Source organism: Salvelinus fontinalis, chromosome 12, assembly GCF_029448725.1.
Source record: "Salvelinus fontinalis isolate EN_2023a chromosome 12, ASM2944872v1, whole genome shotgun sequence".
In the NCBI taxonomy this organism is placed as follows: domain Eukaryota; kingdom Metazoa; phylum Chordata; class Actinopteri; order Salmoniformes; family Salmonidae; genus Salvelinus; species Salvelinus fontinalis.
In genome coordinates, this window is record NC_074676.1 from 40,186,893 (window position 1) to 40,325,432 (window position 138,540).

At 44.0% G+C, this 138,540-nt stretch overlaps 4 protein-coding genes and 1 pseudogene across 9 annotated transcripts; 2 read left to right on the plus strand and 3 right to left on the minus strand.

Moving 5' to 3' along the window:
* Positions 1-3,334: 3,334 nt before the first annotated feature.
* Positions 3,335-50,417, minus strand: tnni3k (TNNI3 interacting kinase). The gene is made up of 25 exons (XM_055940778.1): positions 49,892-50,417; positions 49,395-49,503; positions 48,795-48,880; positions 45,692-45,789; positions 45,010-45,120; positions 44,737-44,835; positions 39,894-40,032; positions 39,400-39,544; positions 38,434-38,538; positions 38,255-38,349; positions 37,649-37,798; positions 28,645-28,731; positions 27,979-28,035; positions 20,813-20,905; positions 20,656-20,713; positions 20,260-20,454; positions 11,137-11,241; positions 10,866-10,918; positions 9,752-9,804; positions 9,237-9,369; positions 9,004-9,113; positions 4,987-5,046; positions 4,666-4,832; positions 3,605-3,684; positions 3,335-3,421 (listed from the first exon to the last, which is right to left on the minus strand). Exons 1-25 carry the CDS (start codon positions 49,929-49,931, stop codon positions 3,342-3,344), a joined length of 2,508 nt encoding a protein of 835 aa, XP_055796753.1. The 5' UTR covers positions 49,932-50,417; the 3' UTR covers positions 3,335-3,341.
* A 397-nt stretch (positions 50,418-50,814) lies between these two features.
* On the minus strand, positions 50,815-56,658 carry LOC129867404 (fucose-1-phosphate guanylyltransferase-like; annotated as a pseudogene).
* Positions 56,659-57,248: 590 nt separating this feature from the next.
* Positions 57,249-64,261, plus strand: lrriq3 (leucine rich repeats and IQ motif containing 3). The gene is made up of 7 exons (XM_055939313.1): positions 57,249-57,752; positions 58,139-58,459; positions 58,565-58,695; positions 59,201-59,339; positions 59,918-60,053; positions 60,245-60,974; positions 64,090-64,261. The coding sequence occupies exons 1-7, from the start codon at positions 57,474-57,476 to the stop codon at positions 64,259-64,261; spliced, it is 1,908 nt and encodes a 635-aa protein (XP_055795288.1). The 5' UTR covers positions 57,249-57,473.
* Positions 64,262-64,424: 163 nt separating this feature from the next.
* acot11b (acyl-CoA thioesterase 11b) lies at positions 64,425-84,358 on the minus strand. Of its 4 annotated transcripts, none has more exons than XM_055940780.1 (17): positions 82,829-84,358; positions 82,568-82,631; positions 81,480-81,678; positions 81,180-81,249; positions 80,952-81,012; positions 80,512-80,613; positions 80,244-80,379; positions 71,431-71,584; positions 70,204-70,323; positions 69,783-69,921; positions 69,507-69,562; positions 69,174-69,240; positions 68,920-69,003; positions 68,406-68,539; positions 68,093-68,224; positions 67,713-67,839; positions 64,425-65,744 (listed from the first exon to the last, which is right to left on the minus strand). In XM_055940780.1, the coding sequence occupies exons 1-17, from the start codon at positions 82,924-82,926 to the stop codon at positions 65,586-65,588; spliced, it is 1,902 nt and encodes a 633-aa protein (XP_055796755.1). In that variant the 5' UTR covers positions 82,927-84,358; the 3' UTR covers positions 64,425-65,585. The 4 variants fall into 4 exon arrangements, with proteins under 4 accessions (XP_055796755.1, XP_055796754.1, XP_055796756.1 ...); XM_055940779.1 differs by having other exon boundaries at positions 82,568-82,634; XM_055940781.1 differs by lacking the exon at positions 70,204-70,323 and having other exon boundaries at positions 82,568-82,634.
* Positions 84,359-88,473: 4,115 nt separating this feature from the next.
* Positions 88,474-120,777, plus strand: LOC129867407 (single-stranded DNA-binding protein 3-like). 3 transcript variants are annotated; one of them, XM_055940783.1, is made up of 17 exons: positions 88,474-88,622; positions 89,561-89,633; positions 89,794-89,855; positions 90,114-90,198; positions 99,270-99,359; positions 101,561-101,635; positions 105,191-105,253; positions 105,400-105,531; positions 111,516-111,583; positions 111,673-111,721; positions 116,699-116,734; positions 116,896-116,950; positions 117,129-117,193; positions 117,738-117,816; positions 118,308-118,336; positions 118,578-118,679; positions 119,375-120,777. In XM_055940783.1, exons 1-17 carry the CDS (start codon positions 88,567-88,569, stop codon positions 119,402-119,404), a joined length of 1,149 nt encoding a protein of 382 aa, XP_055796758.1. In that variant the 5' UTR covers positions 88,474-88,566; the 3' UTR covers positions 119,405-120,777. The 3 variants fall into 3 exon arrangements, with proteins under 3 accessions (XP_055796758.1, XP_055796760.1, XP_055796759.1); XM_055940785.1 differs by lacking the exon at positions 101,561-101,635; XM_055940784.1 differs by lacking the exon at positions 101,561-101,635 and having other exon boundaries at positions 88,475-88,622; positions 119,372-120,777.
* Positions 120,778-138,540: the final 17,763 nt, after the last annotated feature.

Here is a 138,540-nt window from a genome sequence, read left to right on the forward strand (position 1 = left end):
TTACAGCTGAGAGAGGGGCTGCCACCGAGCTGAAGTTCTTGATGAACTTGCGGTAAAAGTTGGTGAAGCCCAGGAAACGCTGAACTTCCTTAACGGACTTGGGGGTGGGCCAATCCGCTACCGCCCCTACCTTCTTGGGGTCCATCTGGATCCGACCGGGTTCCACTACAAATCCCAGGAATTGTACTCGAGAGGAATGGAATTTACACTTTTCCGGCTTAACGTACAAATGGCTGTCTAGGAGGCGTTTGAGCACTTGTCTGACATGCTTAGTGTGTTCTTGAAGGGAGCTCGAAAAGATGAGGATGTCATCCAAGTAAACAAACACGAAGATGTTAAGCATATCTCTAAGCACATCATTTATTAGCGCTTGGAACACAGCCGGGGCGTTGGTCAGGCCGAAGGGCATCACCAAGTATTCGTAGTGACCAGTAGGCGTGTTGAAAGCGGTCTTCCACTCGTCACCGGGTTTGATCCGCACAAGATGGTATGCGTTCCGTAGGTCAAGCTTAGTGAAGACCACTGCTTCCTGGAGCAGCTCAAAGGCTGTTGCCATAAGGGGTAGCGGTTACGGACGGTTATGGCATTAAGTCCCCGGTAGTCGATGCAAGGACGTAATCCACCGTCTTTTTTTTTTGCCACAAAGAAAAACCCTGCTCCTGCCGGCGAGGTGGATGGACGCATGAGGCCTGCTGCCAGAGCGTCCTTGATGTAGGTATCCATAGCAGCTCGTTCTGGGAGGAGATAGGGAAAAGATCCGACCCCTGGGGGGGCAGGTGCCCAGAAACAGGTCGATGGGGCAATCGTAAGGTCTATGGGGTGGTAGTTTGGTGGCCCTCTGTTTCCTAAATACCGGTTTGAGGTCATGGTAACACTCGGGAACTCGGAACAGGTCGATGGATTCTAGAGACTCGGGAGGGGAACTCGGGGAACTTGGGAAGATACAAGTGGCTTGGCACGTAGGACCCCACTGCTTGATAGTGCCCACAGACCAGTCGATGTGAGGGTTATGGCTGTGAAGCCAGGGGTATCCAAGGACGAGAGGGAACTCGGAACACGAGGTCAGATGAAAGTTCATCACTTCCTGGTGTTGGGAAACTGAAAGTCGCAAGGGGGTAGTGACACGAGTGACAAGTCCAGATCCCAAAGGGCTTCCATCCAACGTAGTAACCCTTATGGGGTCACTTAGAGGTTCAGAGGGAACGCCATTCTCCTTCGCCCAGACACCATCCATGAAGTTACCTGCGGCTCCAGAGTCTACCAAGGCTTGAAGGGGAAGCTCGTGGTTGTCCCAGGAAAGGGTAACTGGAATGAGCAGGCGGGAGTTGGATGGATGGGAGGAGGTTATGTTTCCCGTTACAGTCCTCCCAGGCCTACACGGGAGAGTGCGTTTTCCCTGGAGCCCGGGACACGTGGAGAGGAAATGGCCCGGTTTGCCGCAATATAGACAGCATCGCTCCCTCATCCGGCGGTCTCTCTCAGCCTGGGAGATGCGTCCAACCTGCATGGGTTCCGGTGGAGTCAGCGAGGATAAAGGTGGAGACTGTGAGCTGGGACCGATAGGAGCTAGGGTGAGAGATCAACGGTTGAGCTCTCTCTCTCTCAGACGCTGGTATATGCGTGAAGCCAACTTGATCAGGGACTCGAGGTTGTCCGGTGGTTCCCGAGTGGCCAATTCATCTTGGATGGTGTCGGAAAGACCCTTCAAAAAGCACACTGTGAGCGCCTTGTCGTTCCAGCCACTCGCTGCTGCCACCGTGCGGAACTGGATGGCATAGTCCGTCACGCTGCGCCGACCTTGGCGGAGAGTTAGGAGCTGTTTGGCCAAGTCAGGACCGCTGGTGGGATCTTGAAACACTCGCTTGAATTCTTCAGCAAAGGTAGAGTAGCTGGCACAGCAGGGACTTTGGGCATCCCACACAGCAGTAGCCCAGGCTAGGGCTTTTTCCGACAGCAGGGTGATGATATATGCTATCTTGGACCGGTCGGTGGGAAACGACGAGGGTTGCAGCTCGAAGGAGAGAGAACATTGGGTGAAAAAACCCTTACAAACACTCGGATCACCTGAGAACCGTTGGGGAGGCGGCAGATGAGGTTCAGCCAGGAGGTTAACTGCCACGGGCACTTGAATCTGATGAACTGGAGCAGAAGCGGTTGCAGGGGAAAGTTGATCAGAAATCTGCTTTATGGAAGTCATCATCTCCGACAGAAGTTGAGAATGTCCAGCCAGTAAGGCCTCTTGCTGAACCAGAGCAGCTTCGTGACGTTGGACAGTCCCCTCGTGCTGGGACAGCATGGGAAAAAAGTCCTGGGTACTGGCTGCCTCTGGGTTCATTATAATGGCTCAGTGTTTCTGTCAGGACCCGGTGAGAGAAACAGTCACTAATAGTTGGCAGAACCCAGAAGATGAGGCAGACTCAGCAGTACTAGAGATAATGATTTAATAAAAGGACAAGATCTTCAGGCAAAGAATATAAATCCACCACGTCCAAAATAAAGCCAAGAGGCACAAAATGGATATCCTCCAAAATACAAAGAAACTCCACAAAGTGGTAAAAACAGCAGGGAAAAACAAACCTCAAAAGACTACTCAAAAATACACAAGAAATAAACCAGAGAACCTCTGGAAAATCCAATAAGAGAACTATATGTTTCACACAAAAAGGCTTGGGCTGGGGCTGGGTGCTAACATACAAACACTGAGCAAAGAACTGAGGAACACACAGGGTTTAAATACTAACAAGGGAACGACACACAGGTGCAAACAATAAAAGAGCAAGGAAAAAACAAAAGGTTCAAAAAAGGTGCAATGGGGACATCTAGTGACAAAAGCCAGAACAGTCCTGGCCAAAACCTGACAATTCTTGTATCATTTATTTCTTCATATGCCATTTATTATGAATCCTGTATATAATTTTGTTTGGTTAGGATTCATCTTGTTTATCACTGTCAAATCCTATAGAATGAAACTCAATGATATATCTATTTTATTGAAAATAAAAAGCACAAATTGCCTAAGCATTCTGACGCTTCAAGATGTTTTTAATGAATAGACTATACAGGTGGTATACTATGAAACATTCTCAAAAACCCCAAAATGCCTCTTATCCAACAAATATTTACCAGATATAAAAACCACACAAATCTATTCAAATAGTTCAACACCATGAACACAGAAAGTAGTAAATAGCTTTAGGAAATACACACAACGATATATATAGCTTATACTCAAGACTAGATCAACCAATATGTCTATGTGATACATTTAGAAACAAGGCTATGGCTTTATGAACTACAGTAATAGTGCATAGTAGAGCTGGAAGACTTCCCATCTATGTTAGTTAGTTGCTGTCTTCGAAGCTGCCGTTGCTGCTGCAGTTGGAGTGGAAGCGCATGGTGCTCATAGGGTCTGACACATACCCTGAAGGAGATAGGACACAGAGGTCAGGGGTTAGGGATGATCCACAGCCAGTTCCTTTCCCAACACACACCAACACCAGCTTTGGTGTACATTCTACCCAATTGGCTGTACTCCATTTCAAATGATGAAGTTCTATAATACCGGTATAGGATTGATGAGTATCTTCATTAATATGCTTTTTACCATTTCGGTCAATAGGTGGAAACTGCATATTCCTCCTCAGTTCATCCAGAGACGGACCTTGGGAATCACGTCGTCCCTCGCTGAAAATAAAACATACATGAGCTGTTATAAGGCTGAATATAGTGATTCTGTTTACATAATCAACCTCTACTACATAATACGAAAATCTGCATCACATGGTTACGGACACATTTTGTATAACGATCTCTTTAAAATAATGAAAGATTGATGAGGCAGGTGTAGACACATCTCTGATGTCCTCTGTTGAATCTAGCATGACCCCCTGTGTAACAGCACAGGACCTAATAACCACACTCTCTCACTTCTACATCTAATATAAACTAAATGGATGAAACATTTGATTAACTGCCAGTCTGCCAGGATATTTCCAATAGGCAGAGACTTCAGCAGTAGAGAACACAGACAAACCTAACTTCAGTTACTGTGTCCCTGGAGACCGTTGCCAGGTTCCCGATCTACTCCCTTTTCTCTTCAACCACACACACAAACACTCACACACAGGCTTACAGGGCTGGTCACCAGTTGAGTCTTTAGGCCTTAGTCAGAATGCATAGAAAGGTTTTATCTGATTGGCTTGCCTTTGTTTTCCCTGACCCATATCCGGGCAACTCCACCTCTAACTGTTGCAGTAAAGCGTTTCTAGTGTTGTACACATTATTGCTCAAACAGTGGGTCAAGGTGAGTGCTATCGCAGCAACAAAGTACAACTTTACAGGCCCAGACATGATGTCCATGGAATTCCTACTAGTACTGGCCTTTACACTTAACTTGGTTATGCTTAGCCATCCAGTATATAGGCCATAGAGACAGAAACAGAGACAGAGACAGAGACAAAGGTTAACATGCCCTAATAGAAAAGAGAGAAACATTTGAAACTCCTTCAGTCAAACTCTCGAATCCATTCTCTCTGTATTGCGTTCATCTGTATGTGGAGAAGACTATATGATATACTAGCCTGGTCCCAGATAGGTGTGTGCTGTGTAGCCAACACCTATGATCATTATCAACGCCAGTCAACGACCAGGCTAGTGAAGCCCTACCTCTGAGTCCAGACTGCGTAGGCACGGGCGTTGAGGGCGTACTCCAGTTCAAAGCGGGAACGGAGGGCGGCCACGTGACTCCGACCAGGACTGCCCCTCGCCAGGCAGTCAGAAGAGCCAGAGGGGGACAGGGACCCACTGCTGTTACTGGAGGCTGGGGACATCAACTGTGGATCACACACGTACATGTATGACATTATCATCAACAAGTGTCACATGGACAGACAAGAAAGCTAGGAATCTGTAAACTTTCTGAAAATGTAAGCAACATGTTAATTCCCACTCTGGTGTAGATTCACATACTATAGAAAAACACCATACCTCCACATTGCATAGGCATTCCTCTAGTGTGGCCAGCACCTCAGAGAACTCAGGTCTATCCTGATTCGGAGGAGATAAAATAGGATTATTTAACCTATAAACACTCTTCACAAAAAAAAGACACACACACACACACACACACACACAGAGCTGTGTTTTCTCAGTCTGTCTGTCTGTGTGGTTATGCGGATCTACCCACACATGAATCAAAGGTGAACTCTACTTGAAAAGCAGGCTTTCCATCTCCTACTTCACTGTAAGAAAACAAACACTGAGCCAGATCCTACTTCACTGTAAGACAACAAACACAGAGCCAGATCCTACTTCACTGTAAGACAACAAACACAGAGCCAGAGACTACTTCACTGTAAGACAACAAACACTGAGACAGATCCTACTTCACTGTAAGTCAACAAACACAGAGCCAGATCCTACTTCACTGTAAGACAACAAACACAGAGCCAGAAACTACTTCACTGTAAGACAACAAACACTGAGACAGATCCTACTTCACTTTAAGACAACAAACACAGAGCCAGAGACTACTTCACTGTAAGACAACAAACACTGAGCCAGATCCTACTTCACTGTAAGACAACAAACACTGAGCCAGATCCTACTTCACTGTAAGTCAACAAACACAGAGCCAGATCCTACTTCACTGTAAGTCAACAAACACTGAGCCAGATCCTACTTCACTGTAAGTCAACAAACACAGAGCCAGATCCTACTTCACTGTAAGACAACAAACACAGAGCCAGATCCTACTTCACTGTAAGACAACAAACACTGAGCCAGATCCTACTTTACTGTAAGAAAACAAGCACAGAGCCAGATCCTACTTCACTGTAAGACAACAAACACAGAGCCAGATCCTACTTTACTGTAAGAAAACAAACACAGAGCCAGATCCTACTTTACTGTAAGACAACAAACACAGAGCCAGATCCTACTTCACTGTAAGACAACAAACACAGAGCCAGATCCTACTTTACTGTAAGAAAACAAACACAGAGCCAGATCCTACTTCACTGTAAGACAACAAACACAGAGCCAGATCCTACTTTACTGTAAGAAAACAAACACAGAGCCAGATCCTACTTTACTGTAAGACAACAAACACAGAGCCAGATCCTACTTTACTGTAAGAAAACAAACACAGAGCCAGATCCTACTTCACTGTAAGTCAACAAACACTGAGACAGATCCTACTTCACTGTAAGTCAACAAACACTGAGACAGATCCTACTTCACTTTAAGACAACAAACACAGAGCCAGAGACTACTTCACTGTAAGACAACAAGCACAGAGCCAGAGACTACTTCACTGTAAGACAACAAGCACAGAGCCAGAGACTACTTCACTTTAAGACGAGGACCAGGATGTCTTGCTCCCAGACAGACTAAACAACTTTTTTGCTCGCTTTGAGGACAATACACTGTCACTGACAAGGCCCGCTACCAAAACCTGCGGGCTCTCCTTCACTGTAGCCAACGTGAGTAAAACATTTAAACGTGTTAACCCTCGCAAGGCTGCAGGCCCAGACGGCTTCCCCGGCCACGTCCTCAGAGCATGCGCAGACCAGCTGGCTGGTGTGTTTACAGACATATTCAATCAATCCTTATCCCAGTCTGCTGTTCCCACATGCTTCAAGAGGGCCACCATTGTTCCTGTTCCCAAGAACGCTAATGTAACTGAGCTAAATGACTACCGCCCTGTAGCACTCACTTCCGTCATCATGAAGTGCTTTGAGAGACTAGTCAAGGACCATATCACCTCCACCCTACCTGACACCCTAGACCCACTCCAATTTGCTTACTGCCCCAATAGGTCCACAGATGACGCAATCACCATCACACTGCACACTGCCCTAACCCATCTGGACAAGAGGAATACCTATGTAACAATGCTGTTCATCGATTACAGCTCAGCATTTAACACCATAGTACCCTCCAAACTCGTCATTAAGCTCGAGACCCTGGATCTCGACCCCGCCCTGTGCAACTGGGTCCTAGACTTCCTGACGGGCCGCACCCAGGTGGTAAGGGTAGGTAACAATATCTCCACCCCGTTGATCCGCAACACTGGGTCCCCACAAGGGTGCGTTCTCAGCCCTCTCCTGTACTCCCTGTTCACCCATGACTGCGTGGCAATGCACGCCTCCAACTCAATGATCAAGTTTGCAGACGACACTACAGTGGTAGGCTTGATTACCAACAACGACGAGACGGCCTACAGGGAGGAGGTTAGGGCCCTCGGAGTGTGGTGTTAGGAAAATAACCTCACACTCAATGTCAACAAAACAAAGGAGATGATCGTGGACTACGGGAAACAGCAGAGGGAGCAGCCCCCTATCTACATTGACGGGACAGTAGTGGAGAGGGTGGAAAGTTTTAAGTTCTTCGGCGTACACGTCACGGACTAACTGAAATGGTCCACCCACACAGACGGCGTGGCGAAGAAGGCGTAGCAGCCTCAGGAGGCTGAAGAAATTTGGCTTGTCACCAAAAACACTAAATTTTACAGATCGAGAGCATCCTGTCGGGCTGTATCACCACCTGGTACGACAACTGCTCCGCCCACAACCGTAAGGCTCTCCAGAGGGTAGTGAGGTCTGGACAACGCATCACCGGGTGCAAACTACCTGCCCTCCAGGACACCCACACCACCTGATGTCAAATGGAAGGCCAAAAAGATCATCAAGGACAACAACCACCCGAGCCACTGCCTGTTCACCCCGCTATCATCCAGAAGGCGAGGTCAGTACAGGTGCATCAAAGCGGGGACCGAGAGACTGAAAAACAGCTTCTATCTCAAGGCCATCAGACTGTTAAACAGCCATCACTAACATTGAGTGGCTGCTGCCAACATACTGACTCAACTCCAGCCACTTTAATAATGGAAACATTTATGTAATCAATTTATCACTAGCCACTTTGTATAATGCTTACATACCCCACATTACTCATCTCATATGTATATACTGTACACTATACCATCTACTGCATCTTGCCATCTTGATGTAATTAAATCTATTACTTGCCACTTTAAACAATGCCACTTTATATAATGCTTACATACCCTACATTACTCATCTCATATGTATATACTGTACTCTATACCATCTACTGCATCTTGCCTATGCCGTTCGGGCATCACTCATTCATATATTTTTATGTACATATATGTATTCACTCCTTTACACTTGTGTGTATAAGGTAGTTGTTGTGAAATTGTTAGGTTAGATTACTTGTTAGATATTACTGCATGGTCGGAACTGGAAGCACAAGCATTTCGCTACACTCCCATTAACATCTGCTAACCACGTGTATGTGACAAATAAATTTGATTTGATTTGACAAAAAACACAGAGCCAGAGACTACTTCCCTTTAAGACACCCCGGTAATGGCTGAAATGGGCTCAATGGAATACAGTAGATTGTCTTTCCATTAAATCTATAAGAACGATAAAGCTTTGTCTGGGATTTAATGCATCGTCTCAACACTAACATACCAAGAAAAAGACGAAAGATAACTTTATTTTGATGTGTGTTCATTTTTTGCGGAATTTGAAAAAGTAATAATTAATACAGTTGAAATGTATACAAATTAGTTCCGCTGAAATTAAATCAACTTTCGAAAATGAACACTCGGATTATAGTGATATTATGTCTGATCTCGCAAACAATGAAATGTCTGTTCAGATGGGTGTAATACAGAGTCAAGCTCTGATGATTTTTAATCCAAGGGTATCCTGCTATTGACACACTTGTTGAATTATGCAAAAGAAAGTGACATCAGCAGTAATTCATGAGGCAGTATATACAGCACAGCTGAGTGCAGGTAGGGTATGTAAGTATACTTAGCACTTAGTATAGTTAGCTCACATGAACTTAGCTCACATGAACTTAGCTCATATGAACTTAGCATATGTAGAATTTAGTTCATATGAATTTAGCTCACATAAATGTAGGGGTCTTTTACGCTCTATCTATCTACTGTAGGAGGACACTGACCTCTGGACAGACATTCCAGCCCCTCATTAGCATGGCAGAGATGGGTTTGGGTATGGAGTAGCCAATAGGAGGCCGGATGTGGTGGTAGGCCATGTCTGCAGCTGCTGCAGCTTGATGAGGACAGGGAGAATCCAACATATTAACATGCTTGAAACAAACCAATACTCACTCATTGATTCACATTCTCCCAAACCAGTATCAGATTGGTGTGTTTTTAATCATGCAGAGGTTACCGGGTTTCAGGTGGGCAAAGGGGATCTCTCCAGTGAGCAGCTCCCACAGACACAAGGCATAGCTGAACATGTCGGCCTTGACAGTATAGCGTGTACACTGGGTGAATATCTCTGGGGCCATCCAGCGCAGGTTCTGTACACCAACACAAGAGTCAAATTAGCAATGCAAAACACTCTGGCTACCATGGACAAATGGTTCCTCAGCAAAGGCTTCACTCCAGGGAGCATAACGCACGCACGCACTGACACTCACTCACACGCACGCACGCACACACACATACACACACACACACATTTAATTAACCTTGTGGGGACACACAAGTTATAACCATTCAAAATCCTATTTTCCATTATCCTAATCTTAATCCCAAAATCTAACCTTAACCCTAAACCTACTAGAAATAGCATTTGACCTTGTGGGGACAGATATTTGTTTGTTTACTACTTCTGGTCCCCACAAGTATAGTTAAACACACACACATTTATGGTATGGTGAACCAGGAAGTTGGACTAACCCCTGGCTGCTTGGTCATATTGTCCACAACCTCGGATAACAGAAATCTGGATTCTAAAGAGAGAAAAAAAGGCTTTCAAGATTCTAATGAGGTTAGTGAGGCAGCCATTTTTATTTCAATATCAAATCACGTCTGTGTAACAATTTAGTACCTTACTATAATAGTTTCCCATAAACATTTCTCAAGCAAGCATTTTGTTAGGACTGTCTTGGAGTGGTCTGAGTCGGGAGGGGGGGAAATATAATCTGAAAACTAGCTGTTATTGGGCATTTATGACAAATTCACTATAGGAAATGGCTACTTTACCAGCTGTAATCTGTCTTCATTATATTGTATGTTTATACTGTACCAGTCAAAAGTTTGGACACATCTACTCATTCCAGGGTTTTTCTTTATTTTTGCTATTTTCTACATTGTAGAATAACAGCAATGACATCAAAACTATGAAATAACACATTTGGAATCATGTAGTAACCAAAAAAGTGTTAAACAAATCAAAATAGATTTTATATTTGAGATTCTTCAAAGAGGCCAGCTTTGCACAGCTTATGACAAGGGCTATAATGTGTTATGATAGTTATGTTATGTTATGACACTCTTGTCGTGTGCCTTGTTAAAAGTTAATTAGAGGAATTTCTTTCCTTCTTAACTCGTTTGAGCCATCAGTTGTGTTGTGAGAAGGTAGGGGTGGTATACAGAAGATAGCCCTATTTGGTAAAAGCCCAAGTCTATATTATGGCAAGAACAGCTCAAATAAGCAAAGAGAAACGACAGTCCATCACAACTTTACGACATGAAGGTCAGTTGAAAAAAACATCAAATCAAATCCCCCCCCAAAATTGTCCCATGCGCCGAATACAACCTTACAGTGAAATGCTTACTTTCAAGAAAATACCTTTAAAAAGGGTGGCTTCTTTGAAGAATCTCAAATTATTTGTTATTATTTAACACTTTTTTGGTTACAACATGTACATGATTCCATATGTGTTACTTCATAGATTTGATGTCTTCACTATTATTCTACAATGTAGAAAATAGTCATAATAATAAAGACTAACCCTTGAATGAGTAGGTGTGTCCAAACTTTTGACTGGTGCTGTATTTTGTTGCTTACCTCCAAAATCAGCCACCACAGCATGCCCGTCCTCATAGAGCAGAATGTTGTGACTAAAAGTAGCAAATGTCATGATTGGAAGAATAACTCAAAACACTTAATTTCACATAGTCATTATAGCTTCAATTCAACATCTATACCCCTCATTATGCTTCATTTCTACATAGGGTGAGACCCAGTATCAATTCCCCACAAAACACACATGCACCCAGCACATCACCCCACCCCACCCCCACACACAAAACCCCACTGACCCCCACCCTCCACCGACCTGTTGAGGTCCCTGTGGATGATGGGCTGAGTGAGGTTGTGCAGGTACTCCATGCCCTTGGCCACGTCGATGGCGATGATGAGCTTGGACTGCAGGTCGATGATCCTGTCCGTTGACACATCATTACACATCATTAGAGGAACAACCCCAACACTAAGTAACACAGATCGATGCTTCCTAGCCCTGCCAATCAACTGATACCGCGGTACACAGCAGAAGATCAATAAGTCAGCTCATAGACTATTAGACTTTATCTAAATGCAGAGTAACACTTATTATAAACTGGGTGGATTGAGCCCTGAACGCCGATTGGTTGACAGCCGTGGTATATTAGACCGTATACCACAGGTATGACAAAACAGGTATCAGAGTAACACTTAGTATAGATCAATGATGATAAGTGGGAGAAACGAATGTAAAGACACTACCAAGAAATAAGACATGAAACAGTTCACAACAATTGTTTTACAGCCACAATCTGCACGTTTTCAAATGTCCATAAAAAATACTGGATGATGGATCGACAACAGCACTAAACATTATACTTACATACCAATTAAAAAGTTTAAGTAACGCTTTAATGAAGGTGTCCTTATGAATAAAGTCTTTATAACAGCTATATAACACATTATAACATTCCTAAATTGTCATAAGTATTTTGAAATAGTTTTGAGTAACGGCATGAGATGTTATAAAACCGGTTATAATGAATCCCTACTGCATCTCATGTCATTACTAATGAATATTTAAAACTACTTATGACTGCTTATGACAAGTTTTTATAATGTGTTATATAAACTCAGCAAAAAAAGAAACGTCCCTTTTTCAGGACCCTGTCTTTAAAAGACAATTCGTAAAAATCCAAATAACTTCACAGATCTTCATTGTAAAGGGTTTAAACACTGTTTCCCATGCTTGTTCAATGAACCATAAACAATTAATGAACATGCACTTGTGGAACGGTCATTAAGACACGAACAGCTTACAGACGGTAGGCAATTAAGGTCACAGTTATGAAAACTTAGGACACTCAAGATGCCTTTCTACTGGCTCTGAAAAACACCAAAAGAAAGATGCCCAGGGTCCCTGCTCATCTGCATGAATGTGCCTTAGGCATGCTGCAAGGAGGTGTCATGATGTGGCCCTTTCTGGGTATAGATCGTGGCTTCCCCCTCTCTCACTTTCTCCTACACCCAGGTTCTGTTATCTCAGGTCGTAAATTCCTGGCAAAAGGCTGAGAGAGGCTGAACTGAGGGCTTGTAGGCCTGTTGGAAGACAGGTCCTCAACAGACATCCCCGGCAACAACGTCGCCTATGGGCACAAACCCACGGTCGCTGGCCCAGACAAGACTGGCTAAAACTGCTCTTCTCTGATGAGTCGCGGTTTTGTCTCACCAGGGGTGATGGTCGAATTCGCGTTTATCGTCGAAGGAATGAGCGTTACACCGAGGCCTGTACTCTGGAGCAGGATCAATTTGGAGGTGGAGGGTCCGTCATGGTCTGGGGTGGTGTGTCACAGCATCATCGGACTGTTTGTTGTCATTGCAAGCAAACTCAATGCTGTGCGTTACAGGGAATACATCCTCCTCCCTCATGTGGTACCCTTCCTGCAGGCTCATCCTGACATGACCCTCCAGCATGACAATGCCACCAGCCATACTGCTCGTTCTGTGCGTGATTTCCTGCAAGACAGTAATGTCAGTGTTCTGCCATGGCAAGCGAAGAGCCCGGATCTCAATCCCATTGAGCATGTCTGGGACCTGTTGGATCGGAGGGTGAGGGTTAGGGCCATTACCCCCAGAAATGTCCGGGAACTTGCAGGTGCCTTGGTGGAAGAGTGGGGTAACATCTCACAGCAACAACTGGCAAATCTGGTGCAGTCCATGAGGAGGAGATGCACTGCAGTACTTAATGTAACCAGATACTGACTGTTACTTTTGATTTTGACCCCCCCCCCCTTTGTTCAGAGACACATTATTCAATTTCTGTTAGTCACATGTCTGTGGAACTTGTTCAGTTTATGTCTCAGTTGTTGAATCTTGTTATGTTCATACAAATATTAACACATGTTAAGTTTGCTGAAAATAAACGCAGTTGACAGTGAGAGGACGTTTATTTTTTTGCTGAGATTAGCTGTTGTAAAGGATTTATGGATGCATTCATAAGGAAACCTATAGTAAAGTGTTTTACGAAAGTTTAAATGTGAGAAAGATATACTGTTACGAATTCCCTGCCGGTGACTGTTATCAGCACCTCACAACCCTGAGCTGCACACTCCATCTCCCCACGACCTGAGCTCGAGAGTCTAGGGGGTATCATAAATCTGCCTCGCAAACTCTTTCTGACCTGTGTGACCTGTGCCCTGATAGGATGCTGGACATCTGCCCATCCTATTGACTATACAGGTCGCACAATACTGTCAGTGTCCCTCAAGCAGTGGCAGACAGTAACAACTCTGTCTCTGCCCATCAACAACTGAACAAACTCATACAGTATCTCTGTCTTGGCTTGTGGGATGGTGTGCGTGCCCAATGTGAGTTGTGCAACAATATATATTGTTCTTAATAGTTAGTTGTTAATTGTTGTTGCATTATGTATGCTGCCTCTGTATAGCTTGTAACCTGTAAACATATTTACTGATTATATGTAATTTATACAGTCCTTCATTACTGTTATTATGTTCTTGTCATATCGTATGTACAGTATATTCATTGTCTTTCTTTTCCTTATACAGAACCCATACACTCCCTCACACTCCCTCACACTCCATCTCCCCACAACCTGAGCTCGAGAGTCTAGGGGGTACCATAAATCTGCCTCTCAAACTCTCAAACTCGACCTATTCCAACCTTTCATCCCCATGTGCATCCCCATGTTCATCTTCCTCAGTGTGTTTAAATAAAGTTCCTGTGTGTTAACTGTTGGGCTGCTTTATTCCCCTCTAACCGTGTCAGTGAGTCACAGACCAGTAAGATGCGTAGTGCCGGGACAGAGAAAGGGGAAGTGAGAAAGAAGGGCGTAAAAATAAACTGATCTGCCCCTACGCCTCTCAATGTGTCTAAACAACAGATCCAGGAGAGATCGCACATTATGTGCAAGATATAAAAATGAGATGCACAAGATATATAGATGCACACAGATACAACACAGCTTGCACGAAAAGCAGTGGAAGAACTGCCAGTCTTCATTCAATTGGATGACCACCAAATTCATATCTCATTATGTAGAGCATAATTATACAACAACTGAACAGCTGAATTGAGGTTCCTAGAACTAGGGAGTAACAAGATCGCTCAGACTACAGAGAACAGTTTCTCTGGCCTGCAAAGCTTAGAGACTTTAACACTGTTCAATAATCTCATCATGCAAATTGCAGAATTTGCATTCATCCACCTCACTTCGCTGACAACCATAGATTCAGGGTACATTCACCATCCATCCAGCCAGTGGGAGAAACACGTGAGTGTGAGTGTGAATCTGACGCACATATTCGGTCGAGTCTTCCCTCAAGCACTGACTAACATGATTATAAGCTCCTGGTGTCCTCTCAACATCACCGTCGGCAGCAACAGCACCCCAAAACCAGGCTTCACCCTGCAGCTCTTCACTCCATTGAATGTGATCTTCCTCTGGTCTGATGAAACAAAAATAGAGCTGTTTGGCCATAATGACCATCGTCATGTTTGTAGGGAAAAGGGGGAGTCTTGCAAGCCGAAGAACACCATCCCAACTGTGAAGCACGGGAGTGGCAGCATCATGTGGTGGGGATGCTTTGCTGCAGGATGGACTGGTGCACTTCACAAAATAGATGGAAACATGAGGCAGGAAAATCATATGGTTATATTCAAGCAACAATTCAAGATATGAGTCAGGAAGTTAAAGTTTGGTCGCAAATTGGTCTTCCAAATGTACTATGACCCCAAGCATTCTTCCAAAGTTGTGGCAAAATGGCTTAAGGACAACAAAGTCAAGGTATTGGAGTGGCCATCATAAAGCCCTGACCTCAATACTATAGAAAATTTGTGGGCAGAACTGAAAAAGTGTGTGCGAGCAAGGAGGCCTACAAAACTTACTCAGTTACACCAGCTCTGTCAGGAGGAATGGGCCAACATTCACCCAACTTATTGTGGGAAGCTTGTGGAAGGCTACCCAAAACATTTGACCCAAGTTAAACAATTTGAAGGCAATGCTACCAAATACTAATTGAGTGTATGTAAACTTCCCACTGGGAATGTGATGAAAGAAATTAAAGCTGAAATAAATCATTCTCTCTACTATTATTCTGACACTTCACATTCTTAAAATAAAGTGGTGATCCTAACTGACCTAAGACATGGTATTTTTACTACGATTAAATGTCAGGAATTGTGAAAAACTGAGTTTAAATGTATTTGGCTAAGGTGTATGTAAACTTCTGACTTCAACTGTATATAAGGATCAGCATGGTCTGTAAAGGGTAGGCTCTCAGCCTAACAGTCCACGGTTTCATTATAGCGATAATTAATCAATATTAAATAAAGATGATTGTTTGAAGAAATGACCAAGTCTCTCTCAGTACTGAATGTCAATAACATTTTTGCCGACGGGGATGGGATCTGCAACTTCACCTGTTGACTGCTCCTGGAGATCTAGGTAAACTGTGCACAGGGAATACATTTACATTGACATTTTAGTCATTTAGCAGACGCTCTTATCCAGAGCGACTTACAGTAGAGTGCATACATTTTACATTACATTACATTTTACATACTGAGACAATGATATCCCTACCGGCCAAACCCTCCCTAACCCGGACGACGCTATGCCAATTGTGCATCGCCCCAAGGACCTCCCGGTTGCGGCCGGCTGCGACAGAGCCTGGGCACGAACCCAGCCCAGCCTGGGCGCGAACCCAGAGACTCTGGTGGCGCAGCTAGCACTGCGATGCAGTGCCCTAGACCACTGCGCCACCCAGGAGGCTACCACACTCATTATTGAGCAGCTGGACCCAGGGGCATGCCAGAGTGGTGGCACTGGACACCCCTGACATCTGATTGGCCACCCCAAAATGTAATTCGCTACTGGCAGTTTGATGCTGATTGATATCTCATTTCACCTCTAGTTGAAAGAAGCATTTATTTTGACGTTCGGCGGCGTATTTTTCAAATCAAGGACGAGGAAGAGAGAAGCGTGTGGCTGCCAAAGATGAAGCATGAGTACATTACACATTAACACAATCTACAGAGAATTACATACGTATACTGAAATATCCAGAACACATGAACATAGACAAGCAAAGTTACATCCTCAGAAAAACACAATTTAACAGGTGAATTTATTTTGAGATCTTTTGTAAAACAATTAGTTATCACATCATTCAAAGTTGTGAGGCAGCATGCATCCAGAAGAAGTCAGTCAGCTGGAATGTATGATTTGAACTAAAATATAAGTGTAACAATTTCAAAGATGGAAGTGCAGCTTCGTTTCATGTTAATTACAGATCAGATCTGTTGCGAGACACAGAAGAATAAGAAGAACATACAGAAGAAGAAGAGAGAATATTTCCACAGCTCCACAAGCTCTTCTCGCGATTGGCGAAAGCATCATATTTGAAGTAAGTTTTCAGGTTTAGCATTGGGTTTTACGAACGTTGAGTCGCTCTGTAAGTTAACGTTAGACCTTTGGCTCCATTAACAGACAGTTAATCAGATAAGAGAGATCGGTTCCCAATTTAGCCTAACATTATGTTTACATCTGTGCTAGTAATACACGCATATACAGTGCAGTGTCGTAAGTTACAGTATACAAATGTTTAGCTAATGTGGAGAAACTAGTAGGCTATAGTTGTCAGTGTTCGGCAAGTTAACGTTCAGCAACTTGAAATCCATTAACACAGTTAGATTTTTGTACCTGAACTCAAAACGAACAACTGTTATTATCAGTCTGTTAACGTTACTAAAATGATTACCACAATTTGCAGATAGCCTGATTGCTATCGTAAAGGTGTAAGAAATTATAGCTAGCTAAGTTACTTACTGCAGAGTAGGGATAGCCATGATCTAACTAGTAATTTAGCCTGGTAGTTGATTTTAAGGTACAGTTATGATAATGGGGATTTGTAATTAAGATTGAGATTGGACTAAAATCTGGGTAATTGGATGCTTAGATGTAACCATAGACTGTCTTATTTTTGCATAGGGTCAATTAAACATGACAAGAAAGGGAGAGATATCAGATGTATTTTTAAAGAAGCACAAACGGGCAGATCAGGTGCAAACAGACCCCAGACCTTGCATCACCACCGGACCCCAGATCAGCTCCCTACCTGAGGCTAGTCAAAGTCAGTGTGGTCAGACTTTACAAGGACCCAGTCTACCACCACCAGGTCAGAGCATCTACCAGGCAGTCAGTCACACACCCTGTTCAGAATTTAAGTTTAGCTTCAGCTTGTACTAGAAGATTTTGTCAGATTAAGCCTCACTTTAAAATGTTGGTTGTTGATTCATATGTGTTCGTGTTTTGATGGCTGTGGCATTTTTATTGTGATTCTTTGTGGTTCTTGTGTTATTTTAATGTAATAGATGTATCAAGGGATGACACAGATACCTCTGACTCTGAGCCAGACAGTGAGCCAGAGCTGCCAGGAGATTTCATCGAGACCCTCCCAACTGCATCAAGCACCAGATATGCTGTTCCAAAAGGACCCAATGGTAGGCCAGGCCTATATTTTAAACTACACATTCTAGTTAGCAGCTGTTAGTATCGAATCTTGTGGATCCCTTAATTCTACATTTCCATAGAGATATGACACATTATTTAACAAGTTTTTCAGACATTTCAAGATCCAGAGAAGAGGGTCCTGTACAGCGTGTTTGAAAACATTTCCCAGAACTCAGCATGGTACTAGGTAAAGGGCTTTCAACAGTTCCTGGTATAAAGGACAATTCATGGCTTGAATATTCTGTAAATCAAGATTCGACTTACTGTTTCACCTGTAGGCATTTTTCTCTGTCTTCCTTCACATCACAGTGCCCAATACACCTGAATCTGCCTTCACATCAAAGTCACGTTTTGTAACTGGAAAAAGACGCTGTTTAAAGATTTGGGGTTTTAGCTCCATTCGAAGGCAGAGCATCACATCAATGCTAAGTATGCTTGGAATCAGCATAAAGGGCTATTGACAGCAACTCATCAATGTTAGATGTCATAAATGAGGACCGGAAAAAGAAAGTGGAGGAAAACTGTACTTACATTAAAACAATTGCAGATGTGCTCATATTAACTGCCACTCAAAATATAGAGCAGAGCGGTCATCGAGAGTCTGTTGACTCTCACAACAAGAGTCATTTTCTTTACAATCTTAGAAGAAATAACAAAGCATGACCCTCTCAGAGAAAAGGATGAATGCATGTGGCAATTCTAAGTACACAAGCCACCAAATCCAGAAGGAAGTTCTTGAGGGCTGAGCTGGTACAAAGTGAAATAATAAAAAAAGTAAAAGAAAGTGAAGTTTTAGTGTTATTGCAGATGAAACCAAAGATTTAAAGAAAAAATAACAAATGTCTTTAGTTGTGAGGTACTATTACAACGAGGCCATCCACGAAAGCGTTTCACACTTTCAGTCAGCTGAAAGCTTAGATGCAGCAGGTCTCACAAAAAAGATAATTGATTGCCTTGAAAAACATGATCTGGACAACAGAAATAATCTGGTGGGGCAAGGCTATGACGGTGCATCAGTCATGAGCGGAAAGCATTCTGGTGTGTCTGCACGGATAAAAAACAGTGCAAGATTTGCATTTTATGTGCACTGTAATGCACATTGTTTGGATTTGGTTCTTGTCGATGCTGTAAAATCAGTGCCTGAGGCAGTTCACTTTTTTTCTCTCCTGCAGAAGCTTTATATCTTTGTATCTGGCTTGTACGTTCATCTCAAGTGGCCTCCAGAAAGGATCACTGATTCCTTACAATGAGACATTGACTACATTTGCAACAAAAAAAGTATTAAATTTAGAGAGTTTACAGGAAAGATCTCATGTGAAACAGCTCGTACATATGTTGTTGGACGTTGGTCTCGTAATGATGCCAGGATCATTTTACATGGTTATGGAAAAAGAGAGACCAGTCATATAATATGGGACTGAATGTTAGACTCGGTGGCGAGATAGTCATGCTAAATTAAGCACACAAACATAAACGTTGAGGTACATTAAAACAAACGATGAATGATTTGAGGGCGTACAGTGGACTTATTATCAGGTTTTGTTTGTAGTTATAACTTTTGGGTTGCTGAATCGGTGTAGTATAGTGAATGCTAACTAAATGTTGTGTTTTTTTCCGGGAGAATGGTGGTTTCGTTGTCTTCTTTGGAATATTTCACGGGACTATGGTCTTGGGGAGAGCAGTGAGTGAGAATGAGGCCTTAAACTACCCAATGAAATAAGACCTGGCCATTTATGTTTGCAAACTTGAGGTTTGCAAATACCCACACACAACACTCTTGTTATGACTATTTGTTGGTGTTTTTAAAATACTATGTTTGATTTCTTGTGAGTGTTCTATTTCCTTTTGGTTTGGTGAGTATTCCATTTGTCTTAGTGCCAAGGTATCTTAAAGGGGCACACACACACAATTTTCGGAAGTTTCTATTTTCAGAGTTTTAATTAAACACGTGAATTCTTTTGATAAAAAATGTACTGGAAACTTACTGGAAACCTGGGATAAGACATGTATGAAATGTTTGACTGTTTTTCAATAATTAGTCTAATATAGACAGAAACACTTATTTGAATGGTTTTTATGACCTCTGACCTCTGTCCTGCCTTTCCAGTGTGGTTTGATGATCCTCATTGGAAAGCCATTTGGATAATGAATTTGAAGGTAATTTGTAATAATGATTTGAAGGTAATTTGTAATATTGATCAGTATGATGAAGTTTACAGTTCTTAGCCATATTTGTGATTTGGACCAATGGGAAGGAGAGGGCGTTGTCTTTGACTAAGGGTATGCTGCCTTAAGTCTATTTTAGTATGACTGTATGGGTACAATTATTTTTCTTTATAGAGTTTATTCCTGGCCATTGACAGTGCTATAAACACAGTAACAGTGTAGTCAAATGACAGGTCTGAGATCAGCTTAGGGCCTCACCTCTTCTGCTCGTGCAGCAGGGAGAACAGGGAGCCCCCGGAGACATATTGGGTGGCGATGGCGAACTGGCTGGGGTCATCCAGACATGCCCCCACAAACTGGATGACACAGGGGTGGTTGAGACGACACAGGATGGACACCTCCCTGCAGAACATGTCCACGTCTGACTTGGAGCAGTACGTGTTGGCCCGATACCTATAGAGAGGAGAAATAAAAGTTAGTTCATATTTAATTAATTTGTGTCTTAGCATTTTATTTAATATTTTAGTAGTTTGTGTTTAAGTAGTTTGTATTTTAGCATTTTATGTTGTATTTTAGTTGTTAGTATTTTCATTCGTTTTGCAGGCCAAGAACAGTGCTAACTAACCAATGTAAGTGATGTTAATCCTTACCTACCTTTTGATGGCAACAACCTTGTTCTTACACGTGCCTCTGTAGACCTTTCCAAAGGAGCCTGTGGGTAGCAAATATATTCTACTATTCAATATAGTCTGTGTGTGCATAAAGCATGGTGTTAAGGAAAACAGTATAAGGTTGAATCTGTCCGTAATACCTGAACCAATGATCTCATTGAACTCCAGGTCAGAGAGCTGCAGTTGGAAGCTTGAGTGGAGGCTGGCCCGGAGGAGAAGAACATCTGCCTTTTCTAAAGAGAGATAGTAAAATGTTCAAGGTCATTTAAATCTAATTTTGAATCAAGTGATCAATGATCAAGAAATTTGGTAAAAAAAAAGATATCAGGTAGGCTAAACTAGAAAATATATAATTAACATCAGTCAGTCAACAGATTATTTTTAGCCTGGTGTTTACTATATTGATTACCAGATCATAATTAAAAGACACACTGAGTCTAGGGCTGTCCCCGACTAAACCTTTGTCGAACAAGAGTTGTCTGTTCATTTGACCAGTCGAATGGTCGAAATTGTTTAAAACTTGTATTTTTCCATACATTGACCCATTCTATGTGTTTTAGTCAAATCAACTATATTCACTGAGCTTGTCTGATACTTTTAGCACACAGATTAAATAATTAAGACACACAAATTACTAGAGGGAGTCCGGCCAGCAATTGATTTGATTGCGCCGGGCCTGGCTCAGACTTGCTGCGCTGTGGTAAAAAAAGACAGGAAGTGACTGCGTGACGAGCACCTGTTGTCTCTCTCTCCTCCCTGCTGCAGCGACCACCACAGAACATCAAAGTGTTTAACACGTTGTCTGTGTGGCTGAAGCTGCAAGATACAGTGCATTCGGAAAGTATTCAGACCCCTTCCCTTTTTTCACATCTTGTGACGTTACAGCATTATTCTAAAATTGAATAAATCTACACATAATACCCCATAACGACAAAGCGGAAATATATTTTTTTTGAAATTTTTGCAAATGTATATAAAAAATAATAAAACAGAATACCTTATTTACATGAATATTCAGACCCTTTGCTATGAGACTCGAAATTGAGCTCAGGTGCATCCTGTTTCCATTGATTATCCTTGAGATGTTTCTACAACTTGATTGGAGTCCACCTGTGGTCAATTCAATTGATTGGACTTGATTTGGAAAGGCACACACCACATTAGACAGTGCATGTCAGAGAAAAAAGAAAGCCATGAGGTCGAAGGAATTATCCGTAGAGCTCCGAGACAGGATTGTGTCGAGGCACAGATCTGGGGAAGGGTACCAAAACATTTTTGCAGCATTGAAGGTCCCCAGGAACACAGGGGTCTTGATCATTCTTAAATGGAAGAAGTTTGGAACCACCAAGACTCTTCCTAGCGCTGGCCTCCCGGCCAAACTGAGCAATCAGGGGAGAAGGGCCTTGGCGGTGACCAAGAACCCGATGGTCATGCTGACATAGCTCCAGAGTTCCTCTGTGGAGATGGGAGAACCTTCCAGAAGGACAACCATCTCTGCAGCCCTTCACCAATCATGCCTTTATGGCAGTGGCCAGACGGAAGCCACTCCTCAGTAAAAGGGACACGAAAGCCCGGTTGGAGTTTGCCAAAAGGCACCTAAAGACTCTCAGACCATAAGAAACAAAATTGGCCTGAATGCCAAGCGTCACGTCTGGAGTAAACCTGGCACCATCCCTACGGTGAAGCATAGTGGTGACAGCATCGTGCTGTGGGGATGTTTTTCAGCGGCAGGGACTGGGAGACTACTCATGATCGAGGGAAAGATGAACGTAGCAAAGTACAGAGAGATCCTTGATGAAAACCTGCTCCAGAGCACTCAGGACCTCAGACTGGGGCGAAGGTTTACCTTCCAACAGGACAACGACCCGAAGCACACAGCCAAGACAACACAGGAGTGGCTTCGGGACAAGTATCTGAATGTCTATGAGTGGCCCAGCCAGAGCCCTTACTTAAACCTGATCTAATATTTCTTGAGAGACCTGAAAATAGCTGTGCAGTGACGCTCCCCATCCAACCTCATAGAGTTTGAGAGGATCTGCAGAGAAAAATGGGAGAAACTCTCCAAATACAGGTCTGCCAAGTCTATAGCATCATACCCAAGAAGACTCGAGGCTGTAATCAATGCCAAAGGTGCTTCAACAAAGTACTGAGTAAAGGGTCTGAATACTTATGTAAATGTGATGTTTCAATTTTGTATTTTTAATTATTTGCACAAAATTCAAAATAAATGTTTTTGCTTTGTCATTATGGGGTATTGTGTGTTGATTTATGAAGGGTAAAAAATTATTTAATCCATATTAGAATAAGGCTGTGAAAATTTGGAAATTGTCAAGGGGAATACTTTACGAATGCACTGTAATTACACAATTTCTGACTGAAAAGTTCTGTTACCAAAATCCCTGATTTGTTTAGGAAAAACAGTCCCTATTCCCTGAACCTCTTAACGGGACACATGTATGCATTGCATGTACGTGACCAAAGACAAAGACCTATTCTCACGGGAATAGTATTATTAGAGAACATCGGTTATCTAATAAGTACTCCAGAATGTCCGTTATTCCAGAGTACGATTCGGACACGATTAATTTTCTCCCCTGTAATTGTAATATATATTTTCTATAAACTGACAGTTTTGACGGAAGCCTGGAGGTTTTTATTCTAGGCATGATGATACAGTATTTCATCATGTCCAGGTGATAGGGCTACACTGGTAACTTGAGCTTGGTTCCCAAGTTTCTAAACCATACCAAACCATCTTTGGTATAGTGTCGCCATAATATTTGAATTGAGAAAGTGTGATCATAATCATTAGGATATTTTAGCGATCTGCAGTACTTCCTAAATTCCCCCAGATGTGAGCTAAACAGTTACATCTTTTAAGGGTTTAGATGAGAAAGTGAATTTATAATTTCAAACGTTTAGGTTAGGTGTATGCTGCTTTGTGATCTATTAAAAGCAAGGGTTGTCACGTCCTGACCTTAGAGATCCTTTAAATGTCTTTATTTGGTTGGGTCAGGGTGTGATTTGGGGTGGGTATTCTATGTTCTTTCGTTCTATTATTTGCATTTCTATGTTTTGGCCGGGTAGGGTTCTCAATCAGGGACAGCTGTCTATCGTTGTCTCTGATTGAGAACCATACTTAGGTAGCCCTTTTTCCCACCTGTCTTGGTGGGAAATTAACTTTGTTTGTGGCACTTAGCCTTAAGCTTCACGGTTGTTTGGTATTGTTTATTGTTTTGTCTACCGTAGGAGCGGTAGAGATACTCTGAATGATCGGCTTTGAAAAGCCAACTGACATTTACTCCTGAGGTGCTGACTTGCTGCACCCTCAACAACTACTGTGATTATTATTATTTGATCATGCTGGTCATTTATGAACATTTGAACACCTTGGCCATGTTCTGTTATAATCTCCACCCGGCACAGCCAGAAGAGGACTGGCCACCCCTCATAGCCTGGTTCCTCTCTAGGTTTCTTCCTAGGTTTTGGCCTTTCTAGGGAGTTTATCCTAGCCACCGTGCTTCTACATCTGCATTGCTTGCTGTTTGGGGTTTTAGGCTGGGTTTCTGTACAGCACTTTGAGATATCAGCTGATGTAAGAAGGGCTATATAAATAAATTTGATTTGATTTGATCACCTAATAAAAGGGAATATGTACGCTCACCACGCTGCACCTTGGTCAAGTTCTTTCAACGGCCGTGACAAGGGTTGCATTAAATAGGCACAATATTTTGTATTTTGTTTTACTGATGCATTTGGCAATATTCAATTAATACGGACAAAATATATAAACAAAAACATTTACTGTGAAAGTTGATGTAGGCCATTAATATATAGCTCATTTGTGGCACTTAGTTAAATTTTATCCAATCAGTTATTGTAATCTTTTGCAATCCACGAGCAACACTTGTCAAACTCAGATTTTTCTCAAAACACAGGGATGTCGATTCACACGGGACTAGTATTGGGGCGGCAGGTAGCCTAGTGGTTAGAGCGTTGGACTAGTAACCGAAAGGTTGCAAGTTCAAATCCCCGAGCTGACAAGGTACAAATCTGTCGTTCTGCACCTGAACAAGGCAGTTAACCCACTGTTCCTAGGCCATCAATGAAAATAAGAATTTGTTCTTAACTGACTTGCCTAGTAAAATAAAAAACGTGTAAAAAAAATTATCAGAAGACCTTGGAGTTCACCAATAAACAGAAGGTTAATCTGGCTGGAATTGTTTCTCTCCTGCCATGTAAAAATGAATGACATGGCAGATTGGGACGGGACTAAAATTACAGATGTGGTGTTTTGCACTCGTGCACATAATTATGTTTACCCGACCTCCCCTAGTAAAACTAATTCCGTCGGAATAGGACACAATCGGGCCTGACCCTATAGCATATCATAATCACAACAATAAGTTGGTTATTACAAACTCTGAACACATGTGACAGCAAAATGGATGCAGAGTAAGTGACAAATAAACTCGAAACGGGGGAATGTTTACTGGTTGGAGGTAAAGGGGAAGTCGGATGTGTGGAATAAATGTGACTACCGATAGTTGTGGAAAATATTGGAGATCAAGAAAAACAAGGAATGGAGCAAGAGCTGCGTGCATATTATGTTATGCCAAACAGGTGCTGTATAGAATACAATATCATTTCCCTGAGCGTTTGGAACAACGTAAACACTCAATAAATTATAAGCGTGCCAGAGAGTCTGTTGTAATGTTTTCTTTGTTAAGCATTTATTACAGCAAAGACTAAAAGCAGTCGCATTCATTAGTGAATGCAATTTTCGAATTGGAACGTTTTATTTATTGTTTAAGTTAATTATTTAAGGTTTGCTTTATTTTATATGAAAACTAAAATTCTTGATTGCATTTCAAATCAAATGTGTAATTACAGCGCATGCTGTGTGATGACATGAACAAATGAATGATTGATTGATACAGTAGCCTATTTAAGAATTGAAATATAGGCCTAAATAAGTTAGGATAATTAGACTAAACAGGATGTGGTTTTAGGCCTACAGCTCGATGGTGGTTATACAAGGCTGCTACACTAAGCCTACTAATGATAATGACATTACTTATTATTATAATAATGATTATAATAATAATAACATTAAGGAGGAGATCACCAAAAAGGAGCGTTATTATCGTTATAAATATAATTTTTCTGACAATTTGGAACAGCTTAAACAACACTAAATAATTATAATTTATATCGGACAGGCTGTTCAAATGGAAAAAAAAGTGTAACGCCTTTATTACAGTAAAGCAAAGATTAAAAACAGATGAATTTGTGGAATTGTTTAGTTCACATGTAGTTGCTTGAGGCTTGGTGTTCACGGAATCAGTAGGCTGTTAAACAAACACTCAAACAGGCAACAGAAGCAGGAAAAGGCGACTCCGGGATGCTGGCCTTCTAGGCAGAGTTCCTCTGTCCAGTGTCTGTGTTCTTTGGCCCATCTTAATCTTTTATTTTTATTGGACAGTTTGAGATATGGCTTTTTCTTTGCAACTCTGCATAGAAGGCCAGCATCCCGGAGTCGCCTCTTCACTGTTGACGTTGAGACTGATGTTTTGCACGTACTATTTAATGAAGCTGCCAGTTGAGGACTTGTGAGGCGTCTGTTTCTCAAACTAGACACTCCGATGTACTTGTCCTCTTGCTCAGTTGTGCACCGGGGCCTCCCACTCCTCTTTCTATTCTGGTTAGAGCCAGTTTGTGCTGTTCTGTGAAGGAAGTAGTACACAGATTGTACGAGATCTTCCGTTTCTTGGCAATTTCTCGCATGGAATAGCCTTAATTTCTCAGAACAAGAATAGACTGACGTGTTTCAGAAGAAAGTTCTTTGTTTCTGGCCATTTTGAGCCTGTAATCGAACCCACAAATGCTGATGCTCCAGATACTCAACTAGTCTAAAGAATGCCGGTTTTATTGCTTCTTTAATCAGAACAACAGTTTTCAGCGGTGCTAACATAATTGCAAAAGTGTAGATATTCCATTAAAAATCAGCTGTTTCCAACTACAATTGTGATTTACAACATTAACAATGTCTACACTGTATCAATTTGATGTTATTTTAATGGACCAAAAATTTGCTTTTCTTTCAAAAACAAGGACATTTCTAAGTGACCCCAAACTTTTGAACGGTAGTGTAAGTGATCGCCAAATCAATGTAGTTCACATCATATTTGCGCCTCTTCGATGGTCCAACGTCCCTGTCTGATGTCTTTCCCGAGTAAGGGGTCAGTGGCTCTTCGGCTCCATCAGATTCACAACTGTCAGTGTCCATGCTAGGTGGGCTAACAACAAATGTAGTTACTGATGCTAGCATTGGATGTGCTCGTGGAAGCAGAACAACTTGTGTCGTCAACAGGTGCAGGTGTAGTACTGCTGGTAGTAGCAGTACTACCAGTAGAGCTGGTATGTGTCTCTATGGACGCGAGCCTTTCTAAATGGACGGTTTGAAAATGTGATGATAAAAAAAATTGAATCACATTTTTATTTGGCGTACCCCGAGGGCATTGCGTGGACACCAGTTTGCGCGGACCCCAGTTTGGGAATACCTTTCTTAGACAATAAGGCAAGGGCAGTTTTCTCATCTCCTTATTCTGCTGCTGCCTCCACCACATTGTTCTCAACACAAATGTGCTGTTTAATGTTGCTATTATGCACATAGCAACATAGTCAAGAAAAAGGCAGCAATTCAACAGCACACTGATGTGTTTCTGAACCGCGGACAGCGACCACTATCCAATGCGGGAGAAAGCTCATTTGTTATAAAATAATATAATTTTTCTTAGTGTTGAGTCATTGTTCTTATGTAATAAAACCATATACAATTTCAGTAGCACATGTCTTGGAGTGATGGACTGTGTCATCTCAAAGGCCTCCACAATGGATCAGTCCACTCAGACAGGCGCCAATCAGACAGGTGTCTTGTACACAATATGATTTATTAAATTTTTTGCTAATGCTCGACTAAAGAAATCTTGGTTGACCAACAGCCTATCCACCAAACAATCGACCAGTCGACTAAATGGGGTCAGCCCTACCTGAGTCACATAGCAGCAGTAACCAGTGAGCTTTTTTCTCTCTTTTTGTTGTTGTTATTTTTATTTTTTAACATTGGCCTGTTGTTTGCTATTGTCGATGACCATACAATCATACATAGGAGACGAACTCTAAGTCCCATAGCAACAGTAACCAGTGAGCTTGTCACTGTCAGCTTGTCAGCTGACAGTGATGTGAAGTGTTGCTTGGATGATGCAGGATGCAGCGTGTCATGTGCTTCACTTTACTCCAGTACCTTTGGTCATGCTTTTGATCTTGCCCAGGGGGGACGGCACAGACACGTAGGACCCATCTGAAAGGATGAAGAAAATGGCCCAAGTTTCTGCTCAATCTTATTTCTTTTTTTTTTTTAGATTATTACATGTACATTGTTGTACGTATTCAGCAATCTTGGTGAGGTGTTATCTTGCACTTTGAACATTACACATGTTAATTAATAGTCAACATTCTCTCCTTTGTAGACCTATTATTTATTCATTGTTTGAAAATAACATTTACTTGTGTTGTATTCTATCATCTTGGTGAGGTGTTATCTTTGAACATTACTAATGTTTATAGTCAACATCCTCTCCTTTGTTGGCCTCCTAAAGATACATAGCATTAGATGTATATTATATAGCATAGCAAAGACATACAGTATAGCATCAAAAAGAGATTATTTGTTCTCTCAATTGTCTTAATTCCTTACATCCTCTCTCCTTGGCTCCTTAAAACGTATTGGAGAAGAATATCAGAGGTTCCTCCCCTCTGACCTTCTCCTCCACACCGTTTTGAGAAGGCGGTAAGTAGAGAGAACATGAGGAATCAAGCAAATATAATTGAGATTCACCCTATGAGATGGCCCTAGATGTTAGGGCCTTGAAGTCAAAGTGCACCAGTGATCCCCTCCTCTCCCACTCACCTCCGCCAGGCTGAGAGTACTCGTTACATGGGGAGTCGTCCAGGGGACGCTTGTAGTGTTTGAGCAGAGTGACGATGGTATCATGACCTGGAGTAGGGACACCGGGACAGGGTCACAGATACAGGGATATACAGACAGAGTTGTTACGGTGGCATTCACTATAAACAAACCCATTATTACCACTTTATACCCATCTACCAAAGTCACCATTAGTAGTGCTACTACTGCAGTGGCTACTACTACTAATACTAGTTTTTTTGTCTAAAGGGTTTTAAAATTGAGATTCACCTCAATCAACCAAGTTTGTAATGTTAATCAATCGGATAACTAATAATGAGGCAAATAGCAGTACTTTGGCTGTTAGTTTTAATCTTTTTTTATTGTTGTGAACAATAACAAGCCGTCAATCTAACCTTCGATGTATACAGCAAGCCGCAACCGCGGATATCATACATTAGAGATGTCCCTGCTTAATTTCCAACCCTTTGCTGCAAGTCTACACTGCAATGGAATACCACACTTAATAAATCAACATTTTCCACAGAAAAGACATCTAAACCAAGGAAGTGTGGCGGTAGAGGAGGAATTCAGAATCGGATGAAAAAACAGCCCTTCAGAACACCTCTTCCATCTATTATGGATGGACATGTACAAAGCATAAGGAATAAGACTGAGGATCTACGGGCTTGTACCCAACACCTCTCAGAGTACCAACAATCCTGCCTGATCTGTCTATCTGAGACCTGGCTTACGGAACAGGATCCCGACTCCATTGTGGAGCTAGATGGCTACACAATTGTTAGAATGGACTGAAACATCAACTCTGGTAAGAGAAAAGGTGGTGGAGTTTGTGCATTTATCAACGAGAAATATTGCAATCCTGCCAATATTACAACTAAGCACCAGGTCTGTACTAAAGACATTAAACTATGACCATACTACCTGCCACGGAAAATAAATCAGGTCTGACTATTTATTGTTTACATAACCCCCCTCCACTGACACCCAAATAGATGCCAACGTGACTTATGACGTTGTATCCCAGGCTGAGACAGAGTCAATCAATCAAATGTATTTATAAAGCCCTTTTTACATCAGTCAATGTCACAAAGGGCTATACAGAAACCCAGCCTAAAACCCCAAACAGAAAGCAATGCAGATGTAGAAGCACGGTCGCTAGGAAAAACTGCCTAGAAAGGCAGGAACCTAGGAAGAAACCTAGAGAGGAACCAGGCTCTGAGGGGTGGCCAGTTCTCTTCTGGCTGTGCCGGGTGGATATTATAACAGTACATGTCCAAGATGCTCAAACGTTCATAGATGACCAGCAGGGTCAAATAATAATAATCACAGTGGTTGTAGAGGGTGCAACAGGTCAGCACCTCAGGAGTAAATTTCAGTTGGCTTTTCATAGCCGATCATTCAGAGTTAGAGACAGCAGGTGCGGTAGAGAGAGAGAGTCGAAAACAGCAGGTCTGGGACAAGGTAGCACATCCGGTGAACAGGCCAGGGTTCCATAGCCGCAGGCAGAACAGTTGAAACTGGAGCAGCAGCACGACCAGGTGGACTGGGGACAGCAAGGAGTCATCAGGCCAGGTAGTCCTGAATCACCTGAAGCAGTAAAGCTAACCATGGGAGACTTTAAAATATGCACTCTATCTGAACACTTACCATCATATCAGAAATATGTTACATGTCCTACCCGAAATTTAGCCTGTCTGGACCTCTGTTATGGTAACATCCCAGGTGAAGTCTGTCTGGACCTCTGTTATGGTAACATCCCAGGTGCGTATTTTCATAAGGCACTACCCAAACTTGGGGGTTCGGATCATAACATGGTTTAGCTCATCCCAGTCTACAAAGCGCGTCTGCAGCGAGAGAAGGCTAAAAAGGTGGAGATTAAAAGCTGGACTCCTGAAGCGACTGAAAGCCCTCCAGGACTATTTTGAGTCCACTGACTGGGCGGCCCTGACGGACAGCTCCGATGACCTGGAAGAGGCAGCGGATACTGTCTCTGAGTACATCCGTTTCTGAGGATCTCGTTATTCCCCAAAAGAAAGTCAACATCTTCCCCAATAATAAACCATGGGTAACTCTGGAATTAAATGAGCTCCTCGTCCAGAAAAAACAAGTGTTTAAATCAGGTGGCAGTAAAGAGGAAAGAGGAAAATATTCAGAGGCAACTGAAAAGCAAAATCATGGAGTGCAAGGCAGCATGCAAAGACAAATAAGAAAACATTTTAAAGGACAGTAGGAAAGTCTGGCAAGGGCTACAAACCATCACAGGATACAAACCAAAAAGCCGTTGAAAATGACCTTGCTTTTGCAAATTATTTGAACAGTTTCTACTGTAGGTTTGACATGTGTGATTTTACATCGCAGCAGAAAGTGGCCTTGGACAGTATAGACAGCATACCAGCTGTTGATATACAGATCTCTGTGAATGACATCAAGCAATACTTTCAACGTGTCAACCCACGAAAATCATATGGCTCAGATGGCGTCAGCAGCAAGAGACTTCAGGCCAGCTCGCATTACCATTCCAGCTGTCACTGAACGGTGGGATAATTGCAGATTTATGGAAGAAGTTGCTGATTGTCCCAATACCTAAAAACAACAAGCCAAAAGTGTCACACCCTGATCTGTTTCACCTGTTTTTGTGCTTGTCTCCACCCCCCTCCAGGTGTCGCCCATCTTCCTCATTATCCCCAGTGTATTTATACATGTGTTCTCTGTTTGTCTATTGCCAGTTTGTCTTGTCTTGTCAGGTCTTATCAGCCTGTTTTCAAGTCTCCCTGCTTTCTCAAGTTCTGTTCCCTAGTTACCCCGGTTCTGACCATTCTGCCTGCCCTGACCCCAAGCCTGCCTGCCTTTCTGTACCTTATTGACTCTGCCGTGGATTACGGACCTCTGCCTGCCTTTGACCTGTCTTTTGCCTACGCCCTGTTTAGGTCAATAAACATCTGTGACTCTAGCTGTCTGCATCTGGGTTTTATCCTGAGTTCTGATAGTACGAACTGGTCTTGACCAACCCAGCAGACTCAGACCAGCTCCATAATGCTGTCTCCCTGCAAGGAGCCACCATTGGAAGACATGAGGAGATCCATACCCTGGCAGATTCATTGCTGGAGCAATTCCGTAAATTCCCTACTGGGCAGCGGGTCACACCAGTAATCTCCCAGCCTATCCCACTGTCCCGAGAACCCCGGCTAGGCTGGAGATTCTGGAACCTGCTGGGCTTTTCTCTCCCGGTGCTCCCTCATTTTCGAGTTGCAGACTTCTTCATTCCCCTCTGACCGTTCAAGGATAGCGTACATCATAATGCTAAATGTATGGGGAGGGCAATCTCCTGGGCTACGGCGGTGTGGGAGCAATAGTCCGCCATTTGCCTCAGTCTGGAGGAGTTTGTGGCGGAAGTTCGGAAAGTGTTTGATTCTTCATTGCCCGGGAGAGAGGCTGCTTGTAAGCTGCTCCAGCTACGTCAAGACTCACGTTGTGTGGCAGACTACGCAGTGGATTTTCGCATTTTGGTGGCTAAGAGTGCCTGGAACCCAGAAGCATTGTTCAACATGTTCCTTCACGGATTATTGGAGGTGATCAAAGATGAGCTCGCAGCCCGGGAGCTGATCATGGACCTTGACTCCCTCATAGTCATGACCATCAGGATCGATGGACGGCTTCGAGAGCGTAGGAGGGAGAGGGAATCTGTGCCCTGTCACCTTAGTTCGCTCTCGATTCCCATCTTGTCTCCAAGGAATCCCGGGGACCTCCAAAGTCTACATGTCCGAGTGAACCCGACATCCCCCGAGTTCTCTCGTGAATCACAGAGGGCTGCCAATTCACCTCCTTCGGAGTCCATGCACCTGGGCAGGGCTAGATTGACTCCGGCTGAGTGCTTATGCCGACTCCACACCCAGAGTTGTCTAGAATGTGGAGTTACGGGACATTTCGGAGCTACCTGCCCATTCAAAACTCAGGCTCATCAAGAAGGGACGAGTACTCTGGTGGGCCATACGGTGAACTTTTCCTCTCACCTTACTCGCACCCCTTTCCATGCCATCCTGCTGTGGGGGAACCAGTTGAAATCCCTCCAGATACTCATCGACTCTGGGGCAGATTAGATTTTTTTGGACGCTACCCCGTCCAAGCTGGGCATCCCCACTCAGCCCCTCTCCATTCCCATGGACATTAGAATGCTGGACGGGCACTCTAAAGGCCGGGTCACTCACAATACCACTCCCATCAACCTCTGAGTGTCATGGAACCACAGCGAGGCAATCCAATTTATGCTGATTAAGTCTTCTCAGGTTCCCGTGGTATTGAGATTCTCTTGGCTCCAGCGACACAATCCCCTCATAGTCTGAACTGCTGGTGCCAGCGACATGTTGAACCAGTTCATTTTCGTCTACCTCGATGACATCCTTGTTCTCCCACTCAGCCCAATAACACGTGCTCCACGTCCCGCAGGCACTCCAGCACCTCCTGGAGAAACAGCTTTTTGTGAAGCATAGAAATGCAAATTCCATCGCTACACCTTCCCCTTCCTTGCTTACATAATCACTGCAGGGCATGTACAGATGGATCCCGGGAATGTGAGAGCGGTGGTGGAATGGCCCCAGCCTAAGTCTAGAGTGCAGCTGCAACGTTTCCTGAGATTTTCCAACTTCTATCGTCGCTTTATCCAGGGTTACAGCACCCTGGCTTCTCCCCTGTTTGCTCTCACTAGGTTCCGTTCACATGGTCCTCAACTGCTGACCGGGCGTTCCGGGACCTCAAGCACCGCTTCACCACTGCTCCCATATTGGTTCACCCTGACCCGTCCCGTCAGTTTGTGGTGGACGCTGATGCTTCGGATGTCGGAGTGGGGGCTGTCCTGTCCCAGCGTTCTGCCCTGGACCTCAAGTTACATCCCTGCGCCTTCTTTTCCCATCGCCTGAATGCCATGGAGAGGAACTACGATGTGGGGAAACATGAGCTTCTCACGATGAAGATGGTGCTGGAGGAGTGGAGACACTGGTTGGAGGGGGCGGAACATCCGTTCATTGTATGGACGGACCACAAGAACCTGGAATATCTCCGCACCGCCAAGCGTCTCAATTCCTGGCAAGCTAGGTGGGCCCTGCTTTTCACCCAGTTTAACTTCTTCTTCTCCTACCGACCAGGATCCAAGAACATCAAGCCGGATGCGCTGTCACGCCGCTATAGCCCCATGGCTACACCCTCGGACCCCGAGACCATCCTTCCCACCTCGTATCTGGCGACACCACTCAGCTGGGGAATAGGGAAGCACGTCTGTGAGGTGCAGCGTTCCCAGCCGAACCCCGTGGGTGGGGGCCAGATAATCGGATGTTTGTGCCTGACGCTGTCCCCTCATCAGTCCTGGAGTGGGCCCATTCCTCCAGGTTTGCCTCCAGCTGGGCTCCCGTCGGACCCTGACTTTTATGCGGCAACACTTTTTGTGGACTACCATGGTCCCGGGCGTCTCCGCGTTTGTCGCCACCTGTATGAAGTGCTTTGAAAGGTTGGTAATGGCTCACATCAACACCATTGTCCCAGAAACCCTAGACCCACTCCAATTTGCATACTGCCCAAACAGATCCACAGATGATGCAATCTCTATTGCACTCCACACTGCCCTTTCCCACCTGGACAAAAGGAACACTTATGTGAGAATGTTATTCATTGACTACAGCTCAGCGTTCAACCCCATAGTACCCTCAAAGCTCATCACTAAGCTAAGGATCCTGGGACTAAACATCTCCCTCTGCAACTGGATCCTGGACTTCCGGACAGGCCGCCCCCAGGTGGTGAGGGTAGGTAGCAACACATCTGCCACGCTGATCCTCAACAATGGAGCTCCCCAGGGGTGCATGCTCAGTCCCCTCCTGTACTCCCTGTTCACCCACGATTGCATGGCCAGGCACGACTCCAACACCATCATTAAGTTTGCAGATGACACAACAGTGGTAGGTCTGATCACCGACAATGACGAGACAGCCCATAGGGAAGAGGTCAGAGGCCTGGCCGGCTGGTGACAGAATAACAAACTATCCCTCAACGTAACCAAGACAAAGGAGATGATTGTGGACTACAGGAAAAGTAGGACCGAGCACGTCCCCATTCTTATTGACAGGGCTGTAGTGGAGCAGGTTGAGACACCAAAATTCGTTCAGTGGTGTGCAGATAACTTTCTTGAAATAAACGTTACGAAAACAAAAGAGATGGAAATTGATTTCAGAAGCAACAAAACTCCACTACGCCATACGAAGATCAATGGGGAACCAGTTGATAGTGACCATATATAAATACCTGGGAATCGAAATAGACAAAGTGCAATTGAATGAGTGTGCCTTTGCAAAGATAAATAAATTGCAACAGAGAATGTTTTCTTTAAGCAAACTGAACAATTTTAATGTTGACTGCCATATCTTACAAATGTTCTATAAATCTGTCCTGCAGAGTGACCAACTAAACACATACAAAAACAAGGAAATCAGGTCAGGAATGTGACAGTGAGGAGAAGTTTCATCGTGTTGGCGCCACTCTGGGTAGTCTTCACTGGCATATTTCATCCAGTAGTTTTGTTCGTTTGACAGATCTTGAGAAAAAACGCTGCTAGGCCACGAAGATGAGAAGAAAAAAATCTTGCATTCTTTTAGTTAACCAGCACCTTGTGACATCACCAGAGCTTGCGGGATAGTTTCTTTCACCTTGGCTTGTACTCCGTTTATAGAAGAGGCCATCACTGTGGCCCCATCGTAACACTGTGCCACAATTTTCGCCGTGCATTCACACTCCTCTAAAAAGCTGATAATTCAGGCAGCATCCGTTCTGCCCGTTTATCCTCAGTTACATCCTCAAATTTGAAAAACCTTTCCTTCTCACCACCATCGGTAGAGTAACGCAACACATAAGACATTTGCGCTTCAATGCTGATGTCTGTCGTCTCGTCAACCATGATGGTTACAAAGGAGTTTTTTTTCAATTCCTCCTTCATGACATCTGTCATTACATTCGTGACTGCATGTATCAGGTAATTTTGGATTTTGCTGGAAGTGCCTGTGAACACGGTAGCCTTAGCCAAATGGCAGTTTAACATGCTGCCATACTCAGCCAAGAAATCCAGTATTTCCAAAAAGTTTCCCTTATTAGCTGATTCCTTTCCCTCATCATGTCCTCTGAACGCTAATTCTTGCTTTCCTAAAAACACAACCGTATGAATAAGGCGCTTTAGAATCTCCCTGTTGTGCCTGACTTTATCATTGTGAGCAAGTGTCTCATTGCGCCACGGCTTGTTGAGAAGAAGGTCTACTCTTGTTTCCCCAAATGTTTTAAAACTCACTGTAGCTCGCAGGTGTGAAGTTGGGTTTTGGAGTCGAAGTGCTGACTTTGTCTAACAGGCTAAATCTTTGAAACCAGGTTGAGCTATAGTATTATCAGTGCTGAAGAGTAGGCAATTCCAACAGTAAAGCTTTTTTGTCATCTCAGCCGGTTATCCACGGATAGCACTCATAATTATTAACTTGAAAATGCCTTTCAAAACTATTTCCTCGTTGCACCAAATCAGGCATTGTCCTCGATTACTCTCTCTGCAGTTGCCATCGCCATCGTTATATACATTCACTGCAAAAAGCTAGCCAGCTAGCTAGGCTCAAGCGTGACAAAACAAGATAAGGCTCGCTATTGGCTCTGAATCAGTGATGTATACTTAGGCATCATACAATTGTCCCACCTATTACAAGACAATTTGTGATTGGTTGATTCTACTGTCATTCCAAAATGCTGCTCTAATTGAAGTCAATGTCAATGACTGTCACGATCAACCATGGGAGAGAGAGAGGACCAAGGCGCAGCGTGTAAAAAATGCATCTTCTCTTTATTAAGGAGATGACCAAACGAAGCAAAACAACAAATCCAAGACCGTGAAACCAAAACCGACTAAACGCAAAACCTGCAAACTTGACACAGACCTAGACACAGACTAAGACACCGACTAAGTCAATGACCCAACAAACACATGATGCCTATGGCCGCCTAAAATATGGCTCCCAATCAGAGACAAATGAAAGACATCTGTCTCTGATTGAGAAACCACTCAGGCAACCATAGACATACCTAGAAACCCTCACTAAACCATAGACATACCTAGACATACTCAACACAAAACCACACACACAAAACCCAACAACCCCTTAACCATATAATCACCCAAACACAAACCTTCCCCATGTCACACCCTGACCTAACAAAAATAATAAAGAAAACAAAGATAACTAAGGCCAGGGTGTGACAATGACGTTGGCTGGTGTCTTCTATTCAAAGCCTGAGGGCCTAGCCAATGAGTGTTGAGCCCAGCTAGATTATTTCTACCAAGAAACTACCAAAGAAAAATTCAGATTGGATATTTTTTTCTCTTGGATATTAATAACCCTTCTTTTTCCAACACAAACTGAAGAAATTCAATAGGAAGATCATTACAATTAAGGCAACAAAAATATGAAATCAATGAAAACAAAATTACAAATTATAATATATACAAATGTGTATCTATCCTTAGGCCCTCAGGGCGTAGAAGGCCCTGATGGTTCCCCACTGACTACTACTGGGTAATAGTACAGTCACTACTACATGTATGCCAACGACTACTAATACTACTGGGCAGTACTACAGTCACTACTACTACTATGTAGTACACAGTCACTACTATTACTTATACTCTCACTATTTATTCTTACTGAGACAGGGGTAGGGTGACAGTGTGGGAGAGTAAAATCAATTACAAACAGTTACTCAATGTACAGTACTGTCAAGGTTTCCTAGCAACGCCAAATCTCTGAAAGTTACAAACCATCCTCCTCACAATTCAAGCAAAGTAAATAATCTGTGAAAAAGAGATATAGTAAAAATGTTATCATCTCAGCTCTATTTACAAAATCTAGCCTTTCTGAGATACAGCTTTGTCTGTGGCCTCCCATTAGACAGACCCATGTGTCCATCACTGACTAACCTTTCTCATAGGCCCACATGAGGCAGGTCTGCTCCTCCTTCTCCCCACTGGACCGGCTGGGGTCACAGGCCACCAGGTTCATGTCAGCCCCGCTGTCCAACAGGAACTGGACCAGACGTATGTGGCCGTGGAAACATGCACTGTGCAGACCTACAGAGATAGTGACAGGGTTCAAAGGTTATTAGCCTAACCAGTCAGATCAACCACTCTTCTTCCATTCATATGGACCTTATTTGTGTCCTTGCCAATTGTCAAAGTCATTTTTTATGTATGACTATTGTTGCAAAACTTATTTCCCTCTGGGATAACAAAGTTGGAACTTGAACTTATTGAGTGCTTTCGGCTGGTTTAGAAGTCCTTGCCAATTGTCAAGGTCGTTTTGTATGTATGACAATTGCTGCAAAACAAATTTTAACTGGAACTAGATCTTATTAAGTGCTCTCGGGTGGTTTAGATGTTATTTGTAGGGCCAAGAGCTTTTCCTCTTCAGTTCTGGTCAACAAAAACTCCTGGCCTCAGTCATACTTTAACATTAGGGTCTGATCGTGTGACCTGGCCAGGGAAAACCTCCTGGCCCTAGATTAGGTAACAAGGAGACATAGCCACCTGTGTGTCCGTCTCGGCCCTGATGGTTGATGCTCATGGCGTTCTGACCGAGCAGGAACTTGACCATCTCCAGACTCTTCCCATAGGTGCAGGCACTGTGGAGAGAGGTAGACACTGCTGTTATCTTGGACCAGTACAGACGGAGAAGGTAACTCATTGGGGTACACTAGGGTTATTACCTGTGAAAGGCGGTCTCGCTAAATATGTTCTCCTTGGACAGACTCTCTGTGCCTGACAGCTGCACTATCTCCTTCACCACCTCAAACTTGCCATTGTAGCAGGCCCTGTGGAACACAGGCGCAATGAGTTGCAGATACATCTAGACACATAAGGAGATCATAGTAGCTTTTATCAGTCTCAGTGAAAAAGACCAGGGGCCATATGTATCAAATCACACTTTATTTATCACATGCTTTGTAAATAACAGGTGTAGACTAACAGTGAAATGCTTACTTACGGGCCCTTCCCAACAATGCAGAGAGAAAAATATAGAAAAAATAATAACACGAGGAATAAATACACAATGAGTAAAGATAACTTTGCTATATACACGGGAACCAGTACCAAGTCGATGTGAAGGGGTATGAGGTAGATATGGCCTGGGGTAAAGTAGCTAAGCAACAAGATAGATCATTAACAGTAGCAGCAGTGTATGTGATGAGTCAAAAGAGTTACTGCAAAAGAGGGTCAATGCTGATAGTGAGGGTAGCTATTTTGTGGACTCTTATCTATTTAGAAGTCTTATCTGTGGGCCCATGCCAACATTCTTCTGCCTCCTGAGGGTGAAGAGGCATTGTCGTGCCTTCTTCATGACTGTGTTGGTGTGGGTGGATCATGTAAATCCCTTAGTGATCAAGTGTCTCAGAGTAGGAGCACTGATTTAGGATCAGTTTTGACTTTCAGTTAAGATCACAATGAATAACGGTTACATAGATGGTGGGGGCAGATTCTAGATCCGCACTCCAACTCTGAGACACTTAATACATACAGCCCCTGTAGAGTTCAATCTGCTGCTGAACTCCTCAGAGGGTACTGACATGAGCCAGTGACATCATTCTCTGTCTATTTCCCCCGTGTTGTACTCTAAATGGTTTCACCCCAGATGTTCTTATCATTATGATGTACTGTATCATTAGTTAACTCACAGGTGGAGAGGGGTGTCTCCATAGATGTTGACGGAGTGAGGCTGTAGCTCAAAGTTGCCCTGCAACAGGAAGTGGACCACTTCATGGTGGCCGAAACGGGCACAGAAGTGGAGCGGGACATGGTCCTCATTGTCCTGAGCATTCACTGTGGAGGAAGAAGGACTGAGTTGTTTTCTGGTTGGGCAACTTTAAATAAGCTAGTAATTTCCTTACTAAAACCATTCACAACTTTGAACACTTTGCTGAACCCATGAATAAATCCACAGAGTCGTTGTGTGACTTGTAGATAAACATGATGGTAAGTACCGGTAGACCATAATGAACATCAGGTCCACTATGCAGTTACATCTTAATGTTCCCCACTCAAGCGCACGTCCCATCAAGATAAACAGTATATCACCTGAACCGTGGAATGTATTGAGAGCATGTTTACAGAAACAGTGAAACTCAAGCATGTACCATGTAGCTCCTAGACCTACGGCACTAACTCTCACCTTCAGTCTTGCTCCCCTCTGCCAGCAGCAGTTTCACGACGCTGAGGAAGCCCTTGGCAGCTGCCAGGTGTAACGGTCTGTCTCCCACCTCCCCACTCACATTTACATCCGCCTCAAACTTCAACAACAGCTTAGCCACCTGAGAGATATACATTTTAGACATTTAGCAGACACTCTTATCCACAATTACTTACAATTAGTGCATTTACCTTAAGATAGCTAGGTGAGACAACAACACATCACAATCGTGGCGGGCTGCGGCATTCTGGATAAGTTGCAGAGATTTGATGGCACAAGCGAGGAGCCCAGCCAACAGAGAGTTGCAGTAGTCTAGACGGGAGATGCAAAGTTCCTGGATTAGGACCTACGCCACTTCCTGTGTGAGGAAAGGTCATACTCTATGAATGTTGTAGAGCATGAACCTGTTTTGATGTTTGCAGAGAACGACACAACGAGGTTATTTGTGACTCACAACCTGGATTCGGTCTTATGTAGCAAAATTTGAAATTGTGCTTTTTACATTGGATAAAGGTAGACAGTCAGAGCTACAAAATGGTATATCATACACTTAATTTTGAGGAACAATGGGAAAGTAATTCTGCTTTGAAAGTTGATAAACTTGTAAACTCACTTTTTAGAAAATGGCTTTTGAATGTTTTGGTATCTAGTGACGAGCTCTTTGTCTACACCCATTCAGCATCGTTCCCACCCTCTTAAGCTTTAGCCCCACCCATCTCGTTTCGCTGTCAGAGCGTTCAGAGCACACACTTGATGCTCTGGCCGATGGTTTGTTTCCCTCGGATAACATGAAAACATCCTAACCAGCTCTGCGGGCAACAAATTCCTTACGCTTTTTTGCCCAAAAAATTGGGATTGAAACCTGGTGTGTAAAACAAAGACAAAACAAATGGAAAATGAAAAGTGGATCGGCGATGGATAGAAGACCGGTGACGTCGACCGCCGAACGAACAAGGAGAGGGACCGACTTCGGCGGAAGTCGTGACACACTGGCCATATTCAACTGGTGTTGTACACTTTAGCTTAAGACGTGTAGCTAGCTAGCTAAGTAAACAATGAACCTAGCTAGGTAAACAACGTGTAAGATCACACATGTCATGTAACATTAGCTAACGAGTCAGCCAGCTAACATTAGCTAGTTAAACAACAATGAACATATTGTCAAATCATGTCATTACTACCCTGCATGAATCTGCAGGGAGCTAACCAACCAGGTTCATTGTTAGCTAGCTAACATTAGGCTCTAACTAGCTAAGCAAACATTTCTGGGATTCGAATAATAACGTCATACAAATAACGTTAGCTAGGGAGCCAACCAGCTAATGTTAGCTATCTAGTACAGTACACTTTAGCTTGAAATGAAACCACTTTCTGTCAAAATTAGAAATGTGTAATATCTGAAATGGTAGCTAGCTAACACTAGACTATCTTACCCGTATACATCATCATGCATGATGGATGCGTCTCCCTGTCACGGATGTCATGCCAGGGTTGCCCTTAGTTTGAAGATGTAATCCGGAGACAGGTGTTTTCTCCCTCTCTTTAGCTATCATACTCTAATTCCACTGATTTCAAAACTCGATCCTCCATAAAGTGGAGAGAGACACTTATACAGCTCCACTACACGATACATAAAAAAAGCAGTGTTTGACAGGATTACCAACACAGACTCACCAGCTCAAATAAACAGAAGCCTTCTATATGGCAGACCAATCCGAACTCCTTTTTCGACATGTTCAGCCCACTCATTATCTCAGCCAATCATGGCTAGTGGGAAGGTTGCTGCTTTATATGTGGCTTCGCCAACAAGGCTCGTAAATTAACACTTTGTTTTTAAGGCACATGAAAGTTCACATGTTCCAGAAGGCATTTCTGTAAAAAAAACGCATTATGATAAAAACACATTTTAAAAAGTTCAAATGGCTCTCTTCTGAAGCCGTGACTTGCAACATACACCTAGTTTCCTGAAACGGGTCACATTTGCACTCTGGAAGAGGGACAGCATGGAGTGGTCAACCATGATGGAGACGTTTTGGAGCGGGCAGGCCTTCCCCGGTAGGAAGCGCAGCTCCGTTTTGTCGAGGTTGATCTTGAGGTGGTGGGCCAGCATCCAAGCTGAGATATCTGCCAGGCATGCAGAGATGTGTCGCCATCTGGGTGTCAGGGGAAGGAAAAGTGTAGTTGAGTGTCATCCACATAGCAATGATAGGAGAGACCATGAGTAGGTCCGAGCCGAGTGGCAGAGACCCGGGTGATTTGTAAAGAGAAAAGAGGAGAGGGCCTAGAAGCGAGCCCTGGGGGACACCATTAGTGAGATCCCATGGTGCAGACACAGACCCTCTCCACACCACCTTGTAGGAGCGACCTGCCAGGAAGGATGCAATCCAGGAATGTGCAGAGGTTGTCCAACCCTGAGAGGGTGGTAGAAGAGTATCTGATGGTTCACAGTCTCGAAGGCAGCGGATAGGTAAGTTAAGGGAAAGCCAGTTACGCAACTGACTGTATTCAACCCGAAATGTGTCTTCCCCTTTTAACCCAACCCTTCTGAATCAGAGAGGTTGCCTGAATCGAAGGTCCACGTCATCGGCGCACAGGGAGCAGTTGTTGTTGGGGGTTAACTGCCTTGTCGGCTCTGGGATTCAAACCAGTGACCTTTCGGTTACTGGCCCAACGCTCTTAATAGTAAGGCTACCTGGAGGTTGAGAACAGAAGAGAGAGAGTCAACTATGGCAGAGCGGAGAGCCTCTGTGACACAGAGGAGAGTGGACTTAGTTGGGTGAGCCGCATTGAAGCCTGACTGGTTAGGGTTTTGAAGGTCGTTCTGAGAGAGATAACGAGAGAGTTGGTCAGAGACAGCACACTCAAGTGTTTTGGAAAGATAAGAAAGAAGAGATAGTGGTCTGTAGCTTTTGACATCTGATGAGTCGACTGTTGGTTTCTTGAGGAGGGGAGCAACTCTGGCCATCTTTAAGTCAAAGGGGACACAGCTAGTGGAAAGGGATGAGTTGATGAGGGAGGTAAGAAGGTCTCCAGAGATAGTCTGGAGAAGGGAGGATGGGGTCAAGTGGGCAGGTTTTTGGGCGGCCAGTCATCACTAGTCACAGGATTTTATCTGGAGAGAGAGGGAAGAAAGAGATCAAGGTGTAGGGTAGTTCTGATTGGGACCAGTGGACTCAATAGGCTGAGGGAATAACAAGCAGATGTCATCAAAGGATTAAGGAGGGAGGAGAAAGTGGAGATGAGTTTCCCAGGGTTGTAGGTAGAAGCTTGAAATTTAGAGTGACAGAATGTGTCTTTAGCCATGGATACAGAGGAAGAGAAGGTAAAGTGGAGTGGATGATAGGTCATCCGAAAATGTAGTTTTCCTCCATTTCCACTCAGCTGCCTGCAGCCGTGTTCTTTTAGCACGCAGTTAGTCACTCAGCCACAGAGTGGGAGGGGAAGGTTGAGCCGGCCGGGAGGAAAGCGGACAGTGGGAGTCAAAGGAGGCGGAAAGGGAGGAGAGTAGGGTCGAAGAGGCAGAGTCAGGAGACAGGAGGAAGAAGGATTTAGCAGGAGAGAAGGAAGAGAAGATAGGATAGAAGAGGAGAGAGTAGTGGGAGAGAGAGAACAAAGATTGAGGCAGTGCATCACCATCTGGATAGGGGCTGAGTGGGTAGTGTTGGAGGAGAGAGGGAGAGAGAGAATAGGAAACAAAGTAGTGACCAGAAACCTGCAGGGGGGGGGTGCAGTGAGATTAGTCTGTCTGTCTTGTGAATGGGAGATGACTGAGAAAGGCTAAGATCAAAAGAGGAAAGGAGTGGAAGGAAAGAGGGGGGGGGGGTTAATTGAAGTCGGGTGTTGCAGGTTTAAAGTCGCCCAGTACGATGAGTGGTGAGCCATGGTCGGGAAATTAGCTTATCAAGGTGTCAAGCTCATTGAGGAACTCTCTAACAGCACCTGGTGGGTGATATATGACAACAATGTTAAACCTGATTGGACAAGTGACAGTGACAGCATTGAATTCAAGTGAGGAGATAGACAGGTGAGATAGGGGGAAAAGAGAACATGTCCACTTAGGAGAAATGAGTAGCTCTGTGCCACTACCGCGACGACCAGATGCTCTTGGACTATGAGAGAACACATATTCAGAGGACGAGAGAGCAGCTGGAGTAGCAGTGTTCTCTGGTGTAATCCATGTTTCTGTCAGGGCCCAAAATTGTAGGGAGATGCCTTATGGACTGCAGATCGTCAGTTCCAAATGCTGCCGGAGACTAGGAATTCATTGCTTGTGCACGCAGGGTACTCTAAATTAGAAGGTTTGCAGCCACGGGCTGGTGAGCATCTGTAAAACCTACAGGTAGAGGAGCGAACTGGGATCCAAAGCTACAAAAGAGCAAAATGATATCATCAGAGAATAACTGGGTAAGATACTCAAGTGTATTTTGGAGAGACCTAGCTCTGGTCCGGGGCATTAGTGCGCATTCCTCTACTAACAGAGCAGAGGCAACTTGTTGTCGCGATGGGAGCAGAGCTTGGAGAGACCCACTTGAGACAAACTTGACAGGGAAGTGGGAACTGGGCCTGGGGGGGATAACTGTAATAGACAATGTACAGATAAGTCCCAAATGGCACTATTTTCCCTATAGCCCATAGGGCTCTGGTCAAAAGTAGTGCACTATGAAAGCAAAAGGATGCCATTTTGGGACGTAGCCTACATCCCCGGTAACAAGAAAAGGGAATGAACAGATTTCAACACAACCATTGCTTGGCAGAAGGTAAAGAGGGATATCTTGGATGAAGCTACCTACACTGTTATATTAGGACTCAATGTTTAAACCATTACCTGGTCATGGCCATAGTAAGCAGCAATATGCAGAGGAGTAAAGAACACAGCATCCTGGACGTTGACATAGGCTCCATGCTGGAGAAGGATATCCACTGCCTAAGAATGACAACATGTAGGCTATATTACAGGACATATTATTATCATAACACAAAATCTCTTGTTGGAACACCCATTGTTGCTGACACCAGCAGAACTATTCCTAAATATGAATAGTACTGTACAGAATGTGAGGTAATGTCTGAGATTGGTATGAACAGGGGCCGTGCCCACCTCATGGTGCCCAGCGATGGTGGCGATATGCAGGGCGGTGAGGGCACCGTAACCAACCTGCTGGATGTCTGCCCCTCCGTGGAGCATTGCCGTCACCAGCTCCGCATTGTCCTGGGAAGACACACAACAACTGTCAATCACATAGGTTAGTTTTCACTTTAACATCACACTTGAGGAGAATTTCAATTGTACTTCCTTTATTCCTTGTGTCCTCTCTCTAAACACGTTGGGGAAGCTAAGCTTCCTCCCGTTTGACCTTCTCTTCAGGCATTTTGAGGAGGTAAGGAATCAGGGAAGATACAGATGACGTTCACTCCAAGTCATCAGCATCTTGATTAAGCCGAGTCCTCAAATACAGATCTGTAATACTGATCCTGTGTGCGTCAGGACTAGATGAACTCTCTCTAGTCCTTAGTATGAGAGCAAAACAGGAGATATCACACTGTTCATAGAATAATGTGTGCTTTGTGATGTGACTTGCGCTCCACCATCTGGTAAAACCATGGAATGTCTCCATCGCATTTAACAGAAAAGGCCAATCGATAGAAACCTTCACAAAATAATCACACATCATAAACAGTAACCTACTCACTATGGAAACATACATGTCTTTATAACTATATCAATAACACTGTCTTCAGATGAAGGCATGAAGGCAACCGGTGTCTAACCATTCTCTCACCTTATAGACAGCCAGGTGTAGAGCAGTGAACCCATTCCTGGTAAGCCTGGATGGACGTAGGCCTTTCAGCATCAGAGTCCTTATGTGGACTTTATTCCCTGGAAAACACAATTTACTAGCCTCGCATCAGATCTGTCTGTGGTATATTGCCTATGTCTTAATTTTTATTATTCTTTTTTATTTAAAAAAATAAATATATTTCATTTTTTTTAGGGGGTAGATCAGCTTTAATATTTCAGATAGATTGTGGCTTCTATCAATGTAATTGTCTGGATCACTACCAATCCCGCATTTATTTTTGGGAAAAAAAAATATACACAATATACACAATGTTTTCGTTTTTGAAAGAAAAATACATTTTTTGTCCAATAAAATAACATCAAATTGATCAGAAATACAGTGTAGACATTGTTAATGTAAGTAAATACTATTGTAGCTGGAAACGGATGATTTTGAATGGAATATCTGCATTGGCGTACAGAGGTCAATTATCAGCAAGAATAGAAGGCCAGCATCCCGGAGTTGCCTCTTTACTGTTGACATTGAGACGGGTGTTTTGCGGGTACTATTTAATGAAGCTGCCAGTTGAGGACTTGTGAGGCATCTGTTTCTCAAACTAGACACTAATGTACTTGTCCTCTTGCTCAGTTGTGCACCGGGGCCTCTCACTACTCTTTCTATTCTGGTTAGAGCCAGTTTGCACTGTTCTGTGAAAGCAGTAGAACACTAGTGATCACAAAATAGTGAACAACAATGCTTAGGCCTGTATTTCCAGCTTATACATACTATATACATTTTATGGACACAGTCTATTTTACAATTGTTTTATTTTTGTTTGTTTTTACTCTTATCCTTCCTCTACCCTCAACGCTCCCATATATTTATGATGTCCATCCGGTTTGATTTCTATTTGCCATTCGTTCAAACTGTGCTCTAAAAAAAAGTTGTTAACCTATATACGTTTTACGGCACAGTATGTTTTACATTAGTTATCTTATTGTAATTAGTTGTTATTAGTCCTAACCTTCAGCTCCATTCAACCCCTCCCATCAATCCCTTAACACCATCCACATTGGATTTAAATTTGCCATATATTTTTCAACTTTGCTGTGCTGTTTCACAAAAGTTCTGAACCTTTCTATTCTCATAGCTTCTACAGATTGTAAATTAAAGATAAACATTTTTGCTAAAAGTATCGTTTTGCGTATCAGTTCATAAACCATGTGCCATGGAATCGGTACGTCAAAAATATCTAATCAACAATTTTGCAATCTATATGGTATGGCTGTCAATTTTTTTTAATCCTTAAATGAAACTGGAATACTTTTTTATTCATCACAATTTTCTTTAACCAATTTGGTCTTTAATGCCGACAGACAAGTTCCTTACTTTTTCCCTCTTCCACTTTCCTCTTCCATTTTTTGCAGTAATGATGCAATTAGTTGGTTGTAGTTGTGGGTAGAGCAGACATTCCCATATGTTTTTTTAGCTGCATGTATGACATATCTCCACCAATCCTAATTATGATATAATTTACGAAGATTATATATATATATATATATATATATATATATATATGTTTTTTATTTTCTAAAAATAATGTTTTTTTTAACAATTGTTTTATTTGAATTTATATGTTTAACCACAATATTTGTTATATTATTTGTTCTGTCTTTTCTGGTGGATGATTTAAAAATAGAGATATTTTGGAGATGATTTCCTTTGTAAATAACTGAAAGTGAGAGGTTGTAATCTGAATAAAGTGAAAAAGGCCTTTCTTAAACATAGGGTGAGACGTTCTTACTAATTTGCTAGAGAACCAGTTTGGATTTAAGTATAACTTTTGTATGACTGATGTCAGGATCTTTATAATGAGTGGAGCAAGATGCAGCGTGGTATGGTTCTATCCTCTTTATTTTGAAGTGAAACTGAAAAAGAAAACAATAAATGCAAACCGAAACGCTGCTATAGTGCTCACAGGCAACTAACTATACATTGTCAAGATCCCACAAAGCACAATGGGGAAATGGCTGCCTAAATATGATCCCCAATCAGAGACAACATTAAACAGCTGCCTCTGATTGGGAACCATACCAGGCCAACATAGATCATTAATCACCTAGATGACCCACCCTAGTCACTGTCACGCCCCAACCTACATAGAGAATAAACAGCTCTCTATGGTCAGGGCGTGACAACTGAAGCCTTTAGTGAGAGGTCTAATGCTCTAATATGTTATCATTTCTGCCCTCCGAATTCATCTTCATTACATAAATAGGCCCGTTTAATTTTATCTGGTTTGCCGTTCCAAATAAAATGTTATATTTTTTTCTCTAATAATTCTAATAACTGTTCGCTAGGTGTAGGCAAGGCCAAAAGCAAATAGGTCAACAGATCTTCCCAAAGAGTTAATCAGGGTGATTTTCCACAAATAGACAGGTATTTTCCTTTCCATGGTAGCAAGATCTTATCTATTTTTGCTAACTTTCTATAAAAATGCATTGGAGTGAAATTATTTATTTATTTTGGGATATGTATACCGAGTATATCCACATCACCATCATACCATTTTATTGATAAACTACATGGTAATGTAAAAGTAAAAATTTTGTGTGATCCAATACGTAATATAGTAGGCCTACACTCATAATTTGGTTATAATTCAGAGGTTAGAAAAATTATCTAGATCCTCTATTGTCTCTGTTCCCAGATCTACAGTACCAGTCAAACGTTTGGACACACCTACTCATTCAAGGGTTTTTCTTTATTCTTTATTTTTCTTTATTTTTTAACCCCCGAGGTGCCTTATTGCTATTGTAAACTGGTCAGTAATGGAATTAGGACAGTAAAAATAAATGTTTTGTCATACCCGTGGTATACGGCCTCGAATACCACGGCTTTCAGCTAATCTGCATTCAGGGCTCGAACCACCCAGTTTATATTGCTGGTTAGACAGCATAAACAGATCTGGGACCAGGCTAAAAAAAACACTGGAGCACAATCAAAGCCAATGAGCTCATGGGCATCAAGCCAAGAGTGCAGGAGCATATGTAACACTGTAATGTTTTGGTAAGAGGTTATTAATAGTAATAATCGTACATACCGCCACACATGCAGCAGAGATGCAACAGGGACAGTCCGCTCTCTGTCCGGTAATTCAAGTTCACTTTCTGGAAAGCTTCATCAGAGCTGAGCCATCCAAATACAAATGCAAATGTAAGTCGAGTGTAAAATTACAATAGTTATTACTCTGTACTTTACACCATAATTAGGACACTGATGTAAAACGTATAATGCATTTAATAAAACATATACCAACAGCAATAATCAACACAGAAGACATTTGGACATTGTCTAGAACTAGAACTATGACATGTATATGGAGACTGGGCATGAGTTACTATCATAACATTTCTGTGATGTCATATGTGAACGACTGAATAGGGATGAATGCATCACTTTAACCACAGAGAGATAATGTTACCTGAAGTCATTATCATAAAATGTTTGGCATGTTATGATGTTATAACATGACATGTGAAAGACTGAATAGGGATGAATGCATCACTTTAACCACAGAGAGATAATGTTACCTGAAGTCATTATCATAACATGTTTGGCATGTTATGATGTTATAACATGACATGTGAAAGACTGAATAGAGAATAAATGTATCGCTTTTATCACAGATGGCCTCTGTTACCTGAAGACCTGTTTGAGGTCTATCAGCTCGCTGTCTTTGATGTGTAGGTCATCCTCCAGCCTCTCGATGATCACAGAGTATGACTCGCTCACCTTCTTCTTCCACTCATCTTCAGAAAGGGAGTTAGCCCAGTGTTAGCATAGACATAGCATCATTTTGGGAGCTATTAGCCTGATTGTGACTGAGGTACTTTCATTTTAAAAAGCTGAAACCCTTTCCATAGGTCACACCCTGAAAAGGATTTAGTACATCTATAGAATGCATTTCCCGTCACTTGTATTTTCCAATGTTAAATCATGTAAGTTCTCTGTGTCCTAGTTTAATTACCAAAGGAAGAATTGAAGGTAAAAAAAGAAAATGGCAGCAAAAGTTACTACCACCCTATTGGACATACGTTTTTCAAAGCAAAGCTTCTTAATAGGATTCTATAGCACATATTTAGACCCCGACATATACTCTTAGGCAGCACAAAACACTGAAAGAGAACAAGCCATTACCTGTACATGTCTGAGTTGGTCTTGATTTATAATTTCCCATTGAACCTCTTTTTTTTTATTCCTGTGTACGTTGTATAGTTTGGTGGAACAGAGGAGTGAAGCAGTAACACTATCCCTATCTCAGTCACAATAGAGCAGGACCAGATAAAGAGGGATCATGACAGTGGGCTAAAAATAAATACATCTCTGAGAGGAATGCCTGACCACTATGACAACTGATCTGTGTGTGTGTTGCTCTTTTCAAACAGCAGGTGGCCATTACCTTACATTGTCTTGCACAAGCCATCATCAGTTTTCAATTATGTTTGAAGTTGTTTGAACTGCTTGATGGCCTGAAAAAAAAGTGACACAATAACGAAGCTATATACAGGGGGTACCGAGTCAACGTAAGGGGGTACAGGTTAGTCTAGGTAATTTGTTCACGTATGTAGGGGTAAAGTGACTATGCATAGATAATAAACAGCGAGTAGCAGCAGTGTAAAAACAAATGTAAATAGTCCGGGTGGCCATTTGATTAATTGTTCAGCAGTCTTATGGCTTGGGGGTAGAAGCTGTTAAGGAGTCTTTTGGGTCCTAGACTTGGTGCTCCGGTACCACTTGCCGTCCGGTAGCAGAGAGAACAGTCTATTACTTGGGTGACTGGAGTCTTGGACAATTTTTTGGTCTTTTCTCTGACACCGCTTAGTATATAGGTCCTGGATGGCATGAAGCTTGGCCCCAGTGATGCACTACCCTCTGTAGCACCGAGATGCCGAGCAGTTGCCATACCAGGCGGTGATGCAACCGGTCAGGATGCTCTCGATGGTGCAGTTGTAGAACTCTGCATAGGATGTCAAGAGCCGTCCCTTACACTTGTGTTCAAAAATAGAGCAGAGCACCAGTGGAATGCACATAGAAATAGAATCAGAACTGATGGCTATGATGCCTCATACAAGCTTAGAACAATAAAGAGACACACAACTTTGAAATCTTTTTTCAATTATTTTCAGTCATAGTTAAAAAAAATAGATTGTCATTACCATATAATTTCCCCATAGACACATTTTTAAATACCCCCAACAATCAAAATCTTAAATATCAAAACAGCTGATCCATCATATGCATCTGTTAATCATTAACATGAACCCACCACATTGTATCCCTATTTCAGTTCAATTTTACACACAATCATTCCTATCATAATTACAAAGGAACAACGGTATTACAAGTAATATTAGCATAGTTATCACTACAGTTCAGAGTCAGCTCCCTTTCTTCTTCTCCACGTCCTCAATGAGTCTTCCTGTACTTAAGCATCTTCTCCAGGTGTTTAGATTGCAGGGCCTCCTGTAGAGACATCAGCTTGGTGCCAAGGAACAGTGGGACAGTGGATACGCCCGGCTGCAGTACCTGCAACGTCTCCAGAGTCAGGAAGAATGAGTCAAGCATATCCAGGCACACAGGAAACAGACAGGCATTCCACAGACTACAACTCAATGTGTCCCCAGATAACCTCAGGATCTAGGGGCTCAGGCCCCACTTTGCCAGACACTCCACCAAACGTGCCCCGAACAGGTTCAACCCCTCCATATTTGCAGGGGCCCCCACAGGCTTTTTGAGGTTGTCCTCTATGCCGAAGGCGACGACACCTGTTTGGCCCTGGCGGTTCACGCAGAGGGAGTGCATGTAGGTTCCATCGGGCACCTTCAGGCCCACTTCTACCCAATAGGATGGTCCGCCCGCCCATGTAGCCGGCGGCCTCGAGCCTACAGTACTCTACCAGAGCCTGGAGATAAAGAAGAACCGGGCTTCAAGTCACTGAGCATCTCACAGCAGACCTTAAAGCTGAAGTTTTGGCTGCAACCTAGCACCTTGTATAGGCCCATCACGCCCCTCAGGCACGGTGCCTCGCTGAGGTAGAAGGGGTACTCGGTGGTGATGCCCATGTGGTAGAACTTGGAGTGGTTGAGGGCCACCACGTTAAGCGGGGTTCCCTTGAGGCGCTGGAAAATCTTCTGAAGCATCTCTACCAGGCTGCTCTGATGCTTGGTGACGTTGGCCATGTTGTTGGTGTACGCCACCGTGGCTTGGGAACCCAGGGCCTGTAGGAAGGCCCAAAGGACGCACCTCTCTGAACCGACTAAGTAAAGACATCGCAGTCTGGTAGTCCACATATGTACTGTCTGTGTAGATATACTCCCCATCACTCGACAGACACAAAGCTATCCTCGAGCTTACACACAACACCGTTGTCATGCATCTTCTTGACACTAGGTTTGTGCAGGAAATGGAGGCAGGTCCTGTATTCCATGTCGGCCAATCCAAACTTCTCCTGCTGGTGTGTGGTTCCAATGGAGATGGGGGAGGGATTGGCTAGAGCAGTGAACCCAGACCTGTCAACCAGACCTGTCAAATCTGATACTCTTCTCCTCTGCTATGCTGTAGAGCTCTATACAATCCACACTGGTCACCAGCACATTTGGTTTCATGTGTGAGGGGAAATTGACAAACACGGATAGTTAGAGCTCCAGCATCTGGTACAGAGGATCTCCCAGGGGCATGGGGGTGAAGATTTCCCCAGGGCACTGGCATTGGGCAAACGCTGGCTGAATACCCCTAGGAAAATCAGAGCAATTTGAAAATAGTCAATAACAATCATGCCATTTAACAGACATTTTTATCCAAAGTGTCTTACAGTAGACGTACAGTAGTTCTTGCATACCATTTTCCAATAATATAGGCCTATCTTACATTTATATCACTTTTACATAATTTCCAACTACTAAATGGTTTGAAAATGTTACATTCACGCAGTAAATCATGACTAAAGTGTAGATGAATGAGCGATTATACCTGCATGAATTAGGAGGACCCTGTATCCACCCAACGCCTTTCCATACATGTCTTCCAGTTGTTGTAGAGAATGCCGTGTCGTGCTTCCATTTCCTGAGAGAGAAGTTAAATTCAGTCAAAGCGAAATGCTTCAACAAAATCAGGGGCTGTATGTATCAGGTGTCTCAGAGTAGGAGTGCTGATTTAGGATCAGGTCCTCCTTGTCCATGTAATCTTATTCAATGTGATCTAAAAATCCAAACGGGAAAATGTGTAAATGCACCTATACTCTTCTATCATGTGTAATTGTGTAATTGTTTTATGTTTATTGTACCTATATTTTGTATACTGAATGTAGATTATGTGTAAATTCCTCTGTATATATTCTGTCTGTATATGTTTGTCTACTGCTGGCAGAGCCACTTAATAACAAACTCAAATTCTGGGTATGTGTAAATGTACTTGATGAATGAAGGTGATTCTGATTCAAATTGTGATCCTAGAGCAGCACTATTTTACTCTGAGACACTTAATATGGGAATCATGAAATCAGAAACAGAACAATAATGTAGGTTATCCTCACCTATTTTGGCTCCAGGTGGATCTGAGAACAAGTGATAAGGAAAGCCAAGTGGGATTTCTTTCCTCTCAACTTTCTCTGGGATCTGAAGCTCATATGCTTCTCTCTGCTCGTCATCCACAGCAGTTAACACAACTAGATCCCAAAACTCTCCAGGTTGCACCTGCTTACCTAAATGAAAAACAAACATGGCTGTGTTTAGACAGGCAGCCCAATTCAGAACTTGTTTCCAAATTATTTGCATATCTGATACCTATCTGATCTCATCCCTAATGTGTAAACAGCAACAACAAAAAACACAAGGAATCTGATCTTTTGACTTATGATTTAAACCACCATCCTACATATGTAACCTCTGTCTGGATGCTATTTTTTACACTGAAGTGTTGTTTTTTTGTTTAGTTTTTTTTGCACCTGACCTGCCGTTACCATGACAACCACCCTACAATTGAATTGAACAGTGACAGGAAATGAGCACTGCATCTGTGTGCTACTTCTTTTCATTTTATTTAACTAGGCAAGTCAGTTAAGAACAAATTATTATATACATTGACGGCCTACCAGAGTGAATGCGCAAAACTGATATGGGTCATATGTAAAACGGAGTGGACAGTCAGAAAAAAAGATTAGATATAGAAAGAAAATCAGATTTGAGTTCTTAGGGTGTACATTATATGACGCACATATATTAGCTTATGTGGACTTGTTTGACATTGAAGCCAACAGTGCAGGCGACTGCCGAATGATGGATCTACAAATCACCTTGCATCATAAATAACAACTCATTATTATTTGTAGATCAGTCATTCACAATTATACATGATACATCACAGTTTTGATGCTCTCCAACACAACATGGCATATGATTAGTGACTAGCCTAACTCTTGGTATTGATTATCAGTTCCATTGCGTTACACATAAGAGTCATTGGACGAAGGCGTCTTCTGTACAGGGGAGTTTTGTTAACATCTCTGGGGTAGGGGGCAGTGTTTTGACATCCGGATGAAAAGTGTGCCCAAAGTAAACTGTCTGTTATTCAGGCCCAGAAGCTAGGATATGCATATAGATTGGTAGATTTAGATAGAAAACACTCTACAGTTTCTAAAACTGTTAAAAGTATGTCTGTGAGTATAACAGAACTGATATGGCAGGCGAAACCACGAGAACAAACCACCCCCCCCTCCCCCCAAAAATCAGCTTACCACTATTTTCAATGGCTAGTACTATAATTATAAGCCCAAGTTCTCCCAAATTGCAGTTCCTAGGGCTTCCACTAGATGTCAACAGTCTTTAGAAAGATTTTCAGGCTGCTTTTTGGAAAAATGTTTTTCTAGGTGGCTCCCATTTTGGCTGTAGTGTTTCCAAGCGTGTGGAGGAAAGCGTGTTCTTTCTTATTTATCTCCGGTAATGAACATACTATTCTCCGTCTTAAATTTTATTGTTTATTTATATGTTTGGGTACCTAAGGTTTGATTATAAACATTGTTTGACTTGTTTGGAAAAGTTTATTAGTAATGTTTGGGATTCATTTTGTATGCATTTTGATGGAGGGAAACTGAGTGGATTATTGACTGAAGCGCGCCAGCTAAAACTGAGTTTTTATGGATATAAAGAAGGACATTATCGAACAAAAGGACCATTTGTGATGTAACTGGGACCTTTTGGAGCGCCAACAGAAGAAGATCATCAAAGGTAAGGCATTTTTTATATCACTATTTCTGACTTTTGTGTCTGTCACGATCGTTGGAATAATCATCGGACCAAGGTGCAGCGTGATATGGTTTCCACATATTTAATAGAGAAACACACAAAACAAAAAAGAAATAAACTAAACGTGACGACAATGGAGTGCTAACATGCAACTACACATAAACAATATCGCACAAAACACAGGTGGAAAAATTCTACTTAAATATGAACCCCAATTATAGACAACGATAGCCAGCTGCCTCTAATTGGTTATCATACCAAACACCAACAAAGAAAACAAAACTAGAACGCCACATAGAAAATATAAACTAGACTAACCCCCTAGTCACGCCCTGACCTACTCCACCATAGAAAATAAGGACTCTCTATGATCAGGACGTGACAGTGTCGCACCTGCCTGGTTGAAATATGATTTTCACCCCCCAGAACGGGGTGCTGTTCTCAGATAATCGCATGGTTTGCTTTCACCGTAAAGCCTTTTTGAAATCTGACACGGCGGCTGGATTAACAAGAAGTTAAGCTTTATTTTGATGTATAACACATATTTTCAAGAATGTTTAATATTTGAATTTAGTATTTTTGAATTTCGCACTCTGCAATTTCACTGGATGTTGGCCAGGTGGCACGCTACCGTCCCATGTACCCATACAAAGTTTTAAGAGCTCTGACACTTGGTCTGAACATTAAGATTAACACATCACTTGCGGTACGGTTTTGGAAGCATAAGGACCTTTTCTTTCATGTCAGCGATAAAAAAAAAAAAAAAAGTTTAAACAATAAGGTTAATTAAATTGATACACATTAGTGTTCCCACACAGACATATCTCCATGCTATAGCACGAGTTTACGGATGACAGATGAAAGAGAGAGGGACCACCTGTGCTAATTAGCTCTCTAGCATTCTCCGAACATCTGTGTGTAAAGGAAGAAGGCCGCCAGAAACAAGTTGTCACTGAAAAATACTGTTGGCTGCAATGGTGATAATGTCGATTAAAACAGTTTACAGCAGTCGAGGCTGGTGGGAGGAGCTATAGGAGGACGGGCTCAATGTAATGCTGGAATGTCATTCATGGAATTGGTATCAAACATATGGAAACAACATGTTTGACTCCGTTTCATTAATTCCATTCCAGCCATTCCAATGTCTTCCTATAGCTCATCCCACCTGTGTACAGAAAGTGGATGTTTTGATGTGATATGAAAGTAAAGGGCTTTATGTTTCAACAACAGTATTGAAATTGATAATCGATTCACCCCTGAAAATAACATAAGGAGTAACGATAGGCTCCTTAAGAGTATGACTAGCCTATGCAGCCAATCAATCAAATTTAGCAGCAAAAGCTTAGGCCAGGTAAATTAAGCTTTTGCATTGAAGCCTTCAAGTATGAATAGTTACAACAAGCTACACATAGAGATCTTATGAATTCCTAATTCTATAAGACTACACTTACCACGTAAAGTATCAAATCTTTGAAGTTTCTCACTTGTTCCGATTTGCAACTTTTTACATAATTGTTCGTTCATTTTTCTGGCTCAAAGTCAAGTGGTCTAATAATGCGTATAATGAGTTACATAACATTAGCGTAATTCACCTTTTAACAAAAAAGCCTAAACACTTATTGTGGATATGGATTGAAATGCTCTGACTAAGCTGCTGTAGTGTTGTTGCCTGTCTCATTTCCGAGTTTAGTCACATGGTATTTAATATGCGCAATGGTCATGGCTACAATGTATCTCTGCAAAACTTGCATGGCGGCCAAACGAAGCCGGTCTGTCTGGCAGTGCAAGACTAATTACAAAGTAACAAATTATTAAATAGATTAAGTGAAACAGAAGGTTGTGGCTACAACAAGTCGTTTTATGATTGGTGGTTCTTCTCTTCACCTGTGGTTTTGTAGGCATGATGCCAGCTATGATAGTGTAGGACTTGTGATGATTGTAGAAATGTGTGTGCTAAATGTTCAATGATAAACGCAATCCAATTCATAACCTACATTCAGATAAACATTTATTTTCAACATTTAGTCATCCGTTCGTTTCTTTCAGACGTTTAAATAGCCAATAACCCCGTCATATATACAGTTAGTTGTCGATAGCGACATTGGCCAAAAGTTTATGATAACACCTATTTTATTCGGATGACAGCAAAGCGAGAACCGCACGGTCAACACACCATGCTTGCTGTCTGACGCTTCCGCACAGCGCAAATGTACATATTAACTGTATCCATGACAACATGAAAACCTTTCAGTTCACAGAGACGGCAGCACTGCAAGAGTGAGCAAAATTCTTATATGAAATAGCAAAATATTTTACAATCAACTCATGATTGTCCTATGTTCTACGTGCTAACTTTTGGTTTTATTAACTTTGTTCAGTTTTTTTAAACAAATGTGGCTAGGCTATTATTGTATTATGACCACTAGCATGTGTAATATGCCTCTTCAAATCAGAGGGAAAATGTGAAGACCACTAAAGAAATGGATTCACTTGATGCCCAAAGGAAATACCTGGTGACCTGCTCGGAGTCCCTTATATTAAGCCATGGACAGGGACCAGGTTTGGACCTGGTGGAGAAAGAGACTGACCCTCAACAGGTTGTTATGGTCAATCTGAGCTGCTTACTGCTGAAAAACCTGGATAATGTGGGAAGCTGCAGGTCACTAAGAGTATGCATCTTGGCGGACAATTTTATATCCACGATAGATGCTCTCATCACATGTGTGCATATAGTGAAGTTGGATCTTAAAGGAAATCAGGTACTTTTTATTTAATTAAGGCCTAACCTTTATATAACCAGGAAATCCCATTGATATCAGAAGACCTCTTTCTGAGGGAGACCAAGATATGACTCAATTCACTTGATTTGAGTGGTATATCAAGGTTCCTTTGCTATACCTGATTGATACTGTCTGTATCTGATTGTTTTAAACCATTTATATTCTGTATCATACTAAACATCATGGTTAATACTGTATCTTGCTCTCTTTTTTGGAATTTGGCAGATGCCTTGCATTCAGAATATGAAATGTGAGCATGATGTATTCTAGCTCTGGTCTAGGGTGTTACTGCTACTCATTAATAGATGAATGGGCAGTAAAGCCCTGGACCAGAGCTAGATAGATGTATTCCATCTGTCTTTCAGATAACCCAACTCCCCGGCGTAGTGTTCTGGGACAGCCTGAGACGACTCCAGCTGCTCCATCTCCATGACAACAACATGGGGACTAGAAAGAACATTGAGGGTTTGTCAGGCTGTCCTAACCTCACAGCATTGACCCTCTACGACACACCGCTCAGCCTAAAGGGAAACTACAGACACTGCATCATCAACAGCATCTGGTCACTGAAGGCTCTGGATAACTTTGTGGTCTCTGACGAGGAGATCATTGAAAACTGGATCCTCCCTCTGCATTTCAAAACCCTCTGTCGTAATTTTTACTTGAACCTCTATCCAGCAGCTAAGGTGGTTTGTAGGCCTTCTTGATGTCATTTGAAATGTGTTTCCCATGTTATATCCATGGTGTATCCTCCATCATTTTTCCATAAACATTTAAATTGTCTCATCCAGGGGCCTTATCAGAGAGAAATGAGAGCAATCCATAAGATTATATCAGAGGTCAATAGGATCCAGTCCGTTTATTCTCCAACGTTGATCATCCAACGGTGGATCAGGGGACATCTGACCAGAAAAAGGCTTGGGTAAAGCATTTACTGTTGCCATACTGTTCAATGAAAATTGACACAAGTATTCCATAAAAGGGGCAATCAGCAGTTGCTACATCAATATTTTGACTTATAAATTAATGATATGTACCCATTGATTCTTGAAGAATATAACTGTCGCACCCCATCAGAACCCCAAATATTAGCTTGTTTTACTCCAATGTTTGTAAACAAACACTGTATAGCCTCAAAACATGGTTAAAACTATAATTTTTAGATCATTGATGGTCAGTCCTTTGAGAGTAATTACATTTCTCCAGTCCCATCCCTCAGCTTTTTACCAAAACAGTGGTGCGGAGAACACTGTTATTGTTTCAACTTCTGATTATCCCTTTAAAGAATTGATTTATATAGGAAACCAAAGCCTCGTATAGGAGATCATTTTCCTATAGCTCATTGACCGCAGACAATCACCTCTCTTTCCTTGTGTATTCTGTGTCATCGTGTTTCACTGAAATGTTATCTGTTTTTATTCTGTCAGACTTGTCCCTGCTGTGCCGAGCCGGGAGAGGTTCAGCATCAGAGTCCATCTGTCCCCCATTGCCTCTGTGGAGACAGACAGTCAACAGACCCAGGAGGAGACATGGGTCAAAGAGTGCACAGCTAAACAGCACCTGCAGGTTTGGACCCCCAATAATTTCATTACACCCTGCAATGTAGCTCAGTGTCAACCGGCTCTGAGTGGGAATGCTGATCTAGGATCCGTTTTGCTTTTAGATCATAATACATAAGATTACATGGACAGGGGGGGACCTGATTGTAGATCATTACTCCTACTATAAGACACTTGATACTCCTAGAATGAAACACCCACTCAATCCAGCTTTTATGGCCTCCATTATTCCACTTTAATTTTCAGACATGGATGAAATGGGTCATGTATAAGTTCTATGAATACTGTCATTGTGAAACCATTTAAAAATAAACAACTAGGCAAACATCTGATAATATTTGTAGAGTTTCTGTTTTAGTAAACAACATTTGTCATGATCTGAGAATGTTCTGCAGAGGCACGAAGGGCAAGATGCGAAAATCAAGAGATTGTATGTCAATCTGAAGAAATTGGTGCAGGCTGGTAGCCCAGAGGTAAAAAGTTGACATGTTTCTGTGACAGCTATTTTCGTTTTCCCATGCATTTTCCCATGCAATATATGTAATTACATGTGAACTAAAGAAGTGTTTTTTCCCTGTTTGACAGGTTTTACAAGAGGTGGTGACAAGCCAGGCGTCTTTAGAGGCCAAGAAACAGAAAGACATCAGTCCTCCGCATAACACCACTCAGAACAGTAAGACCATGAGATCCAACAGAGCCAAGTACAGTGAGGCGGAAAGAGGTAGGTTGCATCTCAAATCGCACACTATTCCCTATATAGTGCACTACTTTTGACCAAGGACTTATATAGGGGATAGGGTGTCATTTGGTGTGCAGATGTAAGAGTAACATTAGACTCCAGTATGACCATTCTAATCATCACAATAGTGTTATTGGAGTATATTTGTGATGATCTTGTCTGTCTCTGATCAGAATTCACTGCTGCAGAGGAGTTCTATGAAGAGAAGCTTGGGAAAATGTGTTTCCGCCTCATCGGCTTCAAGGCTCTGGTCCACCAGGTCGAGCCTGTCAGCAACATGCTCATCTCCCGGCAGCAGGGGGGACGGGACATCCGCAGCGCCATCCGCCTGTTCCACACACAGCGTCCCGAGCCTCCCAAGCTGCCCCACCCTCGACCACCCCTAATCAACGCCGAGAAGCGTCTGATGGGTCGCTGCCTTGGCTCCATCAGCCTAGCCCCCTTCCAGGTGATCCAGCGGGCCTACCGGATGAGGGAGCAGGCCGAGGCCCTGCAGAGGAGGGCCCAGCAGGTGGCCCATTCCCAAGCTCGGAGGGAGGGCGCCCAGGGCCAGCGCCACGGCCTCCTGGAGGCCCGCAGGGAGGTAGTGCTCCAGGTGAGAGAGAAGGAGCAGAAGGAGGTGGAGGGGGCCCTGGCCCTGCTGAGAGCTAGCCGGGACAGGGAGGTGCAGGAGGTCAGGCAGAAACACGCTGTGTTCCTGGAGGTGAAGAGGAGGCGTGCATCGGAACGGGCCATGGTTATCGCCTTCAGCAGGCAGCATGCCTTCCTGTCCAAGACGGTCAACAGGCATGCTGTGCGGCAGAGGCAGAGTCACGCCCAGCAGGAGAGGAGTGTCATGGTTGCCAGCAGCAGGCAGCAGTCCAGGATTCAGAGGGAACGCATAAAGGGATGCATAGAGGACAGGTACTGTAGGGTCAGCAAGAGGATCACCTCTAAACTCATCTTATCATTGTCATTCAGTATGATTTTAAAACCATTTATAAAGCCTAAATACTGTAGCTGTTTCATGTGAAATGTACACTGCTCAAAAAAATAAAGGGAACACTTAAACAACACAATGTAACTCCAAGTCAATCACACTTCTGTGAAATCAAACTGTCCACTTAGGAAGCAACACTGATTGACAATAAATTTCACATGCTGTTGTGCAAATGGAATAGACAAAAGGTGGAAATTATAGGCAATTAGCAAGACACCCCCAAAACAGGAGTGATTCTGCAGGTGGTGACCACAGACCACTTCTCAGTTCCTATGCTTCCTGGCTGATGTTTTGGTCACTTTTGAATGCTGGCAGTGCTCTCACTCTAGTGGTAGCATGAGACGGAGTCTACAACCCACACAAGTGGCTCAGGTAGTGCAGTTCATCCACGATGGCACATCAATGCGAACTGTGGCAAAAAGGTTTGCTGTGTCTGTCAGCGTAGTGTCCAGAGCATGCAGGCGCTACCAGGAGACAGGCCAGTACATCAGGAGACGTGGAGGAGGCCGTAGGAGGGCAACAACCCAGCAGCAGGACCGCTACCTCCGCCTTAGTGCAAGGAGGTGCACTGCCAGCGCCCTGCAAAATGACCTCCAGCAGGCCACAAATGTGCATGTGTCTGCTCAAACGGTCAGAAACAGACTCCATGAGGGTGGTATGAGGGCCCGACGTCCACAGGTGGGGGTTGTGCTTACAGCCCAACACCGTGCAGGACGTTTGGCATTTGCCAGAGAACACCAAGATTGGCAAATTCGCCACTGGCGCCCTGTGCTCTTCACAGATGAAAGCAGGTTCACACTGAGCACATGAGCACATGTGACAGACGTGACAGAGTCTGGAGACGCCGTGGAGAACGTTCTGCTGCCTGCAACATCCTCCAGCATGACCGGTTTGGCGATGGGTCAGTCATGGTGTGGGGTGGCATTTCTTTGTGGGGCCGCACAGCCCTCCATGTGCTCGCCAGAGGTAGCCTGACTGCCATTAAGTACCGAGATGAGATCCTCAGACCCCTTGTGAGACCATATGCTGACACATGCACATTTGTGGCCTGCTGGAGGTCATTTTGCAGGGCTCTGGCAGTGCACCTCCTTGCACTAAGGCGGAGGTAGCGGTCCTGCTGCTGGGTTGTTGCCCTCCTACGGCCTCCTCCACGTCTCCTGATGTACTGGCCTGTCTCCTGGTAGCGCCTGCATGCTCTGGACACTACGCTGACAGACACAGCAAACCTTTTTGCCACAGTTCGCATTGATGTGCCATCGTGGATGAACTGCACTACCTGAGCCACTTGTGTGGGTTGTAGACTCCGTCTCATGCTACCACTAGAGTGAGAGCACCGCCAGCATTCAAAAGTGACCAAAACATCAGCCAGGAAGCATAGGAACTGAGAAGTGGTCTGTGGTCACCACCTGCAGAATCACTCCTGTTTTGGGGGGTGTCTTGCTAATTGCCTATAATTTCCACCTTTTGTCTATTCCATTTGCACAACAGCATGTGAAATTTATTGTCAATCAGTGTTGCTTCCTAAGTGGACAGTTTGATTTCACAGAAGTGTGATTGACTTGGAGTTACATTGTGTTGTTTAAGTGCTCCCTTTATTTTTTTGAGCAGTGTATAATAATAATATATAAGAAATATTATAATAGACCCATTTTTCTACCACCTACAGTGCATTCAGAAAGTATTCAGACCCCTCGACTTTTTCCACATTTTGTTACGTTACTGCCTTATTCCAAAATTGATTAAATCATTTTTACCCTCATTCATCTACGCACACTACCCCATAATGACCAAGCAAAAACAGGTTTAGAAATTTTTGCTAATTTATGAAAAAAATAAAACTGAAATATCACATTTACATGAGTATTCAGACCCTTTACTCAGTACTTTGTTGAAGCACCTTTGGCAGTGATTACAGCCTTGAGTCTTCTTGGTTATGACGCTACAAGCTTGGCACACCTGTATTTGGGGAGTTTCTCCCATTTTTCTCTGCAGATCCTCTCAAGCTCTGTCAGGTTGGATGGGGAGCGTTCCTGCACAGCTATTTTCAGGTCTCTCCAGAGATGTTCGATCGGGTTCAAGTCCGGGCCACTCAAGGACATTGAGACTTGTCCCGAAGCCACTACTGCGTTGTCTTGGCTGTGTGCTTAGGGTCGTTGGAAGGTGAGCCTTCGCCCCAGTCTGAGGTCCTGAGCGCTCTGGAGCAGGTTTTCATCAAGGCTCTCTATGTACTTTGCTCTGTTCATCTTTGCCTCTATTCTGACTATTCTCAGTCCCTGCCACTGAAAAACCTCCCCACAGCATGATGCTGCCACCTCCATGTTTCACCATAGGGATGGTGCCAGGTTTCCTCCAGACGTGACGCTTGGCATTCTGGCCAAAGAGTTCAATCTTGGTTTCATCAGACCAGGTTGTCATGTGCCTTTTACTGTGGAGTGGCTTCTATTTGGCCACTCTACCATAAAGGCCTGATTGGTGGAGTGCTGCAGAGATGGTTGTCCTTCTGGAAGGTTCTCCCATCTCCACAAAGGAACTCTAGAACTCTGTCAGAGTGACCATTGGGTTCTTGGTCACCTCCCTGACCAAGGCCCTCCTCCCCTGATTGCTCAGTATGGCTGGGCGGCCAGCTCTAGGAAGAGTCTTGGTGGTTCCAAACTTCTTCCATTTAAGAATGATGGAGGCCACTCAGAGCTCTACGGATAATTCCTTCTTTTTTTAATGTTTTGCCTAAAATCCTGTTAAAATCCTGTTTTCGCTTTGTCATTATGGGGTATTGTGTGTAGATTGCTGAGGGAAAAAAATATTTAATACATTTTAGAATTGGGCTGTCAAGTAACAAAATGTGGAAAAAGTCAAGGGGTCTGAATACTTTCCGAAGGCACTGTATTTAGCATGGCATGATTATTGATAATTTGAGAGGCATCTATGAATGTTGAGTGAGTGTTATCTATGAGTGTTATAAACGGTTTTTGAAGGCTTCATAAAGCCTTGGAAGTTATTTTAAAGTGGGACCATTCTCGTGTTATCTGTTACGTATTACAGGCAACAGTCTCTAAAGGAGGAGGCCATTACATCCAGAGTGAACAGAGACACTTATCTGGCCACGAAGCACACCAACCAACTCCTCCGAGCCCAGGAGAGAGTGGCCAGTGTGAAGGCCAGCCATGCCAAGATGGAGGTCCTGCATCCTGTACCGGTCAACCAGACTGCCTGATCACCACCTCTGGTCCCCCTGTATCCCTCCACCATGCTTCTCAAGAGTTAAATGCTATGAACTGTATTTTGGGGGGCTATTTGTTTATCTTTAATTCTGTTTATGAAACCACAAGGAGTAAGGAATGTGAGGATTCCAAGAAGATGAACAAGAGAGGTCAAACCAAGGTCTAGTGTTTATTGTTTGAGTGAAATCACAGCAATTCATTCACCTCATGGCGTCTACTCATGTTGAAATACTTGGCCATTGTCCACATCTGTTTTCTTTTTTTTTTTTTTTTTTTTTTTTAAGCTAACCGTTTGTCTCTTTGAGATTAGTCTCTCAAATCAAAATTACAGTCAATGTACATCTTGACTACAGATTTGAAAGGTTGATTACAAACATGATTCAATGAGGTAGGAAATATCCTCCCAGTATTTTAAAACAAGCTGCATCTAAATGCTCAGGCATGAACTAGTCTGCTTTTTTTATCCACAGTTCAGTAGCTAGAGACAAGGCAGAACATGTACAAGCATGTCAGACTCAACTGCAGCATAACAAACCAATTTGCATGTCTCATGTTCATAGGGCTACTAACTGTTTAAATGCCCAGATAAGATCTAACATTTAATACAGAGCGTAGTATTGCACATTTTAAAAAGATTAGGTCTAAATAGCCTGGTCCCAGATATGTTTGTGCTGTATAGCCAAGTAATTGCCATGGTCATTGTCATGCCAAACTGGGACCAGGCTAAGTTCTGGCAGTCTAAGAGTATTTAACTAGACAAGTCAGTTAGGAACAAATTCTTATTTACAAAGTTGACCTACCCTAGCCAAACCCGGACGATGCTGGGCCAATTATGAGCCGCGCTATGGGACTCCCAATCACGTCCGGATGTGAAACCTCCTGGATTCGAACCAGGGACTCTAGTGATGCCTCTTGCACTGAGATGCAGTGCCTCAGACTGCTGCGCCACTTGGGAGCCTAACTGCAGCATAACAAACTAATTTGCATACTTCTCATGTTCATAGGGCTACTAACTGTTTTAATGCCCAGATAAGATCCAACATTTAATACATAGCACAACTGCAATAAGTAAGTAACTTGTAGTGTAGAAAATGTACACTGGAATATCACATCAAAGACAGTAACAGTAGTAACAACAAAAAGTCCTTTGACTAATCCCACATTTGAAAATCCCACATTTTAGAAATGCATAAGTCCTGATTTCCTTGGCAGTTGAAGTCGAGAGGGGGGTATCCCAGAACTATCTCCTAGATCTCCTAAGGAGGAGAGGGGTGGATAGGGTAGGAGGTGCTGGGCCAGCATGATGAAACCATTCGGTCACAGGTCAGAGGGGGGCAGGACGGCCAGGCTGTCTCTGTTCTCCTCCAGGTACTTGTTGCAGGAGTGGAAGGTGCCGTAGAAACTTGAGGAAAGGCCTGCAATGTCGTTGGAGATGTAAGGGAGGACTCCTGGCGTGGCTTGGTTGTAGTAGGAGATCTGAGGTAAAACACAGAGACAATGTGGTCCAAAAAAAAAAAAAAGCACATGTTCTATAATATTTGACTGAAAACATGATGTATAATGTAGAAGTACTAAACTCAGCAAAAAAAGAAACGTCCTCTCTGTCAACTGCGTTTATTTTCAGCAAACGTAACATGTGTAAATATTTTTATGAACATAACAAGATTCAACAACAGACATAAACTGAACAAGTTCCACAGACGTGACTAACAGAAATTGAATAATGTCTCCCTGAACAAAGGGGGGGGGGGTCAAAATCAAAAGTAACAGTCAGTATCTGGTGTGGCCACCAGCTGCATTAGGTACTGCAGTGCATCTCCTCATGGACTGCACCAGATTTGCCAGTTCTTGCTGTGAGATGTTACCCCACTCTTCCACCAAGGCACCTGCAAGTTCCCAGAAATGTTGGGGGGGGGAATGGCCCTAGCCCTCACCCTCCGATCCAACATGTCCCAGACATGCTCAATGGGATTGCAATCTGGGCTCTTCGCTGGCCATGACAGAACACTGACAGTCCTGTCTTGCAGGAAATCATGCACAGAACGAGCAGTATGGCTGGTGGCATTGTCATGCTGGAGGGTCATGTCTGGATGAGCCTGCAGGAAGGGTACCACGAGGGAGGAGGATGTCTTCCCTGTAACGCACAGTGTTGAGATTGCCTGCAATGACAACAAGCTCTGTCCGACGATGCTGTGACACACTGCCCCAGATCATGACGGACCATCCATCTCCAAATCAATCCCGCTCCAGAGTACAGGCCTCAGTGTAACGCTCATTCCTTCGACGATAAACGCGAAACTGACAATCACCCATGGTGAGACAAAACCGCGACTCGTCAGAGAAGACCACTTTTTGCCAGTCCTGTCTGGTCCAGCGACAGTGGGTTGGTGCCTATAGGCAACGTTGTTGCCGGTGAGGACCTGCCTTACAACAGGCCTACAAGCCCTCAATCCAGCCTCTCCCAGCCTATTGCGGACAGCCTGAGCACTGATGAAGGGATTGTGCGTTTCTGGTGTAACTTGGGCAATTGTTGTTGCCATCCTGTACCTGTCCCGCAGGTGTGATGTTTGGATGTACCGATACTGTGCAGATGTTGTTACACGTGGTCTACCACTGCGAGGACGATCAGCTGTCCATCCTGTCTCCCTGTAGCGCTGTCTTAGGCGTCTCACAGTACGGACATTGACATTTATTGCCCTGGCCACATCTGCAGTCCTCATGCCTCCTTGCAGCATGCCTAAAGCACGTTCACACAGATGATCAGGGACCCTAGGCATCTTTCTTTTGGTGTTTTTCAGAGTCAGTAGAAAGGCCTCTTGAGTGTCCTAAGCTTTCATAACTGTGGCCTTAATTGCCTACCGTCTGTAAGCTGTTAGTGTCTTAACGACCGTTCCACAGGCGCATGTTCATGAATTGTTTATGGTTCATTGAACAAGCACGGGAAACAGTGTTTAAACCCTTTACAATGAAGATATGTGAAGTTATTCGGATTTTTACGAATTATCTTTGAACGACAGGGTGCTGAAAAAGGGATGTTTCTTTATTTGCTGAGTTTATCATCTATCTAGATGTAATGTATATCAAAAGTCTTTATTCTTGCTATGTAACTACTGTAGAAAAATATAAAAAGTACCATGTATGTAAAATGTGTATGTAACAACAAAAGAAAAAGATGTAAAAACTCAATTTATTTTTGTCCTCCCGAAGAGGGTGGGTAGAAAGCTTGCACTTCTTTCCACACTCAACTTACAGGATAAGGTGTATACACTGTGGGATGAAGAAAATCACTGAGCTAACTGGTCCCAGATCTGTTTCTACTGTCTTACCAACTACGGTTGCTGTCATGTTTGACATGACAATGACCATAGAAGTCGGCTTTACAGCACAAACATCTGGGACCAGGCAAGCTTTTCGCTTAGCTAGCGAAGAGCCCCATTGGCCCACCTTGGTGACAGCGTTGGACTCCTCCCAGATACTGAAGCCGGCACAGAGCACCTCCCCCCGGGTGTAGTCCTCAGTGGCAGGGTGGGTCGGCAGGGTGACAGAGCGCAGGGCAATCAGGTACGGGTCCCTGAGGTGGACAGAAGAGGTGGATCACACCATTAGAGCGTGATAAAGATGTGGAATTGGGCAGGTTGATAGATACAGTACTGTGGGACACAACCAGACCCGGGTAAGTTATGGTGAAGTGAGAACATAACAATAATGTAGTGCCATTGGAAAGTAGGAAGGATTGTTGAGTCATTGGGGAACAATGACCAAGCAAAACATAAAGCATATTGATGAAGTCAGGATGCTGATGGATGACAGACAGGCAGTGTTACCTGGAGTCACAGGGCTTCCTCCTAGAGGCCAGGAGGATGAAGTCCTGGCCCTTCCCCCCCTTACTGACACACGGAGTGGCCACGCGGTAGATAGTGTCATCCTCATCTGCCTGGATGATCACATCACACTTTCTACATAGGACGAAAGGGAAAAGGCACACTGAAATGGAGGTTTCAATCCAAATGTAGATTTCAATCCATGGATATCAAAAGGATTATAGTAACTACTTTGTGAATGGTTGTGACCACTTGTGGCTGTGTTCTGACTAGCTGTGACTGTTGTGACTACATCAGTTGTGAATGTGTTACCCACTGGTAATGCCTGTCCCACTCATGTCTCCTGCGCAGGTCTGAGAGCAGATGGAATGCCTGTTCAGCAGGAACAGTGACATGAGTCTCCACCTTAAAACACAGTATCTGGTTCTCCTCCAGCGTGTACAGGCTGACCTTGGAACAGATCAGGAAGGAATATATCATGAATATAGAATCTTTACAGGTTAAAGCAGAGCCTATTCCTTTACTACCGCAGACATATATTATTGACATTTAGTGCTATTTAGTGGAATGTTACATGTAGCTAGCTCCTTTAAGAAAGACGGTTGACTTGTTGCACATTCCTTCCTCCCAGTCCCAACTTAATCAAATCAACGTGTGGGCCGAATTCGGGGGGGGGGGGGTGCAACTATGACTGTGCATTAGAAAGTAATGATTTGATTAGACAGTGGGGAGGAGGAGAGGGGACACATGCAATCCTTCAACATCATTCTAATGAATAATATCAATGGTGTTCAATCATATTCTTACACTTTTCTACTTACAATACTAACCTTATTTTTCTCAGAGCTTAACATCCAGTTGCTTCGAGCAGCCATTATTTTCAGTGCAGACACATTGTTGTAGCTGAGATACATCTGGGGAAAATAAGGTTTGGATTCTGAATCAGAAGAATGATTGTTGTTTCAAAACAAGCACAGGCCAGTACACAGGGAGGCAGTAGAGTGTTAAATCTGTTACCAAACCCCAAAACAACACATTTCATCTAGGAGGAGTAGTAGTAGGTTGTGGTCCGTTTGTGTGTTACCTGGTTGCTGATGTCCCAGGGCACAGACAGAGGAACCTCCGTTTGCTTGCAGGAGATTATGTACTTTCTGTAAACAGACAGTGTATAGTGATGTCAAAACAGATGAAAATGTGTTGACTCAATGGTTTGGTTTACACACTAATTCAGGGGTATCACTCAATCAGCCTGATTTAATGTGGCCTGGCATGATGTCTTAGCAAAAAAATGATATACTGTATATAATACATTTTTTGCGGGGGGGCTCATCTACTGGAGGGGAAAAATGAGTTTGACACCCCCTGCACTAACTGATAGAAATGGGGAATAGTACTGTGATGATTTTCATCTCCTCACCTATCCAGACGGATCTTCTTCCTAGCAATAGCCTCCTGATAGCGCCTCTTCCCATCCTGACAATTAAATAAACAAGTGAAATGGGCTTTCACAGTTCTGCACCAACATTGGATAAGCAAAGGCATGTATCTCTTAACATTACAAATTCAACAACCATATGGCATTTCTCAATATACATTTACCCCCATAAACACACACACACACACACTCTCTAGCTCTCACACACACTCCACAGGTCCAACAGCCTGTTCTTCTGAGGTCATCTGCAGAACTCACCACAGGTTCGGGTCGTATCCGGGGTAATGTACGTGGCTTCCTGTCCTTGTCCAGCACCTCAAAGGTCATGAAGGCGCTGTTGATGTGCCGCAATGCACCCGCACCCTGGTAGGCCTCTGCACATACACCCACCTCCATACTGGAACACCCACACACAAGCACAAATAGGTTACATAGACTAATATCATACAAACATAAAAGGTTGCCATACCAGTTTCCCATTCATTGTAGGTTGCCAGTAAATATCCCTCAAAGCTGAAATTGAGTTAATTCAGTTCATTAGGGCTCACCGCAGCAACAACAAAAAATCTATGTTTTTCAACAGAAACGAAAACAGGCGGTTGTTATTGGACTGTGGTTGAGAACAAGTGGTTCTCATTTTCTTCAGTTTGGTGCCTAATGAATAAGACTTGTGTTTCACCTGTGTTTGAAGGCATTGTTAACAATGGCCTTTAGCACCAGCCGGTCACCGATGTGAGACGGGCCCCGGAAGTGGAACATGTCTATGGTCCTCAGAGTGGGGTGAGCATTACACAGACGACTAGAGAGTAAGAGTGAGATGAGCGAGAGAGGGAGGGAATGAAGGAAAGCGAGCATATTAGACTAAGAGCATTATCACATTTATTCTCCAGAAGAAAAAGTCAACCTGGTTTCAGATCATCTACTCATTCTACTAAATACACTGAACAAAAATATAAAATGCATCATGGAACAATTTCAAAGATTTTACTGAGTTACATATAAGGAAATCAGTCAATTGAAACCTATGGATTTCACATGACTGGGCAGGGGTGCAGCCATGGGTGGGAGCCAGGCCCAGCCAATCAGAATGAGTTTTTCCCACAAAGAGCTTTATTACAGACAGAAATATTCCTCAGCAACGCTCCCCCAACACTTGAGACATCAGTGACATTGTGTTGTGTGATAAAACTGCACATTTTAAAGTGTTTTATTGTCCAAAGCACAAGGTGCACCTGTGTAATGATCATGCTGTTTAATCAGCTTCTTGATATGCCACACCTGTCAGGTGGATGGATTCTTTTGGCAAAGGAGTTATGCTCATTAACTGGGATGTAAACAAATATTTGTGCGCAAAATGTAAAAGAAATAAGCTTTTTGTGCTTATGGAACATTTCTGGGATCTTTTATTTCAGCTCATGAAACATGGGACCAACACTTTACATGTTGTGTTTATATTTTTGGTCAGTGTATATTAAAAGATCAGTGCAGTCAAAGTGTGATTTTTCTGTGTTATATATATTTCCACACTATGAGGTTGGAATAATACCGTTCAAATGATGATAATGCCCTTTGAGAGTAAGAGCTTTTGGTCTGTCTGGTGACATCAGCAGGCAGTTAACTAGTTAATAGACAAATAAGAAAGAGAGGTCCAACCCTCTCTGCCCATGACAGCTAGTTTTTACTTTTCCCCTCCCCACTCAGACAGTCCGAGCAAAATTCTTGTTTGAGATATTGATATTTTTGTTTATGTTTGACAATTTGAATTGAAAAACAATCACAGTAAGGTACTTGTTACCCAGAAATTACGTCTGCATGGGGCCTTTAATATATACTATCTCCATATTCTGTCACAGTAAGAAACCTCATTATCTCTATGAGAAGGACAGGCTACAGACCAGACACTCACCATGCTGCGATGGTGGCCACGTTCTCCATCCAGGCCATGATCTGACCCCCGAAGGTGCTGACCTGGTGGTTGGCATGGGGAGGCAGCACCAACTCCACGCTCTCCACCCGTGTTCGCTCTGCTGACACCGCACCCTGGTATTCCTGACACTCTCCTGTTGGCACGCACACAGACACACACTAGACTGTAATGCTGCTGTTCACCAGGCTGGGCACGGGTGTGACTGCCACTGATATCATTTCATATTAGAGATAAGTGGGACTTGGACATCTGCGGTATCCTGTGACATGTAAAGGTTATAAATAGTGCCTTATCAGCTATAACTAGGACCTTATAAGCTATAACTACATTTACGTCAACTTTTCGGTTACTGGCCCAACACGCTTAACCCCCTGCCGCCCTGAGGATTTACAGTGCATTCGGAAAATATTTAGAACCCATGACTTTTTCCATATTTTGTTATGTTACAGCCTTATTCTAATGTAGATTTAATTGTTTTTCCCCTCATAAATCTACACACAATACCCCATAATGACGAAGCAAAAGCAAAAACAATTAAAAAATGTTGCAAAAAATATATAACAAAACTGAAATACCACATTAACATTCAGACCCTTTACTCAGTACATTGCTGAAACACATTTGGCAGCAATTACAACTTCTAGTCATCTTGGGTATGACGCTACAAGCTTGGCACACCTGTATTTGGGAGTTTTTCCCATTCTTCTCTGCAGATCCTCTCAAGCTCTGTCAGGTTGGATGGGGAGCATCGCTGCACAGCTATTTTCAGGTCTCTCCAGAGATGTTCGATCAGGTTCAAGTCAGGGCTCTGGCTGGGCCACTCAAGGTCATTCAGAGACTTGTCCCGAAGCCACTCCTGTGTTGTCTTGGCTGTGTGCTTCGGGTCGTTGTCCTGTTAGAAGGTGAACCTTCGCCCCAGTCGGAGGTCCTGAGTGCTCTGGAGCAGGTTTTCATCAAGGATCTCTGTACATTTCCCCTCCATCCTGACTAGTCTCCCAGTCTATGCTGCTGAAAAACATCCCCACTGCCACCACCATGCTTCACCATAGGAATGGTGCCAGGTTTATTCCAGATGTGATGCTTGGCATTCAGGCCAAAGAGTTCAATCTTTAGGTGCCTTTTGGCAAACTCCAAGCGAGCTGTCATGTGCCTTTTACTGAAGAGTGGCTTCCGTCTGGCAACTCTACCATAAAGGCCTGATTGGTGGAGTCATGCAGAGATGGCTGTCCTTCTGGAAGGTTCTCCCATCTCCACATAGTAACTCTGTCAGAGTGACCATTGGGTTCTTGGTCACCTCTCTGACCAAGGCCAATTCTCCCCCGATTGCTCAGTTTGGGCGGGCAGCCAGTTGCAAGAAGAGTCTTAGTGGTTCCAAACTTCTTCCATTTAAGAACGATGGAGGCTACTGTGTTCTTGGGGACCTTCAATGCTGCAGAAATGTTTTGGTACCCTTCCCCAGATCTGTGCCTCGACACAATCCTGTCTCGGAGCTCTACGGACAATTCCTTCAACCTCATGGCTTGGTTTTTACTCCGACATGCACTGTCAACTGCGAGACCTTATATAGACTGGTGTGTGCTTTTCTAAATCATGTCCAATCAAATGAATTTACCACAGGTGGACTCCAATCAAGTTGTATAAACATCAAGAATGATCAATGGGAACAGGATGCACGTGAAATCAATTTTGATTGTCATAGCAAAGGGTTTGAATACTTACCTAAATACGGTATTTCTATTTTGAATAGATTTGCAAAAATGTCTAAAAAACATTTTCGCTTTGTCATTTTGGGTATTGTGTGTAGATTGATGAGGAACAAAATGAATGTCATCCATTTTAGAATAAGGCTGTAACCGAACAAAATGTGGAAAAAGGGAAGGGGTCTGAATACTTCCTGAATGCACTGTACATGGGCCTTATAAGCTCTAACTAGGGCCTTAAAGGAAGCCTTATCATAGAAACAGAATGAATAAAAAGGGTGTCTCCATTCAAGTCAATGATGGCATAATAGGTGGACTGGCATCCACTTGGAGTGTACCCATGCCAGGAAGTAAAACCAGGAAGTGTACCCTACAATCTGTGCTTTGATTTGTTGAGTCAACTCCGTTAAAGATGGCGCCGACCGAGATGGCCGCCTCGCTTCGTGTTCCTTGGAAAATATGCAGTATTTTGTTTTTTTATGTGTTATTTCTTACATCGGTACCCCAGGTAATCTTAGGTTTCATTACATACAGTCGGGAGGAACTACTGAATATACGATTAACGTCAACTCACCATCGTTATAACCAGGAATATGACTTTCCCGAAACGGATCCAGTGTTTTGCCTTCCACCCAATACAATGGATCTGATCCCAGCAGGGGACCCTATGCGACGCCGTAAAAGGGGCAAACGTAGCGGTCTCTTGGTCAGGCTTCGGAGACGGGCACATCGCGCTCCACTCCCTAGCATACTACTCGCCAATGTCCAGTCTCTTGACAATAAGGTTGATGAAATCCGAGCACGGGTAGCATTCCAGAGAGACATCAGGGATTGCAACGTGCTCTGCTTCACGGAAACATGGCTAACTCAAGAGACGCTAACGGAGTCGGTGCAGCCAGCTGGTTTCTTCATGCATCGCGCCGACAGAAACAAACATCTTTCTGGTAAGAAGAGGGGCGGGGGGGTATGCCTTATGATTAACGAGACGTGGTGTGATCATCATAACAACACACAGGAACTCAAGTCATTCTGTTCACCTGATCTAGAACTCCTCACAATCAAATGTCGACCGCATTATCTACCAAGGGAATTCTCTTCGATCATAATCACAGCCGTATATATTCCCCCCCAAGCAGACACATCGATGGCCCTGAACGAACTTTATCTGACTCTTTGTAAACTGGAAACCACACACCCTGAGGCTGCATTCATCGTAGCTGGGGATTTTAACAAGGCTAATCTAAAAACAAAACTCCCTAAATTCTATCAGCACATCGATTGTGCTACCAGGGCTGGAAAAACCCTAGATCATTGTTATACTAATTTCCGCGACGCATATAAGGCCCTCCCCCGCCCCCCTTTCGGAAAAGCTGACCACGACTCCATTTTGTTGATTCCAGCCTACAAACAGAAACTAAAACAACAAGCTCCCGCGCTCAGGTCTGTTCAACGCTGGTCCGACCAATCTGATTCCACGCTTCAAGACTGCTTCGATCACGCGGATTGGAATATGTTCCGCATTGCGTCCAACAACAATATTGACGAATATGCTGATTCGGTGAGCGAGTTCATTAGGAAGTGCATTGACGATGTCGTACCCACAGCAACGATTAAAACATTCCCAAACCAGAAACCGTGGATTGACGGCAGCATTCGCGTGAAACTGAAAGCGCGAACCACTGCTTTTAACCAGGGCAAGGTGACCGGAAGCATGACCGAATACAAACAGTGTAGCTATTCTCTCCGCAAGGCAATCAAACAGGCTAAGTCCCAGTACAGAGACAAAATCGAGTCGCAATTCAACAGCTCAGACACAAGAGGTATGTGGCAGGGTCTACAGTCAATCACGGATTACAAAAAGAAAACCAGCCCCGTCGCGGACCAGGATGTCTTGCTCCCAGACAGGCTAAACAACTTTTTTGCCCGCTTTGAGGACAATACAGTGCCACTGACACGGCCCCCTACCAAAACCTGCGGGCTCTCCTTCACTGCGGCCGAGGTGAGTAAAACATTTAAACGTGTTAACCCTCGCAAGGCTGCAGGCCCAGACGGCATTCCCAGCCGCGTCCTCAGAGCATGCGCAGACCAGCTGGCTGGTGTGTTTACGGACATATTCAATCAATCCTTATCCCAGTCTGCTGTTCCCACATGCTTCAAGAGGGCCACCATTGTTCCTGTTCCCAAGAAAGCTAAGGTAACTGAGCTAAACGACTACCGCCCCGTAGCACTCACTTCCGTCATCATGAAGTGCTTTGAGAGACTAGTCAAGGACCATATCACCTCCACCCTACCGGACACCCTAGACCCACTCCAATTTGCTTACCGACCCAATAGGTCCACAGACGACGCAATCGCAACCACACTGCACACTGCCCTAACCCATCTGGACAAGAGGAATACCCATGTGAGAATGCTGTTCATCAATTACAGCTCAGCATTTAACACCATAGTACCCTCCAAACTCGTCATCAAGCTCGAGACCCTGGGTCTCGACCCCGCCCTGTGCAACTGGGTCCTGGACTTCCTGACGGGCCGCCCCCAGGTGGTGAGGGTAGGTAACAACATCTCCACCCCGCTGATCCTCAACACTGGGGCCCCACAAGGGTGCGTTCTGAGCCCTCTCCTGTACTCCCTGTTCACCCACGACTGCGTGGCCATGCATGCCTCCAACTCAATCATCAAGTTTGCGGATGACACTACAGTGGTAGGCTTGATTACCAACAACGACGAGACGGCCTACAGGGAGGAGGTGAGGGCCCTCGGAGTGTGGTGTCAGGAAAATAACCTCACACTCAACGTCAACAAAACAAAGGAGATGATTGTGGACTTCAGGAAACAGCAGAGGGAGCACCCCCCTATCCACATCGACGGGTCAGTAGTGGAGAAGGTGGAAAGTTTTAAGTTCCTCGGTGTACACATCACGGACAAACTGAATTGGTCCACCCACACAGACAGCGTCGTGAAGAAGGCGCAGCAGCGCCTCTTCAACCTCAGGAGGCTGAAGAAATTCGGCTTGTCACCAAAAGCACTCACAAACTTCTACAGATGCACAATCGAGAGCATCCTGTCGGGCTGTATCACTGCCTGGTACGGCAACTGCTCCGCCCACAACCGTAAGGCTCTCCAGAGGGTAGTGAGGTCTGCAGAACGCATCACCGGGGGCAAACTACCTGCCCTCCAGGACACCTACACCACCCGATGTCACAGGAAGGCCATAAAGATCATCAAGGACAACAACCACCCAAGCCACTGCCTGTTCACCCCGCTATCATCCAGAAGGCGAGGTCAGTACAGGTGCATCAAAGCAGGGACCGAGAGACTGAAAAACAGCTTCTATCTCAAGGCCATCAGACTGTTAAACAGCCACCACTAACATTGAGCGGCCGCTGCCAACATACTGACTCAACTCCAGCCACTTTAAAAATGGGAATTGATGGAAATTATGTAAAAATGTACCACTAGCCACTTTAAACAATGCCACTTAATATAATGTTTACATACCCTACATTACCCATCTCATATGTATATACTGTACTCTATATCATCTACTGCATCTTGCCATCTTTATGTAATACATGTACCACTAGCCACTTTAAACTATGCCACTTTATGTTTGCATAACCTACAGTACTCATCTCATATGTATATACCGTACTCTATACCATCTACTGCATCTTGCCTATGCCGTTCTGTACCACCACTCATTCATATATCTTTATGTACATATTCTTTATCCCTTTACACTTGTGTGTGTATAAGGTAGTAGTTGTGGAATTGTTAGGTTAGATTACTTGTTGGTTATTACTGCATTGTCGGAACTAGAAGCACAAGCATTTCGCTACACTCGCATTAACATCTGCTAACCATGTGTATGTGACTAATAAAATTTGATTTGATTTGATTTGATCTCAACTGACATTACAAAAGATACATTCCATTGCATGAGCCACATCAGTTAGCATCATTTGAATGAACATTTACATTACTTTGGCAATCCACCATCAGTTGATAGAATATTCCAAAATACCATGGAAATTATTGCATCACAATACCAGGCAACCATTGCGAGTGCACCCACGAGTTTACCAGTCAATAGTCAGGGTTAGAGCTTCAAAGGCCGTTCTATTCATTCTATTTCTATGGTCCTTCTAAACTGTAACTAGGGCCTTGTAGGGTCCTTATACCACGTGTTCACCTCATTCCACGGAGGGCGGAGTGTCTGCTGGTTTTCGCTTCACCCTTGTACTTGATTGATAAATTAAGGTCACTAAATAGTAAGGAACTCCCCATACCTGGTTGTCTAGATCTTAATTTAAAGGAAAAAACAAAAACCTGCAGACACTCGGCCCTCTATGGAAAGAGTCTGCCACCCCTGCCATATAGCTAGGGCCTTAATAAAGAGGCCTCATAAGCTGTAACTAGAGGATTCCCTGGTCAGGTCACATGGTCAGGAAAGACTCAATGCCATAGTTCCAAAGTCTTGACAGTATACTACCTAGTTGAGCTGTGTGTTGAGCTGTGTGTTGAGCTGTGTGTTGAGCTGTGTGTTGAGCTGTGTGTTGAGCTGTGTGTTGAGCTGTGTGTTGATAGTATACCTCCTATTTGAGCTGTGTGTTGAGCTGTGTGTTGAGCTGTGTGTTGACAGTTTACTACCTAGCTGAGCTGTGTGTTGAGCTGTGTGTTGAGCTGTGTGTTGACAGTATAATACCTAGTTGAGCTGTGTGTTGAGCTGTGTGTTGACAGTATACTACCTAGTTGAGCTGTGTGTTGAGCTGTGTGTTGACAGTATACTACCTAGTTGAGCTGTGTGTTGAGCTGTGTGTTGACAGTATACTACCTAGTTGAGCTGTGTGTTGAGCTGTGTGTTGACAGTATAATACCTAGTTGAGCTGTGTGTTGAGCTGTGTGTTGAGCTGTGTGTTGAGCTGTGTGTTGAGCTGTGTGTTGACAGTATACTACCTAGTTGAGCTGTGTGTTGAGCTGTGTGTTGACAGTATACTACCTAGTTGAGCTGTGTGTTGAGCTGTGTGTTGAGCTGTGTGTTGAGCTGTGTGTTGAGCTGTGTGTTGACAGTATAATACCTAGTTGAGCTGTGTGTTGAGCTGTGTGTTGAGCTGTGTGTTGAGCTGTGTGTTGAGCTGTGTGTTGACAGTATACTACCTTGTTGAGCTGTGTGTTGAGCTGTGTGTTGAGCTGTGTGTTGAGCTGTGTGTTGACAGTATAATACCTAGTTGAGCTGTGTGTTGAGCTGTGTGTTGAGCTGTGTTTTGACAGTATACTACCTAGTTGAGCTGTGTGTTGAGCTGTGTGTTGACAGTATAATACCTAGTTGAGCTGTGTGTTGAGCTGTGTGTTGAGCTGTGTGTTGAGCTGTGTGTTGACAGTATAATACCTAGTTGAGCTGTGTGTTGAGCTGTGTGTTGAGCTGTGTGTTGAGCTGTGTGTTGAGCTGTGTGTTGACAGTATAATACCTAGTTGAGCTGTGTGTTGAGCTGTGTGTTGAGCTGTGTTTTGACAGTATACTACCTAGTTGAGCTGTGTGTTGAGCTGTTTGTTGAGCTGTGTGTTGAGCTGTGTGTGGAGCTGTGTGCTGAGCTGTGTTCTGAGGTGTGTTCTGAGGTGTGTGTTGACAGTATAATACCTAGCTGAGCTGTGTGTTGACAGTTACCTAGCTGAGCTGTGTGTTGACAGTTACCTAGTTGAGCTGTGTGTTGACAGTATAATACCTAGCTGAGCTGTGTGTTGACAGTATAATACCTAGCTGAGCTGTGTGTTGACAGGATATTACCTAGTTGAGCTGTGTGTTGACAGTATGATACCTAGCTGAGCTGTGTGTTGACAGGATAATACCTTGTTGAGCTGTGTGTTGACAGTATAATACCTGGTTGATCTGTGTGTTGACAGTATAATACCTAGTTGATCTGTGTGTTGACAGTCTACTACGTAGTTGAGCTGTGTGTTGACAGTATGATACCTAGCTGAGCTGTGTGTTGACAGGATAATACCTTGTTGAGCTGTGTGTTGACAGTATAATACCTGGTTGATCTGTGTGTTGACAGTATAATACCTAGTTGATCTGTGTGTTGACAGTCTACTACGTAGTTGAGCTGTGTGTTGACAGGATAATACCTTGTTGAGCTGTGTGTTGACAGTATAATACCTGGTTGATCTGTGTGTTGACAGTATAATACCTAGTTGATCTGTGTGTTGACAGTCTACTACGTAGTTGATCTGTGTGTTGACAGTCTACTACCTAGTTGAGCTGTGTGTTGACAGTATCATACCTAGTTGAGCTGTGTGTTGACAGTATAATACCTAGCTGAGCTGTGTGTTGACAGTATAACACCTAGTTGAGCTGTGTGTTGACAGTATAATACCTAGTTGAGCTGTCTGTTGACAGTTACCTAGTTGAGATGTGTTTGTGTGTTGACAGTATAATACCTAGCTGAGCTGTGTATTGACAGGATATTACCTAGTTGAGCTGTGTGTTGACAGTATGATACCTAGCTGAGTTGTGTGTTGACAGTATAATACCTAGCTGAGCTGTGTGTTGACAGGATAATACCTTGTTGAGCTGTGTGTTGACAGTATACTACCTAGTTTAGCTGTGTGTTGACAGTATAATGCCTAGCTGAGCTGTGTGTTGACAGTATAATACCTAGTTGATCTGTGTGTTGACAGTATACTACCTAGCTGAGCTATGTGTTGACAGTATAATACCTAGTTGAGCGGTGTGTTGACAGTATAATACCTAGTTGAGCTGTGTGTTGACAGTATAATACTTAGTTGAGCTGTGTGTTGACAGTATAATACTTAGTTGAGCTGTGTGTTGACAGTTTAATACCTAGATGAGCTGTGTGTTGACAGTTTAATACCTAGTTGAGCTGTGTGTTGACAGTATAATACCTAGTTGAGCTGTGTGTTGACAGTATAATACCTAGTTGAGCGGTGTGTTGACAGTATAATACCTAGTTGAGCTGTGTGTTGACAGTATAATACTTAGTTGAGCTGTGTGTTGACAGTATAATACCTAGATGAGCTGTGTGTTGACAGTATAATACCTAGTTGAGCTATGTGTTGACAATATAATACCTAGTTGAGCTGTGTTGTTGCTCAGTAGGTCTGTGATGATCTCAGCATGAGTCAGTCTCATCCTCCTCCTCTCTGCAGCGATGCTGTACTCCATCTGCTCGGTCTGCGTCCGTGGAATCACCTGCTTCAGCTGCACCTGCGCGCACACACACACACACACCCCAACACTGTGCGTGTGTCCTCCTATTGAAGCATGACATATTGATGTGGTTGATACGTCCAACACTGTCAAACCAAGATGGTTGCCCCCTCGCTCTTCAGCCCTCACCTTCCCCTCCTCGGTGCGTCGCGCCACAAAGGTGGCAAAGGCATTGCACACGTTCCACTGGCAGCTACTGAACAGGTCCTCACAGTTTACCGTGATGCCCACCTGCGGATAGTCCACATGGCATCATATCATGACACCAGGCAGAGTGCCAGACATATTGTTACATACATATATTAGTAAGGTCGCGTCCCAAATGGTGCCCTCTATTCCCTAATTGTACATTTTTATCATTGAACGCAGAGCATAGGTTACCATTTGGTGAATTAAAACGGGACTAGATTCTACAGTAAAGAACACAGGTTGTAAACAGGGATCCTCTATTATGGAACAGCATTGTGTATCATTTCTCTCCCCGACATACATTATTAATGATTTCAAAACAACAATTCAATAGATTCAATATTTACTACACAAAGATCAAAGATGGTGTCCCCACAAACCTCCATGCTGGATGTGAAGGCTCTGTTCACTTTTGCCTTGATGTTAACAACCTGTCCGACTCTGCGTAAAAAAAAAAAAAAAAAAACATACATTTCTATGATCAACATTGGACAGTGGTTACAGTGTGAACAGAAGAACACCAGCCCCTCCTTTCTGTGGCTAAGCTAAAAGCTATAAGTCACTGTAAATATACTGAAAAGGTATGTTTCAAGAAGTGAAATACTTACCCTATAGTGTGCTCAAAGTGGATGTCGTCAACAGAGGCAGTAATACAGGGAGACCCAGCGTGTCTTTCAGCTGTGACAACATAGAGGTCCACAAACATCACATGTACAGTACATACGTGCCTTCTCAGCTGACAGGACTCCATAGCTGTTGATCTCATGCTACGTCTCGGAGGGCTGCAGTCAGTGTCCCAAATTACACATTATTTCCAAAAAGTGTACTATTTTGGGCCAGAGCCCCAGGTTGGGACTTGAGAGGCACAACTTTTTCTTTAGAGGTCATACTATGAGGTTATAGCTCACCAGACAGGCAGGCTGTGGAGTCCATCCACTTGAGCAGCTGTCCTACGCTGAGCTCTCCACAGTGGTTGGCGTGGCAGGGCATCACGATTTGGCTCATCTTGACCTCTGTGGGGTTCCTGTACACCTCGCCACTCTCCAGGATGAAGAGGGGATCCTCCATGGGGTCTCCGTCGCCCTTCTCACACGACATGACTCTGGACTGTACAGCGGGACACAGGGGAAAAGTAGAAGCTAAAGTTTATTACAGTACTTGAAAGGGATAGTCTCAATCTAGTGTGTCATGCATGGTGTTATAACAATTTATAGTGTTTATAGTGTTATAAGTGTTAATTTATTGTACACCGTTTCATCTCTTAAAAAGGTGCTGCTGCTAGGTTGGTTTTAGAATACAAACGATAAAGAATATTGTAGTTATTCAAGCTCTTTGAATAAATGATTATATTAGTTCATTATGCCAAGGTCTTAGAGGCACCCTATTTATACATTCGAGGAAATCTTAATCTAGTTACAAGGAAAAATAATTCAGAACAAAACAGATTATTTCAGTCTGAGCTAAGCCTCTCAGAAGGACTATAGGTGAACAAGAGGCAATTCCCACCCTAACTGCTTTGTTTATACAATGGGTCTCATGGAAATACCAAAATAACTTATACAAAAGAGTAATCACGTCTCAATTAAACATGTTGTTCCTCTTTTTTTTTGCAATTTTCTCCTGTTTTTGTGCCTTCAAATAATACTTCGCTCAAGCAGCACACTCATTTTAAACCAGAGCAACTGCCCCAACAAAATAGTTATTGTGCTTCACAAAACAAGGTGCTTTACTTGGGAAAAATCTGCAGCTCAGTTTGTCATCAGATAGATTACTTAAAAACATGTTTTTCCCTCGATGAACACTATGTAATGCTGTATAATAATACCCTGAGTGAATTGGATAGGAAACTCGAAAGACTCCCCTGACTAGACTACACATCTGGTTGAAACGAAATCAACGTCAAAAGAATAGACTACAGTGTATTCTTCTATCACGGCTAAAATAGAATGTTGCAGTCTATTTGTATTATCAACTGTCTGTTCAAATAAATGGTCACCTGTCTCGTGCTCGCCGGACATGCGACTTCGTGGAGCAGTAGCAGTGACGTCCAATAGACTGGTCTACTGTACAAACGGGATTCGTCATGTTATTCGTTTATCTCACACTCATGAGACTACTAGGCTATACGCGTGGTGGAATGAGTCACTCACTGATGGAATAGATTGACAGAGTAAAACGTGACAGAGTAAAAACAATGACTAGGCAATCGCTCTTTAAACGTTTTACATAATTTCCCAAGACAATAAAATAGACTTACCCAAAGGGAACTTTTCTGCAGATGGTCAGGTCACATTTGCATGAATGATTAAGCAAAACAAAACTTTTCAGTCTCGTGTAAAAAAATCTGCACACCATCTGCCAATTCCTTCATTCTTCGGACTCAACTGTGTGGCATGCATGCAATGATGTATAAAAACATTGGAATACTGATTCCACCGCGCAGCCATCTTGGTTCTCCTCCTGCGTTCTCAAAAAGATTTTGGAAGCTATAGAAATGCATTTATTAACGTCAAGTTTCGTTTTTGACACGTTTATTATATTACAGACACCTTAATGCATACTTTTAAATATATTATGTGAGCTAAACATACAAATACATTTTTTTTTTCAGAGTACTGTTACTGTCCCCACTACAAAAAAAATAAAAAATAAATAAATAACATGTGATTTTGTCATTGAAACATTTAATTGAAATACGGTAGAATTCCATGATTTCCTATGACTGCTCTAATGGAGAGTGCCAATATGGCCGACCGGCGGCTTCTCGAAACTCTCAATTACCAATACATAGCGTCTGCAATCAAGGGTTTAAATACATCACTGGTGGCATGACGCCGCTAAACAGAGCAGACACACCTCCTGTTGCTGGAGGTGGGGACCAATTTAAATTACACTTTTTAAGGTGGAACTTTACTGTGGAAATGGCCCATTAATAGTTTTAAATATTTAAAGCGGAGATCTACATGAAAGAGCGCCACTGGTCGCCCCAGTGGTATTGGTTATTGTTTTTAAAACTGGGCAGAGGAACATCATGCAGTATTGTAAAAACGTTCATAGTAGGTTAAATACTCTGCTGTTCTATTGGGCTTGCAATGATGTGCAATTGGTTCATTTCTCATTAGATTCATGTAAATATTCACTTTAGAATTATGAATCATTTTGAAAGATTTATTTGAGATATATAAACAAAGATGTTCATGACCTCCCAAGTGGCGCAGTGGTCTAGGACAGGAGGTGTCACTGGTTCGAATCCAGGCTGCATCACATCTGGCTGTGATTGGGAGTCCCATAGGGCAGTGCACAATTGGTCCAAACCTGTCGCCATTGTAAATAAGAATTTGTTCTTAACTGACTTGCCTGGTTAAATAAAACTCTTTGTTATATCAGATCTTTTATAAATGATTCATTTTTATAAAGTGAATATTTACATTAATCTAATGAGAAATAAACCAAATCACTTGCATTGATTGGGAAAATAAAGTACACGACCCAGTGCCCCTGCAGATACTACCTGTGCCATAGGTCAGACCTCTGTCCAAGGGAGGTAACACTATTCCTCCTCTCTCATAAAGTGTTCCAAATACACAACTTAATGTAAACAGGGAAGTCTCAGCGATTACCCCACTTCTATCACCAATGTAGTGATTGAGAGTGAACAACCCAAATGAAGCTTAATCCAGATCCAATGACCATGTACTGCATGAGCTGTGCCATAAAGGTTCAGATCTATTGACAGATGGCATAACGTTTGGGAACCACTGCAGACTATGAGGTCTTTCAGGGGACCTTGTAGTATAGGCCTATACAGGGATGTAACTTTAGTTTTAGAAGTGATAAAACTTGGGGGGGACAGAAATTCAATTTCAGAATGTGGGGGGGACATAGTTTATTTCTCATTAGATGAATGTAATGTCCCCCCCACATTCTGAAATTGAATTTCTGTCCCCCCCAAGTTTTATCATTGGAATATGATACAAAAGTGTGCTTTAGAACCATGCGTACGTTTCCGAGCGGTCGGGTAGGCTATTTGGAGTGTTATCTGACTGGATAAAAAAATAAAATAAAAATAATGTTCCCCCCACTTCTAAAACTAAAGTTACATCCCTGTACAGGCCTATACCACATGGGCCCCTGAAAGATAACTCATAGTCTGCAGTGGTTCCCAAACTTTTTATAGTCCTGTACCCATTCAAACATTCAACCTCCAGCTGCGTACCCCCTCTAGCACCAGGGTCAGCTGCGTACCCCCTCTAGCACCAGGGTCAGCGCACTCTCAAATGTTGTTTTTTGCCATCAATGTAAGCCTGCCACACACACACTATACCATACATTTATTAAACATAAGAATGAGTGCGAGTTTGTCACAACACGGCTTGTGGGAAGTGACAAAGAGCTCTTATAGGACCAGGGCACAAATAATAATTATCAATAATTTTGCTCTTTATTTAGCCATCTTACATATAATACCTTATTTGTTCATCAAAAATTGTGAATAACTCACCACAGGTTAATGAGAAGGGTATGCTTGAAAGGATGCACATAACTCTGCAATGTGCACAAAAAAACATACAATGATGGAAAGACCTGTGTGTTGTCCTTGTTATTGCAGACAGAAAAGAGCTCCAACTTCTTAACCATAGCCTCAATTTTGTCCCTCACATTGAATATAGTTGCAGTGGGTCCCTGTAATCCTAGATTCAGATCATTCAGGAGAGAAAAAACCCCCCAGATAGGCCAGTCGTGTGAGAAACGTCATCATCATGCAAGCGGTCAGACAAGTGAAAATCAGGGTCAGTAAAGAAAGCTTTAAGCTTGTCTCTCAATTTAAAAAAACATGTCAATACTTTTCCCCTTGATAACCAGCGTATGTTGTAAAAGCGTTACATAGTCGCTGCCCTTATCAATGCATAACGCAGAAAAAAATTGAGTGTTCAGGGGCCTTGCTTTAACAAAGTTAACCATTTTCACTGTAGTGTCCAAAACATCTTTCAAGCTGTCAGGCATTCTCTTGGCAGCAAGAGCCTCTCGGTGGATGCTGCAGTGTACCCAAGTGGCGTCGGGGGCAACTGCTTGCACGCGCGTTACCACTCCACTATGTCTCCCTGTCATGGCTTTTGCACCATCAGTACAGATACCAACACATCTTGACCACCAAAGTCCATTTGATGTCACAAAGCTGTCCAGTACTTTAAAAAATACCCTCTCATGTCCTGGTTTCCAGTGGTTTGCAGAAGAGCATGTCTTCCTTAATTGACCCCCCATAAACGTAACAGACCTATACCAGGAGCTGTGCCAGGCCCAACCCATCTGTTGACTCATCCAGCTGTAACACATATAATTCACTGGCTTGTATGCGAAGCAGTAATTGTTTCAAAACATCTCCTGCCATGTCACTGATGCGTCGTGAAACAGTGTTGTTTGATGAAGGCATTGTCTGTATAGTTTTTTTCTGCCTTGTCCCAGCCATATCCGCAGCAGCAGGAAGAATTAAGTCCTCCACAAGAGTATGGGGCTTGCATGTCCTAGCCACTCGGTAGCTCACCATATAAGATGCTTCTAGCCCCTTCTTATTAATGGTATCTGTTGCTTTTATACGTGTCTTACTACTCAAAAGTCATCTTTATTCTCGCTCAAAATGCTCCTGTGGCTTATTTTCCAAATTGTCATGGTTCGTTTCTAAATGTCTGCGCAAGAGTGAAGGTTTCCCACGAGAGAGTAACAGTTTATGTGATTGGATGTTAATTATTTGACTAGGCTACCTGCATTTGACATTGTGTTGTTATTTCGCTGAACACTAGATGGTTGAATTTTATTTTGGGCAGTGAAACGAGGCTACTCAGGAGAGAAAAAAAAAAACTCACCCAAATGTATAGTCCCGTTGGAAAATATAAATGTACTGTTTGAAAATGTGAAGAATTATTTTTTGTTATATAAAAAAAAAAAAATGAGAATCACAATTTTATTTGGCGTAACCCGTACCCAAGTTTGTCTATAGTGAATTTAAGGTTACAGGTTGAGAGCCAAGATATTGTTTTTTTACATTATCTCTACAGAACGAGTGCCAGCTCTCACAACCCCATTAAATTAAGATTAGTTCATGCCCAAGTCGGAAGGTGGTAATCACCAGTTGTAAAGTTGTAAATACCAGTTGGATGCATTCACGTGCTTTGAACTTGTTGAGAAATGCCGATTGACTAATGACCAACAAGCTGCAACAACCATAAGATAAAAGTACAGCTATCATGCTTTTAAACAAATTATAGTGTTCAAAAAACATTATAGTTATTTTTATAAAGAAGGTTGGCTGTTGCATTTAACTGCTGAAAATGTTATCAAGGTAATTTCCTTAGTAGGTGATGACAGAGGTCAGGGATGAATGACGAGTTTCCCACTTGTAATTTCCAGTTGGAGGGGCATTCAAGTGGCTTTTGCCCAGTCATGTAGTAAATACCATATTCCCAGTGAGTTATGAACGCAGCATTATACCCTCCTCTGCTGACGGTTTCAAGACCCCCATCAACTAACTGTGACTGGCACCTCGGCTATCGCTGAGTTGAAATGCATTGTCATATCTGGAGGCCTATTTGGTTTACATAAATTCCCCAGTCGATCAGGAATAAGATGTGTGTTGTCAATGAGAACAACACTAGGTTAAACAACTACAAAGTAATACTTTCAGGTAACTAGTTTGAGTCTAATCGGATTTATACAAAATGAGAAGACAATTTTTAAACGATTGTGGATAAATGATCAACTGTATGGTGTGTGAGGCTACAGTAGGCTAGCCTTTAATTTGCAAAGTACCAAAAATAGAAGGCTAATGAAAATACAAATGGTAGCAATGTGATAACAGGACATTCTAATTGCACGTTTTAGGATACAATACTAACTTTCAGCCAGATGCGTGAGAGAGCGTGTAGCTTGTTTACGTACGGGTGTTTCGTTACAGTCAACAGCTTTTAAGAACACGTGAACCTATTCCACATCGACAACCAATAAGGTGTCTCTTTTTACTTGCAGTTTTCTTAAAGAGGAAGATGCTGCTACTTCAGTTCAGATCTAATACTCGTAAATAGTAAATTATAAAATATTAGACTAGATGATAACAGGTGGTAGCCTAGACCTATTATTATTTGACCCTGCTGGTCATCTATGAACATTTGAACATCTTGGCCATGTTCTGTTATAATCTCCACCCGGAACAGCCAGAAGAGGACTGGCCACCCCTCATAGCCTGGTTCCTCCCTAGGTTCTGGGCTTTCTAGGGAATTTTTCCCAGCCACCGTGCTTCTACACCTGCAGTGTTTGCTGTTTGGGGTTTTAGGCTGGGTTTCTGTACAGCACTTTGTGACATCAGCTGATATAAGAAGGGCTTTATAAATACATTTGATTGATAAAAAAACATAAATAACCTACTAAGGGGGAAAAAACCTTTGCATTTCACAATAGTCTATGACTGACATTTCAACCACAGAAATTATATATAACATGGGTTAACATTAGCAGAACCAGTTCGCCTAAAATGAAAATACACTAAACATGTTTTGTTTTGCTCATGTCCAATGGAAAAAGTATAATTTAGGCTCCAATAATCACTTACAATTTAATAAGTTGTCGTCATAGGAGGGCTGAAACTGGAGTACTTGTCTAGATGATACCGCTCAATGTTGAATATAGTGTGCCTTTTATTCTAACATTGCATGATAATAAACGTTGGGATATGTAAAGTAGATATCCTACTGTAACAACCACCTCCAATTGGCAACAGCAAAGCATGACATAACGTTAAGGCAGGGCTAAATGGAATTCCTGTACGCTCATTGGTGAAAATAGCTGCCAGTCAATGTAGCCCTATCCCCTTCTCCTTGACCAGGCTCGGTTGAGAAGTGCAGTAAGGAGTGCGAGAGAGGGTCGCGGCAGTGGCAGACTGATGGTCTGACAGATGAAATAGCGAAAATAAAGAAAGATAAGGCGGGCGTTCACCCTCACAAAATCATGTTCCCTAAAGGCAAAGGGTCCGCTGTGCCGTCGGATGGACAAGCACGGGAAAAGTAAGTTTTCAAACATATTTCTTACTTAATGCATATTATACCCCCCCTCGGCTTTGTGGTTTGCCGGACAGCGAATTTCCTCTTACTGAGGAGGATGGAATTGAATGAACCGCCTTGTCTGCTCGCCATTCGTTCCCGATTCTGACTTCGGCTTTATGCTCTTCCTTGGCCTCTTACTGCACGTAAATGGGTGCTTTTATTTTCAATTAAGGGTCTGTAAACTATATCTATATATTTTGTTTATGGAAAAATGAATAGTTTAAACAAATGCACCGTCCAATTTGCTTTAGGTATTTTCTGTTACATTAATTGATTAAAATGTTGCTTCCCCCAATGTTTTGGTTACTACTTTGTTTGAGTTAGCCGCTACGAGCGTCCTATCCAACACTAATTTATCGACCTATAATTACGCGTTTTCTTCTTGGTTACAATGTTTCCGATTTGAAGTGTTTGGAAAGCCATCGTGCGAAAAGGCCCTTTGGAGTCGGTGGTCCATGCAAACCGTCAGACTTAAAATTCAAGGGTGTATTCATCCTGCCGATTCTGTTTACAAAACGTTTCTTAAACGGAAACGAACGAAATGGGGCGGGACCTACAAAAAAATTGTCCAATAGAAACTCTCGTTTTACTTACAAAACGGAACTGCAACTGTTTGGACAAATTATTACACAACTGAACTGTCGATCATGTGCCTCAAAGTGCAAGGCATCTTAGTTGATTAGAGACTAAACACCCAACATCAATCAGGCCCTCAAGAACTGGAGTTGCCCACCCCTACATTAAGCCTACTAAATTTACCTCCATTTGTGTCTAGGCTAATTTGGCTGCTTTATAATAGAGTCAAATTAGGCTAATTTAGAGTAGACTCAAATGTAGTTCTAAAACACTTGCTTTTTATGCCATAATATTATTATTCAAACTGTTGTTTTTGTTGACAGGTTAGCTTTATACGTCTATGAATACTTGTTACACATAGGAGCACAGAAGTCCGCACAGACCTTTTTATCAGAGGTGAGTATCTTACTACTAACTGGATATCGGTCCTATCCATGTGACCATACTTCAATAACAAACTAATTCCCATTTTGAATCAATAAATGTCATTGTTTTTTTTTTGTTAAAGTTGGCCCTATTGTTCATTCAAAATGTTTTTTATTTTCCCCTTTTTCAGATCCGATGGGAAAAGAACATCACACTCGGGGAACCCCCTGGGTTCCTACACTCTTGGTGGTGGTAAGTGTTCCGTATGTCAACCAGTGTGTCAATCAGAGGAGGCTGCTGAGAGGAGGATGGCTCATAATAATGGCTGGAATGGAGTCAATGGAATGGTATCAAATGTGGTTTTCATATGGTTGTTGCCATTCCATTATACTCCATTCCAGCCATTATTATGAGCCATCCTCCCATGAGCAGCCTCCACTGATGTCAATACACCATATTGTATCATGTACATTATTCCGTTGCTTCACAACCTGTGTGTCTTGTCCACAGTGTATTTTGGGACCTGTATTGTGCTGCACCAGAGAGAAGAGAGACGTGTGACCACTCCAGTGAAGCGAAGGCCTTCCATGATTACGTGAGTTCTGCTTCTCCTCATAAGACTTGCTGCTGCACATGTTGCTGGGGTTCTGCTGAAGAGCCTGGGCCCGTATTCATAAAGCGTCTGAGTGCTGATGTAGGATCAGGTCTCCCAGTCCATATAATCGTATTCATTATGATCTTAAAGGGAAATCTGATCCTAAATCAGTACTCCTACTCTGATACACTTTATGAATACAGGCCCTGGGTTCCTTTGAGCCTACATTAATGTAGAATGAGAGTGCACCCAGACGAGGGTAATTAAAAAAGAATCAGGAGTTGGAAAGCAAACTTATGCAACGAGTACATTCCTCTGCTGTGAGATCTAGACGTACTATATAGACCCATCGTCCTTGTTACCCCTTGTATGGTTTCGATGCCTTGGGTAGTGGCGATAGAGAGACGTTTCTCTGCCTCTTTGTTTCTTGGGCCATACCTTCTAATCTTAATTTAATTGGCCTCCAGGTGTACTCTCCTGCATATATGGCTGGTGTGTTGCTGCTGCACTCCTCTGGGTAGTGTACGGAGTATGTCATAGCAGTAGGACAGGATGTTTCAGATCCGTGTATGTGTAGCTATTTATCAGGCTTTGTGGACTTCAGGTCTGTGTGATGTATCAGGTCTGTGTAGGTTATAGTTTGCCAGGATGTCTCGGCAGCGTCCTATAGTTGTCCATCCAGCTGACATCTTGCCCTGTCATTGGCCCTGATGATGACCCTCCGATAGTATGGAGCTTAAAGGCTTCTGGGAAAATGGTGCTGATGTCAGCATGTCCTGAGTCAGACATGTCTGATCGGATGTGGACTCCCCCCTCCCTGTTTCTCTACCGTGCTGCAGCTCTCTCCCCGCCTCTCTCATCTCATCCCCCAGAGGAAAAATTCAGACCTGGGTGTTGTTCATTAGGGCTCCAAACGGAAGAAAAAAAAGACTGAAATAGGGAGGTATTGCATGGGCTTGTCCAATAAGAAAGGCTCATTTTTATTTTCGGTTGCAAAGTGTTTTCTATTGCGTGCTCCAATGAACATGACCCTGCTCTGTTGGAGGCAGTCGCTGTTGAGCAATGTTCGTAAGCAGAGCTTGAACAAAATGGGTTCAGATTCTCAATTATCTCTAATGGTAGTGGCCAAGAGTTAAAATGTATATATTTTTAATAAAGATGAAATGGTCTCCATCTTGTGCTAGAACATATTTTTTCCTGAACTTACAGGATGGTAGTAGTCTACTCCATTGGAACTCAAATTCATAGAGCTTGTCGTTTTTAGGATTTTTCCAAAACGCTTGTGGCCTGTCTCTAAACTTGGCTCTTGCATATCGACTATTTGCATATTGTGTCTTTTGCATGTTCAGAACACTATGCACTTGGGGAAATGGCTTTAGTCTCCCATCATCACTCCTATCTCATACTACTGCTGGTCAGGCTTCTCCAGGACAGGCAGTCAAACTAGGGAGCATCCAAGAAGTCTTCCTCTTTCTATTTCCTTCCCTTTTCACTAGGAACCAAAACGTCCGAACAGGCAGGGAATCACCAAGTTGTCCAATGAGAAACGCTTGTTTTCATTGCAAAACCTATTCTGTTGCAAAAACATTTAGTTATGATTTGCTACGGTGTGCACTAATGAGTACACCCTTCACTGATCTAAGAAGACAAGATAGGAGCCAGTATCATAGCAGAATCTCACTGAGGGATGTGCTTCACCTGTACAGTGCTGTAGGCCACAAAGACCAGCTCAGACAAAGGAAAATATACAAGTAGGAGAGGAGGCCACTGTAGACTTGAGATCCACCCATTGTGGGGTTGACATCACAGGAAGGGGTTAAAGCGGGGATGCTGGGCCTTGTTCTTGCCAGAGAGGGTTGTCAAGGCAACAACAGCCCTCCTGATCTGGCAGGTGACCTGGGAGCCAGTAGGAGGGGGCACACAGCGGAGCCGCATCTGCCATTTCTTTCATTGGACCTAGTCTTTGTTATGCTAGGTAGCTAACAACCATACATCTTTAGCGTTAGGCTAGTGCTAGCCAACAGAAATTGACAGCTTTTTGACAACAAGACATGCTGTGATTGTGAAGAAGAGCAGTAGGGTGCGCAAATGAATAGGCTTGTTTGGCTTTTGAATACATTTGTTGACATGTCAATGAAACTAGTCAACTGTGTTATGTCTGTGGCGGTATCGAGAGATGGGATCCCTGTGTATCGATGTTGGTTCTTCCTGTGTTCACCTTAGGCTAGTACATGGACAGTGGGAACAGTGCTCTGACTTTGTTTGCATGGGCCCAGACTTCCTTCTCTCTCTTCCCCCCCAAAGGGCTTTATTGGCATGGGAAACATGTTTACATTTCCAAAGCAAGTGAAATAGACATTTAATAAAAGGGAAATAATCAGAAATGAACAGTAAACATTACTCACAAGTTTTTAAATAATAAAGACATTTCAAATGTTATATTATTGTCTATGTATAGTGTTGTAACAAAGTGCTAATAGTTGAAGTACAAAAGGGAAAATAAATAAACTGATAAATATAGGTTGTATTTACAATGGTGGTTGTTCTTCACTGCTTTCCCTTTTCATGTGGCAACAGGTCACACATCTTGCTGCTGTGGTGGCACAATGTGGTATTTCACCTAATAGATACGGGCGTTTATCAAGATTGGATCTGTTTTCAAATTTGTTGTGTGTAATCTGAGGGAAATATGTCTCTCTAATATGGTCATACATTTGACAGGAGGTTAGGACGTGCAGCTCGGGTTCCACTTCATATTGTGTGCACATAGGCAGACATGTCTCCCAAGAGAAAACAGGCTATTGCAGCCTCTCTGAATATGCAAGGCTGTGCTCACCGAGTCGGTATCTAGTAAAAGCTTTTCTTAATTTTAGGTCAGTCACAGTGGTCAGGTATTCTGCCACTGTGTACTCTCTGTTTAGGGCCAAATGACATTCCAGTTTGCAAATTTTTTTTGTTAATTACTTGACCCATTGGAAATAATAATCTTTTTGTTTTCTCAGAATTTGATTGGGTCTAATTTAGTTTTTTTTGTGTGCTCTAGGGCAACCGTGTCTAGGGGGAATTTGTATTTGTGGTCCTGGCTGGGAGGTGGCTGGCGGACGGGCTGGGCTATAGATGAGGGGTGGTGGCTGGTGGGCTGGGCTATAGATGAGGGGAGGTGGCTGGCGGGCTGGGCTATAGATGAGGGGTGGTGGCTGGCGGGCTGGGCTGGGCTATAGATGAGGGGAGGTGGCTGGTGGGCTGGGCTATAGATGAGGGGTGGTGGCTGGCGGGCTGGGCTATAGATGAGGGGAGGTGGCTGGTGGGCTGGGCTATAGATGAGGGGAGGTGGCTGGCGGGCTGGGCTGGGCTATAGATGAGGGGAGGTGGCGGGCTGGGCTATAGATGAGGGTGGGGGGCCTGTAGATGGGGGAGCTGGCTGGCTGGGCTGCTAGCAGGCAGGGAAGCAGCGCTGCATCACGGCTCGTAAAGCGCAGACCCTCCCTCCTTCCTTCCCTGGCATATTCACGGTGGGTCTGACAGATGGTCCCCCGGGAACTCTGTTGCCATGGTGTCAGTCGCTGATTGATGGCTGTCAAGGAGCTAAGGGACAGATTGGAAAAGGGGAGGGGGGAGAGGCCACTAGCATATGCCCAGCGACCAAGGGAGGAGCAGAGGGAATACGGAAAAGGGGAGAGGACAAGGGGAGAGAGAGAGGGGGCAAGGGGAGAGAGAGTGGGGGCAAGGGGAGAGAGAGAGGGGGCAAGGGGAGAGAGAGGGGGGGCAAGGGGAGAGAGAGGGGGGGCAAGGGGAGAGAGAGGGGGGGCAAGGGGAGAGAGAGGGGGGCAAGGGGAGAGAGAGGGGGGCAAGGGGAGAGAGAGAGGGCAAGGGGAGAGAGAGGGGAAAGAGATGGAAAGAGAGGGGGGCAAGGGGAGAGAGTGGTGGCAAGGGGAGAGAGAGTGGGGGCAATGGGAGAGAGAGTGGGGGCAAGGGGAGGATGGTTGAGTAGTAGAAGAGAGACTGAGAGTTCTCTTCTCTGGGTCCTACTGCAAGGCCTTTCAGTTTCAAGTTGTATTGTCAGGTGCAGGGAAATTCATTTCTGGCAACAAATCAGTAATCAATATCAGCAGTACAAATGTAGTACTATAAAGTAGAAACAAAATGCACGAGAAATAGAAATAAGAAGAACACGATTAAGTAAGCTATGTACAGGGTCAGTTCCAATGCCATATTTCCAATGTGCAGGGATACTGGAGTGGTAGATATGTATAGGGGTAAGGTGACTAGTAGGGCTGGGGATTGCCAGGGACCTCACAATACATTGTTATCACAATATTTAGGAGCTGATACAAATTTCACGACTCTATATGTATTGTGAATTTATTGTGAATCGATGTTCCTAACAAATTGCTCACTATATACGTCTGCTGCAGAGAGACGAGAGAGACATGAGAATGAATTTATTAGTCATGTAAATAAAAGTGCTGAAAACAAATTGTCTCCCTAATTAAAAAGATGGAGAACAAACTATGAAGGAAAAATACTGGAGTTTTGGTGCAGGTACAGCTAAGTAGCGCAAAAATTATATTGCGATATTGTATCTATATTGTCAAAAATAATTTCCCGATATGTAACTATCAATCCCCCCCCATCACTAGTGACTAGGCATCAGGATATACTGTATGATAACGGAGTAGCAGCAGTGTATATGATGATTGTATATGTGTGTGTGTGTGTGTAGACTCAGTGTGTGTCTAGAGTCAGTGCAAAAATGAAAGGGTGAATGAAGATAGTCTGTGTAGCCATTTTGCTAGCTGTTTAGCAGTCTTATGGCTTGGGGATAGAAGCTGTTCATGAGCCTGTTGGTGTCAGACTTGTTGCTCTGTTACAGCTTGCTGTGCGGAAGCCGAGAGAACAGTCTATGGCTTGGGTGGTTGGAGGCTTTAACAATTTTCTGGGCCTTCCTTACACACCGCCTGATAGAGGTCCTGGATGGCAGGGAGCTCAGCCCCAGTGATGTACTGGGCGGTCCAGACCACCCTCTGTAGCGCCATGCAATCGAGGGGGTGCAGTTGTCATACCAAGCAGTGATGCAGCCAGTCAAGTTGCTCTCAATGGTGCAGCTGTAGAACCTTTTGAGGATTTGTGGGCCCATGCCAAATCTTTTCAACCTCCTGAGGGGGAAGAGACACTGTTGTGCCTTCTTCACTACTGTGTGCATGTGTGTGGACCATTTTAAGTACTTAGTGATTGGACACAGGAACTTCTCTCAACCCGTTCCACTACAGCCCTGTCGATGTGGATGGGGGCGTTTGTCTGTTTTTGTACAGCGAGCACAACAACAGTGGCTGGGGCCTACCCTTTCCTAACCCCTCTTTAATGACTCTGTCTGAAACAAGGACAGCTTGGCCTAACTCTTAAACACACGCACTGACCCAGAGGCATGGATCTAGTCTGTCATAAAGAAACCCCCCCCAGGGTCGGGCCCCCACCTGATCCCCACTCAGCTGCTCCCCTCCTCAGACCCCCAGGCAACAGAGTATGACATCTGCCCCCTCCTGTACTAAAGTATCTGGTAGTCCTGGCCCTCCTCTCCCACAGCAGAACAGAGTATGACATCTGCCCCCTCCTGTACTAAAGTATCTGGTAGTCCTGGCCCTCCTCTCCCACAGCAGAACAGAGTATGACATCTGCCCCCTCCTGTACTAAAGTATCTGGTAGTCCTGGCCCTCCTCTCCCACAGCAGAACAGAGTATGACATCTGCCCCCTCCTGTACTAAAGTATCTGGTAGTCCTGGCCCTCCTCTCCCACAGCAGAACAGAGTATGACATCTGCCCCCTCCTGTACTAAAGTATCTGGTAGTCCTGGCCCTCCTCTCCCACAGCAGAACAGAGTATGACATCTGCCCCCTCCTGTACTAAAGTATCTGGTAGTCCTGGCCCTCCTCTCCCGCAGCAGAACAGAGTAGGACATCTGCCCCCTCCTGTACTAAAGTATCTGGTAGTCCTGGCCCTCCTCTCCCGCAGCAGAACAGAGTAGGACATCTGCCCCCTCCTGTACTAAAGTATCTGGTAGTCCTGGCCCTCCTCTCCCGCAGCAGAACAGAGTATGACATCTGCCCCCTCCTGTACTAAAGTATCTGGTAGTCCTGGCCCTCCTCTCCCGCAGCAGAACAGAGTAGGACACACCTGCCCCCTCCTGTACTAAAGTATCTGGTAGTCCTGGCCCTCCTCTCCCGCAGCAGAACAGAGTATGACATCTGCCCCCTCCTGTATTAAAGTATCTGGTAGTCCTGGCCCTCCTCTCCCACAGCAGAACAGAGTATGACATCTGCCCCCTCCTGTATTAAAGTATCTGGTAGTCCTGGCCCTCCTCTCCCACAGCAGAACAGAGTATGACATCTGCCCCCTCCTGTACTAAAGTATCTGGTAGTCCTGGCCCTCCTCTCCCGCAGCAGAACAGAGTATGACATCTGCCCCCTCCTGTACTAAAGTATCTGGTAGTCCTGGCCCTCCTCTCCCACAGCAGAACAGAGTAGGACATCTGCCCCCTCCTGTACTAAAGTATCTGGTAGTCCTGGCCCTCCTCTCCCACAGCAGAACAGAGTATGACATCTGCCCCCTCCTGTATTAAAGTATCTGGTAGTCCTGGCCCTCCTCTCCCGCAGCAGAACAGAGTATGACATCTGCCCCCTCCTGTACTAAAGTATCTGGTAGTCCTGGCCCTCCTCTCCCGCAGCAGAACAGAGTATGACATCTGCCCCCTCCTGTACTAAAGTATCTGGTAGTCCTGGCCCTCCTCTCCCGCAGCAGAACAGAGTATGACATCTGCCCCCTCCTGTACTAAAGTATCTGGTAGTCCTGGCCCTCCTCTCCCGCAGCAGAACAGAGTATGACATCTGCCCCCTCCTGTACTAAAGTATCTGGTAGTCCTGGCTCTCCTCTCCCGCAGCAGAACAGAGTATGACATCTGCCCCCTCCTGTACTAAAGTATCTGGTAGTCCTGGCCCTCCTCTCCCGCAGCAGAACAGAGTAGGACATCTGCCCCCTCCTGTACTAAAGTATCTGGTAGTCCTGGCACTCCTCTCCCGCAGCAGAACAGAGTATGACATCTGCCCCCTCCTGTACTAAAGTATCTGGTAGTCCTGGCCCTCCTCTCCCGCAGCAGAACAGAGTAGGACATCTGCCCCCTCCTGTACTAAAGTATCTGGTAGTCCTGGCCCTCCTCTCCCGCAGCAGAACAGAGTATGACATCTGCCCCCTCCTGTACTAAAGTATCTGGTAGTCCTGGCCCTCCTCTCCCGCAGAAGAACAGAGTATGACATCTGCCCCCTCCTGTACTAAAGTATCTGGTAGTCCTGGCACTCCTCTCCCGCAGCAGAACAGAGTATGACATCTGCCCACTCCTGTACTAAAGTATCTGGTAGTCCTGGCCCTCCTCTCCCGCAGCAGAACAGAGTAGGACATCTGCCCCCTCCTGTACTAAAGTATCTGGTAGTCCTGGCCCTCCTCTCCCGCAGCAGAACAGAGTAGGACATCTGCCCCCTCCTGTACTAAAGTATCTGGTAGTCCTGGCCCTCCTCTCCCGCAGAAGAACAGAGTATGACATCTGCCCCCTCCTGTACTAAAGTATCTGGTAGTCCTGGCCCTCCTCTCCCACAGCAGGGGTCACATCCCAAATGGCACCCTGTTCTCTATATATTAGTGCACTATATAGGGCAGTGGTCACCAACCCTTTCTGAGTCATAATTCAAGCTGAGATCTATCTCTTAGATGAAAAACATGACTTATAAAACATAAGCCTAGAACATAACACAAGCTTACATGAAGATAAACACTGGTGTGTGATGGAAAAGGCCATGAAGGAGTAAAGTAGTACTGGACTTGGTTTTATGTAGTATAGATCAGAGTTTGGGTCAATTCCATTTCAATTCAGTCAGTTCTAGAAGGAAATTCAAATTCCAATTCTAATGTTTTCTCGTAGAGAGGCATTGAGGAGAATTGGAATTGCAGTTTACTTCCTGAATTGACTAAATTGAAATGGAATTGACCCCAGCCCTGGAATAGATATTGAGGAGAAATGTGACTTAATGATTTAGAAGTTATCATTGTTAGAGAGGATTGTGAGTTGATCACACTATTCTATGACATCAATACTAGTCTCCTAAAGCGGTGTTTAGCTCTGTAGGTTCAATGCAGGAGTGCTAGTATTGAAGGATCTGAACATAACAATTGTTGTCTGTGTGTTCCAGTAACAGGCTGGCTTGGGCTCGGTGATGTCTGGTCCTGGCTGGCTCCCTCCGGCCTCACTTCTCTCCCTGCTGTGGTATTTCAAGGGCCCAGTTAGAATTAGGAAGGGGTGCAGTGAGTTGATATACCAGGGACCATGAGTGTGTTGGCTATATCGACTCGTGATGTCTGAGTAGGTCTAGCGCTTTAGAGACTAGAGGGAGGTGTGTGAAGGATAGCTTAAGGGGGTGTGTGTGTGTGTGGCTTTATTTTCTCAAGGTGTGTGTGTGTGTGTTTTTACGGTGTGTTTGTGAGTGCATGAATGCATGCAGGGGTACTGTATACCCTTACTCCCCTACTTAGGACAGCTCTAGGGTCTCAACCTCCAATCTATAGCCATGGATACCAGATACTAATGTCAGTCTGTCCTGTAGGCATTAGCCTCTGGTCAATGGCTCCTACTAAAGGAGAGAGAAAGTGTGTGACCAAAGCAAATGGTCCATTAGTGAATTATGTCCGTGGTCGAGACAGGAAATAGCCTAGCAGTGAGATCCTGCTGTGCCTGAGCACTTTGAAGTGAAGGAGTGAATCCCACAGATTCTTATCAAATCTACTGGGCCCCTGCTGGATCAGCATGTTTGGCTGTGCAATTAGATTCCCACTCTGTGAAACCTTTATGTGTATCTGTTGTTTAGCAATCCATCTATCTAATGGCTATGCTGTCTATGATTCCAGACATGTTGAATAACATATGTTGAAAGGTTTTATAACCCTACAAATTCATTCATAGCAAACCAGTTAGATCTGTAACCCGTATTTCCGATGAAACCCCTCTAACAGGCGTTTTGTTTTGTTTACAGAGTGCTGCTGCAGCCCCCAGTCCTGTGATGGGGGGGATTCCCCCTGGAGAGGGGATGCCCGGTGGACCCATGCCCCCTGGATTCTTCCAGGTCACTGATTCCTACCACTCACACACCCCTCAATCTACACTCTATGGCAGGGGTAGGCGACTAGATTCAGCTGTGGGACGATATATTTTAGCGAATGAAAAATAATTTGTACACTGCAAATTGACTACAACTATAGAAATATAGATTTTATTTGAAAATAACAATACATTTTTGAGGTACATTTTTAGAATAGTTTTTTTCCTGGTGATTTTGTCTTCTTTTTTTACCCAATAGAAACATTAATATTACAATTTTTTCTAAACAATGGCCCCGCACGCCAGCTGTTGCCGACCCCTGCTCTATGGCAGTGGATCCCAGTTCTTTCCTTTCCGAGGACCACCAGATCTCTTGGGGGGAAATGTGTCGTGCACCTGAAGTACCCTCCCTGACCACAAGTGGTCCCAGGACCACTGGTTGGAGACCACTGCTTTAGTAGCTGAATCCTAATTTGAGATCCACAAGCAAGAAAAACTGACTTCAATTTCTGCTGAACTCCATTGATGTCAATAAAGCATCGCTAAGTTACTGTATGTGTGATTCTCAAGTAAAGAGTTTAGCCTGCATGAGCCACACTATTGTACAACTTTCCTCTCTCTCATCTGCTCGGCTGTCTCTCTGTTCTACCACCCTGCTGATGTGCTTTCCACATCTGTACCTGTTGTGTGGTGTGTCAATGACGCTCTGCTGTGGTCTGTAGTCTAGTCTCTGCTCTGCTGTGGTCTGTAGTCTCTGCTGTGGTCTGTAGCCTAGTCTCTGCTCTGCTGTGGTCTGTAGCCTAGGCTCTGCTCTGCTGTGGTCTGTAGTCTCTGCTGTGGTCTGTAGCCTAGTCTATGCTCTGCTGTGGTCTGTAGTCTCTGCTGTGGTCTGTAGCCTAGTCTATGCTCTGCTGTGGTCTGTAGCCTAGTCTATGCTCTCCTGTGGTCTGTAACCTAGTCTATGCTCTGCTGTGGTCTGTAGCCTAGTCTATGCTCTGCTGTGGTCTGTAGTCTCTGCTGTGGTCTGTAGCCTAGTCTATGCTCTGCTGTGGTCTGTAGTCTCTGCTGTGGTCTGTAGTCTCTGCTGTGGTCTGTAGCCTAATCTGTGGTCTGTAGTCTAGTTTCTGCTCTGCTGTGGTCTGTAGCCTAGTCTCTGCACTGCTGTGGTCTGTAGTCTAGTTTCTGCTCTGCTGTAGTCTGGTTTCTGCTCTGCTGTGGTCTGTAGCCTAGTCTCTGCTCTGCTGTGGTCTGTAGTCTCTGCTGTGGTTTGTAGTCTAGTCTCTGCTCTGCTGTTGTCTGTAGTCTAGTAGTTTCTGCTCTGAGCCTGTGGTCTATAGACTAGTCTCTGCTCTGAGCCTATGGCTGCGTCCACATGGTACCCTATTCTCTACATAGCATACTGCTCTGGTCAAAAGTAGGGAATAGTGTGCCGTTTGGGAAGCAGGCTGTGTTTTTAGTAGACATCAGAAAATCATTTGTCTGTCTACCCACTCAGTGTACTGTAGTGAAACCGGGAGGTGCAGTTGGACCTAAACCTTAATCGAGAAATCGAAAGGTGCTGTAACACCTGCCGTAAATCAATACCTCATGAAGATAAACTCTTGGCAGCATGAGGATAAACTCTTGGCAGCTTTCCCTCTAGTGAAAGTCAAACCATACACTTCTGTTTCTTCAAGTAGACTATGTAGGCATGTTGTCTATAGGATTCGTCCTAGATGTTTGTGTTTTGAAAACCAGAGAAGTAACTACATTATATGTAGCCCAACTCTGTGTGAGTGAAAGAGACATACACACGCACAGAGATCTCCCTTTATCAGAGTCATTTGAATATGTAAATGTTGTTAATTAAGCCACCCTGTTACCAGAAGCATTGGCCCACAGTGACAGTGTTTTGGGGCAGCAATGTAAAGCTAATTGCATAGGGCTTAATTAATGCTGTGGTAATTGGCAGAGGGGGAAATTGGCAGTGATGACAAGCTGGAGGCTGGCTGCTGTTCTGACTGGCAGGCATCACAGCATGCATCCTCTCTCTCTATATCTTCCTCTCTCTCTTGCACTCTCTTCTACTGTGGAGTGAATAATCAACAGATATACCGGGCAGCTTTTTGCATTTGCACACCAGCTTCTCACTCTCTCCTCTGCTCAGTAACCCTCCTTTCTCTACCTCCCTCCCTCTCTGTCTGTCTTCCCCTCTCTCTGTCGCTCTCTGTCTTTGTGACGCCACAGGGTGCTCCTGGTCCCCAGGGCTCTCCTCACCCCCAGCCTCCTCTCCCTAACAGTATGATGGGACCACAAAGCCAGGTACTGCTGCTCTCCCCTCTAGATGTGTCCCAAATCACACCCTCATCTGTATATAGTGGACTACATTTGACCTGGGGCCCTGGTGAAAGGTAGTGCACTATATTTAGAATATGGTGTAATTTAAATTGGGACGCAGCCTCTGTCTCTCTGTTGGAGCTCTGTGTTTCTCTTTGTGCTTTTCTATTGGGAAGACTACTGTCTTTTCACCGCCATGGCTCCTCCATGCTATTTCTGTCTGTACGCTCTATGCTTCCACATCTGTCATTCGGCTTGACGCTTTTGGTGGCAGCGCAGAAACATCTTTAAAACAAAGTGTGATATAGGAAACCATTATTGTAGATGTTATATCAAATTTTATTTATCACATGCTCCGAATACAACAGGTAGACCTTACAGTGAAATGCTTACTTACAAGCCCTTAATATGGCTGCAATCCCGGAAACGGGATGATATGACAACAGCCAGTGAAAGTGCAGGGCGCCAAATTCAAAACAACAGAAATCTCATAATTAAAATTCCTCAGACATACATGTTTCTTATATAATTTTAAAGGTAATCTTGTTGTTAATCCCACCAAAGTGTCCGATTTCAAATATGCTTTTCAGCAAAAGCACTACAAACGATTGTATTAGGTCACCACCAAGCCACAATAAGCACAGCCATTTTTCCAGCGAAAGATAGCTTTCACAAAAAGCAGAAATAGAGAGAAAATTAATCACTAACCTTTGATCTTCATCAGATGACACGCATAGGACTTCATGTTACACAATACATGTATGTTTTGTTTGATAAAGTTAATATTTATATCAAAACATCTGAGTTTACATTGGCGTGTTACATTCACTAGTTCCAAAAACATCCAGTGATAGTGCAAAGCCACATCGTTTCAACAGAAATACTCATCATAAATGTAAATGATAATACAAGTTATACACATGGAATTATAGATATACCTCTCCTTAATGCAACCGCTGTGTCAAATTTCAAAAAAACTTTACGGAAAAAGTAAACCATCCAATAATCTGAGACGGAGCTCAGAACAATAGTCAAATCAACAGAAACCAGAAATTACATGATAAATATTCCCTTTGATGATCTTCATCAGAATGCACTCCCAGGAATCCCAGGTCCACAATAAATGCTTGATTTGTTCGATTATGTCCAATTAGCTACTTTGGTTAGCGCGTTTGGTAAACAATTCCAGTCACAAAGCGCGTTCACTAAAACGTAACGAAATGTCCAAAAGTTCACAGTCAGTAGAAACATATCAAACGATGTATTGAATCAATCTTTAGAATGTTGTTAAAATAAATCTTGAATAACGTTCCAACCGGAGAATTACATTGACTTCAGATGGGCGATGGAACGGAGCTGCCTCTCATGTGAGTGTGCGTGGTCAAATGCTGTTCACTTCATGGCAGTGGTGACTCCTTCGGCCCCCCTTCACAGTAGAGTCATCAGACAAAGCTCAACAGACTGTTGACATCTAGTGGAGGCCGTAGGAAGTGAATACTCATTCATATCTCGCTGTGATTTCAATGGAATCTTGGTTGAAACTCGACCAGCCTCAAAATTTCCACTTCCTGTTTGGATTTTCTTCTCAGGTTTTTGCCTGCCATATGAGTTCTGTTATACTCACAGACATAATTCAAACAGTTTTAGAAACTTCAGAGTGTTTTCTATCCAATACCAATAATAATATGCATATATTAGTAACTGGGACCGAGGAGCAGGCCGTTTACTTTGGGCACCTTTCATCCAAGCTACTCAATACTGCCCCTGCAGCCATAAGAAGTTAACTAACAATGCTTTAAGAAGTTAAGAAGAAAAACGTGTTAAGTAAAAAATAAATAAGTAGAAAATAAAAGTAACATAATTAACCTCTCTAGGGTACGTGGGACGCTAACGTCCCACCTGACCAACATCCAGTGAAAGTGCAGGGCGCCAAATTCAAACAACAGAAATCTCATAATTAAAATCCCTCAAACATACATGTATTATACACCATTTTAAATGAAAACTTTTTGTTAATCCCACCACAGTGTCCGATTTCAAAAAGGCTTTATGACAAAAGCATACCATGCGATTATGTTAGGTCAGTACCAGTCACAAAAAACAGCAATTTTTCCAGCCAAAGAGGAGTCACAAAAAGCAGAAATAGAGAAAATGAATCACTAACCTTTGATCTTCATCAGATGACACTCATAGGACTTCATGTTACACAATACATGTATGTTTTGTTCGATAAAGTTCATATTTATATCCAAAAATCCCAGTTTACATTGGCGCGTTATGTTCAGTAGTTCCAAAACATCCTGTGATTTTGCAGAGAGCCACATCAATTTACAGAAATACTCATAATAAACATTGCTAAAAGATACAACTGTTATGCATGGATATTTAGATCCACTTCTCCTTAATGCAACCGCTGTGTCAGATTTCAAAAAAACTTTACGGAAAAAGCACACCATGCAATAATCTGAGTACAGCGCTCAGACACATAATCAAGCCATACAGATATCCGCCATGTTGTGGAGTCAACAGAATCCAGAAATAGCATTATAAATATTCACTTACCTTTGATCTTCATCAGAATGCACTCCCAGGAATCCCAGTTCCACAATAAATGTTTGTTTTGTTCGATGAAGTCCATCATTTATGTCCAAATACCTCCTTTTTGTTCGCGCGTTTAGCCCAGTAATCCAAATTCATGAGGCGCGATCACTAGGTCCAGACGAAAAGTAAAAAGTTCCGTCACAGTCCGTAGAAACATGTCAAACGATGTATAGAATCAATCTTTAGGATGTTTTTAACATAAATCTTCAATAATGTTCCAACCGGAGAATTCCTTTGTCTTCAGAAATGCAATGGAACGCAAGCTAACTCTCACGTGAACGCGCGTGGTCTGCTCATGCTACTCTGGCAGACCTCTGACTCATTCAGCTCCCATTCCCCCCTCCTTCACAGTAGAAGCCTAAAACAAGGTTCTAAAGACTGTGGATATCTAGTGGAAGCCTTAGAAAGTGCAATATGACCCCATTTCCACTGTATCTTGGATAAGCAAAGAGTTGAAAAACTACAAACCTCAGATTTCCCACTTCCTGGTTGGATTTTTTCTCAGGTTTTTGCCTGCCATATGAGTTATGTTATACTCACAGACATCATTCAAACAGTTTTAGAAACTTCAGAGTGTTTTCAACGAATCTACTAATAATATGCATATCCTAGCATCTGGGCCTGAGTAGCAGGCAGTTTACTCTGGGCACGCTTTTCATCCGGATGTGAAAATACTGCCCCCTACCCCAAAGAAGTTTTAAACGGCAGCAGTAAAATAACAATAGCGAGGATATATACATTGTGTTACGGTACAGAGTCAATGTGGAGGCTATATATAAGGGGTACCGATACAGAGTCGACATACACATGTTGTTATAGATATTACAAGTGAAGCAACTACCTCCCTTATGAATGGTTGCAATGGTTGTTTCTTCAGTATAATTGTGCTGATGTTGTGATGTAACACAAATGTAAAGGAATTGTTGTTTGTGTTTGTAGTCTTTCATGAACCCACGATTCACCGCAGGCCCACGAGGCCCTCCTATCAGGATGGGCAACCAGGTAAACAAACTACAGTACCCAATATTCTCCACCAACATCACCATACAATACTGTCATCAGTCTACCTAGCACTACTACTGTCGTTTAACAAAGAGATTTACCTCCGTATGAGTTCTCCCTCCCTCTTTCCCCTGTCTGTCTTGTAGCCTCCTGGCCCTGGCCCCCATCTCATGCTCCAAACCATGGATCACACACGACCACAAGGCCATCCTAACTTGGGACCAATGCAGAGGATGAGTGGGCCTCGAGGCATGGGCCCTATGGGGCCCGGACCCCAGGTAGGCCACTACTATTCTGCTCCCATTATATCTAGTAATGTTACACACCCGTCTATATGCAGCTGTTACAACAGACTGGTAATGTTACACACCCGTCTGTAGGCAGCCCTTACATCAGACTGGTAATGTTACACACCCGTCTGTAGGCAGCTGTTACATCAGACTGGTCCTCATACACACCCGTCTGTAGGCAGCTGTTACATCAGACTGGTAATGTTACACACCCGTCTATAGGCAGCCCTTACATCAGACTGGTAATGTTACACACCCGTCTATAGGCAGCTGTTACATCAGACTGGTAATGTTACACACCCGTCTGTAGGCAGCTGTTACATCAGACTGGTAATGTTACACACCCGTCTATAGGCAGCTGTTACATCAGACTAGTAATGTTACACACCCGTCTATAGGCAGCCCTTACATCAGACTGGTAATGTTACACACCCGTCTATAGGCAGCTGTTACATCAGACTGGTAATGTTACACACCCGTCTATAGGCAGCCCTTACATCAGACTGGTAATGTTACACACCCGTCTATAGGCAGCTGTTACATCAGACTGGTAATGTTACACACCCGTCTATAGGCAGCTGTTACATCAGACTGGTAATGTTACACACCCGTCTATAGGCAGCTGTTACATCAGACTGGTAATGTTACACACCCGTCTATAGGCAGCTGTTACATCAGACTGGTAATGTTACACACCCGTCTATAGGCAGCTGTTACATCAGACTGGTAATGTTACACACCCGTCTATAGGCAGCTGTTACATCAGACTGGTAATGTTACACACCCGTCTATAGGCAGCTGTTACATCAGACTGGTAATGTTACACACCCGTCTATAGGCAGCCCTTACATCAGACTGGTAATGTTACACACCCGTCTATAGGCAGCTGTTACATCAGACTAGTAATGTTACACACCCGTCTATAGGCAGCTGTTACATCAGACTGGTAATGTTACACACCCGTCTATAGGCAGCCCTTACATCAGACTGGTAATGTTACACACCCGTCTATAGGCAGCTGTTACATCAGACTGGTAATGTTACACACCCGTCTATAGGCAGCCCTTACATCAGACTAGTAATGTTACACACCCGTCTATAGGCAGCCCTTACATCAGACTGGTAATGTTACACACCCGTCTATAGGCAGCCGTTACATCAGACTGGTAATGTTACACACCCGTCTATAGGCAGCTGTTACATCAGACTGGTAATGTTACACACCCGTCTATAGGCAGCTGTTACATCAGACTGGTAATGTTACACACCCGTCTGTAGGCAGCTGTTACATCAGACTGGTCCTCATACACACCCGTCTGTAGGCAGCTGTTACATCAGACTGGTCCTCATACACACCCGTCTATAGGCAGCCCTTACATCAGACTGGTAATGTTACACACCCGTCTATAGGCAGCCCTTACATCAGACTGGTAATGTTACACACCCGTCTATAGGCAGCTGTTACATCAGACTGGTAATGTTACACACCCGTCTATAGGCAGCTGTTACATCAGACTGGTAATGTTACACACCCGTCTATAGGCAGCCCTTACATCAGACTGGTAATGTTACACACCCGTCTATAGGCAGCTGTTACATCAGACTGGTAATGTTACACACCCGTCTATAGGCAGCTGTTACATCAGACTGGTAATGTTACACACCCGTCTATAGGCAGCTGTTACATCAGACTGGTAATGTTACACACCCGTCTATAGGCAGCCCTTACATCAGACTGGTAATGTTACACACCCGTCTATAGGCAGCCCTTACATCAGACTGGTAATGTTACACACCCGTCTATAGGCAGCCCTTACATCAGACTGGTAATGTTACACACCCGTCTATAGGCAGCTGTTACATCAGACTGGTAATGTTACACACCCGTCTATAGGCAGCCCTTACATCAGACTGGTAATGTTACACACCCGTCTATAGGCAGCTGTTGCATCAGACTGGTAATGTTACACACCCGTCTATAGGCAGCTGTTACATCAGACTGGTAATGTTACACACCCGTCTATAGGCAGCTGTTACATCAGACTGGTAATGTTACACACCCGTCTATAGGCAGCTGTTACATCAGACTGGTAATGTTACACACCCGTCTATAGGCAGCTGTTACATCAGACTGGTAATGTTACACACCCGTCTATAGGCAGCTGTTACATCAGACTGGTAATGTTACACACCCGTCTATAGGCAGCTGTTACATCAGACTGGTCATCATACACACCCGTCTATAGGCAGCTGTTACATCAGACTGGTAATGTTACACACCCGTCTATAGGCAGCCCTTACATCAGACTGGTAATGTTACACACCCGTCTATAGGCAGCTGTTACATCAGACTGGTAATGTTACACACCCGTCTATAGGCAGCTGTTACATCAGACTGGTAATGTTACACACCCGTCTATAGGCAGCTGTTACATCAGACTGGTAATGTTACACACCCGTCTATAGGCAGCTGTTACATCAGACTGGTAATGTTACACACCCGTCTATAGGCAGCTGTTACATCAGACTGGTAATGTTACACACCCGTCTATAGGCAGCTGTTACATCAGACTGGTAATGTTACACACCCGTCTGTAGGCAGCTGTTACATCAGACTGGTAATGTTACACACCCGTCTGTAGGCAGCTGTTACATCAGACTGGTCATCATACACACCCGTCTATAGGCAGCTGTTACATCAGACTGGTAATGTTACACACCCGTCTATAGGCAGCTGTTACATCAGACTAGTAATGTTACACACCCGTCTGTAGGCAGCTGTTACATCAGACTGGTCATCATACACACCCGTCTATAGGCAGCTGTTACATCAGACTGGTAATGTTACACACCCGTCTATAGGCCGCTGTTACATCAGACTGGTAATGTTACACACCCGTCTATAGGCAGCTGTTACATCAGACTGGTAATGTTACACACCCGTCTATAGGCAGCTGTTACATCAGACTGGTAATGTTACACACCCGTCTATAGGCAGCTGTTACATCAGACTGGTAATGTTACACACCCGTCTATAGGCAGCTGTTACATCAGACTGGTAATGTTACACACCCGTCTATAGGCAGCCCTTACATCAGACTGGTAATGTTACACACCCGTCTATAGGCAGCTGTTACATCAGACTAGTAATGTTACACACCCGTCTATAGGCAGCTGTTACATCAGACTGGTAATGTTACACACCCGTCTATAGGCAGCCCTTACATCAGACTGGTAATGTTACACACCCGTCTATAGGCAGCTGTTACATCAGACTGGTAATGTTACACACCCGTCTATAGGCAGCCCTTACATCAGACTAGTAATGTTACACACCCGTCTATAGGCAGCCCTTACATCAGACTGGTAATGTTACACACCCGTCTATAGGCAGCCGTTACATCAGACTGGTAATGTTACACACCCGTCTATAGGCAGCTGTTACATCAGACTGGTAATGTTACACACCCGTCTATAGGCAGCTGTTACATCAGACTGGTAATGTTACACACCCGTCTGTAGGCAGCTGTTACATCAGACTGGTCCTCATACACACCCGTCTGTAGGCAGCTGTTACATCAGACTGGTAATGTTACACACCCGTCTATAGGCAGCCCTTACATCAGACTGGTAATGTTACACACCCGTCTATAGGCAGCCCTTACATCAGACTGGTAATGTTACACACCCGTCTATAGGCAGCTGTTACATCAGACTGGTAATGTTACACACCCGTCTATAGGCAGCTGTTACATCAGACTGGTAATGTTACACACCCGTCTATAGGCAGCCCTTACATCAGACTGGTAATGTTACACACCCGTCTATAGGCAGCTGTTACATCAGACTGGTAATGTTACACACCCGTCTATAGGCAGCTGTTACATCAGACTGGTAATGTTACACACCCGTCTATAGGCAGCTGTTACATCAGACTGGTAATGTTACACACCCGTCTATAGGCAGCCCTTACATCAGACTGGTAATGTTACACACCCGTCTATAGGCAGCCCTTACATCAGACTGGTAATGTTACACACCCGTCTATAGGCAGCCCTTACATCAGACTGGTAATGTTACACACCCGTCTATAGGCAGCTGTTACATCAGACTGGTAATGTTACACACCCGTCTATAGGCATCCCTTACATCAGACTGGTAATGTTACACACCCGTCTATAGGCATCCCTTACATCAGACTGGTAATGTTACACACCCGTCTATAGGCAGCTGTTGCATCAGACTGGTAATGTTACACACCCGTCTATAGGCAGCTGTTACATCAGACTGGTAATGTTACACACCCGTCTATAGGCAGCTGTTACATCAGACTGGTAATGTTACACACCCGTCTATAGGCAGCTGTTACATCAGACTGGTAATGTTACACACCCGTCTATAGGCAGCTGTTACATCAGACTGGTAATGTTACACACCCGTCTATAGGCAGCTGTTACATCAGACTGGTAATGTTACACACCCGTCTATAGGCAGCTGTTACATCAGACTGGTCATCATACACACCCGTCTATAGGCAGCTGTTACATCAGACTGGTAATGTTACACACCCGTCTATAGGCAGCCCTTACATCAGACTGGTAATGTTACACACCCGTCTATAGGCAGCTGTTACATCAGACTGGTAATGTTACACACCCGTCTATAGGCAGCTGTTACATCAGACTGGTAATGTTACACACCCGTCTATAGGCAGCTGTTACATCAGACTGGTAATGTTACACACCCGTCTATAGGCAGCTGTTACATCAGACTGGTAATGTTACACACCCGTCTATAGGCAGCTGTTACATCAGACTGGTAATGTTACACACCCGTCTATAGGCAGCTGTTACATCAGACTGGTAATGTTACACACCCGTCTATAGGCAGCTGTTACATCAGACTGGTAATGTTACACACCCGTCTATAGGCAGCTGTTACATCAGACTAGTAATGTTACACACCCGTCTGTAGGCAGCTGTTACATCAGACTGGTCATCATACACACCCGTCTATAGGCAGCTGTTACATCAGACTGGTAATGTTACACACCCGTCTATAGGCCGCTGTTACATCAGACTGGTAATGTTACACACCCGTCTATAGGCAGCTGTTACATCAGACTGGTAATGTTACACACCCGTCTATAGGCAGCTGTTACATCAGACTGGTAATGTTACACACCCGTCTATAGGCAGCTGTTACATCAGACTGGTCATCATACACACCCGTCTATAGGCAGCTGTTACATCAGACTGGTAATGTTACACACCCGTCTATAGGCAGCTGTTACATCAGACTGGTAATGTTACACACCCGTCTATAGGCAGCTGTTACATCAGACTGGTAATGTTACACACCCGTCTATAGGCAGCTGTTACATCAGACTGGTAATGTTACACCCCCGTCTATAGGCAGCCCTTACATCATACTGGTAATGTTACACACCCGTCTATAGGCAGCTGTTACATCAGACTGGTAATGTTACACACCCGTCTATAGGCAGCCGTTACATCAGACTGGTAATGTTACACACCCGTCTATAGGCAGCCATTACATCAGACTGGTAATGTTACACACCCGTCTATAGGCAGCCCTTACATCAGACTGGTAATGTTACACACCCGTCTATAGGCAGCTGTTACATCAGACTGGTAATGTTACACACCCGTCTGTAGGCAGCCCTTACATCAGACTGGTAATGTTACACACCCGTCTATAGGCAGCTGTTACATCAGACTGGTAATGTTACACACCCGTCTATAGGCAGCCATTACATCAGACTGGTAATGTTACACACCCGTCTGTAGGCAGCCATTATCTCTAAGCCGTTTATAAAATGCCTGTAGTCTTTCACAGACTAGCCCCCTGATTATTGAAACTGCCTGTCACCATCACCCATCCAGTCTGTCTCGGTTCTTGGCCTTGGTTCGGTCTGGTTCTGGTAGTCTGATTCTTAGTTGTCGTTGCAGAACTTTGGCGGTGGGATGCGGCCTCCACACAACGCCATGGGCCCTGGGATGCCAGGAGTGAACATGATGTGAGCCTTGTCTCTATTACTCTCCTTTCACATGATGCATCTCCAGTGTGTGTTGTTTTCTAACTGGGGTTTCTCTCATCACAATGCAGGGGCCCAGGTGCTGGACGACCATGGCCCAATCCGAACAACGGCAACTCAGTGAGTCCAATTTCCCCTCTAGACACGGAGTATACAATACATTATCAACACCTTCCTAATATTGAGTTGCATCCCCCTTTTGCCCTGGGAACATGCTCAATTTGTCGCTGCATGGACTCTACAAGGTGTCGAACGCGTTCCACGTGGATACTGGCTCGTGTTAAAAATCCTTATTTGACCTGTCTCCTCCCCTTCATCTACAGTCGTGGCCAAAAGTTTTGAGAATGTTTTGTGAGTGTTAATTTTCACAAGGTCTGCTGCCTCAGTTTGTATGATGGCAATTTGCATATACTCCAGAATGTTATGAAGAGTGATCAGATGAATTGCATTTAATTGCAAAGTCCCTATTTGCCATGCAAATGAACTGAATCCCCCAAAAACATTTCCACTACATTTTAGCCCTGCCACAATAGGACCAGCTGACATCATGTCAGTGATTCTCTCGTTAACACAGGTGTGAGTGTTGACGAAGACAAGGCTGGAGATCACTCTATCATGCTGATTGAGTTCGAATACCTGACTGGAAGCTTCAAAAGGAGGGTGGTGTTCTTCCTCTCAACCATGGTTACCTGCAAGGAAACACGTGCCGTCATCATTGCTTTGCACAAAAAGGGCTTCACAGGCAAGGATATTGCTGCCAGTAGGATTGCACCTAAATCAACCATTTATCGAATCATCAAGAACTTCAAGGAGAGCGGTTTAATTGTTGTGAAGAAGGCTTCAGGGCGCCCAAGAAAGTCTGGCAAGTGCCAGGACCATATCCTAAAGTTGATTCAGCTGCGGGATCGGGGCACCACCAGTACAGAGCTTGCTCAGGAATGGCAGCAGGCAGGTGTGAGTGCATCTGCACGCATAGTGAGGCGAAGACCTTTGGAGGATGACCTGGTGTCAATAAGGGCAGCAAAGAAGCCACTTCTTTTCAGGAAAAACATCAGAGACAGACTGATATTCTGCAAAAGGTACAGGGATTGGACATGCAGAGGCCTGGGGTAAAGTCATTTTCTCTGATGAATCCCTTTCCGATTGTTTGGGGCATCTGGAAAAAAGCTTGTCCGGAGAAGACAAGGTGAGCGCTACCTTTAGTCCTGTGTCATGCCAACAGTAAAGCATCCTGAGACCATTCATGTGTGGGGTTACTTCCCAGCCAAGGGAGTGGGTTCACTCACAATTTTGCCTAAGAACACAGCCATGAACAAAGAATGGTACCAACACATCCTCCGAGAGCAACTTCTCCCAACCATCTAGAGCAGAGACTAGACTACAGTTTGGTGAGGAACAATGCCTTTTCCAGCATGATGGAACACCTTGCCATAAGGCAAAAGTGATAACTAGGTGGCTCGGGGAATAAAACATCGATATTTTGGGTCCATGGCCAGGAAACTCCTCAGACCTTAATCCCATTGAGAACTTGTGGTCAATCATCAAGAGGCGGGTGGACAAACAAAAACCCACAAATTCTGACAAACTCCAAGCATTGATTATGCAAGAATGGGCTGCCATCCCAGAAGTTAATTGACAGCAAGGCAGGGTGGATTGCAGAGGTCTTGAAAAAGAAGGGTCAACACTGCAAATATTGACTCTTTGCATCAACTTCATGTAATTGTCAATAAAAGCCTTTGACACTTATGAAATGCCTGTAATTTTTCTTCAGTATTCCATAGTAACATCTGACAAAAATATGTAAAGACACTGAGGCAGCAAACTTTGTGGAAATTAATATTTGTGTCATTCTAAACTTTTGGCCACGACTGTACACTGATTTGAAGTGGATTTAACAAGTGACAGCAATAAGAGATCATAGCATATGCACTGCTCAAAAAAATAAAGGGAACACTTAAACAACACAATGTAACTCCAAGTCAATCACACTTCTGTGAAATCAAACTGTCCACTTAGGAAGCAACACTGATTGACAATAAATTTCACATGCTGTTGTGCAAATGGAATAGACAACAGGTGGAAATTATAGGCAATTAGCAAGACACCCCCAATAAAGGAGTGGTTCTGCAGGTGGTGACCACAGACCATTTCTCAGTTCCTATGCTTCCTGGCTGATGTTTTGGTCACTTTTGAATGCTGGCGGTGCTTTCACTCTAGTGGTAGCATGAGACGGAGTCTACAACCCACACAAGTGGCTCGGGTAGTGCAGCTCATCCAGGATGGCACATCAATGCGAACTGTGGCAAGAAGGTTTGCTGTGTCTGTCAGCGTACTGTCCAGAGCATGGAGGCGCTACCAGGAGACAGGCCAGTACATCAGGAGACGTGGAGGAGGCCGTAGGAGGGCAACAACCCAGCAGCAGGACCGCTACCTCCGCCTTAGTGCAAGAAGGAGCAGGAGGAGCACTGCCAGAGCCCTGCAAAATGACCTCCAGCAGGCCACAAATGTGCATGTGTTTGCTCAAACAGTCAGAAACAGACTCCATGAGGGTGGTATGAGGGCCCGACGTCCACAGGTGGGGGTTGTGCTTACAGCCAAAACACCGTGCAGGACGTTTGGCATTTGCCAGAGAACACCAAGATTGGCAAATTCGCCACTGGCGCCCTGTGCTCTTCACAGATGAAAGCAGGTTCACACTGAGCACATGTGACAGACGTGACAGAGTCTGGAGACGCCGTGGAGAACGTTCTGCTGCCTGCAACATCCTCCAGCATGACCGGTTTGGCGGTGGGTCAGTCATGGTGTGGGGTGGCATTTCTTTGGGGGGCCGCACAGCCGTCCATGGGCTCGCCAGAGGTAGCCTGACTGCCATTGGGTACCGAGATGAGATCCTCAGACCCCTTGTGAGACCATATGCTGGTGCGGTTGGCCCTGGGTACCTCCTAATGCAAGACAATGCTAGACCTCATGTGGCTGGAGTGTGTCTGCAGTTCCTGCAAGAGGAAGGCATTGATGCTATGGACTGGCCCGCCCGTTCCCCAGACCTGAATCCAATTGAGCACATCTGGGAAATCATGTCTCGCTCCATCCACCAACGCCACGTTGCACCACAGACTGTCCAGGAGTTGGCGGATGCTTTAGTCCAGGTCTGGGAGGAGATCCCTCAGGAGACCATCCGCCACCTCATCAGGAGCATGCCCAGGCGTTGTAGGGAGGTCATACAGGCACGTGGAGGCCACACACACTACTGAGCCTCATTTTGACTTGTTTTAAGGACATTACATCAGTTGGATCAGCCTGTAGTGTGGTTTTCCACTTTAATTTTGAGTGTGACTCCAAATCCAGACCTCCATGGGTTGATAAATTTGATTTCCATTGATCATTTTTGTGTGATTTTGTTGTCAGCACATTCAACTATGTAAAGAAAAAAGTATTTAATAAGAATAGTTAATTCATTCAGATCTAGGTTGTGTTATTTTAGTGTTCCCTGTATTTCTTGGAGCAGTGTATTATACACACCATGACGTTGTCTGTTCAAATTGCAGCAGTCTGTGTCTGTCCTCTCAGTAAGAGCTCTGGAGATCTAATGCATTACCAAGTTCCCCAGTCCTGGATGTAATTGTTGTATTATATATCCCAGGCTACATCCTAAATGGCATCCTATTCGCTTTTATAGCACCTTACACAACCCATAAGGCCTCTGTTAAAAGAAGTGCACAATATAGGGGATAGGATGCGGGACACCCCCAGCTTCCATGTAAGCTAGATACTGATGAGGCTGCGATGCTAGATACTGATGAGGCTGCGATGCTAGATACTGATGAGGCTGCGATGCTAGATACTGATGAGGCTGTAAGCTAGATACTGATGAGGCTGTAAGCTAGATACTGATGAGGCTGTAAGCTAGATACTGATGAGGCTGTAAGCTAGATACTGATGAGGCTGTAAGCTAGATACTGATGAGGCTGTAAGCTAGATACTGATGAGGCTGTAAGCTAGATACTGATGAGGCTGTAAGCTAGATACTGATGAGGCTGTAAGCTAGATACTGATGAGGCTGTAAGCTAGATACTGATGAGGCTGTAAGCTAGATACTGATGAGGCTGTAAGCTAGATACTGATGAGGCTGTAAGCTAGATACTGATGAGGCTGTAAGCTAGATACTGATGAGGCTGTAAGCTAGATACTGATGAGGCTGTAAGCTAGATACTGATGAGGCTGTAAGCTAGATACTGATGAGGCTGTAAGCTAGATACTGATGAGGCTGTAGGCTAGATACTGATGAGGCTGTAGGCTAGATACTGATGAGGCTGTAGGCTAGATACTGATGAGGCTGTAGGCTAGATACTGATGAGGCTGTAAGCTAGATACTAATGAGGCTGTAAGCTAGATACTAATGAGGCTGCGATGCTAGATACTGATGAGGCTGCGATGCTAGATACTGATGAGGCTGCGATGCTAGATACTGATGAGGCTGTAAGCTAGATACTGACGAGGCTGTAAGCTAGATACTGACGAGGCTGTAAGCTAGATACTGACGAGGCTGTAGGCTAGATACTGACGAGGCTGTAGGCTAGATACTGACGAGGCTGTAGGCTAGATACTGACGAGGCTGTAGGCTAGATACTGACGAGGCTGTAGGCTAGATACTGACGAGGCTGTAGGCTAGATACTGACGAGGCTGTAGGCTAGATACTGACGAGGCTGTAGGCTAGATACTGACGAGGCTGTAGGCTAGATACTGACGAGGCTGTAGGCTAGATACTGACGAGGCTGTAGGCTAGATACTGACGAGGCTGTAGGCTAGATACTGACGAGGCTGTAGGCTAGATACTGACGAGGCTGTAGGCTAGATACTGACGAGGCTGTAGGCTAGATACTGACGAGGCTGTAGGCTAGATACTGACGAGGCTGTAGGCTAGATACTGACGAGGCTGTAGGCTAGATACTGACGAGGCTGTAGGCTAGATACTGACGAGGCTGTAGGCTAGATACTGACGAGGCTGCGATGCTAAAATGATGAAGGATGCCATTTTTGAGAGGTGAACACCGATTAGATTCCCTGTTCCTGTAATGGTTCTGTTGTGGTTGTTTCAGATGCCTTACTCATCACCTTCTCCTGGAGCGTATGGGGTAAGTACACTCTCTGACGATCTCTCACACACACACTTCAGTCAGATACCAGTATATTATTGTTTTCGTGTTTGTAGAATTTGACCTGGTACAGATACATTGCTGGAGTTGTGATTCACTGTTTAATTATTAATGGGTTGTGTTCTTCTGACACTCTAAAGGGGGGTTCTGGTGGAGGGGGACCCACTGGAACACCCGTTATGCCCAGCCCTGCAGGTAGGTATCCCATAGTCCACCTTGGGGAATAGGAGTTCATGTAAAAATGTTTTGACAAATAATCGTCATCTTCAATGAGTGTGTTTGCCATCTTGACTCTTCTCATTGCCCGAAGTACACTTGTTTATTGATTATCATAATAATAATCGAGATTGATTGCTTATCAACCACTTTTCAGACTCTAACAACTCTGGGGACAACCTCTACACTATGATCAACACTGGACCTGGCAACCGATCAAATGTGAGTCTCCTTCTCATACCAGCCCTCTCCTCAAATCTGTTGTAGTAGTCACTTTGTTTCATGTTTCTTCATCGCCAGATAATGTTTCTTATAATCGTATCTTAAAAGTTAACTAGTCCTCCATAATGAAACTGTTCTTCATCCCAAAAGGCACCCTATTCCCTATATAGTGCACTATGGGCCCTGGACAAAATAACTGTTATATAGGGTGCCTTTTGGGACCCTATATAACTCTGTTGGGACATACCCTGTTTCTACCTGGCTTACTGTGTTGGGACATACCCTGTTTCTACCTGGCCTACTGTGTTGGGACATACCCTGTTTCTACCTGGCCTACTGTGTTGGGACATACCCTGTTTCTACCTGGCCTACTGTGTTGGGACATACCCTGTTTCTACCTGGCCTACTGTGTTGGGACATACCCTGTTTCTACCTGGCCTACTGTGTTGGGACATACCCTGTTTCTACCTGGCCTAGTCTGTTGTTATAGTGGTGCCTGACCTGTTGACATGTGTAGTAAGGCAGTGCTTGTCTCCCGCTACAGTTCCCTATGGGCCCTGGCTCTGACGGACCCCTGGGGGCCATGGCAGGCATGGAACCACACCACATGAATGGATCGCTAGGTAAAGCACTGTGCTCTACTCTGCCAGTGGTTACCATACAACATAGAGTCCTCAAGTGCCAATTGGAGTTGTGTTCAGTTTAGAACAGTATTGACTAACCAGTGCATGACTAGTTGGGAGTAGTTGCTCACTCAGACAATCTGAACGTAGGCTCCCTCAATGGTGGTGTCTCAAATGACACCCTAATCCCCATATAGTGCACTACTTTTGACCAGGGCCCATAGGGTTCTGGTGAAAAGTAGTGCACTATATAGGGAATGGGGTTCCATTTGGGACTCGAGTACAGTGCCGTAGACCAACCAGTAATGTGACACAAGGAGACATATTCTCAGCAATAGTGCCAGCCTTTAGCATAAATATATCTTTAGCATAAATATGGCCAAAGATGCAGTGAATGGTCCGTCAAGGGGACATGTTGCATTATTAGTTCAGTAAAGAATCGTAACGTTTTAATTTCAGTGTTCATGAACTATAAACATTAATTTTTTTAGGCTCTGGTGATATGGACGGACTCAACAAGGTAAATACTATAACATGGCTATACATATAGATTACTAGCAAAACATGACAAATTGTGCAATACGTTTTCTATTGAACTTCTGGGCCCAGGCTAAACAAGATCTATTGTCTCCTATAGCCTGGGCCCAGACCTTTTTCTGCTCTTGCCAACTCCAGCGCTGTCAATGTCAAGAGGGACAATGACGACACTTAGACTACTTGTTGTTTCCTATTTACTTAGTCTCTTTCCTGCCTCCTCGCAGAACTCTCCAAACCATCTAAGTGGCATTAGTAACCCTCCTGGAACCCCGAGGGACGGTGACGAGTTGGGTGGGAACTTCCTGCACTCCTTTCAGAGTGAGAATGTAAGTCCCCTTCTCACCATGCAATATAAATACATTTTAATGTTTTTTAGTGTAGGAGAGGATCAAATTATAAGTGTTGAAGAAAACGTTTTTAAAATAATTGTTTCCTGTTGAACAAGATCAGGTAGTCACTCCATGTTTCAGTCAGTTTTCTTCCAATTGGTGCCTAGTGAACACAACCCAGCTGAGGTCACTGTGTTGCCAGTAACTATAAGTAGTGCCTATATGGCAGTATTGACTCCACAGTAAAGCTACAGTCATGGCACTTTGACACTCAAGGGAAGCCACGGTGATAGCATCATTGACTCTACAGTAAAGCTACACTCAAGGGAAGCCACGGTGACAGCATCATTGACTCTACAGTAAAGCTACACTCAAGGGAAGCCACGGTGACAGCATCATTGACTCTACAGTAAAGCTACACTCAAGGGAAGCCACGGTGACAGCATCATTGACTCCACAGTAAAGCTACACTCAAGGGAAGCCACGGTGACAGCATGATTGACTCTACAGTGGCAGTGTAGTGTGGGGGCACTGGGCTCAAACCAAATACGTTTTTTTGGGGCTAGAGTGAGGAAGTGCATTTCCTGTCTACGGTTGCAGTATGTGTTCTATTGTTTGTTGTTGTGTGTGTGTCATGCCATTAGCGTAAGCTCTCCTGATTTTAACTCTTTGTCGTCTGTGCCCCTCAGCAGTACTCCCCTACCATGACGATGAGTGTGTGAACTCCCCCTCAATTTGCCATCACTCAGAGGATCCGAGCTCATAACAGGACATGGCCAAAACGCATCAGCACAGAACCATGGACAGGCGCCATTTTGGTTCCACGCAATTCCAGAATGCTGATATGCGAATTTTCAAAATGGCGACTTCTTGCGCCTCTTCGTTCCAAATGAAGGACAGTTCTTCATTCATCAACACCCCAAGTGTGACGAAACCAGCTACTGAAACTACTGCATACATGACCATTTTTTTAAATGATTTGCAGAAATGATTATCCCCCCCCCCCCCCCCCCCTTGCCCAGCAAAGAAAATGGTCAAAGTTGACCTCTAATGATTTTACTATTGCTTTGTGGTGCAAGATGTTTTGTCCGGGTTTCAACTTATAGCCACCTAAAACACTGATGTGCATTAAGCATTGTGAACTAGGAAAAACTCTCAATTAAATGTTTTGTTTTCATATTTCAGGTCCTGCATTCAGGCACCCAGTGTGTCACAAAACGAGTGTGAAAACAGGCGTCTGAATCTGCCTTTAACTCTGTGACAACTCCTTTAAATGACTTTGTCCCAATGTACTATTTCTCCATATTTTAATGGGAAGTGATGTGATCGAACTGGGCCTTTTTAACAGTTTAAGTGCTCAGTGGGTTTTTAAAAAGTGAAATTGGATCCCAGTCAATGTGTCGACAAAATCTCATCGATAGGGAATGTTTTGTGGGTTATGTTTTTGTCGATGAGGAGAGCAATCTTATTCTGCACTGGTTTTATTCAGCTTTTTATTTAAACAGTCTCAGGGCTGTTCTTGTTCTCTGTCAATGGGGAAAGCAAACTTGGGCTAAACCGTGGGTTTGGAAACAACAGAGGTGCCTGAACGCTGAGATCTGTGTACAACATACTACCTAGCGCTGCTCCTGTCCACATGTGATGTGTGTTTAACCTCTTCCCTGCCTGTGCTTAACACTCTGTCCTTTTTCTCAACATCGTTGTAGCCGTGGTTTCCTACTGTTCCATCTCGATGATGTGACGATGAAAGAGTTAAACCCATTGTAACCTGAGATGCATATTGGTAGTTGATAGATTTTTCCCTCCGGGTATTTTTTGTTTGTTATTTTTTTGTCATCTTATTGCTGTTTTTTTTAATATTTTGATACCAATTTGACTATGTATATTGACCCAGTTATTTTGAAATTAGTCCAACGCTTTCTGAACCATAAACTTAGCGTCAGTCTTGTAAATGTGATAAAAGGTTTATTTCATTTTCTGTGAATATTAATTAAGCGTTATACACCTCTGTCCCAGGTTGCCTTTATTTACTGGTATTTTCTTTATTTCAAATTGAGGAAAGAATGCTTGTTAATATAATTTTACAATGACTTAACTTCTTGTCCGTTTTTAATTTGTTCCTGTTTTTCCACTCTACAAAGCAAGCAGGGTCATTTGTATACTACCTAAGCAGGGTCATTCTCTAGTTTTGAGGATCATCAGCCACCCAGACAATCTCTCACACTCCACACACATAGATCTCGCACTCGCTGAACTTGCAAATACTCTCATCTACTAGCACCCCTGACTGTCACAAAGTGGGGAAGTGTTCAAAAGAAGAATCAATAACAACAAATATATTAACTAACCATTTTGTATTTTTTAATTCAAGTACACATCAAATATGACAAGGAAGGGAAGAGGAGTCTTGCATACAAACTTGACAGACAGGAAGTGACTGGTGCTGATGACCTCTGGTCCAGGGCCTGCATCCCAAATGAGACCCTTATCCTTATTTAGTGCACTACTTTCGACAAGGACCCATATAGTTTGAGCACCCCTGATGTAAGGAATAGGGTGCCATCTGGAAAGCAGATCCTGTATGCCTTAGCTTTTTGTCTGACCACTTTCATCCATTGGATTAGGGCCTTTCATCTACTTTACAGCACACAAGCAGCTTGGTGGTACAGAACATCTCTCTACTCCGGTAACTGTGGGGAAACAGGTGTATGTATCGAGATCCAAGACTAGCCAGTACCAGCGCTCCTCCATCTCCTTGCTGCCCCAGGGTCACAGTACACAACAGCCTGTAGCGGGCAGGACCCACCATCCTCACCTCGCTCAGCGCCTTGACCAGACCACCACTGCAGAGGGCACTATAGCCTATCGCTTCCAGCCGAGACGACAGGAAGTCCTGCATCATCTGATGAACCAGGCCACAGGGGAACCACTCTGCCGGGCTGGGCCAAACCCGCTGAGACCTACAGAGCAGGACATGGTGGTGTCTCAATAGTGTGAAATAGGTTCATCTGTCTTGTCTGGTTCGTATACACAGGGCTATGAAAACACTGGGTAGGTAAATGCAACAAGACAGTTGTCCACAAGGAATTTGCTTTTGCCTGTCCAGTTTCTTCTACATCAGTACATATCGGTGAATGAAATGAGATGAGACAAAGACAATTTTTTTTAAATTGTAACGTGCCCAGGGAGAGGGGTAATGGCGTAGCCTAAACAGCTAGACTAATGTTAAAGATATGGGCTGTTAAACCGTGATAACAGTTACTTTTGTTTATTAACCGGGTGGTTTGAGCCCTAAATGCTGATTGGCTGAAAGCCGTGGTATGTCAGACCTTATACCACAGGTATGAAACCACAAATATTTTTACTGTTCTAATTACGTTGGAAACTAGTTTATAATAGCAGTAAGGCACCTCTGGGGTTTGTGATGGCCAATATAGCACGGCTAAGTGCTGTATCCAGGCACTTTGCATCATGCATAAGAACAGCCGTGGTATAATGGCCATAATGGCCTTATTGCGCAGGTAAAGCAAAGTGCATTCGGAATGTTTTTCCACATTTTGTTACGTTACAGCCTTTTTACAAAACATTTTATTTTTAAATGTCCCTCATCAATCTACACATAATACCCCATAATGACAAAGCAAAAACAGGTTTTTAGAAATGTTCAGGTCTCTCCAGAAATGATCGATCGGGTTCAAGTCCGGGCTCTGGCTGGGCCACTCAAGGACATTCAGAGACTTGTCCCGAAGCCACTCCGGCATTGTCTTGGCTGTGTGCTTAGGGTTGTTGTCCTGTTGGAAGGGGAACATTTGCCCCAGTCTGAGGTCCTGAGCACTCTGGAGCAGGTTTTCATCAAGGATCTCTCTACTTGTGCCACTCATCTCTCAATCCTGACTAGTCCCCCAGTCCCTGCTGCTGACAAACATCCCACAGCATGATACTGCCACCACCATGCTTCACGTAGTGATGGTATTGACCAGGTGATGAGCGGTGCCAGGTTTCCTCAAGACGTGACGCTTGGCATTCAGAACAAAGTGTTCAATCTTGGTTTCATCAGACCAGAGAATCTTGTTTCTCTGAGAGTCCTTTAGGTGCCTTTTGGCAAACTCCAAGCGGGCTGTCTCCAAGCAGACTACTGCAATGCTCTACTTTCCGGCTACCCGGATAAAGCACCAAATAAACTTCAGTTAGTGCTAAATACGGCTGCTAGAATCCTGACTAGAACCAAACAATTTGATCATATTACTCCAGTGCTAGCCTCTCTGCACTGGCTTCCTGTTAAGGCAAGGGCTGATTTCAAGGTTTTACTGTTAACCTATAAAGCGTTACATGGGCTTGCTCCTACCTATCTTTCCGAGTTGGTCCTGCCGTACATACCTACACGTACGCTACGGTCACAAGACGCAGGCCTCCTAATTGTCCCTGGAATTTCTAAGCAAACAGCTGGAGGCAGGGCGTTCTCCTATAGATCTCCATTTTTATGGAATGGTCTGTCTACCCATGTGAGAGACGCAGACTCGGTCTTAACCTTTAAGTCTTTATTGAAGACTTATCTCTTCAGTAGGTCCTATGATTGAGTGTAGTCTGGCCCAGGAGTGTGAAGGTGAACGGAAAAGCTCTGGAGCAACGAACCGCCCTTGCTGTCTCTGCCTGGCCGGTTCCCCTCTCTCCACTGGGATTCTCTGCCTCTAACCCTATTACAGGGGCTGAGTCACTGGCTTACTGGTGGTCTTTCATGCCGTCCCTAGGAGGGGTGCGTCACTTGAGTGGGTTGAGTCACTGACGTGATCTTCCTGTCTGGGTTGGCGCCCCCCCTTGGGTTGTGCCGTGGCGGAGATCTTTGTGGGCTATACTCAGCCTTGTCTCAGGATGGTAAGTTGGTGGTTGAAGATATCCCTCTAGTGGTGTGGGGGCTGTGCCTTGGCAAAGTGGGTGGGGTTATATCCTTCCTGTTTGGCCCTGTCCGGGGGTATCATCGGATGGGGCCACAGTGTCTCCTGACCCCTCCTGTCTCAGCCTCCAGTATTTATGCTGCATTAGTTTATGTGTCGGGGGGCTAGGGTCAGTTTGTTATATCTGGAGTACTTCTCCTGTCTTATCTGGTGTCCTTTGTGAATTTAAGCATGCTCTCTCTAATTCTCTCTTTCTTTCTCTCTCTTGGAGGACCTGAGCCCTAGGACCATGCATCAGGACGACCTGACCTGACATCCTTGCTGTCCCCAGTCCACCTGGCCATGCTGCTGCTCCAGTTTCAACTGTTCTGCCTGCGGCTATGGAACGCTGACCTGTTCACCGGACGTGCAACCTCAAATCAAATCAAAATCAAATCAAATGTATTTGTCACATACACATGGTTAGCAGATGTTAATGCGAGTGTAGCGAAATGCTCGTGCTTCTAGTTCCGACAATGCAGTAATAACCAACAAGTAATCTAACCTAACAATTTCACAACTACTACCTTATACACACAAGTGTAAAGGGATAAAGAATATGTACATAAAGATATATGAATGAGTGATGGTACAGAACGGCATAGGCAAGATGCAGTAGATGGTATAGAGTACAGTCTATACATATTAGATGAGTAATGTAGGGTATATAAACATAAAGTGGCATAGTTTAAAGTGGCTAGTGATGCATGTATTACATAAAGATGGCAAGATGCAGTAGATGATATAGAGTACAGTATATACATATACATATGAGATGAGTAATGTAGGGTATGTAAACATTATATTAAGTGGCATTGTTTAAAGTGGCTAGTGATACATTTTTACATAATTTCCATCAATTCCCATTATTAAAGTGGCTGGAGTTGAGTCAGTATGTTGGCAGCGGCCGCTAAATGTTAGTGGTGTCTGTTTAACAGTCTGACGGCCTTGAGATAGAAGCTGTTTTTCAGTCTCTCGGTCCCTGCTTTGATGCACCTGTACTGACCTCGCCTTCTGGATGATAGCGGGGTGAACAGGCAGTGGCTTGGGGGGTTGTTGTCCTTGATGATCTTTATGGCCTTCCTGTGACATCGGGTGGCGTAGGTGTCCTGAAGGGCAGGTAGTTTGCCCCCGGTGATGCGTTGTGCAGACCTCACTACCCTCTGGAGAGCCTTACGGTTGTGGGCGGAGCAGTTGCCGTACCAGGCGGTGATACAGCCCGACAGGATGCTCTCGGTTGTGCATCTGTAGAAGTTTGTGAGTGCTTTTGGTGACAAGCCAAATTTCTTCCTACTCCTGAGGTTGAAGAGGCGCTGCTTCGCCTTCTTCACAAAGCTGTCTGTGTGGGTGGACCAATTCAGTTTGTCCGTGATGTGTACACCGAGGAACTTAAAACTTTCCACCTTCTCCACTAATGTCCCGTCGATGTGGATAGGGGGGTGCTCCCTCTGCTGTTTCCTGAAGTCCACAATCATCTCCTTTGTTTTGTTGACGTTGAGTGTGAGGTTATTTTCCTGACACCACACTCCGATGGCCCTCACCTCCTCCCTGTAGGCCGTCTCGTCGTTGTTGGTAATCAAGCCTACCACTGTAGTGTCGTCCGCAAACTTGATGATTGAGTTGGAGGCGTGCATGGCCATGCAGTCGTGGGTGAACAGGGAGTACAGGAGAGGGCTCAGAATGCACCCTTGTGGGGCCCCAGTGTTGAGGATCAGCGGGGTGGAGATGTTGTTACCTACCCTCACAACCTGGGGGCGGCCCGTCAGGAAGTCCAGGACCCAGTTGCACAGGGCGGGGTCGAGACCCAGGGTCTCGAGCTTGATGACGAGTTTGGAGGGTACTATGGTGTTAAATGCTGAGCTGTAGTCGATGAACAGCATTCTCACATAGGTATTCCTCTTGTCCAGATGGGTTAGGGCAGTGTGCAGTGTGGTTGCGATTGCGTCGTCTGTGGACCTATTGGGTCGGTAAGCAAATTGGAGTGGGTCTAGGGTGTCAGGTAGGGTGGAGGTGATATGGTCCTTGACTAGTCTCTCAAAGCACTTCATGATGACGGAAGTGAGTGCTACGGGGCGGTAGTCGTTTAGCTCAGTTACCTTAGCTTTCTTGGGAACAGGAACAATGGTGGCTCTCTTGAAGCATGTGGGAACAGCAGACTGGGATAAGGATTGATTGAATATGTCCGTAAACACACCAGCCAGCTGGTTTGCGCATGCTCTGAGGACGCGGCTGGGAATGCCGTCTGGGCCTGCAGCCTTGCGAGCGTTAACACGTTTAAATATTTTACTCACCTCGGCTGCAGTGAAGGAGAGCCCGCAGGTTTTGGTAGCGAGCCGTGTCAGTGGCACTGTATTGTCCTCAAAGCGAGCAAAAAAGTTATTTAGTCTGTCTGGGAGCAAGACATCCTGGTCCGCGATGGGGCTGGTTTTCTTTTTGTAATCCGTGATTGACTTTAGACCCTGCCACATACCTCTTGTGTCTGAGCTGTTGAATTGCGACTCTACTTTCTCTCTATACTGGCACTTAGCTTGTTTGATTGCCTTGCGGAGGGAATAGCTACACTCTTTGTATTCGGTCTTGTTTCCGGTCACCTTGCCCTGGTTAAAAGCAGTGGTTCACGCTTTCAGTTTCACGCGAATGCTGCCATCAATCCACGGCTTCTGGTTTGGGAATGTTTTAATCGTTGCTGTGGTACGACATCGTCAATGCACTTTCTAATGAACTGTCTTACCGAATCAGCGTATTCGTCAATGTTGTTGTTGGAGCGTGGTCTTGAAGCGTGGAATCAGATTGGTCGGACCAGCGTTGAACAGACCTGAGCGCGGGAGCTTGCTGTTTTAGTTTCTATTTGTAGGCTGGAAGCAACAAAATGGAGTCGTGGTCAGCTTTTCCGAAAGGAGGGCGGGGGAGGGCCTTATATGCGTCGCGGATGTTAGTTTAACAATGATCCAAGGTTTTACCAGCCCTGGTAGCACAATCGATATGCTAATAGAATTTAGGGAGTTTTGTTTTCAGATTAGCCTTATTAAAATCCCCAGCTACGATGAATGCAGCCTCAGGGTGTGTGGTTTCCAGTTTACATAAAGTCAGATAAAGTTCGTTAAGGGCCATCGATGTGTCTGCATGGGGGGGAATATATACGGCTGTGATTATAATCGAAGAGAATTCCCTTGGTAGATAATGCGGTCGACATTTGATTGTGAGGAATTCTAAATCAGGTGAACAGAATGACTTGAATTCCTGTATGTTGTTATGATCACACCACGTCTCGTTAATCATAAGGCATACACCCCCGCCCCTCTTCTTACCAGAAAGATGTTTGTTTCTGTCGGCGCGATGCGTGAAGAAACCAGCTGGCTGCACCGACTCCGTTAGCGTCTCTCGAGTGAGCCATGTTTCCGTGGAGCAAAGAACGTTACAGCCTCTGATGTGTCTCTGGAATGTTACCCTTGCTTGGATTTCATCAACCTTGTTGTCAAGAGACTGGACATTGGCGAGTATTATGCTAGGGAGTGGAGCGCGATGTGCCAGTCTCCGAAGCCTGACCAGAAGACCGCTTCGTTTGCCCCTTTTACGGCGTCGTTGTAGGCCATCTGGGATAAGATCCATTGTACTGGGTGGAAGGCAAAACACAGGATCCGCTTCGGGAGAGTCATATTCCTGGTTGTAACGATGGTGAGTTGACGTTGCTCTTATATTCAGTAGTTCCTCCCGACTGTATGTAATGAAACCTAAGATTACCTGGGGTACCAATGTAAGAAATAACACATAAAAAAGCAAATTACTGCATAGTTTCCTAGGAACGTGAAGCGAGGCGGCCATCTCTGTCAGCGCCGGACATAGACCTGGTCCCAGACCTGCTGTTTTCAACTCTCTAGAGTCCGCAGAGATACTCTTAATGATCGGCTATGAAAAGCCAACTGACATTTACTCCTGAGGTGCTGCACCCTCGACAACTACTGTGATTATTATTATTTGACCATGCTGGTCAATTATGAACATTTGAACATCTTGGCCATGTTCTGTTATAATCTCCACCCGGCACAGCCAGGCCACCCCTCATAGCCTGGTTCCTCTCTAGGTTTCTTCCTAGGTTTTGGCCTTTCTAGGGAGTTTTTCCTAGCCACCGTGCTTCTACACCTGCATTGCTTGCTGTTTGGGGTTTTAGACTGGGTTTCTGTACAGCACTTTTAGATATCAGCTGATGTACGAAGGGCTATATAATTTGATTTGATTTGATTTGGCATGTGTCTTTTACTGAGGAGTGGCTTCCGTCTGGCCACTCTACCATAAAGGTCTGATTGGTGGAGTGCTGCAGAGATGGTTGTCCTTCTGGAAGTTTCTCCCATCTTCACAACGGAACTCTGGAGCTCTGTCAGAGTGACCGTTGGATTCTGGTCACCTCCCTGACCAAGGCCCTTCTCCCCCGATTGCTCAGTTTGGCCGGGAAGACAGTTGTAGGAAGAGTCTTGGTGGTTCCAAACTTCTTCCATTTAAGAATGATTGAGGCCATTATATTCTTGGGGACCTTCAATTCTACAGACATTTTTTGGTACCCTTCCCAAGATCTGTACCTTGACACAATCCTGTCTCGGAGCCCTATGGACAATTCCATCGACCTCATGGCTTGGTTTTTGCTCTGACATGCACTGTCAACTGTGGGACCTTATATAGACTGGTGTGTGCCTCTCCAAATCCTGTCCAATCAATTGAATTTTCCACAGGTGGACTCCAATAAAGTTGCAGAAACATCTCAAGGATGATCAATGGAAACAGGATGCACCTGAGCTCAATTTCAAGTCTCATAGCAAAGGGTCTGAATATTTATGTAAATAAGGTATGATTTTTATTTTTAATAAATTGGCAAAAAAATGTATAAAAATCTGTTTTCGCTTTGTCATTATGGGCTATTGTGTGTACTGTAGATTGATGAGGAAAACATTTAATTAAATCAAACAAGGCTGTAACGTAAAAACATGTGGGAAAAGTGAATGGGTCTGAATACATTCTGAATTCCCCTTCAGACTGTTGACCACTTCAGGCTGATGACCCCCAATGCCTGAGGGTTAGTGTGGGCAGTAGCCTGGCTCTGAGCTGGCCAGGAGGACAGTCTGTGGAGTAACACAGGGGCCCCCAGTGCCGCCTGTGATCAACACATAGATCACACAAAAGATCAGCGGACACACCATTTGGTGGTAACTATTTGAATACCAAACATACAGTAGAAACACTAGACATTCATTATGTACTTTCTCTTTCAAGCCCGAAGCGAACAATTCTAATGTATCATGTACCAATATCATAGAAGGTGTCTAACATTTTTGTTCTCTTTTACAATATTTCTATGTTTGTTTGGAGCCCTGTACCACCTTCACTGCTTTGCTGCTCTTCTCTTGGCTCTCTCTCACTGATGCAGTGGCTGGATCCTTGCTGCCTCTGGTGTGCTTTTCGTATCTTAATTTGTCCATTGCTAAACAGCAGGGGTACTATGCAAAATGTCTTGATTTACAATGCAAAATATCTCTGATCCAGCTAGTGCTCCATCCAATAGAGCTTACCCAATGGAGAGCTCAGCCTCTCACTACAGTTGATGATTCTGGTGAGAGGTTTTGCTCTTAGCTGAGTAAGATTGGCCCTGCTGTGATGGTGGTGTATGGACAGGAGAAATCATTCCACTCATACTCGTTCCCTCCTTCTCATGTGCTGTCTTTGCATTGCCTTTGGTACTCAGCACACCTTACCTTGTAGCACTGACAAGCCCCTGTCCCCGCACAGTATTTACAGCTTACAGACGGTAGGCAATTAAGGTCACAGTTAGAAAAACTTAGGACACTAAAGAGGCCTTTCTACTGACTCTGAAAAACACCAAGAGAAAGATGCCCAGGGTCCCAGCTCATCTGAGTTCACGTGCCTTAGGCATGTTGCAAGGAGGCATGAGGACTGCAGATGTGGCCAGGGCAATACATTGCAATGTCCGTACTGTGAGACGCCTAAGACAGAGCTACAGGACAGACAGCTGATTATCCTTGCAGTGGCAGACCCCGTGTAACAACACCTGCACAGGATCGGTACATCCGAACATCACACCTGTGGGACAGGTACAGGATGGCAACATCAACTGCCCGAGTTACACCAGGAATGCACTATCCCTCCATCAGTGCTCAGACTGTCCGCAATAGGCTGAGAGAGGCTGGACTGAGGGCTTGTAGGCCTGTTGTAAGGCAGGTCCTCACCAGACATCACCGGCAACAACATTGTCTATGGGCACGAACCCACCGTCGCTGGACCGGAAAGGACTGGCAAAAAGTGCTTTTCACTGACGAGTCACGGTTTTGTCTCACCAGGGGTGATGGTCGGATTCGTGTTTATCGTTGAAGGAATGAGCATTACACAGAGGCCTGTACTCTGGAGCGGGATCGATTTGGAGGTGGAGGGTCCGTCATGGTCTAGGGCGGTGTTTCACAACATTATCAGACTGAGCTTGTTGTCATTGTTGACAATCTCAACGCTGTGCGTTACAGGGAAGACATTCTCCTCCCTCATGTGGTACCCTTCCTGCAGGCTCATCCTGACATGGCCCTCCAGCTTGACAATGCCACCAGCCATACTGCTCATTCTGTATGTGATTTCCTACAAGACATGAATGTCAGTGTTCTGCCATGGCCAGCGAAGAGCCCGGATCTCAATCCCATTGAGCACATCTGGGACCTGTTGGATCGGAGGGTGAGGGCTAGGGCCATTCCCCCAAGAAATGTCCGGGAACTTGCAGGTGCCTTGGTGGAAGAGTGGCGTAACATCTCACAGCAAGAACTGGCAAATCTGGTGAAGTCCATGAGGAGGAGATGCACTGCAGTTCTTAATGCAGCTGGTGGCCACACCAGATACTGATTGTTACTTTTGATTTTGACCCCCCCCTTTGTTCAGGGACACATTATTCAATTTCTGTTAGTCACATGTCTTGTTCAGTTTATGTCTCGGTTGTTGAATCTTGTTATGTTCATACAAGTATTTACACATGTTAAGTTTGCTGAAAATAAACACATTTCTTTTTTTTCTGAGTTTAGATTATTCAATGAGTCTGGTGCACAAGAATAGAAGGCAGTCTTTCCTAATAGAGTGAATGTCCTGGGGACTTTAAGTAGCAACCACATAGCAGACTGCGTATGGTAACTGCTGGTGGTGAAGGAGACCAGACTACAGCGGTAAAGAGGGAGTTTACCCAAAAGGGCTTTGGAGATGAATACATACAAATGTACAGTTGAAATTGGAAGTTTACATATACCTTAGCCAAATACATTTAAACTCAGTTTTTCACAATTCCCTTTCTTAGGTCAGTTAGGATCACCACTATATTTTAAGAATGTGAAATGTCAGAATAATAGTAGAGAGAATTATTTTTTTCAGCTTTTATTTCTTTCATCACATTATCAGTGGGTCAGAAGTTTACATACACTCAAATAGTATTTGGTAGCATTGCTATAAAATTGTTTTACTTGGGTCAAACGTTACGGGTTGCCTTCCACAAGTTTCCCACAATAAGTTGGGTGAATTTTGGCCCATTCCTCCTGACAGAGCAGGTGTAACTGAGTCAGGTGAGTCTTGCTCGCACATGCTTTTTCAGTTCTGCCCACAAATGTTCGATAGGATTGAGGTCAGGACTTTGTGATGGCCACTCCAATACCTTGACTTTGATGTCCTTAAGCCATTTTGCCACAACTTTGGAAGTATGCTTGGGGTCATTGTCCATTTGGAAGACCCATTTGCGTCCAAGCTTTAACTTCCTGACTGATGTCTTGAGATGTTGCTTCAATATATCCACATAATTTTACTCCCTCATGATGCCATCTATTTTGTGAAGTGCACCAGTCCCTCCTGCAGCAAAGCACCCCACAACATGATGCTGCCACCCCCGTGCTTCACAGTTGGGATGGTGTTCTTCGGCTTGCAAGCGTCCCCCTTTTTCGTCCAAATATAACGATGGTCAATATGGCCAAACAGTTCTATTTTTGTTTCATCAGACCAGATGACATTTCTCCAAAAAGTACGATCGTTGTCCCCATGGGCAGTTGCAAACCGTAGTCTGGCTTTTTTTCTGGCGGTTTTGGAGCAGTGGCGTCTTCCTTGCTGAGCGGCGATATAGGACTCGTTTTACTGTGGATATAGATACTTTTGTACCTGTTTCCTCCAGCATCATCACAAGGTCCTTTGCTGACATAGCCTTTCTAGGGAGTTTTTCCTAGCCACCGTGCTTCTACACCTGCATTGCTTGCTGTTTGGGGTTTTAGGCTGGCTTTCTGTACAGCACTTTGAGATATCAGCTGATGTAAGAAGGGCTATATAAATACATTTGATTTAATTTGATGGTTCGTCTGAGGGCATAGCAGGATTTCATATAAGTGTCTGGATTAGTGTCCCGCTCCTTGAAAGCGGCAGCTCTAGCCTTTAGCGCGGTGTGGATGTTGCCTGTAATCCATAGCTTCTGTCGGGGATATGTACATACGGTCACTGTGTGCACGACGTTGTCGAACCACTTATTGATGTAGCCTGTGACTGAGGTGGTATACTCCTTAATGCATTTGGATGAATCGCAGAACATATTACAGTCTGTGCTAGCAAAACAGTCAACATATGACAACAAATGAATGCAATCTCATTTAATGAGGAAAATTATCTTGGGTTGGAGAAGCCTCTAGTGATGGCTCTATACATTCTGGTGAAAAAGGAGGGTTTGCGACTCTTCTCTTCAGGTGGGAAGGAATATGCGATGTCATTTCCCTCTGGAGCAAAGGTGCCATGAGAATTTGTCCTCGACTCTGCAAAGAAAGACCATCCAGTATGTCATGGGTAACAATTCAGAGGAGAGTGCAATGTCTTTCTAAATGAATTAGTGGAATGGTAAAGGGATAATGTCTTAGTCTTGACTGAGCAGCAGCCTAAACAACAGCAGGGCTTACCTGTAAAGTACACACTAGGGGAAGTGTTCTGAGGCTGGTACTCCATAGACTCTTGGGGACAGTGGTCCTTGCTAACTTTCTTGGGACCCTGGTTGGTGGGAAAAGGCACATTATAATGGAAAATGTTAAATATCTTAAAATACAGTATATCAACTGCAAAAAGGCAATACAATGCTAAAATACTGAATTATTTAAACAAATAATATCTCATACATTCAAAAGCAGTGTTATTCATGAAAATTTGTACTTGTACTATACCTTTGTGTTAAAGCATATCTTGCTAAACATGGTTTTCTTGCTTTTCTTGGACTTGAAGATGGGGATCTGCTCTCCAGTACTGCTGTTGGTATCCCTTACCAAATCCAACATCCCTTCTACAATGTCACTGGTGGCCACGCTGGTACCGGACTCAAAAGAACATTTGGCATTGGCTTTGGTGATCATTTGATAACTTGAGCCAACTGATAAGGCATCCATAATTTTGTTGACCATGACATTGGTGGGCTGATTCATTGTGTCACTATCCTCTGGCTTGCTCTGATTGAGCTGGATAGGAAAGACCATGCAAGTAGAGGTGCTTGGTTCATTCTGGACTGAAACATCAATGTTTATATCTTCATACTCATCTGATGTCTGTTTTAGGAAGCCCTTCACTGTCTCTTCAGCAAATATCTGGAGAAGCTGAGAGGAGAGCTTCCTGGATATGGCACATTGTTCCTTTCCCCATTTCAGCCTTGAAAGAATGGAGTCTGAAGCACTTCTGGCTGCTGCCAATGTTAGGACCTGTGGAGTGCTGTGGCTGTCCTGAATGGCTATCACTTTATCCACAAATTCATGACTGAAAATGTGGATGGTCCCAGTGGAAATAATTTTTCTCAATTTCCTAACAGCAGATTGGTGGTTGTCAGGATGAGAAGCAACTTTTCCATCTTCCTGTGTGTTCTCAACACTTTCCACCATTCTGTCCACTACCACCCCAGCAGCTTGCCTAACTTTGTCAACAAAGGATGGGGGAAGTAAGTCCTCTTTGTGAAACATGTCCTGAATGATCATGTTTCTTACAATGGGAAAGTCACTCTGAGCAGGTAATTCAGTGGGGATGGGAGTACCGGGCAAGGTGAAGTCCCATTCTGACTGCTTTGATTTTGAAGTAGGTGTTGGAGAGATGGAGGAGCGTGAAGAAGAGGGCTTTCTTGTCTTTTGGCTGGCAGCACTCCTACAACGGATCATGCCAATATCCTCCAGCATGGATCCTGAGAGCTCAGTGGTTTTAGGTAGTAATTCATGCGGAATGTCCACACAGGCATCTTTTCCACCAGGTGTAACACTGCTCTGGTTGACCTCAAGATGGCCGAGACTTGCTCTTTGTGATGCAGGACTGCTTTGATATGTAAAGATTTGGATTGAACCAAATGTTGTGTCTGATATTTTAAGATCTTTTCTGAGAAACTCCGTAATCTTACTTTGCAGACTGTAGTAGATGTTACAAGCAACAGACCAGATCCTTTTCTCAGAAACCTGTCCAGTGGTGAGCAGGGAGGCTCCAGATACCATGTCAGATGATTGGGTGGTCTGGGTGAGCTCCTGCAGATCTTTCACCATGTTTTGTATAATATCAGTAGATGTGGTGGATGTAGATACAGACTGGAGGTACTTATCTGTTGTACCTTCCTCCACAATGTTAAATGATCTAGTGAGGACCTCACTCACTCCTTTCTCAGCTTTGGTTTGGAACTCATGACTAGAGAGTTTCTGGAGGCTCTTTGTTGAAAGACCATGGGAAGATGCAATGCCTTTGGTGGCAGCCGTGCTGCAATCTAGACTTACTGGAGAGGTTCGCTCAGGAGAATCTTGGAGACGTTCAAACATGTCTTCACATGGTGTTGGGGACCTTGACAAGGAGATGTTATTCAGCTGAGACAGAACACCACCTATCAACCCGTTGACCTCAAGGGACATATCAGATATATTCTTTCCTACTGTGTAGGGGAAAGGTTCTTTTGATATCTCGGCCTCGCATGAGGTCAAGATAGTTGAAATGACCTCTTTGGTACTATTGTTCATTAGACACTCGCCTGTTTCAGTCCAGAGAAGTTTTGAACTCTCGCTGAAACACCTGTGTAGAGCCACTTCCTGGTTCAAACTGGGCAAGTGAGGCACACTCTTTCTAGCTTGCGCCATGTTCCGGCTTGCCAAACCAAGGTACTCCTCAGTCACAAGATGTCCAGAGTCCTCTGTGGGTGTATGGCTGGACATTCTTTTCTGCACGTCTGACCTCCGCCGGTGAATGGTGAAGTCCTTTAATGTCTTCTTAATATTGTTATAGAAACTGGTGGTAGCAGACCAGACCCTGCTCTTTCGCTTTTGTGCATTTTCCTGGAGGTCAGGTTCTCTCTGATATACCTCCGATGGTTGTGCCAAGTTTTGCAAGTCCTCCACAAATGTGTCAATGATGCCAAAGGCAGCAGAATCCACACAAATATCATTTGTCAAGGTGCTCTGGTTTTGAATGGAACCAGACCTGGATGCTACAGAATAAGCAGGCTTTGTACTAGTTAAGCTACTGGTGGACTTTTCAACTAGGAATTCACTCACTGCTTGATTGGTGTTTCTCTTGATTTCCTCACTTGAGAGTTTTTTCATGCAATTTAAAAGACTGGTTAAAGAAGCTGTGGCCTTACTTCTGCTGTCCTCAATGTGAGAAGGGAACTCACATACTATTGATGATGAGGCCCTGGAATGGGAAATATCCCCAAGCTGAGCCAGAACACCCTCTACAAATTGTTGTCTCTCAATAGAGAAGTCTGATCCTTTTTCTCCAACAGTATACAGGGGGTCCTCATTTGACATCTCAGTGTTGTACAAGACCAGAAGCTCTGAGATGACTTCTTTGGTGCAAGTTGTCAGAAGGAGCTTGCTTTCTTCTGAGTCAGTTTGTGCCCAACGAAGTTTTGTGCTCTCACTTAGGCCTCTTTGTAAAGTAACTTCACCAGTGGACTCTGGCAACTGAGACTCACTCTTACTGGGCCTATTTTCCATGTCTAAGCAAGGAAGTGGAACTGTCTCAGATGTGACAATGCTCTTTAGGGCAAATCTCTGAAGCTTGCCAAAATAATCATTCAAGTTGTTTTGGATGCTGTGGTAAATGTGAACAGCAGCAGACCAGGCACACTTCTGTTGGGGACTCTCTTCAGATTCAGCCAAGGACTTCATATCTGACACAAAAGTCTTAACAACTACTGACGCTGCTGAGCCCACTGGGTGAATTGACTCTGTCTTTACAATGCCAGACAATGTTTGACCTGATACAGCACCTGTTAACTCGGACTGAACGACTGAAATAGGAAAGCTCAAACTACTGACTTTTTTGGCAAGAACTCCACTCACTGCTTGCATTGCTGATGTTAGGAACAGCCGGCTGGAGAGTTTTTGGATGCTCTTAGATGTGAGCGTGCAGGAGGAACCAGATTCACCAATATTGTAGCTGCTCTCGTATTTCCTTATCAGGGCATCAAGATCATCAATGAAGCCAACATGCGATGCCAAAAACGTGATCTTGTCCTTCAGATCTTTCAGCAACTTCTGTTCGTTCTCATCAACAAAAGGCACCATTGTGTCAGAGATGGTGGTCATGACTTGCCCTGTTAGACTCTTGCTCTCTTGGTCAACTTTTTCAAGTTTAGCAGCCAGCTCTTTCACCATGCCCTCAGTCACCTTGGTCTGTGAGTCTCCCCTTACAGGTGTCACTTGAGAGGTTTGGCTCGCGGAGGCACTCTTAATGACCACTGATACGGCCAACTTGACATCTTTAATCACTTCTGACATTACAGCAGGGGTCATCTTCGGTGAGCTTGCGATTCCAGATGGAGAATCGGACATGCATGCAAGTTTGGAGAGAGATCCTTGCAGGCTGTCCTGCACACAGGTGACGAGGGTGTCCTCTGAGAGACCTAAAAGGACTTGTAGCGACTCAGAGTTGCTGGTCTTCTTCTGCACATCAGATAGAGAGGTTTGAGGCCTTGACAAAAAAAATTATAATAATCATTACAGTCAAATAAATAATATGTAAGGCTGTTAGGCACATTGCTCTGGTGGAGGTGTGTCAAACACATCTGCACCATTGGAAATAATGGGGGAATTGTTGCTTTTGCTCTGGGAAAACACCTTAGTGTGGTGGAGGTGTGTCAACCACATCTAATAATAAAAAATAATAATTTATTCAACTCCTATAGCTATTTTCATTACAGAAAGATAAAAGAGAAAAGCTTCTGCCGGTATGGAGAAGAAAAGAAAACAGACTAAATGATTCTGTTTTAAAGTCAAATAATAGGATAAATTAGAGTACTCTTTTCGTACAAGTAATTTGTATTGAAACTGACTTGTACAGTTGAAGTCGGAAGATTACATACACTTCGGTTGGAGTCATTAACTCGTTTTTCAACCAGTCCACAAATTTATGTTAACAAACTATAGTTTTGGCAAGTTGTTTAGGACATCTACTTTGTGCATGACACAAGTAATTTTTCCAACAATTGTTTACAGACAGATTAGTTAACTTATAATTCACTATATCTCAATTCCAATGGGTCAGAAGTTTACATGCACTAAGATGACTGTGCCTTTAAACAGCTTAGAAAATTCCAGAAAAGGATGTCACGACTTTAGAAGCTTCTGTTAGGCTAATTGACATCATTTGAGTCTGTGGATGTATTTCAATGCCAGCCTTCAAACTCAGTGCCTCTTTGCTTGACATCATGGGAAAATCAAAATGATGGTCATCCTTGGGAGGAATTTCCAAACGCCTGAAGGTACCACGTTAATCTGTACAAACAATAGTACGCAAGTGTAAACACCATGGGACCACGCAGCCGTCATACCACTCAGAAAGGAGACGTGTTCTGTCTCCTAGAGATGAACGTACTTGGGTGCAAAAAGTGCAAATCAATCCCAGAATAACAGCAAAGGCCTTTGTGAAGATGCTGGAGGAAACAGGTACACAAGATTCTATATCCACAGTAAAACGAGTCCTATATCGCCATAACCTGAAAGGCCGCTCAGCAAGGAAGAAGCCACTGCTCCGGAAACCGCCATAAAAAAGCCAGACTACGGTTTGCAACTGCACATGGGGACAAAGATCGTACTTTTTGGAGAAATGTCCTCTGGTCTGATGAAACATAAATAGAACTGTTTGGCCATAATGACCATCATTATGTTTGGAGGGAAAAGGGTGAGGCTTGCAAGCCAAAGAACAACATCCCAACCGTGAAGCACGGCGGTGGCAGAATCATGTTGTGGGGGTGCTTTGCTGCAGGAGGGACTGGTGCACTTCACAAAAATAGATAGCATCACGAGGGAGTAAAATTATGTGGATATATTGAAGCAACATCTCAAGACATCAGTCAGGAAGTTAAAGCATGGTCGCAAATGGGTCTTCCAAATGGACAATGACCCCAAGCATACTTCCAGAGTTGTGGCAAAATGGCTTAAGGACAACAAAGTCAAGGTATTGGAGTGGCCATCACAAAGCCCTGACCTCAATCACATAGAAAATGTGTGGGCAGAACTGAAAAAGCGTGTGCGAGCAAGGAGGCCTACAAACCTGACTCAGTTACACCAGCTCTGTCAGGATGAATGGGCCAAAATTCACCCAACTTATTGTGGGAAGCTTGTAGAAGGCTACCCAAAACATTTCACCCAAGTTAAACTATTTAAAGGCAATGCTACCAAATACTAATTGAGTGTATGTAAACTTCTGACCCACTGGGAATGTGATGAAAGAAATAAAAGCTGAAATAAAATATTCTTTCTTCTATTATTCTGACATTTCACATTCTTAACATAAAGTAGTGATCCTAACTGACCTAAAACAGGGAATTTTCACTAGGATTAAATGTCAGGAATTGTGGAAAAACTGAGTTTAAATGTATTTGGCTAAGGTGTATGTAAACTCCGAATTCAACTGTATATGGCAAT

What these genes read in the sequence shown, in the direction of transcription:
- LOC129867407 (XM_055940783.1), top strand. Translation starts at nt 88,567, where the DNA reads ATGTTCCCTAAAGGCAAAGGGTCCGCTGTGCCGTCGGATGGACAAGCA. An exon ending in CTATGGGGCCCGGACCCCAG is followed by an intron (nt 105,532 to 111,515) that starts GTAGGCCACTAC and finishes TTGTCGTTGCAG; the next exon opens with AACTTTGGCGGTGGGATGCG. An exon ending in GACCTGGCAACCGATCAAAT is followed by an intron (nt 117,194 to 117,737) that starts GTGAGTCTCCTT and finishes CTCCCGCTACAG; the next exon opens with TTCCCTATGGGCCCTGGCTC.
- acot11b (XM_055940779.1), bottom strand. Translation starts at nt 82,926, where the DNA reads ATGGTGTGCAGATTTTTTTACACGAGACTGAAAAGTTTTGTTTTGCTT. An exon ending in GTCCGGCGAGCACGAGACAG is followed by an intron (nt 81,679 to 82,567) that starts GTGACCATTTAT and finishes CCCGCTGTACAG; the next exon opens with TCCAGAGTCATGTCGTGTGA. An exon ending in AAGAAGATCCGTCTGGATAG is followed by an intron (nt 69,241 to 69,506) that starts GTGAGGAGATGA and finishes GTCTGTTTACAG; the next exon opens with AAAGTACATAATCTCCTGCA.
- tnni3k (XM_055940778.1), bottom strand. Translation starts at nt 49,931, where the DNA reads ATGGGAAATTATAAATCAAGACCAACTCAGACATGTACAG. An exon ending in AGAGGGGAGCAAGACTGAAG is followed by an intron (nt 39,545 to 39,893) that starts GTGAGAGTTAGT and finishes CTTCCTCCACAG; the next exon opens with TGAATGCTCAGGACAATGAG. An exon ending in GTACTCTCAGCCTGGCGGAG is followed by an intron (nt 28,036 to 28,644) that starts GTGAGTGGGAGA and finishes TCATCCTTTCAG; the next exon opens with ATGGGTCCTACGTGTCTGTG.
- lrriq3 (XM_055939313.1), top strand. Translation starts at nt 57,474, where the DNA reads ATGGATTCACTTGATGCCCAAAGGAAATACCTGGTGACCTGCTCGGAG. An exon ending in TGGATCTTAAAGGAAATCAG is followed by an intron (nt 57,753 to 58,138) that starts GTACTTTTTATT and finishes TCTGTCTTTCAG; the next exon opens with ATAACCCAACTCCCCGGCGT. An exon ending in GTACAGTGAGGCGGAAAGAG is followed by an intron (nt 60,054 to 60,244) that starts GTAGGTTGCATC and finishes GTCTCTGATCAG; the next exon opens with AATTCACTGCTGCAGAGGAG.